Source organism: Acomys russatus, chromosome 5 (genome assembly GCF_903995435.1).
Source record: "Acomys russatus chromosome 5, mAcoRus1.1, whole genome shotgun sequence".
Taxonomy (NCBI): domain Eukaryota; kingdom Metazoa; phylum Chordata; class Mammalia; order Rodentia; family Muridae; genus Acomys; species Acomys russatus.
The window spans coordinates 43,368,102-43,490,898 of record NC_067141.1 but is presented as its reverse complement, the minus strand read 5'-3'; the positions used below and the strand labels follow the sequence as shown (position 1 = coordinate 43,490,898).

Genomic DNA, 122,797 nt, shown 5'->3' with positions numbered 1-122,797 from the left:
AGAGGGAAAGGTTAAAAAAAAAAAAAAGTAACTCACTGTACCCAATTTGCACAATGTTTGGTGATCAGTGCGTTAATTTGGAATATAAAAGAAAAATAAAGACCTTAGGCCCTGACAATTTTTTCCTGATGTCTCTCGCCCCACAAATAATTTTTATAAGATTGTTCTGTTCCATTTGGATTCTAAAGTGCTGTGATTAAATTGTTATATGTTAGGGTGTTTTTGTTTGTTTGTGTTTATTGTTTATTCTGAGTACAAGAAACTGACTGCCTCTCGCTGGTGGTAGTGGTTGTTCCTCCATCCTTTTCCTACACTCCTCCCCCACCCCCCATGCTTGAAGTCTGTATCTTTAAAAAAAACCAAAAAACAAAAAAACAACTTTCCTCTGGCAAGGTGGTACACAGCTATAATCCCAGCACTTGGGAGATGAAAACAGTAGGATGTAAAGCTCAAGGTTATCTTTGCCTAGGCTATATGAAACTTGGATCTCTAAAAACCCAAAGTTTTACAAAGCAAACTATGGTTGGTATTGTCCTTGTAAAGAAACAAAGAGAAAGTCTACAACATTGTAGAAAGCAAGCCGGACCTGTTTAAGACACAGTAAAACCAAACTAGCCTTACTGTCTGACAAGAAGCAGTGAAACAATGGGGTGTGTGACCATTCCTAGGCCAGGGGCTGGGGAGATGGCTCAGCAATGAAGAACAGATGTTTCTAGCACCCACAAGCACCTGTAACTCTAGCTCCATCCTCTTCTGACTCTGTGGGAACACACACACACACACACACACACACACACACACACACACACACCTTTAGCTTTTTTTTTTTTTTAATAATATGATACAGTTTTCCAGTGGTTTCAGATAACTGGCAAGTCTCATCAGAACCTTTAATCCTTCCCTTAGTAGCAGTGACTTCTGAGAACAAAGATGGAGGAGCACACTGAGAAATAGAAAATTTTTCCAAAGCTTTTCTTTTTCATCTTAAAACTTGATTTTTTTTTTTTTTTTTTTTTTGTAATTTGTCCAATATACTCGCATTTAGCGAGAAAAATCCAAGCTTGATCCTCAAATCTTGAAATGAAACTCATATTCCAGGGAGGTAACATCGAAGGGTCAGAGAGAGCCCCAATCTCAGATATGCAGCCCATTTTTCTGAATGCCTTTTACCGCAGATTCCTGCTGCCCGTCTTTAGATTTTCCCTAATTGCAGGAAAGACCAAGTGGCCTTCCTCAGGCAGTGGCAAGAGATAGCCCCTCTTCTTCACCTAGAGCTTATTTATGTAAACATCTCTGCTATCACAAAACCACCATACCTCAGAAGATGCCCTTTACTCGGGGAGGGGCCATTACTTCAAAGAATGATTGAATGCTTACTTATTTCTCGTAGTCCTCCCCTGAACGCCTAGTTGTGGCTTTTGGTTTTAAAAGAAATGTATTCCCTCCCTTCGGGGTGGCAGCAGGTTCTGAGCCTTTGAAGTCCTGAATAAAGTTGCTGTTCGGCATACCTAGATTTCCGTGGTTCTCTTCTTTTCATTTGTGTGTCCCTCAGACCCAACAAATATCTCTGTATGATTCTGTATTGGTCCTTCCTTCACTCTGTACTCATATGAAAGCTATGAATTATATACCTCATGGTTCTAAGTGTAAAACTGACCTCACCCAGTTATTACAGATCTACTAAGTATAGAATGCAAATATTTACATCTGGGATGTATTAGAAAACTGATCCAACTCAATTTTGTAAATAAGGGCTAAAATCCTAAGAGGTTAGACTTGAAATTCATGAGCCCTTACTAATGGTATATGAATAGTGTATAGTTAAATGTAAGAGGATTTTGTATAAAGACCAAAAGAGTTATATTTAGGGGCCTACAAATATGTAGTAATGAAATACATAGCAAATAGTTCAAATGCTCGACGATAGAAGATTGATCGAATTATGATGAGGAGCCAGGGGAGTGGCTCAGCAGGTAAAAATGCTAGTGATGCAAGCTTGAAGACCTGACAGAATAGGGGGAAAAATTCACAACACACCTGAAGGACTTTGCAGTGAGCCCTTGGTATCTGCAGGTTCCACACATGGTTGGCTGAATCCAAAATAAATAATATTATTTGGGGGAAAAAACCAGTACATCTGCAATAAGCTTGTACAGATTTACTTAATTTAAAACAGACTAGAATATAAAATAAAAAGCCTACGAATGATTATCTCTGCTTGATAGAATTAATGGAAATAATTGAGACTTATACATGTATGTTCCAAGAGCTGGGCTACTTTACACTACATGAATACCATGTGGGCATGGTATTCTGTCCGTAATTTCAGTTCTGCATGACGGAGACAGAAGATTCTTAAAGCAAGCTGGCTAACTAAACTATGCAAATTAGCAAGCTCTGGGTTTGAGTGAGAGACTCTTCCTCAAAGAATACAACAGAAGAACATTTAAAGAATATGCCCAATATCAACCAGGTACCTCCACATATACACTTAAACAAGCACACATGAACACATACACACACAGCACAGAACACATGTATGCCACGCATGTGAAAAGAAACATACATATGCATGCATACTGTAAGCCTTACTAAATACCCCAAACACTATAAAGTGAAAATCCTAATGTATATGTTGAGCCCTAGAAGGAACAGGGATGGATACTTTTGTGAAGAGAAGATGACTTTGGATTCTGGTCATGTCTTTATTCTGTGTTATTCTACTTACATTACTCTGATACTTTGTTTATGCATCCCACCAATTTTTATTTGAATTGTACCTTGTGATAACATTATACAAGGTTCATATAGTACTAAATATACTCTTATAACCTTGCTAGATATTTTTCCTAATATAGGAAGCGTCTTTCATCACCTTAGCAAGTTGACCCAGGTGTGGTGGTTTGCTCTTGTTCTTATCCCCACCCTCCAAAGAGGAAGGGCTGCAGGATTGTAAGTTCAAGCCCAGAATTCACTACATAGTAAGCTCCCTTTTACCTTGGGCTACACAGTGAGACTTGTCTAAGAATTAAATAAATAAATGTTGGCTTAAAATATTGCCCATTGACACGGTGCTTGCCTAACATGTGTGAGGCTAGGTTTACATTTTAGCATTGCCCCCCACACCTAAAAATAGATGCCCATTTTAAATACTTGATTGTGATATACAATATTTTCATGTGATTGTATTGTATGAGTCAAACCTCAGTGCTCTACACCATCACTGTTGTCTAAAGCCTAAGAACTTATTAGCAAAGAAACAGAACAACAAAATATCAGTAAACAAGGTACAATAGCAATTATCTGTTTCCTTTTACACAAGAAAAGGCAGCCGGAACAGTGACTGTCTTCATAGGCTTTACTAGACTTTGAGAAAAGGAAGAGAAATAAATACATTTTAGAAACACATGCATTAAATGTAGAGATGGTTGGTTTGAGTATGTTGGCTTATTTCCTCAAACACAAGACTTCACATACAAGGACTACTTATAAAATTACCTGAGAATGCTAATGCCATCTTTTGTTATCTTTAGATGACACATCTAGCACTTGTTAGAATAAACCAATTGTTAGAATAAAAATATGGTAGATGTGTTAGCATCTTTAAGCCGAGAGATGCCATTCAGATGATTCCTTATGCCTGTGAATGAGGGAGGCAGTATTATTTGCCAATCAGTATTAAAAAGAAAGATAGTAAAAGAAGACTAAGGGAAATACTATGAAACTGGCTTAACACATGCAAAGGGTATTGCACTGCAGTGCAAACAATCTCATAGAGCACAAACTGCCTTTAACCTGGAAAGGAAGGTAAATGCCACCAAGGGGAGAATAATAATGACTTTAAAAGACCAATGTACGCTGATGTTAGAATCCATGGAGATACTAGTAACGCCCATGGCTCTGTTGCTAAAAGCTGACTCTTTTCCTTGGCATCTGGTAGCTCTAAATCTTCACTTTCCTTTCTTTGTTCCTCTTTACTACAGAGGCCCAGAGGACCCCTGATGTAATCATTAGGAAAGAATAGGGAAAAATATCTAGAGAGAAAGCCAATCCAGGACCAGCACATGGAAACAGCTAGAGAGAACGCTTCCTTTCCTAATGCAGAGCAATAAATTCTCCCCATGTATGAAAAGTTCCAAGTTGTCATAGGACTTTTCTGAGTACTGTGCCTTTTAGACGGATGGCTAAATAATTTTTCAACACAACTGACAGATGAAAATCATAACTCCTAACTGAAATTGTAAAGATAAGTAGGAGTTTAATTTTACTGTAGAAGAGGTTCAGAATCTGTCTTAGTTACTTTTCTGCTGCTGTGATAAAACACCAGGACCAAAGGGAACTTAGGGAAGAGAGAATTTATTCTGGTTTATGGTTCCAGAAGGGTGAGAGTTCATGATGGAAGAAGGAGGGCGTGGTAACAAGGGGTGGGCACAGTGGCAGGAGCAGGGCCAGGGGCTGAGGGCTCACATCTCGAACTAGAAGAGGGAAGAAGAGAGGTGAATTAGAAGTGGCTTAAGACTTTTCCTCTTAAAGCCCACCCCCAAGGCTGCACCGCCTAAACCTCCCCAAGCACCACCACAAAGACCCAAGACTAAAGGGACATTTCTTATTCAAATCACTACAGTCTTTGGTATCTGGCTAAGAAATTCAGGAAGTACCATAATAAAAATGTACTTATTTCACAGGTTGGTTGTTTTTTTTTTTTTTTTTTTTTTTGAGACAGAGTTTCTCTGTGTAGCTTTGGCTGTCCTGGACTCACTTTGTAGACCAGGCTGGCCTCGAACTCATGGCCACCCACCTGCCTCTGCCTCTTGAGTGCTGGGATTAAAGGCGTGCATCACACTGCCTGGCCTTATTTCACAGTTTTATCCTACTTCTGCGTTTAAAACCACCTCTGAGACCCATCAACATTAATATTAAGCCAAAGTTACCTGTAAGAATGCTGAATTTTCCATGTGAAATGTTGAACTGTGCTCTTGCACTGTAACCTTTATAGAGATGTATAGTCTGAGATTTAGGAAGAATTGTCAGAAACTAACTCCCTACGTGAAGTCTTCTGATTGTAAGCGTTATACGTCTGATGGTCCCATTTTCCAAGTCATCAGGATGAGAGGATAAAGACAAAACAACACAACAGTGGAAACAGTCACAAAGATGACATATGAGGCTATAGGTAGAAAGCACTAAAAACCATCCCTGAGGTGACACGGTTACAAGCAATTTTGCTTAGTTATTCCCAAGTGTGTTCTTGAGTCTAAAGCATTGTGGTAGCTTCTCTGCTGGCTGTCCAGATGGTGAGAGAAACAGGTGGTCAGCATCTCTTGTGGACCTTACCTTCTTATGGAGAGATAGATTCGGTCAAGAAGCAGACAAGTTCATAAATTTTTAAAAAATGACACAAAGGCAAAAAGCAAGTTATATATGATGCTAGTGTGAGTAAGTGTGTAGCTTTAGGCAGTGTTGTCAGAAAAGTGTGCTTGGTGATAACTGAAACCTGAAGAGAGAGAGAGGACCTGGCCTGTGAGAAACAGGGGAAGGCCTTCAGGAGTGGTGTGAAGACTGTGTGAGGCAGGGGGATAATGGAAGATTACTGAACATGCCTCAAGAATTGAAAGAAGCCAAACTACATCCCTGCAATCTTAGAGAATCCATAAAGTGACTTCAGATTCAGGATGATTGACACCTATCACCAACAAGAGCGTACCGGCCTCGCTCCAACCCTCTCTTCCTTTCTGTGTCCTTTGTGTACTTTATTATGCTATGATGACAGCTCTCTACTTACAGCCTGCTACGTCATCATGTCATCTTTGACACTGCTTTCATTGTTTGCGGAATGCTTTTGCTGTTGCTAACAGGCCTAACTGTTTTACAAAGGAGATTTTTTTTTTTAAATGGCCAGTGGTGCTGATGATATGACAATGGTTCCAGGTTGGCAATAGAAATTCCAGAACAGATCATCTTTCTTACTTTGATGAGAAAAAAAAAGTGGATTATCGATTAGAAGTAGTGGATATGTCTTGGTCCTTAGATATCTGGAATCTGGTTATAGAAAAACAGTGCTGTGCATTGGATGGTACCTTGGATTATCTGTCTATCATGGAGCGTAGCACCAGAAGCCATGGTGTGCTGTCCCATCACATAGTCTTTGAGTCCACAGTAGGTTCACTGTTTCATTAAGCAAGTGACTTCAAATGACAGGGAGATATTGTCATCAGTGAACCCGACAGATGTGAAGCCTATTCTCTTGTGACTGTGGTTGTGAATGAGAGCTTTAATCAAAAATTATAGGTCATATTGTCTGTTGCTTTGTAACAAAATAACCTCAACTTTATGACTATTATTTCCCACAAGTCTTACTTGCCGAGACAAACTGGGGTGGGGAAGAGTTGAGGTTTTGCAATTGCGGGTAGGTCATGGTTGCCGTCAGCTGAAGGCTCAACTAGCCTGGCTGTCCAAGATTGATGCTTTCCTCTGTCCTGTGCCTTGGTATTCTCTGTGTGAGCCCAGCTTCTTAAACAGGGAGTCACAATTCCACATAGAGGCACAAAATTGAATGTAGGGACTGTGAAAATTTTGTTGACAATGGAAGGTTTCTGAACATACAACATGTAAAGATTAATTAAAAATTGAATGTGTCATGAAGCCAAGGTGCTTCTGGTGGGGCTTGCCCAGGCTGTACTGTGAGGCTTCACTCTAGCCTTGTTTCTGAACACACGTGTAACACGTATGCTCTACAGCACACCTGCCATCCCACCATGCAACAACAGTGTCTGAAATGCCTCAAGTCAGATTCCAGACTAGTGGATGTCATGAATTGTGATGTTTGTTCTTTACAAATAAACTTTCCTGCTCTTATGGAAGCGTAACAATTGCACTGAGGAACGCAAAGGCTTTTAGTGCTTTTTTCCCACCGTTATTCCTCAACACATATCAACTTAGTCTGTCTTTGCATTATATTACGCAAGAATCTTTGATTCTGAAAATCGATGTTGGAATTGCTGACTTGAGTTTCATTCACATAAATTGGCAAGTGAAAATTGGTTTGTGATTAGGTTAGACTTCTCAAAATTTTCTGAAATGTCTGTAAATGTACTCCTACTATTTTATTCTAGGAATTTCCACAAAGCCAGGTTCTCAGCATTGATGACCCTAAGATCAAAATACTGATCAATTCTGAAAAACTTTGAAGATGGTCTACTCTTTCCATGTCAATATTTAGCAAAGATTTAAAAAAAATTTATTTATTATTATTTGTAGGGCACGTGTGTTGGTTTAAATAGGAATGACCCCCCCCCCCATAGACTCATGTGCGTGAATGTTTGGCCCATAGGGAAGTGTAGTCTTGTTTAAATAGGTGTGGTCTTTTTAGAGTAGGTGTAGCTTTGTTGGAGGAAGTGTGTCACCACAGGGGTGGGCTTTGAAGTTTCATAGTGCTCAAGCTCTGCCCAGTGTGGAACAGTCTCCTCCTGGCTGCCTGCAAAAGATAGTCTCCTCACTGTATTTGGTTCGAGATGTAGAACTCTTGGCTCCTCCAGCACTATGTCTGCCTGCATGTTGCCATGCTTCCTCCCATGATGATAATGGACTAACCCTCTGAACCTGTAAACCAGCCCCAATGACATGTTTGCCTTTATAACAGTTGCCTTGGTCATGGTGTCTCTTCACAGCAATAAAACCCAAACTAAGACACCCAGTGAACCCTGGGATCACATCTTGGGCAAACTGAAGTCCAACAAGCCTCAATGATTTTTCCAGTCTTAGCTCTTCTTGAAGCTAGGATTTTAGGCATTTGTGAGAATATCTTAGTTTTTATATAAATGCTGGAATCTGGTCATTATTACAAAGTAAAGACTCTTACTTAAGCCATGGGCTACACCTCTGGTTGCAAATGTTTTATTTTCTATCTACTTTATAGTCACATAAAAATTTCTCAAACAAAAAAGGGTTATGAATAGAAAAAAAGTTGAAGAATTACTGCTTTAGGACTCTTCTGGAAGCAGAGTGGAAACATGGTGACCTCAGGAAACCATACATGGGAATTGGCTCCCAAGAGGAAGGAAATGGAATCTCAGGCCAGTTTTTAAAAAATGGCTTCAGTTTCACAATGTCAAAATAGTCGCCGCACAACACTTGTAGCAGTTGCCAAGATCTGAGGGAATGGAGAAAGTCCCACTGGAGGGTGTGAAGATCATACTGTAGAAATAAATGCTGGATGTAAGGTATAACTCTGCTGATCAGTAGATAAGAAGATCTCCTACAAACGCTAATAGCATGGCCCGAGAAGTAAGAAGTGAGAAGAAACTGGAGTGGGGAAAGACCCAGCTGCTGCCCCTATGTTAGAAGATGCACCATAGACAACCCATGTCTAGTAATATGCTGGCATCCTTAGCTGGCTGCTGCCAAAAGCTTGAGTAACTAACTAGAGCACCCTGGGGTGGGAAAAACCTGTTATTGAAGATAAATCTAATCTTTTTGTCCACTTTCTTCATGAGTCAATTGGATAATCATTGTCCATCCTGGATGTACCTAACCTGACTATTGACACTTTTTTCCTGTAGTGGATACCCTTTGGTGAGCATTCATAATAGACTAGCCACCAGGATCTGTATCTGTGCAAAGATATTTTCCATTACCTCTAGAATTAGCTACTTTACTAATGCAGTGATAAGACAGCATGACCCAGGCAACTTATAGAAGAAAAGAGTTTATCTGGGGATTACAGTCTCAGAGTATCCTGACAAGAAGCATGGCAGCAGGCAGGCAGTATATTGCTGGAGCAGTAACCGAAAGCTTATATTTTAATCCATGAAGTGGGACATCCAGCAGGCAGAAAGGATTCTGGAAAAGAGCCAGGTGTGGAATACTCATCTGGGAAGATGTGAGGAGGACAGAAGCATGGTACCTGAGCAGAGGTAGCCAACTACATGGCAGAAGGTATAAATGGGTTAAAGTTATGAGCTAGTCAGAGAAGAGCCTAGCTATATGGCAATGGATTTTGTAAATATATTTTGAGTCTCATGAGTTATTAGTCTGGGAGCTTGGGGCCAGGAGGAAAAACATGCAATCCTTAACAGATCCATAACCACAAGACAGAGAGGGAGAGAGGGAGGGAAAGGGAGAAGGAGAGAGCAGGGCATTGTGGCAAGCATTTTCTGAAAGTTCAAAGCCCACCTCAGTGAAAAACCACCTCCCACGAGGTCACATCTGCTAATCCTTCTCAAACAATTTTACCAACTGGGGGCCAAGTATTCAAAAGTACGAGCCTATGGGAACCCTTATCCTTCAAACCATGTCATCTTTATTTCCCATACATTATCAATTACTGACTTTTACCAATACCTTTATAATTTGTTCATACATGTACCAAAGCCCATTTCTAACCAAACTATTTGCTGCTATCTCCAGAGAAGTGTAGCTCACTCTTCTGGTCATGCTTTCTTCCAATATGAGTGGACATCTAGACACACAGTCTAATGTTCACCTGGAGAGTCTCTCCTTTTTACTGGGTTCTTTAAGGCCACAAGTAGGCTAAAACACTATAAAACACAGCACCAACAGAGTATGAAGAACTATTAGGGAACTAGACATGTTCAGTCACACATCTTGGGGAATTCTCCATAATTCTATAAAGAATACGACAGGGAAAGGCATGTCACCGCAGCAGAGGTAGGTGATATAGGTGTCCGAGTCACTTACTCATGCCCCTTTTCTCTTTAGAAATTGCTTGAACTGATATTTTATGTCCTGCTTACAACACAGTGGCCCTGTAAGCCAGGTAACACCTTAGATCACATGATCCCTTGGTGTCTCGGGTCTTCAATCCCAATGGCTCAGGAGCAAGGCCAGAACTCCCCTCTCTCCTCCCCCCCCCACCGCCCCCCCCGCAAATAACACTTATGAACAGAAGATTGGTTTCTTCAAACTTCTGAGGGTATTGCCATGACATTTTTATTTGCTACTGTGTGAGCATTCTGATCTGCTATTTCAAGTACCATTTGGCATGATGAGTCATGCGGTCCAGATCAGACTGCATGGAGGCTTATGTCTGCTTCAGCCTCCAACTGCTTGGGAAGCCATTCAGAACTATGCGTTACTCAATAAGTGACTCGAAAAACTCAATGAGCACATGTTACGCCCAGAATCCAAACAGGCTCACATGCCTCAGTGACAGAACTTATAAAACAAAGCCTCAGTAGAAATACTGAGGTGTGCCTTGGAACACCACTAAACTGGCAAGACCCTGAATGTTTCCTCTTCCATCCTCTGAGACTTATGTGGCAAGAGTACTTGTTACTTCCTGTACACAAAACCAAACCCCTTAAAGGAATGAAGGACCAAATGCCCTCATTGCACACACATAAGTATTTGTATATATAATAAGTAGAATTGTGCAGTTGTTTATACTGGACTATAAGTTTGCATTAGAGAATGCTAACATAAAAACCGAAACCCCATTAGACTGTGCAGTGCTACGTTCCCTATTCCTTGTCCTGCATGTAGTATACTTTTTCAATTAACACTTCAATGGAGGCCTGACTTGGTGGAATAAGTGATGAGGAAAAAACAGTATGCACAAGACAACGGATATGAACGGTAAGTATATAAGGAAACATCGAGGAAGTCTCCTAGGAACTTGGCCAGGAGCCTGGCTACAGGACCCCAAGGTCCACATTTTGTCAGTTAAATTTTTTTCTAAAAGGTTGTCAGTAGACATTGAACAGGTTTATATACTTTGTTGACATCTGCTCATTCTCCAGGGTTGTTTTCATCACTTTATGCTTTAAGTTGGCCATACATGCGTGCATGTATACACTCATAATGTATACGCATATGAATGTACACATTCATAATGTATATGCATATGAATGTACACATTCATAATGTATATGCATATGAATGTATACATCCATAATGTGCACAAAGATGCACATATACACCTATCTTCACACTCCCAAGCTTTATCAGACAGTGAGACGAGAGAACATTTGATCTGAGATTTTCTCTCCAGCATCTGGCGCAGAACTTGGATGTAGCAAACACTTCACTTTTTGTTAAATAAACAAATAAAGGCTCAATTAAAATGCCACCTTAAAAACTGCCACCTTTAGCTTGAAACCTTCTGGGATCACCCCAGTTGGAAATGTTCTCCTGAACTTTGAGCCTGGAACTTCACTGAACTCAGTAAGCTTTGGCACTTTTCACATGTCATATTTTACAGTTACTGATATATGCAAATCATCATTTTTATGAAGTTAGAAGGGGTTGTCAAATTCACTTTTGCATTACAGAAAGTAGTGCAGTTTCTTATATGAGAAGAATAGTAAGTGTATCATTATTGAAAAAACAAACATAATTATTCTTTTTATTGTTAGTGTTATAGATGGCAAAGATAATAAGAAGAGAACCATAATTATAAACATCTACCATTCATTTATTATAAATATGTAAGTTCATGGTAATTCATCATTTGTTGTTATTTTTACCAGTTTGAAGCCTGTATAAAGTCTAGGAACTATGCTGGAAAGAACTGTCAATAATCACATATCTTTAAAATAATCTTGAGATAATCACAACCAACATTTTTACCCCTTTAAAGTATATAACTTAGTGTTTTCTAGTGTATTTATGAGGCGGGATATATAATGATCACCACCTAATTCCAAAATAGTTTGACAACTTCCCCAACCACACCACATGTGGCTCTGGTGTTTGCCATGTTTTTTTTAGGTAGGTTTTGTTTGATTGTTTGTTTGTTTGTTTTTTGTATTTGGCATTTTGTCCTTTTACCATGCCTTATAATCTTTAAATTGAAAACTCAGTATGATATACGGTATAGCAACATACATTTATTTCTCACATTTCTAGAAGCTTTGAGTAAAGCCTGTTTTGCTTGCAGGCAGTGGCCTCCTTACTGTGCCCTCAGGTGAAGTTCTCTTTCTGTACGCATACGTCCTCAGTATCCACGTGTCCGGATTTTTTCTTCACATGAAAGTGTCAGCCAAGCTGGACTAGAGTTCATGCAGTACCATCATTTCAACTTACCGCCCTCTTTAAACGTCCTATCACCAAGGCAGCAAAATTCTGATTTACTGAGAGCTAGGGCTTTAACATAAGAAACGTGTGTGTGGATTGGATATAACACTGCATAGCAACTGTCCTCTTTTAAACCGTGCTGGTTACCACCCCAGAGTGTAAAGATAACCATCCTCAGCTAACCAAAGTTCACTCCCAATGGACACTCTACAGCTTCAGGGGTGGCCTGAGTATTTCAAGCCAATGGACAGTTAAAGGCTGCTCCTTCCAGAGTCTTGGAACATTGGTACCATTTGTTTCTCTTATCTATGAAAGTTAATTATCAAATACAATATTGGCATTACTGTTTTGAATAGACTTTTCTTTCAGATAAGTATAAGAAAATTATTCATTTAAAATTTGTGTTTTCTTTCTTTAAGATCCATCCTTCCTTTGCACAAACCCAAGCTCTTAGTCTGTGTAGCTTTAGTGCCCTCTGAAGAACTTTCAAAATGGCCAGTTTGCCCCAATTTTCACTTGTCTGAGGACGTCTCTATTTCTAAAGGATCATTTCATTAGTACTGAGTTCCAGGTCAGGAGTTTTTAATTGTATCAACATTAACTATCTTGACTGCTTGTAGCATAACTTCTGAAGAACAGTGTGACACACTTCTGCAGTGTTACACACTTTTTATGCCCCCACCTCTTACAAGGAAGGCACTCCACCCACTTTAAGATGCTATGTTTTTTATTTTCTATGGTTTGAATAGGAAATACTGTGTGTAAATGTTTAATTAATAAAAAGAGAAAATACTGTTTGTGCGCATGCATGTGTGTGTGTGTGTGTGTGTGTGTGTGTGTGTGTGTGTGTGCGCGCACGCGCATGTGGTTTTGTTATTTGGGGTTCGCTGAGCTTCTTGGCTCTATGGTCTTTTTCTGTCATCAATTTTGAGACAATCTTAGCCATTCTTTAAAAAAAAAAAAAGATTTATTTTTTTATTATGTATACAGTGCTTTGCCTGCATGTACCCTGCATGCCAGAAGAGGGCACCAGATCTCATTATAGATAGTTGCGAGCCACCATGTGGTTGCTGGGAATTGAACTCAGGACCTTTGGAAGAACAGCCAGTGCTCTTAACCGCTGAGCCATCTCTCCAGCCCTCTTAGGCATTCTTATATCAACCATTTTCTCTTCTTTCCTCTTGTCTTGTCTTGTCTTATCTTCTCTTCCCTTCCCCTCCCCTCCCTTCCCTTTCCCGCTTTTCCCTCCCCTCCCCTCTTCTCCTGTCTCTCTGTCTCTCTCTGTTCCATCTCCCTCTACTGCTCCCAGTTCCTCCACAAATCCCTTCCCATCTAAGAGATAAAAATAAGAAAAAAAATTAAACAAAACCAAACACATTGGAGTTGGACAAGACAAACATCAGAAGGAAAAAAGGCCAAAGGAAGGCACAAGACTCACTTATTTGCACATTCAGGAATCCTATAAAAACACTGAATTGGAAGCCATAAAATACACAGAGAACTGATGCAGGTCCTGTGCATGCTGCCTCAGTCTCTGTGAGTTCATATGAGCTTTGATTGTGTTGATTTAGACCCCTTGTTTTCTTGGTGTCCTCCATCTCCTTTGGCTCTTACACTCTTTCTGCTTCCTCTTTAATGGGATTTCCTGAACTCTGAGGGAAGGGATTTGAAAGAGACATCCCATTTAGGACTGAGTGTCCCAAGATCTCTCATTCTCTATATAATGTCTGGCTGTGGGTCTCTGTATTCGTTTCCATGTACTGCAGGAGGAAGCTTCTTTGATGATGGCTCAATTCACTGACCTATGAATACAGTGGAGTGTCATTCAGAGTCATTTTATTGATTTTTTTTTAAAGTATCATTTGGTTCTACCCTATGTCCCTGAGATATCTAGTATCTGATTCTTGGTCACCCAAGCAACACTGAGTATGGGTCTCATCTCCTAGAGAAGGCTTTAAATCAAATCATATACTGATTGGTTATACAATTTGGGCCACCATTTTCCTAGCATATTTGGCAGGCAGGACACCATTGTAGATAAAGGGTTGGTGGCTTGGTGTTTATGTTTCTCTCTTGGTAGCAAGCAGAGTACCTTCCTGTACCAAAGATGCTAGAATGTTGGGATGAGGGCTCTATGTAGGCACCAGCTCATTTCCTCCAAGTTCAATAAGTTGTTTAGGTGTTGACTTCAGTAATGGGACCTTGCCATCAGTTTGTGGAGACAAACCTATAATCTTAGTATCAGCCTTGGTTATTTGGGGGGAACCCCTTTGGCCAACCAACAACTCAGATATAACCCAATCTTGGTGCTAGAAGCTTCATTTGGTGACAAGAATTCTCCAGTTGGAACTCTGCCTCCCCTCCCCCTGCATTATTTGACAATTTCAGTTAGTTTGCCTTCATGCATATATTTTATGAAACTCTTACTGTATTAGGTTCCATACTGCCCCTCAAGTGGCCCTTAATTTTAGCTGCCTCTCCCTATATTCACTCCCTCATCCTTCTTGCCCCTTCCTTCCCTTCCTTGCTCCTCTCATACCAGTGTGCCTCCCCCCCATCCATCATCCATAACTATTCTAGTTCTCTTTCCTAGGGAGATCTATCTGTCCTCCCAGTCTCTTAGTCTATATCTAACCTCTGTGGTTAAATGGACTGTAGCTTGGGTATTACTAACTTAATGGCTAGTATCCATATATAAGCAAATACACACCATACTTGTCTTTTTGGGTCTGGGTTACCTTATTTATGATTTTTTTTTGTTCCATTTATTAACCTGAAATTTTTATTTTTTAATGACTGAAGAATATTCAGTTGTATAAATGTACCACACTTTCTTTATCCATTCTTCAGCTGAGGGACATCTAGGTTGTTTCCGAATTTCTGGCTACTATTTATTTATTTTTTTATTTTATGTGTACTGGTGCTTGCCTGCATGCATGCCTGTGTGAGGGTGTCAGATCCTTCCCACAGGAGCTGGAGCCACAGACAGTTGTCAGTGCCATGTGGGTGCTAGGAATCAAATCCAGCTCCTATGGAAGAGCAACCAGTGCTCTTAACCACCAGGGCATCTCTTTAGCGCCCTAATTTCTGGCTATTATGAATAGAGCAGCAATAAACATGGTTAAGCAAATGTCTCTGTGGTAGCATGAAGTGTCTTTTGGGTACGTGCCCAAGAGAGGTATGGCTAGATCATGGGGTACATTGATTTGCATCTTAGTGATAATACCACGTTGATTTCCATATAGGCTGTACAAGTTTGTAGTCTCCGGGTCTATGGATGCATGTTCATTCTCCTCGCTCCACATTCTGCCCAGCATGAGCTGTCACTTGTTTTATTGATCTTAGCCATTCTGACAGGCATGAGATGAAATCTCAAAGTAGTTTTCATTTACATTTCCCTAATGTCTTAGGATTGAACATTTAGGTTTTTCTTGACCACCTGAGTTTTCTCTTTTGAGAATTTTCTGTTTAGGTATGTACCCCCATTTTAAATTGAGTTATTTGGTTTCTTGATACCTAGGTGGGTTTTTTTTTTTTTTTTTTAGTTCTTTATATATTTTGGCTATCAGTCCTTTATTGGATATATAGTTGAAAAAAATCTTTTTCCATTCTGTAGGTTGCCAAAGTGAAAAGGAAACATATTTTCTCAAGAACAAGGAGAACTCAGGATGTATATTGAGAAAATTTAGTTCTACTTCATTGGTTAATCCAGTCATTCATTCACTTAATATGCAGTTAAAATTTTTGTGTGGGAGAATTTATGTATGTATACATGTTTATGTATGTTTATGTGCACACATGACTGAGCAGGTATGCATATGTGTGTGTGTGTGTGTGTTTGTGTGTGCACGAAAGGACATGTGTGTGCATATGGAAGTAAGAGGTTGATGTTAAGTGACTTCCTTGATTGTGTCCTGCCTGATTTTGAAATTTGTATTTGTTTTTATTTTGTGTACATGTATGCCTCCTTGTCCATATGTGCACTGTATATGTACAGGTGCCATCAGAGGCCAGAAGAGGGTATTAAATCCCCTGGATCTGCAGCTAAAGATGACTATGAGCCACCAAATGGATGCTAGGAACCAAACTTGGGTCCTCTGAAAGAGCAAGACACACTCTCAACCAGTGGGTCATCTCTCCAATCCCTTCACCTTACTTTCTGAGTGGGTCTCCCACTGAACTTACAGCTCAATAATTGGCTAGACCGACTGGCCAGCAAGCGCCAAGGATCCTCACATGTCCGCCTCTCCAGTACCAGGGTCAGAGACGCATGCTGCCACTTCTGCCTTTTCATGAGTATTGGAGGTCTGAAGTCAGAACTTCATGCTTGTACATTAAGCATTTTACTGGCTGAGCCATTTCCCCAGCTTTAAAAATGTGTAATCTGGGTGATTGTCTATTTTGCCTTAGTCCTCCAAATGTCAGTTTACATTTAAATTATGTCCTTTGAGTATTGCTCAGCAGTGACAATTTCACCACACTGGTAATGAACCAGGAATTAATAATTCAGCCTTTCATTGTTCATTTCCAGATCTTAACAGAAATCAATTGGAAGAAAAATCATGCTGAAGCCTACAAGGAGAGGCTCAGCTTTTCCATGAAAAGAAATAGATACAGACTTGTTCGCGTACTTTTAAAATCTATTTTTATTTTGGGTTCCTTATATCTCTTTCTCCCTTTTCCACCCCAATCCATTCCAACACCCCAACACCAGGTAGAAGAGAAAGAAAGTTAGTGGGAGAAGGGGCGTAGTTTTCCATAGCTACTTCCTGCTCTTTAGGGTCATCAGATCCATTTCAGGACGTCTCCAATTTCTTCTCGTCGAACTGCATCAACAGTGACCAGGAGCAGCAGGGGGGAAGCACCAGCAGCCTTCTTCTTTCTCAGAGCTCCCAGAGTCTCTTCAGGCCTGGCATTTAATGTCACTGACAAAGACCACGCCCCCTGCACAAGGTAGTCCTTAGCCGACAAAGATCACGTGCCCTCTCAGGAGGCAGTTATCAGCTGTGGACAAACAGGAGCAGGCCCCATATCCCACACCTGGGATTAATACAAAAACATGTTTACATATAAACTGAAACTTCCACAACACAGAACCGCTGAAATTATTATGTTCTATCACTTCATTTTGCTTTTGAAGAAGAATCAGCTGTGTGGTCATGAAAAATCCATCAAAAAGTTAAATAAGTACATAGAAAATGAACAACCTTTGTAGGTCACATATAATTAGTTCTAATGAAGATATGCAGGGAAGAGGAAATATGTTCAGATGTTTTAGTTCTTTACTATTAAAAGGACAAGCTTAGGACTGAAGCTATAACTCAGCGCTTTCCTGCAACACACAAGGCCTGGGGCTCAATCCTAAGAAGAAAAATGAAAAGGACAAAAGAAAGAGAAAAGAAAACATCAGTTTACAAGAAAGAAACAAAAAGGACCACAGATGGCTTCATTTTTACCCCTGAACACGGTGCCTTTTGCCATATGGAGTCACGCGGGAGCTCACTCTTCAGTCTGGACTGGTCCTTCAGAAAAGGAAGTCTTAACAGAAGCAGCATGTACTAGTAACAAATACAAACACAGAACAGCTAAATATTTTGACTTATAGTCTTGGCCTCAAATGGTGGAAATGGGAGAGCTTTTTGTATCTGTAAATATTCCTAACTAGTGAAGGGATGACTCTCTGTGGCCAGGAAAGTGGACTTAATTTTTAAATGTGTTGCAGTTTGCAAAGTAGCAGCCGTACTAATGTAAAGATATCTTGCTTTAGGTCACAGCCTTAGGTAAAGCCAGGTGGCATGTCACTCAGCCATCATACTGAACTGTGTGTCTCAGGAGAAAGCTGGGACAACTCTGTAATGAATTCTTTTGTAGTCTGGAATCTCTGTCTCTGTCTTTCTGTCTCTCTGTCTCTCTGCCTCCATCTCCCTCCCTCCTTCCTTGCTCCCCACTCCTACCCCGGTGTGTGTGTGTGTGTGTGTGTGTGTGTGTGTAGCAGACTTTTTTAAATGATTCACAATATGCAAAGATGAGGTGCTCTGCATTACTAAGCTACTGGTTGAGGTTTGAATCCTTAAGGTCTTATGGAGGCGGCTGTGTTTGCTGTCCTAAAGAGTGAAAGCTCTAGAAGCAGATGTCTTGGCTTTAAATCCAGTCTCCGCAACTCTGTAATCTCTTCTAAAAACTGCCTCAGTTTCTTTCTGTGCAAAACAAGTGCAATATTTCAAGAATTTATTCTTCTTATTAACTAAAATAATCCTAGAAATGCTTCCAACAATGCTTGGCTTAATACATGCTAATTATATGTCACATAATTTGAAGTAAAAAAAATTACAAAAAGCATATCCTTGGATACTTATTAATATTAATAAGACATTTTTCACTTTAACTTTTTTATATTTTGGGGGAGTACACTGAACTTTATTGATGACATTCAAGAGACTAGGGTTAACTAAGCCCCTCTCTTTCTTCTGGAAGTCTGAGATAGAAACTGTGAAAGGAGATGCTCAGTTTGGAGGGCAGAGTTGGGACTCCTTAACAGGTGAGGGGTGTCTCTCTCTTCTTCTCATGTTCTTTGTGGTGTGTGGGGTGCAGGAATTCTTACTCCTTGAAGGCCATGTAGGCCATGAACTCCACCACCCAGAGCCTACAGCTGTGGCTGTACTCATTGTCATACCAGGAAATGATATTTGCAAAGTTGTCATTGAGAGTATGGCCAGCTCCAGCATCAGAGCTGGAAGAATCACAGGAGACAGCCTGGCCTTATCATAGGCCAGAATGCCCTTGGTATGCCCCCAGATGCCTGCTTTATCACCTTTCTGGTGTCATCATACTTGCCAGCTTTCTCCAAACAGCATGTCAGATCCATGATGGACACATTGTGGGGTAGGAACATGGAAGACCATGTCGGTGAGCTTCTTGTTCAGCTCTGGGATGACCTTGCCCACAGCCTTGGCAGCATCAGGAGACACAGGAACGATGTTCTGTGCAGCCCCATGGCCATCATGCTACAGCTTTCCAGAGGGTCCATCCACAGTCTTCTGGGTGGCAGTGATGGCATGGACTGTGGTCATAAGCCCTTCCACGATGTCAAAATTGTCATGATTGACCTTGGCCAGGAGGGCTAAGTAGTTGGTGGTGCAGGAGCACTGCTGACAATCTTAAGTGAGCTCTCACACTTCTCATCTCATGATTCACACCGTCACAAACATGGGGCATCAACAGGAGGGGCAGAGATAGTGACCCTTTTGGCTCCACCCTTCGAGTGGGCCCCAGCCTGCTTCATGGTAGTGAAAACACCAGTAGACTCCACAGAATAACTGACACCAGCATCACCCCATTTGAGGTTGGTGAGATCTTTCTCCAATTGATGACAAATTTTCCTTTTCTGTCCTGATTGTGCCTTGGAACTTGCCATGGGTAGAGTCATACCGGAACATGTAGACCATGTAGTTAAGGTCAATGAATGGCTCATTCATGGCAACAATATCCATTTTGTCAGACATACAGGCAGCCCTGGTAACCAGGTCACCACTATGGCCAAATTCATTCACTCTGACCTTTGCCATCGTGTCTCAGGCATGAGGCTGGCACCACATGGGATGATGCAGCTGTTTCTGGAATGGGGAGGAGCAGACAGACTTTTTTAAAAAAAAATATCTATTTCAAAAGTAATAAATAACAATGTCACATACACATAATCAAGGACGTTGGCATAGAAAAATTTAAAGTAAAGCTATAGCATGGATGAGCTTTGAAAATATTTTAATAAATAAAAGGTTAGGAAGACTCACATATCATGATTCTTTCTATGTCAAGAGGCCAGAAAATATAAATACATTTAAACAAAGAGTTGATTAGACATTAGAGTTGGGGGGAATGAGGGAAGTTGGGGGGCAAAGGCTAAGGGAGAGTGGGTGGGACTTCTTTTTGAGATGAAGTAAACATTCTAAATTCACTGTGATAGACAACTGTGAGTAAGTGAGTCATTGAATGTTTATTTCCAAGAGTGTAAATGGTATGGTATGTGATATATAGCTCTGTCTATTTAAAAAAAAAAAAACTTGTTATTGTACAAGTGTGTGTGGGCACATGTAGGTGTGGCTCCTTCAGAGGCCACAAGAGGGTGCCAGGTCCCTAGGAACTGGGATTACTGGCAGCTGTGAATGCTGAGAACCAAACTCCAGTTCTCTCTAAGAGCAGCAAATGCTCTTAACCAACCAGTTTTCTCTTCAGCACCTCAAAGTGTGTCTTTAAGTGGAAACTCTGCCACTTCCATATTCTATTCCCAGCCACAGGCCCACTCCTCACCTGCCCTTCTGGTTCTTCTGAAGGGTTTGATTTTGGACTGTAGTTTTAAACCCCATGATGGTTAATACGCTGCGGGATCTTGGATTACCTGCCGACATGCTTCCGAGCACATCTGTGATGTATTACTTAAATTCTTTAGACTATTTCTTAGTGTGGCTGTGAAGGAGTTTCTGGATTAGATTATGTGAGATGGGAAGACTCAGCCCACAGGAGGGTGGCACCATTCTCTCTGGCCTTGGACTGTATGAAAGGGGGATGCTACTGAGTGTGAGCTTTCATTGCTTCTCGTTTCCTACCCCTGGAGGCAATAAAACCAGCTGTCTTGAGATCTTGCTACCAGGATTTCCCGACCATGGTGAAGTACATTCTTGAACTGTAAATCAAAATAAACTCTTTCCCCTTTAAGTTGCTCTTGTAAGGGCATTTTACCCCATTAACACAGGAAGTAACTGGTGCAAACCCCATGAAAGCTCTTTCTTACATAAACAGTTCTGACTTTCACCCCTCCTTCCCAATTCTTTTAAGTCTTTTATTTATTTTCACATCTTACTTTTCTTTCCTCCCATCCTCCTTTTTCCTTACATGTGTTTCCCTGTGTCTTTTCATTTTTCAATAATTGTATGTCAATTATATAATTGACCATACAGTTTAACCTTATTTAATGGACTATTTTATACTTGTCATCTTTAATAGGTACAGTTCTTATCTTATCTTTTCTTTTCTTGATAATGCTGATTATGTATATTGTACCTCCAGGCTTAGATTCCTTTTAATGTCTATAAATTTCTGAAGTGATTTTTCTAATATATATAAAAAATGACAGTGTCAACTGTACACTTAAAAACTTTCAGTTGCTATATATCACTGACTTTAAAAAAAAATCTGTTCTTGACAAAGGAGCTTTTCATAGAACAATCTGAGTTAGTTTTCAGAGTCACTCTTATTGCAGGTACCCGTGCAACACTGTGAAGAACGCAAGGGGGAATAGGTGTTATAACCTTAGAGATGTCACAGATTTCAGACAGATTTCCACAGCTCAGCAACTGAAATGTTCTAAGTAAACCCCTGTTCAGAGCAGGAGTCACCATGATTCAGAACCCTGGGTAATTAAGTACGATGAACAAAGGCTTAGATCCATTACCTGTCTCAGTCAAAATAACAGTAGGCTCTGTTGACAGGCCACACCTTTGTAAGTGGAATAAGTAATTACATCTTGATCCTGTGACGCTTTAAAGTCTGTAGAGGGTTTTGGGAGGAGGGGTTGTTTTTATTTTTTCATACAAAATGCTGTCTTGTACACACCTATCTTGTATAGCCCACAAAACAACCCTGAGATCTTACTGACAATGTTCAATTTGGAGATAAGGAATGAGTCAAAAGAGATTAAATTGCTGGTAGGAAACTATACAGTAAATTAAAGTCTGACTTCCTTTGTCTCTAAATTCTGTGATCATCAGAGATAAACATCAAGATGTACTCTCTGATTCAAAAAGCAAGGACATGCGAGGAAGAGACCCCTAGTTTCTGCAACTGAGGGGTACAGAGGTGCCTCTTGGTACTCGTCCGCCGTACTACTGCTCTTCACAGTGAGAGATTCCTCTGTTTAGTATGTGTCCATCACAGCACCGAGTGCTTCCCCCACCCCACCCCAGTTCATCCTTAGCAATGCTGAATGCTTATTCTCTAGAGGAGGGAATCAAGGCTTTGGAAGTAGCTTAGGCGCTCCTGCTACAATGGGTTGTCTGGGGTGGGACTTGAGTCTGTAAGAGAGCCTGCTGTCTTCCATTGGGCTCTGAAACCAGGGCGTGTCTTCCGGTACGGAAATGACTGGGCTCTGAAACCAGGGCGTGTCTTCCGGTACGGAAATGACGACTGGCTCTTCTTTTTGTTTACCACCCAGGAGAGATTTTTCTAGGTTCTGGGTGTCACGCATCAGTCATGTTTTGCAGCCTCTCTTCCCTTTTTTGTCTCAAAGCCTGATGAGAGGAGCGGATATGACCTGTGATTTTCCTCATCACAGTCTTATCTTCTGGGTGGTCTATAGTTATCAAACCATTTGCAGCCAGGTGGCTACTTATCCTCAGTATAAAAAATAAACAGAAGAAATATCAAATTTGGCGTCCGAAAGCTTTATTTCCAGCCCTAGTTCTGCCCTTTTCCAGCTGTGTGTCCTTGGTCAAGATGGTTTCATTTTTATATTCTGTTTTTTTTTTTAATTTAATTAAAAATTTTTTTTGATGTGAATTGGCATTTTGCCTACATGTACGTCTGTGTGAGGGTGTTGGATTACCTAGAACTGGAGTTACAGACAGTTGTGAGCTGTCAAGAAGGGCCTGGGACTTGAGCCTCCGTCCTCTGGGAGAGAGGCCAGTGCTTTTTGTTATTTTTTTTAAAGTTTGTTTATTTTAATTTAGTCACTTTACATCCTGATTGCAGCCCCCTCCCTCATCTCCTTTTAGTCCCACCACCCTCTCTCTTTCCCCCTCCTCCCCTTCCCCCTAGTCCTCAGAAAGGGGGGAGCCCTCCCTACCATCTGACCCCAACCTATCAAGCCCCATCAGAACTGCCTGCTTCCTCTTCCCCTGTGGGCTGCCCCACCAGGGAAAATAGATCAATAGGGGGGCAACAGGGTCCATGGAAGAGGCAGTCTCTACTCCCCATATTATTGGGCTCACATGGAGATTGCGCAACGTATCGACTACATCTGCAGAGGGGAAGAGGGTGTGTCTATGTCCTCTCCATGCATGGTCCTTGCTTGGTACATCCGACTCTGTAGGTCCCCCTGGACCCAGGTTTGCTGTGGACAGTGCTCTTAACCACTAAGCCATTTATCCCGCCCTTAGTTTCACTTTTCTAACGTGTCCATTTTTTTTCCCTTGCAGAACATCTGGAAAACCCTAAGCCAAACATTTTAGTGCATTGTTTGTTCAAAACAAAGCAAACCCAACACCTGCATCCTTAATTGTCTCACTGCTAAATCAGTTTCTTAAAAAAAAAAAAAAAAAAAAAAGTACTGTGTAATAATATTGAATTTGTTACCATTGATTCATTTTGAAAAACTGAGACCAACTGATTCTTTATTGTTAATATGTTTTATAGGTTTTCGATTTTTATTCAAAGATAGTTATTCTATGTATTGTGTTTCATTTGCTCTTCTACTGCTGTGACAGCACCATGTCCAAGGCAACATGTAAAAGAAAGCATTTACACTGGGGTTCACAGTTCCAGAAGGCAGTAGAGTTCATGGCTATTATGGTGGGGAGTACGGCAGCAGGCAGGCAGGCATGGAGCTGCAGTCGTAGCTGAGAGCTTACTTCTTGAGCCACAAGCTTGAGGCAGAGGCATTGGGAACAATTGTGAAAGAGACCTCACCGACAGAGCAAAGGACTGTAGTGCACCAAGTAAGTTTCTTTTTGGTATGTGAAGGTTTTCAGTACTTAAATGTTTAAGTATACACATACAGAAATCCTATGTTTACCTAACATTGGGCTTGGGATTCTTTGGGAAAGTTCGTGGATATTTATAACTGATCTCAGAGGATGACAGGATCTTTCAAAACGTGCCTCCCAAATCTAAAACATAAAAATATTGATAGAAGATCAAGGTCCAGGAAGCAAAGGTATATTTATCTACCATTCATGTTAATAAAGTCCAAAATACTAACAAATAAAATAATGGAAAGACTTGAGAATATATGACATATAATCAGAATTCTTACTATAGGAAGAGTCCATATATAAATGAAACAAATGGTAAACTTTCCAGTAAAAGTCTAATAAATAATATTATTTTAAGGAAGCTTTTTTTTTTTTTTTTTTTTTTTTTTTTTTGCTTTTCTGTTTTTGTTTTTCAAGACAGGGTATCTTTGTATCCCTGACTGTCCTGCAACTCACTATTTAGGTTGAACAGGCTGGCCCTGAACTCAGAGATCAGCCTGCCTCTGTCTCCCGACTGCTGGGACTAAAGGCGTGTGCCACTACAATGAAAATAATAACTGACAGCCAGAAAGAAAATGTTGTTGGAAAACAAATCAAGATAAGGAGAATTTGCAGAATATAGTCCAACTGGGCTGAAACATTGACACCACTGTTGGTGGTATTGATTGTAGCTCAAGTTAATGACGTCATTAAAACCCACAAATGAGCAAATCAAACATCAACAAGCTACAGCAACGCAGCATAACTTGTTTTCCTCAAAGAAAGATATAGCAGTGATTTGGCAAGTGGTCTGGTTTATAGACTTTGACACGATACCAGAAGAGAATGGTCTTGAGTTGTCAGAGAACTTAAGAAACTTCTCGTTGAACTTCAGTCTTCTTTATTCTATTGATAATAAAGGTTTGGCTCAGGCAAATAACTAGCATTCTGTGAATCTGTTAACTGGCCTGTTCTGGGTGTGGTCAGTGGTCTGGGAGGAAACTCATGGGCCTGGCAGCTGCTTTGTACCTTTTTTCAGGAAGATACTTTGTGTCATTACTGTGATGGGCGTTCTGGGGGGCGGCAGGATGCAGTGCGTCAGTGAAAAAGAGTAAGTCTTCAACTTGGTTTGTTTTTGTTTTTGTTTTTGATTTTTGATTTTTTCAAGACAGGGTTTCTCTGTGTAACCTTGGCTGTCCTGGACTAACTTTGTAGACCAGCCTGGCCTCGAACTAGCAGCGACCCGCCTGCCTCTGCCTCCCGAGTGCTGGGATTAAAGGCGTGCGCCACCACTAACTACCTGGCTAAAAAGTAAATACACATATACATATAAACTATGGAGTTTAGGAACTTTATTAGGTCCTGTTTTTGTTTTTGTTTTTTATTGTTGTTGCTATAACAAAATGCCAAAAACTGGCTACTTTATAAATAGATATTTATTTAGGTCACAATTCTGGAGGTTCAAGAACATGGTGCTTACATCCTTGCTCAGCTCTGGTGAAGATATGTCTTCAGGTTAAATTACAACATGGTAGATTCCTACTAAAAGGAGAGTCATCTGGTGAGATAGGAAGCCAGAATGATTTTGAGACCAGGCTTGTTCTATTACATAGCACATTTTTACAGGAAGTAATCACTCTATGAGATTGGCATTTGTGTTTCTTGGATTTGGTTCCATCTCTTAAAGATTCCAATACTTGTCAACATTACTACACCAGTGGCACATGGGCCTTTGGAGAACCTCTCAAGCCATGTTGTCAGTAGCAAGGAAAGGGTCTAGGTAGAATTGTGGTACCCCCAAAGGTATTGCAGAGCACTGGTTTGCTTCTCCCAGGGGGCATCTGTCACTATATACTGAGTTTTTCTCAATGGAACTTTTAAGAGATCATGTTTACTTTCTTCATTTTCACAAGAGTTTTTTTCTATGAGGCTTATTGTTCAAGCCCGCTGTGTTTCCTGAAGAGACTTGCATCAGACGTAGCCTTCCCATGACAGCGAGACTGTCACTACAGGTAGTATGCAGCTTCCTACAAGTCTGACTTATAACGGATTGCTTTTTCCAGGCTGGTAGATTCCTGAACAGTTACAGACTGTGGGCCAGAGTTCTACTGTTATACGTGGTCTGACCATTGCTCATTTGTCTACCCAGTGTCTCAATACAGCAACATGGTTGCAAGGGTACTGTAATCCCAGGCATGGGTAGTCCCACTTGTTGCTCATGATCTTCCAGATTGCTACATCCTAGTCCAAATGTATTCTTAAATTTAGCCCTGTAAAGGCAGAATAGTGTTACCTTAAAGCCTCTGAGATTCACATGACCAAAACCCTAGGTCTGATGTAAAGTTTTCTGCAATTGGAGAAAAAGAATGAGCAGAAACTCAAAGCAAAAAGTTGGCTACTGCTATTTCTCCCAAACCACCTTCATGATCCTCACATTTTATCTGAAAACCTTAATCTTTGAGACTGTTCTCACTGTGTTCAGGCTTAGGATTGAATCTTCCAAATAAAGCTATTAATGGTGTTTCAGTGATGAGGTGGGCAACTTGCTGAAGGGCTTGAGGAAATTTTCCTACAACCAGTTCACCCGGATGGGACACCATGTGCACAGCTCAGAGGTAATTCTAGGAATTGTGGAGGTGCGGTTACATTCTGGGCGTAGAAGTTTAGCTGAAGGGTGCTGAGTCCCTTGAAAGAAAAGGAACCAGTCATTCTCCTTTGGGGTTTGTTAGAAGAGGAAGAGAGAAGATTGTCAATACTGAACTGATTTTCACACACAGTTTGAAATCACCCTACTTCAATGGCTCTCAGCAACTTCCTCTTGAATAGTAAGTAAGTAAGGAAACTTTGGCAGTCCTGTCTTCCCATCAGGTGGAACACCTCTGTGTGCATTACTTGAAGCCATTTCTTTTCTCTCTGGGATGCTTGAAGTATTATATGAATTCCATGTCTCAAATGATTTCAGATGGGATTGAAGACAAACTAGTTTTAGCTCAGTCTAATCAGATAAGTGTCTATTGATGCTGTGCCTTCATCTTAGCCCTGTCATCTTCCATAATGTCAAGGATAACATTTCACTCTTGATCTAAATAAATAGGGAACTGCAGGCTAAAGATAATACTCGAAAACTTCACAAGAGCTACTAAGAAAACAAAGGTATGATATGTATTTTTATTGATTAAAAAGTATAGTGTGGGATGAGCATGCCCCGTAGACTAGGCTGAAATGAGAACACGGCAAGGAAATATTGTAAGAGGAGGAAAACGGTTTCATTATACAAAATATAAATAGCAATAATAAAAACAAACAGTATCATTTTCAAAAAAAGAAAAATTTCACTACATGGTTCTTGTGAATGAACCTCCTTCTAAATGAATAAAGAAGTCTAAGTCTAAAAAGGTAAGCCAAAAGCTTGGCATGGTGATGTGTACCTGGACTCTTAGCACTAGGGAGACTTAGGCAGGAGGATTGAGAACTAGAGACCAGCCTGGGCTACAGGGCATGCCCCTGTCTCAAAGAACCAACAAGCCAATGAACACCCAGCTCAAAAGATACTCCCCAAATCAGAGCAGATATCACACTATTAATGTAAAATGAGAAAATTCAGGGTCGAAAGAATTAAAATCGAGCAAAGGATAGAATTTAAAATCAAATTTTCTCCTGTCAAAGAGGATAAAAAGATTCTTTCACACAGTCAGGGATAGTATAACAGCTGGTTCTTCTAGCCCTCTTCTGCTTTGTCAGTCACAAGAAGCTTGTCTGATAACATGCTCCTCTATGTCCAGTGTGATTTCTGCCCACTAATTACGGCTTCTGCACAGGAAGATACAGTTCATTGCCTTCAGAGATTGCTTTTCTTAAAAGATACTTTCTAGAATTTCATTTCTTTTAATTTTCTTTTTGCTGCAAGACGTATTACCATAGATGCAATGAGCTTTACACAAACACATATTAACATAAAGTTTTGTAAGACAGAAGTCCTGCCAGCCGTGGTTGGGTTTTTCTGGTTCTTCTTATAAATCTCAAATCAAGGAGTCAGCTGAATCACCTTCTAATCTGGCTGCTGTGGGAAGGAATGGCATGTGGTGGTAGCAATCAGTTCTCTGCCATTGTAGGATGGACATCTTCATTCTCCCGCTGGGGGCCAGCTCTCCTCCATTCTTAGCCTTCTTGATCCTTCCTTCAAACTTTGCATAATACTTTCATCTTTAGTTCTGACACCTGCTCCTCAAACTCCTTCAACATTTTCTTCTGCCACAGCCAGGAAAACTGTCCTATGACAAGATCCGGGCTACTGTGTAATCACTTTTGGTCAACTCAAAGTCAAGTAGTCGGTGCTTTTAATCAGGAAAAAAAAACCTTCTTTTTTATGTGTGAGGTGAGCTAACCACAGGATCAACATCGCATCATCTTCATATTCCCTCGGGTAAATCTAGGAATGGCTCTGCCAATTTTTAGCATCCTCTCTGCTTCATCAATCAGAGGCTCAAGTACAGAATTGGCTCAAACACACCAGGCCTGGGATTCTCATGTGTTTAAAGCTGCGGTATTCCTGGAATTCTACATTGCATGCTGAACTGGAGAGTCCAGGAATACATACCTCTGTTTGACCTAAGGAGTTTGGTTGACTCAGCGCTATGTCCTTTGTTATCAAGAATGTACTTGCTCAGTCATTGCCCTCAGCGAAGCTTTACCTAGAGGTCATTGGTGTTTCTTGGAGAATTCCTAGACCTAACATTAAAGCAATTGCAGGGAGAATTTGATTTCTGTTGGGGCTTTTTTCTTTCTCAACCAGGGTCAGGAAGCTTTCCAGCTTTGCTTTTCAGGCTTCGTTTCCTGAGATCCGGCAGACTCTGACAGGGGAAGTAGAGCAGTGAACCAAGGGGAAGAGACAGGCTTCAGTGTGACAGCTCCTTTAATGGGGGAACAAAGGCTACTTAAACCTTTTTGGGGTGGGTAGGAGTTTTGTGGGTTGTGTACATCATTGGCTCCAGGCTAGGATGTTGGGGATGCCTCATTTGCACGAGGAAGAATTCCAAGTGCTGCTGGACATGACCTTATAAGGGGAGAAGGCATTTAACCTTGCTACCAGGCTATGTGACCTCCCTGGAGGGAAGTGCAAAGGTGGAGGCACAAGGCTACAGTGCACCAGGACATGCAGGTGACCTTGAGAGGTGGGGTGAGGGTGGGGGATGGTGGGGAGGGGGAGCCAAGTGATCCTACTCCTGTCAATATCAGGGTGAGATATTTCCAGGTTTGGACACGCTTCAACCCCATTCTTACTCTGGGCCAGCTCCAAGGTCCCCAGCTTCCTAGCCTCAACCCTAAGGGCAATAACAAGGCAGTCTCAGGCTCAAGTGCACACTTGTCTTACTAAACAGCTAGGAACCTCCTGGACTTATCTGATCCTCTGTCAGTCTCTTACCCATTGTTCCTCTGAGCATCTTTAGGTGGGCCTATTGGGAAAAGAAAACAATTCCACTTTCACCAGTAGCAAAAAGGCAGCCAATGTTTCCCCTCCTTTTGAGCGTCTTCTCCAATGAGTCCTCTGACCAGACTGAAGTGCACGAAGGACAACCAAGCCTCAGCAATGTTGACCTGAATTTCTTGGACCACTCTCTTCCTAAGAGCTGTTTAACATAGTTAAACTGTTTCATCCTTGCTACCAGCAAATGCAGAAGCTTCCAGAAATCAAAGCTGCACTGGGAGAAAAAAAAAAAAAGGAGAAATGAAAGGCTCCTTAGACCACTGGTGATGGCGGATATTTAGTCTTTAAATAATTAAGGTTACACCATTTGTAGGATATTAAGGAAGGCTCTAATCTACACTTACATTAGAGCACATCATTACTATTCTACCAAATTAAATTTTTATCATGATAGTTATGGACATTTCTGCCAAGGAATTTTACTTATTGGCTAGATTAGATATTAAAATAAGGGAAATGATAAATTATGGAGTACTTGATGTTGAATATTTAACAAATCAATCCCATGTTGCTAGTGGAAGTTTCTGAAAGAATGCCTGTTGCATTCTAACACTTAATCAATACTTAACGACACTTAACCACAATGGCCTGAGGGCAAGTAGATGCCTAAGTGGTTTACAGTCCGAATCGGAAGCACAGGAGAATCACACTCAAATTAAAATTGTTCTAAAACTGGCAGTTGAAGTTGAACTGTTGGTAGTTTTCTACAAGTTGGAGGGAAAGATGCCTTTTTCAGAGTCAGTTCCTTCCTGATTCATAAAATTTGGCTCTAGCTTATAGGACTTTGTTTATAGGTCCAGTTATCTTTATTTCACATTTTTATATAACTTTGGACCGTGCTGGTTCCTCCCTCCCATCTCCTCTTCCTCCTCCACCTCCTCCTCATGTTGAGAAATGATTCTGAGTCCCCAAATTGTACTATCTCTAACAGGAAGAAGAGGGGGGTGGGAAAAGCAGAGAGAGATAAAGAGAGAAATCAAAAGGAAAAAAATGAAGAGATGAAGAAAATAAGGAACAGGATATCGAAAAGCAAAAAACAAAAGGAGAAAAAGTCAAGAAAGGATGAGGGAGAGGGGGAAAAAGAGAGAGGTTTAAGAGACTGAAAGGATCAGAATGAATGAGAACATATTATTTTGATACAACAGGTGGGTTCCAACATTTTTAATATGTTTTATTAATTTATTCATATTACATCCCAATGGTTATCCCATCCCTTGTATCCTCCCATTCCTCCCTCCCTCCCATTTTCCCCTTACTCCCCTCCCCTATGACTGTGACTGAGGGGGACCTCCTCCCCCTGTATATGCTCATGGGGTATCAAGTCTCTTCTTGGTGGGCTCCAACATCTTTATGTCTGATAAAGCACCCACGTATGAGCATGTGGGTCATGGTGGGAGGCCCTAGTTTGTGGAGAACTGCTGCCGGATATTTGACCCTAATGTGAACCCAAGGATTATGAACTGTGTAAACCTGTGTGTTGTGTGGCGTGGTTCAGCCCTAGTACACACCTTTAATCCAAGCATCTTCTGTTTACTGTAAACAGGTGATTATGGGGTGGCTCAGCACTAGCACGTACTTTTAATCCAAGATATTTCTTTACACAAGATTTAATAACGTTAACCCTAGATCAAGGGGTGGAGCAAGAAGCCAGCTGACAGGGATTAAGTAGAAAGGAGAGACTTTGAGAGAAGGGTATTTGAGACCGTGTGGAGAAGAAAAAAGAGCTTTTTTGGCTTTTGGGTTTTTACTCCTGGGCTGTCAGGTGACCTAACAAACTTTTGGTCTTGAGCTTTTGGCTTTTGGAGTTTTAGTTTTGAGATTTTGTTTTTTGGCTTTTCCCTTCTGGGATGTGAGCTGAGTAGGAAGGTCAGCTGGGTGCTTTCTCTGCTTTTCTGAGCTAGCAGATTTTCACCCCAGCATCTGGCTTCTGAGTCTTCATTGGTAAAATCAAATGTTTGGGACTTTCTTTCTTTTAAAATAACAAAGAGCAATAGCCATGTAATCCTTGATTAATGCTTAGTTCTTCTATTTTAAGTATGATATAATTTAAGTATAGTTTTAAATCTATTTAAACTCAATTGACATAAGGATAATACAAATGAATTTTCAGCCATGCTAAATTTTTGTCTCTTAGCTTAATAGAAAGATATTTAGTAGGTGCTAGAGAGATGGCTCGGCAGTTAAGAGCATTGGCTGCTCTTCCAGAGGACTTGGGTTCAGTCCCCAGCATCCACATGGTAGCTCTCAACTGTCTATAACTCCTATTCCACGGGACACGGAATCCTCACATAGACACATGTGCAGGCAAAATACCAATGCACATGAAATAAAAATAAATCATTAAAAATGTAGGCACTTCTCAAAGAAAATAGAAAGAAAATACCTGGTAAAGAAAAGTAGTTTTAATGGTGTGGGAGTGCATGCTGCTGTTGATTGGGAAGGTCATAAATAGGGCTCTCCTGGGAACTGAGCACAAGCTCCTGGCTATTAGCTAGGATAGGAAAGGAGGGAGTGAGAGGTGGCCCCTTTTTCCAGGTATATCATTAACTGATGTGGAAAAAACAGTCTTAATTGTAGATGAAATCATTCCGTGTGTGTGTGTGTGTGCGCGCGTGTGCGCACGCACACGTGAACACACTGTCCTGGACTGTACAACACACAGAGGATAGACCTCATGCATGTATTCTTTCCTCTCTGGGATTACAGATGTGATGTGAGCAGCTTCCTCGCCTTTCTGTTGCTGTGACTTCCCTGTTATGGTGACTGTAACCTCGAGTGGTGAGAAGACATAAACTAAGATGCTTCGGTCAGGGTGTTTTCTCATAACATTAGAAAAGGAAACTAAGACATCTAATTGGTTTTTACTTGGTTAAAGTTTGCTGTCCTACTCAATTCTTCCTGGTAGACTTTTCAGAGGACTGATAAAACTAAGAAATTTAGGGCTGGAGTGTAGCTCAGTGGTAGAGTGCTTGACCCGGAGACATGGACAGAGAGCTGAAGAGGGACATGCAAACAGAAGGTGTTACTTCAAGCTGCATGCTTGGATTGGATAGAATTGAATGTGTGGCTGTCCTTAGCCCTTTTACAGATCATTTCTGTTTCCCCTTTGGGAAAGGCTGAAATAGCAGCAGTTGGCACTATGCTGGCACTTAGCTGATAAATGGAGACTATGCATTTGATTTCAGGTAGTGTGGATTGCCATGGCTGCCAGTAAAATAAGGATTGTAGTCTACCCAGTGCCCATACTATAATCAAAGGCCACAGAAAAGCACTTGGAAGATGTGTGTTATCGTTTGTGAAGAGATCCAGCACTCCTTGACATAAAGTATCAATACAATAATCTTTAAAAAGTGAATCTATTTGTAATGCAAATTATTTCTTTATATTTTCTTCAGTATGAATCTTTGTGTGATTTCTTTCTTTAAAAATTGACTCATTTTAATTTTTTTCCAGATTGTATATTTGAATCAGGAACCAAATAAGTTTTTCTACTCTAATTGGCTAACATGAACTTTAAGCCTTCTTTTAAGTAGTTATTAGTCAGAGCTCACTATGTATCTCAGGTTAGTCTCAAACTTAGTCTTCCCACCTTAGCCTCCTGAGTGCTAGGGATGACCTGTCCTGCCTCACCAGACAGTGATCATTCAGTACTCTCTGGGGCCTGTGGAAATCTGAATAAAGGGAAGTCAATGTCATATCCATTTGTGCATTTGACACTGGGGACACATGTACTGGCTACACACAACAAAATAATAAAAAGAATTCCCGTTGCCACAAACTGTCACATGTTGTAATGAAGAGTGAAGAGATCTTTTCTGGGAGTGGATTGCCCGATATTCTAGAGGTAGTTTGGCCTCCAGAATTGAAAGAGAACGCCCTGCTCTGCTCCACCCCTCCCCCACACTGTACAGTTCTTACCCTGGTCTGTCTGTCCGAGGGAGGAGGCCGTGCTTAGCAAGGTTGAGAGCAGCATTTGGGTCTGGAACGAAACTTTTGACTGCTCAGAACAGTTCAGCTCATTTGCTGAATGGCTCCACCATTTGATAGGCAATAAAATCATATAAAGAGGTCATATTCTAGGACTGGGGTTTTCTTTTGCTTTCTTTTAGTTAAACCTAACTGTGCGTGAATGTGTGGTAATAAAAGAAGATGGGCAGTTAAAACAACCTGCTACAGGTTCAGCTCCAATCTGGAGGCTTGGAGCTGTGCTTTTTCTCCTTAACTGACTCTGCACCACCTGCCAGTATTTTCCCCCTTGCCTAGGCTGGCTAGCCAGTGCAAGTAAAAATCCTAGCAAGCAGTCTTCCTTCAGAAGCCTCTGAGTCACTCTCACTGCATTATGGGAAATGTAGTTTAATCATTAATCAGACGGTAGGCAGTCAGGACAGTAAAGGGGGGAAACCCCGCCTTCCACTGACTCCGCGGCTCTCTGTTGATCCTTCCTAGGTTGCTTAGGAGACAAGAGACGCAGAATGTTGGCCGTTGTTACGCTGTGCCAGACTGGTGCTGAGGGAAGTCCAGTCTGGACTGTTCGCAGCTGAAGCCCAGGCATGGGGACCTTTAGTAGCACAGGTCAGGACTGTTTCGGCAGTAAAGAGAACTGGTATGAGATTGGACCCACGGATTTGCTGGAGCGCAAAGGCTCCCTAACTCTCCGCTCTCATCACAAGAAGTACTCGAAGCCAGTGTTGGTGTATTCCTGGTGAGCCAAACACTCACAAGTTCTTGGGTCCTAGGGAAGGGGACGCAGGAGGCAGAAAAGAGTAACAGAGTAAACAATAGTGGAAAGACAGCAAAGAGGAGGGGAAAAATAAAAGAAAAAGCAGAGTAAAGAGGTAAAAAGAACAAGAGAGAAATGGTACGGAAAAGGATTGGCGAGGGGTAAGGGGCAGGGGTGGGGGTGGGGGTGGGAGCCAGAGGTGGGGAGGAATGGGGGGTATCTTCCACAGAGCAGTGGCCTTATCAAAGTGAGCTAGAAGAACACACACCAAGACCTACCCCTCCAGTGCTTTGGCCATGGAAACTTAAGCTCATCCACACTGGAGAAAGGAGTGGGAATCACCTAAAAGACTTGAAAATCATCTCCTAAAGGCAATGCTTACTTGAAAGTACTTAGAAAGCCACGCCCACTGGCAAGAGGCAAAGGTCCTTGAAAGGGACCTGAGCTGCCAATGCTTTAGGGGCAGAGGGGTGCGGCACTTGAAAGCAGTCCCTCTGCATCCTGCAGGTCATCCTTCACAAAGACCCTTCCAGCCAGAGGTAGCAAAATTTAGCCTCTCTTTGGGTAAGGCCAGTGCATTTGTTTGACATGTACTATGCTTGTGTTTCTTCATTTTAATTACTTAATTGCAAAGTTCACACAAAAACCCAGGGCTGTCTGTTCTCTTGCAAAATTGAAAGGCCCGGAGTCCATCTTTTTCTGAAGATGGAGCTCTCAGGACACCAGGAAGCATTTGGCCAACTTTCGTGCTTTGGGAATTGGGCCTTGAATTCACTTCGAGCTCTCCCCCATCCCCTTAAGTGTTAAAGTCGCCAACAGCTGCAATATTAACGCTGGAGAAACGTGGACACTTTTAGGAGATGTGTGTGTTGGGGTGGGTGGGTGGGGGTCAAGTTTCTTACAATAATTACTTTCTAAATATTTGTAATATCGGGAGGAAGTGAGAAGACAGAAATGAAGTCACACATCTCAGCTCCTTTATGCTGCCGTTGCCTTTGAAGACAGATGAATGATTTTCACTTTGAGTCTGCTCGGACCTCACCATTCCTGAGCTGTTTGTGATGCCTGCCATTTCTGCTCTGCAGACTTTTAAATGCCTGTTCACTCGCTACATTTCCAAAGTCTACTCCTTCTGCCTTCGTTTCTCATCCCAAGGTGTATCCTCTGCCTACACTAAACTAGGTGTGAGAGATTACATTGACACCAAATCCAAAGCTACACAGGGCAACAGACTCCTTTTCAATGAAGTTTATTATGGAAACAGACTTCTTCACATTGATGATATACTTGCTGGGCAGGGGTGGAGCCCTAAGCACCCTGTTTTGGCTTCATACATGCAGGTCTTTCCGCGCCCTCCCCCATGGCCCTTAAGCAAAAGCACTTACTTCTTCTGCAGACCTGTTATGCTGTAAGGATTTGGGACATAATAGATATCACCTCTGTAAGTTATTAATGGGAAAGGGTTTTCAAAGAGACAGCACTTCTATTCTCTTCTGCATTACTGTTGCTTTGAAGTTAACTTGTAAGCAGTGTGGATATCAATAGCAGAGCAGACGTGTGAATGGTGTGGGGCCTGGCAAGAAAGAAGGGCAGTGGAGGGCTGTGAGTCACTTCAGCCATTCTTGAACATGTACAGGGCTTTCCCTCTGTTCACAAGGGAGAAGAAAAATTAAGTTCAACACAACAAGTATTTATATGCCATACGCTTTGCTACATATTAGGGATGGAGAAATTGGGGAAAAAAATCATTGAGATTTTGGTAAAGTACATTGTCCTAGTTAAAGTTTCTATTGTTGGATGAAAGTTGTGACCAAAGAAACTTGGGATGGAAAAGGTTTATTTGGATTATATTTCCACATTCAGCATCTCCATCATTTTGGGAAGACAGGACAGGATCTCAGAAAAGAAAAGGAGCCTGGATGCAGGAACTGATGCAGAAGCCATGGAGAGTGCTCTTACTGGATTGTTCCTCACAGCTTTCTCAGCCTGCTTTCCTGTAGAACCCACGGCCACCAGCCCAGGGATGACCCCAGCTCAGGGATGACCCCAGCCCAGGGATGACCCTAGCCACAATGGGCTGCGCCCTCCTGTATCAAACACTAAGAAAATGCCCTATCTGCTTCCGTACAGCCTGATCTTATGCAGCATTAGAGATACTTTTATAAGCCTTTTTGTTTCTCACTTAATCCAGCTACTACAAAAATAATTGAGACTCTATTATATTACTTTAACAAGCTTCACAGCACAAGAACTGGGCAGTTATTGCTCTATTCTTCACCCTCTAAGCTAATTTAGCTTTCTCCCAGCACATACCCCAGAGATGTACTTTGTAGTTTTCCCTGTTCCAGTTCCTCTCCTGACACGACCTAGAACTCTCCCATGGCCGAATCCCCTACTTCTTTCTCTAGCTCCTTCTCCCCTGGCTGGCAGGAAGTCCAGCCCTGTTCTCTCCCCTGCTCAGCCGTTGGCTGTAAGCTGCTTTATTGGCATATCGGGACAATTGAGGAGCAGAGTTTACACAACACTGAGACAGGAGATTTTCAAAACAAAGGCAGCAACCAGATATGAGGGGTACAGAAATCAGCATTTTAATTGCACGATAATATTATGCCTACAGTGGGGTAGGTAGGGGTGTGTGTGTTTTCTGAGTAGGGTTTTGAAGAAAGAATAGGAACTCTGAAGACAGGCAAATGAGAACAGGCTATTAACAACACAAGAATTAGAAAAAAGTTCACGTCAAATGGTAAATACACAGTTGGCTCTTCGTATGGATTTCTTGTGTAAAGTCACCTACTTGGTGATGACTACTTACAAACCAGAATCAGTTCTTGAGACATTTCCCCCAGCACATACAGATGTGCAGAGAAGAGGACAAAGGGTTCAATGTTTTTCTCCCCAATGTGCATGGTCTATCTAATAAGGCAAAACGCTGCCTTCTTTTTCTTCTTCCTCTCATAAATGTTATTTTTGTGGTCTGCTTCATGCTATATTTTCTCTTTTGCATTTCTGTGCTTTTTGTTACTGCTATTGTTCGCATGCCCACAGACACCATGAGGAAGTATTGCCTGATGTCTCTCAGCGTGAGAAGATTGTATAGATACATCTTATGAGGGAAACACGCATTAGACAGATTTTGTTGAGGTGTGAGGTCTAGTGTTGTCAGTGTCCAGTGTTGATGAAGTACCCACCTATATCAAATAAGATGTCTTTAGACAGGCGCTCATGTGGGCTGGGGGTGTAATGTGGTAGGGGACTGTTTGTCTGGTGAGTGGGAGGGCCTAGCTTCCATCCTTTATGGCGCGCACACACACACACACACACACACACACACACACACACACACACACACACACACACAAACCAAACAAACAGAAGCACATTGATTGATTCATGACAATGTGGCCAGGGGTCACAGGAACTTAAGCCTGTTTCCCCTGGGAGAGATTGCTTTGGTGTTCATGAGTGTCTGTGATACCTCTGCAGAACATGCACTAACGACAATCTGCTGTAAACATTTAGAAACAGTAGCATTGCTGGAAGCTGGCGACCCCTTTGCTGCCTTTTCACGAAATCAACCAGTCAATATCTATCCCAACAAGGCAACGTACAGTTGAATGTGTACACTTATGAGCAGTGTCAGCCAGCCCATGATTGTTAGCTTTTGATTGCCTTATTTTGTGACACAGTTGCACTTTTCTTAAGTTATATCTATTGGTGAGTTTTCAATCCAATTGGCAAATATCTAGGGTCCTATGCTTACTATGCTTACTATTTTGGTGACTGCTCCAACTGAGGATTTCTCTTGGGACCTTATATACTTGTATCTGGGACCTTATACGTTTGCAGGTACAAATGCAGTGTGCAGCTAGGAGAAATCCCAGTTTACTTTTCATTGTTGTTTTCCTCCTCTCTATCTGGCATGTAATAGAAGTCTGTTTGACCTCACTGCACATATTTGAAATAGAGATATGCGTGGTAGACAGGATAAAGGATGGAAGGTAAGGGGTATTGCTGGTGCATTAATCTCTGACATCGCCTAAGACTCATCTCTGCCTCAAAGCTAGAGTGGTAACGAAATAGAGCCTATCTCTCTTACCATGGCCTGCTCCTTTTGCACCAGAAATACTTTTTCTCAAAGTCATCTTTGTTCACTCCTTTCTGTAGCATTTATGGAACTATGAGATGTTTCAATTAGAAATCTTGAATAAGGTAAGAGAAAAATATCTCCTGGGATATCTTCCCACTCATTGGAATAATAAGGAACAGAACAAATTATACTTAATAAATTTTCTCATGTGAGAAGAATTTGTTCACTCATTGACTTCATTCATTCATTCATTCATTCATCATTCATTCATTCATTTTCATTTGTTCCTTGGCCAAACTGGCACCTGGTAAAAAATGATAATAAAAAAAAATCATCCAGATCTCCATGGAGACAGATCCTGCTCTGGTCTCCATGGCAATATCTAGTTTTAAGGACTCAGATTAATTTTTACAAATTTGTAGTTTTAATCTTTTTTCTTTCTCACCTAAGCCACAGACTAAAGACCTTGAGTGTTATACTTTCCCCATGCCACTCCCCTACCCCATAATAACCCAAAAAATAAAAGGGAAAAGAGAAGTTAAATGCAGTCACTGGGGGGCAGGGAACTTCATTTTTTTTTTTTTTAATTTTTACAAAAGCTAATTTGGGCATGGATAATAGCTAGAGGTAAAGGGGAAATTCTTATTTCTGTGAGACTCTGAGACATTTACCTTAGCAGGGAGGGCATGCACATTTAAGGCTCACCCCATTCCAAGGACTGGGCTATCTTTGTGTACTTGCATAGAAAACAGAGTGCCTAGATTAATTTGATGTGTCACTCTTTTTGTGTTTAATCAGTGATTTTTGTGGGTGATGACCCTCTAAGTATTTAGAATCTTCACATCACTGAGGGCCAAACTAGAGTTAGGTAAAGCTCTGCTGGCTGATAGTGTCCCCCTGCATCTCACACTAAGATAAAAAGCCCTTCTTAGCCCACACTAAGATAAAAAGCACTTCTTAGCCACGTGCTCCAGCTTGTATGTCGCAGAAGTTCACAAAGGCTTCCTCTTCCATCATGCCTTCAACTTTAACGTAGATGCAGAACCTCAAGAGAAAATTTCAATAAATATGTCCTGTTTATTATTTTAACATTGACTCTGAAGTAATACATTTTCATAAGAACCTGAGGTAAGATGTATAGCAGTATATCATGAATCCTTAACAGAACTAGAGCTGACTTTCATAGCTATCCCAGTTCAGCAGGATAAGATTGAAATGTTGGTCGCTTCCTGTGTGCATGAATCTGGAAGAACATAACACATCAGACTTCCACAATGATTAATCATTTAATCACAATTAGATCTAGGATCAGCTACAAAGAATGTTTTAGACTAAGCAAGTCTGTGATGGCTTTTCCAGAGAAGCTTAGCTAAGTGGGAGGACAGACCCTGACTCTGAGCCACACCATTCCATGGGCTGGGGTACTGGAGTGAGTGAAAAGCTGGCATCCTTTTATCTGTCTTTTGGTTGGTGACGTGTGACTAAGTGTCTCAGCTCTGGTGGCCGTGCCTTCTCCACCACACTGGACTGTATCGCTTCATGGTAGATGCTAAAATAAATGCTTCCTGCTTTAAGTTGCTTTTTTGTCAGGTCTTTGGTCACATAGAACAGTAAGTAATGCAATGGAGGAGAATTAACAAACAGGGGATGAACTTGTGCAAATCTCAGTTGCAATACATGACACGTCACCAGGGACTGGCGGATCCTAAGGGGATTTTGAGTTAAGGTCGGGACAGGCACTTAAACTGCAAGGAACTATTTTTATTTCTTACAAATGCTCAAAATATTTTTTGATGTTTTATTTTTTATGGCTTAATTTTTACACATATTTATATATATATATAATTATCTACATAAGCAAGAAGAACCATCAGGAATTATATAAATGTTACAATCATAGTGGTTTTGGCTGTTTGTATTTGGCAACCTTGAAGAAAACACTTTTCCTATCTTGGTGAGTCTAAATTTCTGAATGTAAATCAATATCTATCATATCTCATCTCTATCAACTTATAACATCTAGCTAGACCTAAAAACATCTTAACCCATAAACAACTAAGCTTAATTGTAAAACTAAACTATCTAGTCTTCAACTCCATCAGAGACTTGAGAAGGAATAAAATTAATTACCTGAGAAGACAGGAAGTGCAGGTTAGCAGCTTCCAAAGTGAATAGAACGACAGAGACCATTTGCTGCCTAAACAGACATCCATAACTCTCTATAACGTTGGAGCATCATCTTCAGCCTTCTGGCCCAATATATCTGACAGACATATTTGTGAGTCAGGAACTATTGAGGACTTGCTTACCCTGTCTCGGTAGAGTTTGGCTTAAGACTCTTCCTGTTATCCAAGCTTGCCCATATTTAGGCAGAATTCTGTCAGTGGCAGAAATGAGGATATTTTCTATGGTGGCTTGTTTGCCACATTTGAAGCCATCTCCATAAGGAGGTTCATTGATGCTCATCATCTTTTTTGAGGTAGGCTGGGTGTTGCCAGGAGTTAACCTGTCTTATTGTCAACGAATCTTTAAACTAATAAAAATATCTTTAAATGCCATATTCTGTAAGTCTCTGAGGTTTTTGAAGACCTTATCTATTTTACCTTATATATCCATAGAATATTATTTATCTCTTAAACCTATTTTCTTGTGATAGAAATAGACTAGTAATTAACATGGCCATGATTTGATCAACTAACAATGAACTTGTATAGCTTATTTATCCTACACATCCTGAACTAGCATTTTCAAGGTACTGAAGGTAAACCTTGTATCCTGCCTGAATTGTATGGGTACAATACTGCATATTAGAGTAGAAATAAATATAATGTGTGTGACAAATGTTCAAATTATACTGTCACACGTGCATTTATTAAAGTGTAAAGTAGACTGAGGACATGGAAATATATTTACTATCTAGCGGGAAGCAAAATCTAACATTTGCATACCGGTGGGTTTGGTGGCCCACGTCTGCAGTCCTAGCACCTGGCATTCTGAGGCAGGGAGATTGCTTTGAGTTCACAGTTTCTCTGGGCTACATATAGAGATGACTGTGTTTCAAAAAAAAAAAAAAAAAAAAAAAAAAAAACAGTAAAAATTTGCATACGATCCCTATGCATATAATAAAATTTATTTCCTACAACTGATCCTCATGACTTTTCAACTGTTGGCTACTTCAGACAAATCTCAAAGCTTATTTCTCCCTCTCTAACTTTAAATGGCTTGTTTTAGATTAAAACTGTCAACTTCAGAACAGAACCCACTCTTTCCAGTTTCCTTCCTCCACATTCTCCTTCCTCCAGTTCCTCTTGTATGTATCAACGGAGCAAGGCTGTGTGGCAGCCAGTAGTGGAGGTGGGTTGCCTTCCAGAAGCGTGGCAACTTCCTTGTCCCGACTCTCCTCATTCTCCTCCCACTCCTCTGCCTGCTGCTGGTGAATTTATCCTTTTTTGAAGACGTGGTATGTGTGCTTGCAGCTTTATTCTCAACTTGGCTCCAGTTGGTTCTACAGTAGCTACCTGAGCCAGGCTCATTCTTTCCAGCCCTAGATTAGACGTATCACTCCATAGCCACACGTGGGCTACGTCATTCCTCAGCATGGTGGTCTGCAGCTCACTGACAGCCCAGGTTCCACCTAAGTGGACTGCATATGCTCTGTTCTGTTAGTGTTTATCATCATGGTCACTAAATGTGTGACAGAAGTAAATTGAGGAAAGGAGAGTTTATATTGGTCCATGGTTCAGAGTGTACAGTTTGCCATGACGGGGATGGTGGCTACAGACTTGAGCTTGAGACACGGTTTGGGCACATTTGATGAAGCCTACCCCCACCACACATACAATGATCTACTTCCTCCACCTTTGCCTCACCTAAAGTTCCTACAACTTCTCCAGCAGCTAGGGACTACCTGGGCAAAAAAATACAAGACTGTGGGAGACTGTTCTTTTATAAGCTGTAACACCAGGATAGCTCCTTCCTCTTGGCCTACATATATCAAAGCCTCTCATTCAGTTTCTGCAGTGTTCCTGTTTGGAAGGTAAATTATAAGGTCACTCTATTTGGGAACTTCTAGTTTTTAAAAATTGGTTCTTATTTCTCAACAATGCTGGCTTTTAAGCATCTTACTCAGGACCAAAACATCTTCATTTATTTTCTCAGCAGTTAATCAGCAATGCTGGTTTGTCATATTTCACAACGCTAACCCATCCCAAGGCAGATGCGGAGGCCTCCTAACCCATCCAAGGCAGATGTGGAGGCCTCCTAACCCATCCAAGGCAGATGTGGAGGCCTCCTAACCCATCCAAGGCAGATGTGGAGGCCTCCGGTTTATTAGAGTAGAAGTTATTTTAAAGGGAACCCAGCAGTGTATGAGGACTAGTGCCTGGCGATACCAAGTCATTCTAAGAACGTTTTAAAATTTTAACATTGGGGTAGAACTGAAGATGTCATGATGTCATGTGAAATAAGCAAGACTCAAAAAACAAATTTTACATTTTTCTCAAATTTCTGGAATGGTCTTAATAATAATAATTAAAAAAAAAAAAAGAATTTGAAAGCAGAAAGGGGAGATAATTTGGAAACAGGAAGGAGGTCAGTGGGAAGGGAAGGAATGTCCAGAGAAAGATGGAGGTGCAATATGACCAAAGTATGTGACATCTGTGGATGGAAATGCCATGATAAAAATCTATTATTTTGTATAACACATGTATACTAATTAAACAAAACAAGTGTGCTTTAGAGCCTTGTTATTTAATGCCCTCCTTCATCAGGAGGACATTGGTACGTACAACAACAAAAATAGCATTTCAGACTAGCCTCCTCTCTTTTCCTTTGTTACATCTACATCTCCCATACAGGATATGGATTGATTTTATAGTGAGAATAGAGTCAAAGTCCTTTTAACAATCGACAGCATTCTCCAGAGCTTTTCCTGTGAAGCACTCATTCCCTAAGTGATTAGAATGTATTCATAATACTTTCCCTTTTTCAGAATCCGACTCACTCTAAATGGCTTATTACGAATCTTTAAAAATATCTTTTTAATTGCTGGTTTTTTGCTGGGTAGGAATCATGATGCACATTCATTTGGTTTAGCCACCCTTCCATTCGTGTCTGTGTGCTGTGACAGTAGCTCCTACGCCACAGTTATTTTAAATCTAGTCTATGTTTTCATTCCTCAATATACTCATGCTGCCTCCCATTGCTTTTTGAATGAAGTAGTTTTGGGGGGAATGAAGCACTTTCTTTTTTCTTTTTAAAATGAAATTCAAGAGGCGTTGCCTTCTTCACCCTGGGGCTCCTATTGCCCCTCACCAATGCTGTTCTCTTTGCTGGAACTCCAATCAAATGCTGTCTTGAAAAACCTAATGCTTATGGCGTTTTCATGGTACCACCTGCATGGAAGTCTTTTCTGTTTAGCTGGCATTTGTAAAGACAACAGTTTTGCAGGAAAGAGTGTTATGGTTTGAGTGTGAAATTGTCTGCACCAGCCTTCAGGATCTTGGCTTAAACACGTGATCCTTAGCACCCGGTGCTTCTGGGGGAAGTTTCTGGCATTCCAAGTGAGACTTACCTGGGGGAAGTAGGTCCCGATGGCTGGGCTTTGGGGGATATCTTGTCCCTGCCCCCTCCTGTTTCCTCCTTTGTTTCCTGTCTGCAATGAGGTGAAGAAGCCCCTTCACCCAGGGCCTTTTCCTGTCAGAGTGTCTTGCCTTAGCACTTGGGTCAAGCAACCACAGACTGGAGCCTCTGAAACTGTGAGCAGAACATGTGCTCCTTCCTACTTGAGTTGTTCTTGTCAAAGATTGTATTTTAAGGGGGTAAAAAATTTCAGGCCCTTGAGATGCAGAGTACAGGCATTTTGCCATTTGGAGACAAGCTTGAAATTAGAAAGATATTGTTATGTAGAGAGACCTCTGCCTCCAGACAACTCCTCATCCTTATGTTGTCCTAGTTGAGATGATGAGGGATCCACCAGGGGGATGTAATCTTTCAAAATCTTGAGTCTGATTTCATTAGACTTTGCTGCTTCTTACCCTGGTAAGCTCCTAGACCAGTGGTTCTCCATCTGTGGATCATGATCCCTTTGGGATCAAATGACTCTTTCACCGGGGTTGTATCTCAGATACTTACATTGCAATTCATAACAGTAGCAAAATCACAATTATGAAGTAGCAGTGGAATAATTTTATCCTTGGGGAGTCACCACAGCATGAGGGACCATATTAAAGGGTCACAGAATTAGGAAGGTTGAGAACCACTGTTCTAGATGAAGGTATTAGGGGAGAGGAAAAGGCGAGAAGAAAGTGGAGCTTAGTGATAGTTTGATACCGAGGTTTAGGCTGTGGACACACACACACACACACACACACAAGTCCAGGCTCAGACTTTTGAGACATATTCTCACTGTGGAGCTCTGGCTGTCCTAAAACTCACTCTGCAGACAAGGCTGGATTTGACCATAGGGATCTGCCTACCTCCATCTCCAAAGTGCCGAGACTAAAGGCATATACTATTACTGCAGGCCCAGATCTTCATTTGTTCTTTAAACAGCACTGGAGGTAGTTAAGCAAATATCTCTGCAAGCCTCCCATCCTTTACACCATTTCTCATGTTCATCAATTAGATCCCTTTTGGTTGTAAACGGCAGATAGCTTTTACTAGCTTAAGCAAGGCAAATGGAGTAACACATGGCATCCAGTAGGGTTGGCTACTGGATCGTAGGAACAATGAGGCAAGGCGCACTGGTTCCTCACTCATTCCTCTACTCTCGGCACCTGTTCTTCATCTTCTCATGGAAGAGTAGGGGAAACATGACTGTCGCTGTAGAAATGGATAAGTTACATATCTATCTCAAATAGAAAGTCTGGCTTTAAGGTATTTTCACCTCCAATTGTAAAGATCCCAAGTCAGTTGTATGCCCCCAGGCCAAATGTCTGTTTGGGGTCATCAAATTGAAACTTGGTACCTCTCCAGTTGCCACCGAGACATGTACATAGGAGAAAGAAGATGTGATGGACTTGAGATCCCAGAGACAGCTATTGTTCTGGAGAAAGATCCCATATTCCATGCATTCAGCTTTATACAAATGTTTAGAACAAAACACATTAATATTCTGAGATTCCCCCCCCCACATTTTTGAGTTTATTTTACTTTAAAATTCTCCTCTCCTGCTAAAACCTCCCAAGTATTGGTTAAAACAAAACAAAAAAATTAAGTTAGACGTAGTGAGCAGAAAAAGAAATCGTGTACATAGATTAGGTAGGAACATTTTTCTGATGCTTTGAAAAAAATTTATTGTTGTTTTTGATAGGCATTACTCTTCCTTTGCTCGGTTTCTTTCATTTCATTTTGAAATACAATTATGTTTTAATTGTTATTAGCCATGCTTTATATTTTCATTTATGGTTTAATAGTTTGTGCATTAACAAAGATGATTGATTGGCAAGATGCAATATGCTTCTTTGGTAAAATGTTAAACCTCTAACCAGATTGTTAAACCTTCAATAAAATGGAAGAATTAATATAACACTATTTACTGCTCTCTAAATTTTAGCACAAATAATTTAGTCTATTTACATAGAAGTTATTGGTAAGATTATTTTGAGATTAAAATGTAAGCGTGAATAACTTGTCACAATTTTCTCAGTGCAAACTAGACGTAGTGGTGCAAGCAGGGACCCTAGCACTCTGAATCAAGAGTCCTGAGAGGTCAGGGCCAGCCTGGGCTACACAGCAAGACCTTATCTGAAAGAAGATTGAAAAGAAGGAAGGGAGGGAGGGAGGGAGGGATACAATCCCCTACCCTAAAATATAACACTCTTTCACCTCCCCCAACAAAACAAAGCAGAAAGACCAACACCCAAAACAAGCAAATTAAAACAACTTTTAAACATTTAGGAAAACTTCAAATTGCCCACCCCAGAAGCCAGAAGTGTTATATGAACTTGAAAAATTCAAACTTTTCCTCAACTATGATCCCCTCACATGAAGGGCTTTTTGTGGGTGTTACTTTTTTTTTCAGTTTTATTTTATTTTTCTTGTTTTAATTAACTTTACATCCCAATTGTGGCCCCCTCCTTCCTCTTCTTCCACACCCACCCTTCCTCCTTATTCACCCTTTCCTTCCTCCCCTACCCCTCAGGAAAAGGGAGCAAACACACACACCTATCCCCCCCCCCCCCCCCCCCCCGCCCCGGGACATCAAATCACATCAGGACTGAGTGCATCCTCTTCCATGGTGGCCTGGCAAGGCAGGCCCACTAGGGGGAAGTGAGGCAGCAGTGGGGAGGTTCTGATTGCAGAACCGATGGCCTGTGCTACAGTTAAGACTAAAATAAGCAGGGCGTCCTGGTTATGAGGCATGGATCAAAGCCCAGACCCCACCCACTGAGATTCCTAGGTTCTGTGACTCAGAACAATGAATTGGAACAGAGACACACGGATAACAATAGAAATGGCTTATTGAGAAAGGGAAACAGTTCTCTTGAGGGTGGGAGCTGGGAAGACAGATACTCAAGGGCCCAGGGCTTCGTGAGGTTTGGTGCTTTATAAATCATTTTCATAGCGCCTGCCTTCTATTTGTGTATGAGGAGGGGGCTTCTCTACTCTGTACTGTGCAATTCTACAGCCCAGGAGGGAAGGCTTTGTATCTACGCCAGTTGACCTTTTTTCACATGTTAGTCTCACTACCTCTCTCTCCATATGCCTCCTCTCCTGACCCGTTGGGAGCACTGAGGAGAAGCATGTGTCTTAGGCCTGGTAGACGAAGTAAAGTTTCTCAGAGATCATCATCTTGGCCCTACCATCTGGAGAAGAGCTAACTTATGGAACAATAGCTCCCAAAGTAGGCCAGAATTACTTCTCCAATATTCGGAAATAGGTGTAAAATTTCTCATAGTGGAAACAGAAAGCATCTTGAGTTGTACCTGATTTTGTAAGACTTGGTACTCTTGGTCCTAGGGATGGCTATGGCATCTTAATGTTATCCATCTATGTGATGCCTCATGTGCCTGGACCTACAGCCCGATGGGTGGAAACAGGATTGCTAGTGCGTATCTATGTTTGTCACATTGAGTCTAACTAGGTTGCTTGTGGCCATTCGCAGAATGAGAAGAGAGAAGAATGGCGTTGTTAATCAATCCAGTAATTTATTCAGTCATGACCATGCGGTTCCCTTCTCCTTGTTGTAGACAAATCTTTTAGATCTCCATGGCCCCTGGTCTCCTTGTAGGGATGCATGTCATAAAACAGCCAATGGGCCATTGCAGAGTTTCTCCTAGCAGGTAAGATATCATGGCCTTTCAACAAGCTCTCAAGAAAGCTGTTAAGTGAATTAGTCTAAAATTTTGGGGACCTACTGGGTGGCTGAGAAAGTAGAGTGGTTTTTTTTGCCAAGCCTGATGACCTAAACTCAATCCCAGGAACCTATGTGCTGGAGTGTGACAACCGATTTCTCAAGGTTGTCCACGCACATATGTATGCATACAATAAGTAGAGTAAACAAAAGCATAATTAATTAGGAATTGAAGAGATGGCTCAGTGGTTATGAGTGCTTGCTGCATAATTGTGAGATGCAGAGTTTGGATCCCAGTACTCCTACAGAAAGCTGAGCGCCCTATGCAAGCCTGTGAACTCATCTTTGACTGGGATGGAGACTGGAGGATCTCTGGGGATTGCAGGTTTCCAGCTTAGCTGAGAAAGCAGTAGTATTGCCTTTAGGGAGAGGCTTCACCTCAAAGGAAAAGATGAAAGATAGTAAAAGAAGACAGCTGATGATCTTTTCTAGCCTCTGTGCACATGTGCACAACTGAATACTCAAGCATGGGTCACATATGAGTGTGCACACAGGCACACTCACACACTAAACATTAAAAAGAAAAAAAAGATAGTCTGGGGTGTAGCCTAGTTGATAGAATGCTTGCCTAGCATGCACAAAGCTCTGGATGTGATATTCAACACGGAATAAAATTTGGTGTAGTGTCACATGCCAGATCTTGGGAGGTAAGGGAAGGAGGGTCAAAAGTTCAAGGTTATTCTCTGCTACATAGCCAGGCTGGCCTGGCCTTACCAGCTGAATCCAAAAAAATATTAGTCTATATTGGTAACTCCACTCTTGAAATTGGCATTTTTCTTTGTATATTAAGCAATCCTTTAAGAAACAGAAGTGTTCTGGGAGCTACGTTTTGTTGAGATATACTAATGTCGAAGTCAAGGTGGTCAATTCAGGTTCATTTACTGGCCCATTGTGCTGGGTAGTTTTATGTCACCTAGACATCACTAGAGTTACCTGAAAGGAGGAAACCTCCATTGAGAAAATGCCTCCATAAGATCTGGCTATAGAGCATTTAATTAGTGATGGATGGGGGGGGCCCAACCCATTGTTGGTGTCGCCACATGTGACACATGTGAGGTGGTGGTTCTGTAAGAAAGCAGGATGCGGGCTGGAGAGATGGCTCAGAGGTTAAGAGCACTGGCTGCTCTTCCAGAGGTCCTGAGTTCAAGTCCCAGCAACCAAATGGTGGTTCATAGTCATCTATGAGATCTGGTGCCCTCTTCTGGTGTGTAGGCAGACATGCAGGCAGAACACTGTATAAATAATATATACAAACATCTTAAAATACAAACTTTCCTCCCCATATGTTTGACTATGGTTTCATTGGTGCAATAGAAACTCTACTGAAGACACCCACCCTCACTGCTTCTGCACTTGCCAGTGCTGTTCCACAAATAGACTGGACACAGCATGTCAAATGTCCTGTCGTGTGTCAGGCACAGATTTGAAGTGTCTTCCCCCTATAAAACCATCTGGGACTGATAATGTTCTGAAGGATAAGGATTTGCTACTTGAAAACTTTCTCTGTTTCGGCCTTAGTAATCATCTATTGTGGCTTTTTGTTTCCACTAGGAGAAATTTTGATAATTTTTTTTCTTTGCAAGTTCTGTATGGCACCTAGTTTTAAATGTATATGCACAGAATTTTGGAAATGTAGGGTTTAAGATTTCTATTTCTATGTACACATACACACACATACATGCATGCATGCATACATACATTTCACACACATATACATACATACATTTACATACATATGGACTGGCCTTAAACTCCTTGCATAGCTGAGGATGATCTTGCACACCTGATCCTCTTGCCTCCATCTCCTAAGCGCTGGGACTATAGGCATACATTCCACACACAGTTTTATGCAGTGTGTGTGGACTGAACTCAAAGCCTTGTGCATATCAGGCAAACAAGCACTTTACCATCTGCGCTGTATCCCATCTCCTGAAATGATATATTGTTATAAGTCCCATTTTACACAGATTAATCCTTTAGAACACAAAACTCATTGAGTTTACTGTATTCACAGTTGCATGTCTGCCACTACGACCAATTTCTTGTCTCTGATAGGAGTGTACTCTGATCCTTTTGGAGCCATACACCACAATAAACTCTCCTATCTGTAAGTTGTCTTGGTCATGGGGCTTAACTGCAGCAAGAGAAAAATAACATACTCTCGCCCATTTAACCTCTTCGCCCCTCGGACTTTCCTTCCAAACATGCTGCAGCCCTCACACCCAAGCCCCAGCAAGCACTAAGCTATTTTCTGTCTTTATACAGTTGCCTTTCACTTCATAGAAAGGGAGCTGCAGAACTAATACATGTAACAAAACTGGATTTTTGTGACTTAGTATACTGTTTCCAAGGCTTGTTTCTTTTTGCTGTTTGATACTATTCTATAGTATAGATACTGTATAAATCCAAATTCCCTACTTTTCCTTGACTCAACAAATAGTGACTTTTGTGTTTTACTTAGTAATTTATTTCTTTTTTCTTTTTTCCTATTTTTAATGTATTTATTTATTATAATTTATTCATATTGCATTTCAATTGTTATCCCATCCTCACTCCTCTTCCGCCTTATTTCCCTCCCCTAGTCAGGCTGGGGAGGGGAGCAGGTGGGGGTGGAAAGGGGATGGAGGGGTGGAGAGGGGGGTGTGCAGGGAGGCTTCTCCCCCACCATCTGATCACAGTCTATTAGGTCTCAACAGGGTAGTCTGCATCGCCTTCCTCTGTGTGCCTGCAAGACCACCCTGCCAAGGGCAGTGATCAAATAGCAGGCACCAGAGTTCATGTCAGAGGCAGTCCTCCCTCTCCCTCCTCCCCACACACATGGAGCTTCAGCTACATCTGAACAGTAGGTCTAGGTACTCTGCCTGCATTGTCCTTGGTTGGTGCATCAGTTTGTGCAGGCCCCCTGGGTCCAGATCTGCTAGCCTTGGTGGTGTCCCTGTGGAGCTTCTGACCCCTCCTGGCCCTTCCATCCCCCCACTCTTCCATACAACTCTCAGCGCTTGGCTCAGGGTCTGGCTGCAAGTCCCCTATCTGCCCCGAAGTCCTCTGAGAAACTAATTTACTTCTTGGTTCTGTTGTTATTTGATGTTTTATTTTAAAAATTCCCCCTTCATAGTTAGTGGTGCTAGTACTTACCTATGTAAAGCTTTGACATTTTCTCTGGGTAAATTCGTGTGAGTGGCTTTTGTTGTTTTGTTTGTTTAATAAGGTCTCATGCAAGCTGAAGCTGTCCTTGAACTCACTATGTAGACAAAGTTGACCTGGAGTTTCTGACCCTCCTGTCAAGTGCTTGAATTACGGGTACTTAGCAAAGAGTGGTGTTTTTACCGTCCGCATTTCCACGGACTTTGGCAATTTAAGCTTGTAATGATCTTTGACTCAAATTGTTTGATAAATTGCTTATCTCCAGATCCTTTGAGCTATTAATTCTAGTTTCACCACTTGTTGTTCGGTGGCTAGAAAACATAACATAGTTTCAAATACGGCTTCTTCTTTGTTAGGAAATGTGCTTGAATTGAAGCTCGTTAGGGAGGTCATCAGAGAGTGCTTTCAGTTTCTGCCCATGTGCGGTGCAAGCTTACACTTGACCAAGGAAGGGACCCGCACTCTAATCATAGGCTACACTCTCCAATGCAATCCGTTACGCACTAGTTTCTCTCCTGCTTCTAGCTCTGGAGGGCGGTTGGTTCTAAACCCAGAGAAGACTTCAACTATTGTGGTATGTCATTTCTCTTTCCCCTCTCTGTGTTAGGCAGCCTGGTGACTTTCTAAATTCAACTCATTCTTTTTTGAAAATGGCAGAAATGGTTGACTGTAGTTTATAAACCACCTACCTTTCTGCTCCCCTTTCTAGCCTCATGGGCACATGGTCTGACTTTCTTCTTCTTGTGACTAACAAATAACTTGAACATCCTAGTTTCTCATCTTGTGCGGCTTATGTCAGTGCTTTCTGCTTTAGATTTTTGTGACACTGCTTCTCCCCATTTCTGCTTCAGATTCCTATAAGTCTGAACAAATATGTGGTAACAAACACCTCCCCCACCACAGTGGCTTATAAACATTTATTTCCTGATGTCATAATAGCCTTTGTGTTTGCTGGGAGGGGCGGTGAACCACTGCTCCCTCTGAGGCCAGTTCCTTACTGGGTTTAAATTATCTCCTCCAAAATGCATGTTGAAATTTAAGTGCTACTGAGATACAAACTGAAAGTGGGTCATTCAAGGCCCCTGCTTGAATGGATTGATGCTATTATCTTGACAGTGGCTCCGTTTTAAGGCAGGCATCCCCCTCTCCTTTTCAGCCTCCCTCCACCACGTGATGCCATCCTCATGTTGTGCCATAACAAGAAATCCTCCACTTTCAGCTTAGCCCTCCAACCATGTAATTCCTGCTTATAGTTATTGGCCAGATCTGGTCTGGTGCAGGGGCTTGGGCATCATTTTAGTTAATTTCTTTTCATTATATATGCAGATTACGCATAATAATGGGTTTTATTATGGCATTTCCATAGATGCATGCCACGTATTTCTACCCTATCTTCCCTCACCACGCTATCCTATCCCACCCTCACTCCTATTGATTCTCTTCCTCTCCCCACCTAGTCCCTCTTCTACTTCCATGTCTTTATTGCTTATTTTGCTGACCCAGTGAGTTTTATTAGCGTTGCCTACAGGGTCCTGGTTGAAAGATTATTTACAGTAGCACTAAGTGCCCATTGGTGCTCAGGGAGGGGTGGGGCCTCTTGGGCACCCCTCTCCCCGGCCCTGCTCCATTACCATGATCTTAGGTATAGGTCCTGGGAGTGGGGAGTTCAAGGCCCTTTTTCCTCTGCCATGAAGGATGTTGACAGGTCCCTCTTACACAGGTCTTATTCCTGTATCACAGCTGTTGTGGCCTCAAGAGGGCAACAGTGGTGCTACAACCCAAAGACAAGGTCCTGCTCACTACACTCCTTCCTTTGGCTCTTACATCTTTTCCACCCCACCTTCGTGATACGATCTGAGCCTTGGAGTGGGTGGCATAGCAATCCCTTCCATGGTCGTGCATTCAGCGGTCTCTGAGTTTCATGCTCTAACCAGTTAAATGTCTCTGCAGTCCCCACCAAAGGCCCTGGGATTCTGATCTTCTGTAGTCCCAGGAATGAAAGAGAAATTGTACTAGTGAGCACAGTGTATGTCACATGTAGAAGACTGTTTTGTAAGTGTCCCATAAGCAGACTCTGGGATAGGCTTGTATCCGTTAACACTGACGTGTGTAAGATGCTGGACCTGTCACCCATGCTGAAGAGTAGTGTTGGAAAACACTGAGGGCAGGGTTGACGCTATTCTGAGCTTCCCACAGGCTTTCGTTTAAAAATTGACCTGGATGTTCAGCTCTTGAGAATTAGTAGTATGTAAGACAAAATTTAAGTGTCTTCTACCTGGCATTTTTCAATGTTCACATCACAAGAGTCTGCGGGCACAACCATAGGAAGTGTGGTCTGGTCCAGTCGGTATTCTGCAGCTTCCCACCTGTTAGTCCCCTCATCATCACCGAGACCTTGTCTAGGTCAGGGTTACTATCACTATGATGAAACACTATGACAAAAAACCAAGAGGGTTCTGGAGGAAAGGGTTTGTTTGGCTTATACTTCCACATTGTTATCCATTATTGAAGGAAGTCAAGACAGGAACTCAAACAGGGCAGGAACTTGGAGGCAGGAGCTGATGCAGAAGCCACAGCGGATGTTGCCTGCCTTCTTGCTCTCTATAGCTCGCATGGCCTGCTCTCTAATAGCGAACCCAGAACCACCAGCTCAGGGATGGCCCCACCCACATTTGGATTCCCCCAACCCCTATCAATCACCCCAGGCTTGCCTATAGCCTGATATTATGCAGATAGTTTCTCAGTTAAGGTTCCCTCCTCTCAGATGACTATGGCTTATGTCAAATTGACATAAAGCTAGACTGTACAGACCGCTTTCCACAGCATCTCCTCTGCCCGTCTCCCACTCATTTTCACTCGACCTGGTTCCTTTTCAGTAGCTCATATACTTGGTATAATCTGGGCCTTATAGTTCTGGTTCTGCCAAGATTTTAGCTTCGCTTTTAACTACCTCTCCTTTTTTTCTGCTTTTGAATGATTTCTCATACAGAAATGGAAAATAGGCATTCTACAGCTATATTTATAATGCAACATTTAACTCTAGATCTAGTTACAAAGAAAAATCCCATTTGTTTTTGTTTTAAGTTTCTAATGTGTCAGAGAATCTAGCTGACTCTCCCCAGTAGTTTTTGTTTGTTTGTTTTGTTTTTAAGTCTTAGGTAGCAGAGGATTAGAAATAAGATGAAATGAATTGCTCTGAAACCAAATAACCTTGTATTATCTATTCAATGTGTATGGTACCAAGGATCACAAGAATACACATGAAAATAACATTAGGCTCTCTTAATATGGCCATCTGATATTTTCTAGAATGATAGCAAGGGTAGAGAGAGAGAGGAAGCAGATGCTGCTTGCACCTTTGCACATGAAGGGCAGCTTACTTCCATGCCAGCCAATACTCTCCAGAGCAGTGGTTCTCAACCTTCCTAACACTGCGACCCTTTGATACAGTTCCTCGTGCTGTGGTGACCCCCCAACCATAAAATTATTTCTGTTGCTATCTCATAGCTGTAATTTTGCTACTGTTAGGAGTTGTAATGTAAATATCTGATATGTAGTCCCTGTGAAAGGCATGGTCAGCCTCTAAAGGGCTTGTGACCCACAGCTTAAGAACTGCTGCTCTGTTGAAATTATTTTTATAAAACAGTGTTTGTTTCTCTTAGCTTATTCCTTAACCCGGCCAACACACAAATAACTGAGACTCTTTAATATTTGTTTAAAAATAAGCTTCACAACACAATCTTGAGCAGTTTCTGCCTATTCTTAATTCTCTGTGTTGTTTTGTCTCGCTCCCAGCAAACGTCGCAGTGATACTGGCACTTTGTGGCTCTATGGGCTCCCCCTCCTCCCTCCTGATCTTCCTTGGACTTCCCTCCACTCCCAGGCTGAGTCTCCTGCTTCCTCTTCTGTCTGGCAGGAAGTCCAGCCCTATTCTCTACCCTGCTCCTTGATTGGCTGTAAACTACTTTATTGACATATCCGGGGGACAATTGGGGAGCAGAGTTTATCAAAAAATCAGAATTTAAACTATATAATAACCTTATGCCTACATTGCTCTAGGTTTTCTTGTTTTTGCACTATAGTAAACTTTAGTGACTATATCATTCATGTTTGAAGACTTTTCTCTTTGTCTTGAGCCCCCTTTTCCACCACCCAGAATACCAATTTTTTTTTTTTTCTTAAGTCATGGTCTCTCACTATGTAGCCATAGCCGGCCTTGAATTCATGACCCTTCTGTTTCTGCCTTTCACATGTTGAGATTATAGGCCTGAACTACCATACCAGGCCCAAGAGCGTCTTTGGCCAACTAATGCAAGTTAGTTTTTGGAGGTGAAGGTCACAGAAACTCTGAGAATTATACTAGAATATGGAGCTAATTGAGGTCCAGGCGCTTTTGTTTGTTTGAGCAAGATGGTTGTCATTACTTTCATTGGCCATCATATCAGGAAAAGTGTCCCAGGTGGTGTAATCAGTTGTACTGTCACCGTCCTGATATGTGTTTCTTCAGCTATCTGTAAGTTATATGTCTGGCAGTCAATCACACTGACATTTCCTTAACTGTTTATGCCTCCAGCTGCCGTATTCATTTCCCCCCACCCCTACCCCCTGCTCCTCACAATATTCTCTATGGGATTTCTTGTTTTGGAAGACTTTTCTATGTAGAAAATTTATTATAGAGATAATTCTTTATTTGCATGCCACTCAATGTATGTTGAATGAAGAAAATATGGCATATCCATCTTCATCAGGTAATTTTCTCTAGAGCACAGTTTGGCCTGCAAATTTTGGGATCATGGTGCAGATGTTCAAATCATGCACAACATAGGATACACTGTTAAAGTCCCTGTTCACTATTCTAAAGTGACAGAATTCCTCCCGAGAACATAACATTTCCTTTACAACGTCACAAATATATCTAAATGTCTTTGTTGGTTTAATGTATAAACCACTAAATAACACTAGCGTGGTGTGTTAATCTTTTCGCCTATGAAACTTTCAAAAAGACTGTCAAATCTCTCTTTGCAGTCCTTGCTTCTATTGGGTTTAAGTTTCTAATGTGTCAGGGAATCTAGCTGACTCTCCAGGGTAACTCTCTGTGAGGCTGCTGAGGATTGTGAAACGTAACAGAAATGTTATCTCTCTTCTTATTTGCACCACATTTACACCAGAAAATACAATAGCTGACAGCATAGCTGCAAACTACATTAATAATTCTAAAGCTTAAAGTTAATGTATTCTGCCATCTGGAGTCTTAACTAAACACTTTTAACGTCTTTGAAATCTGCAAAGAAAATGTGTCTCTTGTCAAGTAACCAGAAGCTGGAACTCAGCTCAGGTTTTCATTGTTCCCGTGTCAGGTACGTCTCACATTCAAAGCCTTTTGCAATCCATGTGATGCATATGTGCAGAGAGAGTGTTCCCATTTAGCCGGTAGATTTACAGTTTCTCCAGGGACCAGCTGGTGTTGCAGAGAGCTAGCTTGCCTCTCTGCATGATCACGCTTTCCTGACTGGTGCTTTTGAAGACCAAGCCAGGATACTCTTTTATCTTTATGGACACGTTTGAAAGCCTTTGCTTTCAGCATTTATATTAGGGTGACAGAAACAAAATGTAGAAAGATCGAACCTGCCCATCAATCACGAAAGATCTAATCATTTACAACGTGCCAGACTATGTGAGTCACCAGATCACTGAGATGAATCAAAAATAATCTCCGTGTCTAAGAAGCCACCCGTCTCAGGAGAGCTAGACGCTTAATGGATTGTTATCGAACAGTGTGAAGTGTGGCACAGTGAGAAAACACAACAACAACAAAAAAGTGTGTTTGCAAACTTCCCCCTCCATCCCCACTCCTTATAGACAAGAGACCACAGAAACTCTAGAGTGTACCCTGACTGTGAGAACCCTACTCCCCAAATCCACCTGTCTTCCACTAGTGGCGATCAGGGTTCTTCTGTAGTCGGGCAGCTTGAAGGGGGAGCTATGGCTTCCTGCCTCACCTGAAGCCTTACAACTCCTGTGGAATATGATGCAGGTTTGTAGAAGAGGGGCTTACAGATCTACAGGGTGTAGAATCATATACCAATCATGAAGGAGTATTCATGCTCCCACAGAGCCCCAGGCCACAACTCAGCCAAATCCTTTCGATGAGTGAACTGCAACTGAGTCAGGCTCAAGATGCAGGAGGATGATGGAGGGATGGAGGGGTCAGGTGATGTCAGTGATTGGAGGCTCTGCTCCAATTAGATGAGTCTTCAGGGCATCATCCAGTGTGGGACCTACTTGTGCTGGTCTTTGCCCTGAGCCCGCTATTGCTGACAAAGGGTCGGAATTCAAGGCTGCTTTTATATAGCTTGCAATTTGGAATCTGCCCCATCAGCCCCTTTTTCCATTCCTAATTCTATTTATAGTGTGAAAATAGAAACTTGCAGCAAAATTGGCGTAAGAATCAAGTTGCCCTTACTATAACTCTACAACCAGGCAGAATCTCAGTCTAGGAAACACAGTTTTTGGTTAACCCTAGCACACACACACACACACACACACACACACACACACACACACACACACACACACCTTGCTCCTGTGGGCAGGAAAGAGTTGAGAAAACAGAAACGTTAAAAAGCCATTTCAAAGGCTTCTTTAGAGCATTAAGATTGAGGACGTTTGGGACTTCATACTGACTCAGCATAGCATTTGGCACAGTGATTTCTTTCTGGTTTCATCTGGTCTGCTGGAGTGTTGTGTAGAAAGCTAGTCTAAACCAGTTGCTTCCTCTAAACTCTGATGGATGTCATACGGCTTGTCATACTGCTTGCCACGTGGCTTCTCTCATAAAATAGGAGAGCCAAAAATGCCTCATCTACTGATGGCTCAGATAGGATATGCTTTAAAAATTAATTAAAATTAATTTGTATGTGTCTTCCATGTGTGTGTGCCATGGCTTGTATGGAAATGAGGAGACAATTTGAGTCAGTTCTCACCCTTCACCATGTGGGATTTAGGGATTGAACTCTGATCGTCAGGTTCGGCAGCAGGCGCCTTTCCAGCCCTCAGATAGGATTTCTGTCGTAGCCAGGGTGACTATTGCTATGGTGAAACACCATAATCAAAGAAACTTGGGTAGGAAAAGGTTTATTCATCTTATACTTCCACGGCACTGTTCATCATTGAAAGGGGTCAAGACAGAACTCAAATAGGGCAGGAACCTGGAGGCAGGAGCTGATGCAGAAGCAGTGGAGGATGCCGCTTACTGGCTTGCTCCCCATGGCTTGCTCAGCCTGCTTTCTTATGGAACTCAGGACTAGTATCCTAGGGGTGGCACCACCTACGATGGGCTGGGTCCTCCCCCATCAATCACCAATTAAGAAAATGCCCTATAAGCTCAAGGGAAGCCCACCCAATATTATGGAGGCATTTTCTCAGTTGGGGGTCTCCTCCTCTCAAATGACTTCATCAAGCTGACATAAAATTATCCTTTACAACTTTTTATAAAGAAATTGTCATAGAGTATATAGTGAGGTTTCCATGTTTATGTTTTTATGGGATTTCTCTGTGTATGAATGTGTGTCTCTGTAACTATGTGTGTTTCTCGGGCTTTTTCTTTGTCTCTCTTCTGCTTGTTTTATCCTATTATAGTTTGTTGCTTTATCTTATTTTATTATTGTTTTTAGAGAGAGCAGAGAGAGGAGAGGGGAGGGAGGGAAGGAAGGAAGGAGAGGAGAGGAGCGGAGAGGAGAGGTAGAGGGGGCAGAGAAAAGAGAGAGAGGAAAGGTGTGGATTTGTATGTGGGGGGAGTATTTGGGAGGGGTTTTAGGAGGAAAAACAGTAATCAGAATATATTGTATAAAAATCTATTTTAAATAAAAGAAAAATAGTAAAAATAGCCATATTTTGCTTGGTAGAACAAGGTCTTCTGAAGAAAAAAGTCCATTCTTTTTTTTTTTAAATCTCTTATATGTTGCATTCTAACTAAATATGCAGTCTCCCCTCCCTCCCAGTCTTTCTCCCCGCTACCCAACTTCCCTGCCTTAGTAAAGAGCAGGCCTATCTTAGTTTGGGTTCTGTGGCTGTGAAGAGACACCATAATCAAGGCAAATCTTTTTGTTTTTTTTTTTTTTTTTTTTTTTGTAAATTAATTGTTACTCATATGGGAAATATGTTTCTTTTTAAAAATTTTTGTTAATTTATTCAGATTATAACTCAATTGTTATCCCATCACTTGTATCCTCCCATTCCTCCCTCCCTCCTACTTTCACCCTATTCCCCTCTCCTGGGTCTATGACCAAGGGGGCTCTCCTCCCCGACCTTATGGTCATAGGCTATCATGTCTCATCTTGGTAGCCTGCTTATTCTTTCTTCAGGCCCCAGGGGAGTCTACTCAAACAATTGCGCTAACCAAGGACAATATAAGTAGTAAATATTGAACCCCTATTCTGATCTAGCCAATGGACAGGACATTCTCCACAGTTATGTGGAGAGCAGGGACTAACTCTGACATGAACTTGGTGCCCCATATTTGACGACCTCCTCAAGGCAACTCTTATAAAGGAAACTGTGTCATTGGAGCTTGCTTACAGTTTCAGAGGTTTAGTCCCTTGCCATCATGGTGGAAGCATAGCAGTGTGCCGGCAGACATGGCACAGGAGAAGGAGCTTAGAGTTCTACATCTTGATCCAAAGACAGCGGAAGGAAACTATGTGCCACACTAGATGTACCTTGAGCATAAGAGACTTCAAATCTCACCCCCACAGTGACACACTTTCTCCAACAAGGCTATGCCATCTCCAATGAGACAATACCGCCTAATAGTGCCACTCCCTGTGGGCCAAGCATTCAAACACATGAGTCTATGGGGCCATACCTACTCAAACCACCACAGGGCCTTCCAGGGACATCAACCAAATTTACAATAACAAGCTACAATAAGACCAGGAACATATTCTCAAATCAAGGCTGGACAAGGCAATTCAGTAGGAGAAAAAGGGTCCTCAAAGGCCAACAAAAGAGTCAGAGATAGCCCCTGACCCACTGTTAGGGATCCCCCAAACCCACCAAGCTATACAACCTTAACATATATGCAGAGGACCTAGGTCAGACTCTCACAGGCTTCCTGATCTCTATGAGCTCACCTGAGTCCTGGTCAGTTGATTCTGTGGGCAATGTTCTTGTGGTGTCCTTGACCCCTCTGGTTCCTCCAGTCCTCCACCCTCTCCATCTTCCTCAGCAGGACTCCCTGAGCTCAGTCTAATATTTGGCTGTGGGACTCTGCCTCCATCAGTGGTTGGATGAAATCTCTCTGGTCTCTTTGAATGATGATTATATCAGCTCTGGTCCTAGCACAACATGCAAGCATGATATACTGTAGACTGGAAGGCTTTATGGATGGGTTGGTATCTCAGTCCCTCTACTTGAGGCCTTGCCTGGTGATAGAAGATGGATGTTTCAGGCTCTGTTTCCCCCATAAGTAGGAGTCGTTGCTAGTGTCACTGTTGTAAATTCTGTGGGGTTTCCATTACACTAGATTTTTACCCTGTTCCCCAAATGCCCCCCAATTCCAGTCATCTTTCCCAGTACCCAATACTACCTGTCTCCAGTCCACCTGCAAAATCTAATCTATTTCCTCTTCACAGGAAGATCCTTGCATCCCATTTAAGCCATTCTTGGCCTCTCTGGGTCTGTAGATTGTAGCATGGTTATTCTTTTAAATTAAATTTCACTGTACATGATGCTGAGTTTCATAGGGACATGTTCATGCAAACATATAATACTTTTAAAGCAGGTTCTCTACAATTCCCCTGTATCTTCCTCTCTGTCAACCATCCTCTTTGTCCCTCTAGGCAATTTTGCTTCTACTTTAATGTTGTGTGTGTGTGTGTGTGTGTGTGTGTGTGTGTGTGTGTGTGTGTGTGATTTTATCTATGTAGAATCTAGGAATAAAAAGTGAGAGAAAACATATATTTGTCTATCTAAAGTTGGCTTAGTTTGTTTAATATGATTATCTCCAGTTGTCATCTTTCTGCAAACTCCATTCCCTATGGCTAATGTCCATTCCTCTGTTGTGGACATCTGAGCTGGTTCCATGACTTAGTTTTTATTGTGAAAAGTGGCACAGTGAACACTGTTATTTAGATCTTTGTGCTCTTTGCATATGCTAGATAACATTACTCCTATGTTAGATGTATAGATGCTAAAGACATTCTCCTACCCTGTAGGGGGTATTACTCACTTAGTAAACTATTTCCAATTGACAAATAAAAATAGGAGCTCATGAAATTAAAAGACTTTTGTCTTATTTCCTGAGTGACTGGAGTCTTATTGATAAATCCTTTGCCTACCCTGTCCCATGAAGGGTTTCTTCTAACAGTTTCAGAGGTCTATGTATTATATTGAGTTTTTTTTTTTAAATCTATTTGTAATTGATTTTTTTGTGCAGGGTGAGAGATAGGGATCAAATTACCTTTTCATAGCAGATACCAAGTTTCCAAACATTATTTATTGAAAATACTGTCTTTTTCCCCCTAATATGTATTTTTGCCATTGTTGTCAAAAATCGAGTGCTTGGAGCTGTAGTTTACATTTGTGTCCTTTGCTGAGAATTACTTTGGCTTCCCAGAGTCTTTGGTGTTTACTATGACTTTTAATGATATATGTTGCATTATATTTAGGATTCTAAAATTGTTCAATGTTTAAAACTTTCTCTGTTGCTTTTCTATTCTGAGTGTTTTTATATTTTTATATAAAATCTTTGTATCAACCTAGTGAGCTAAAGCCACAAAAATTCTTATTTCTTAAATTTGAGCTTAAAAACAACATGTCCAAGACTTTTTAAAAGCTGCTGGTTTTAGAACCAGGACGTCTTTCAATTTGGGGGCACTGTCCATTATTTCAAGACCCCCACCCAGAAAAATCACAGAAAAACAACAACAATAAAACCAGACTAACTAAATTATATCATTTGAAAAGCTTCATCACAGCAGTGGAGACACTATGAGGAGAAAATATAAACCAACTATTCATCTGGCAGAAGGTCCATGTCCAAAATATGCAAGGAACTAAAAACTTCAATCACAAAAAAAAAAAAAAAAGGCAACTTAAATATCAACGGACCTGGACAGACATTTCTCAGCCATACAGATGGCCAACAGATAAATGAGTGCTCAGCATCATGGATGAATCCATAATGGGAGGCTGAGGAAACTGGGGATCCTTCTGCAGATGAAGTGACAGCAAAGAGGAATCCTGGTTGTCACAATACCACAAAAGTCCTCTCATAGCTGGAAGAAAGTGGCCAAGTTAAGGTTTTCCCTCCTAATTACTCAGTTAATGTCTGTCTGTGCAGAGGCTGGGAGTAGCTTTCTTTTGCCTGTTGCAAATGTAGCCCAATAAAATTGTCTCAGTCGGCTTTCCGTTGCTCAGAAAAAACGCTTGGTGGCTGGGTGTATTTGTTATTTTCTTTGTTGCTGTGACCAGAGACCTGACAAGGGGGCGGGGGGGGGGGGGGAAGGAACAAAGGAAGGAAGGAAGGAAGGAAGGAAGGAAGGAAGGGTGTATTATGGCCCACAGTTCAAGGACACTCTGTGTATTATACTTGAGGGGGCACAGAGGTAGGAACCTGAGCTGACTGGTCATAAGATAGCCTCAGCTAGGAAGCAGAGTGCAGACAGGAAACAGCCTAGATGTCAAAAACAAACCTCAAGGCCAACCTGCAGTGGCTCGCTTCCACCAGCAAGGACCCACTTCCTAAAATCTTCTATAACTTTCCAAACTGCTAGGGACCAAAAACATGAGCCTGTGGGGGAAGTTTCACATTCAGACCACAATTCTGGGTAATTTATAAAAGAAAGCTCATGGCACTTAAGTTTGGAAGTTCAAGGCCCGGTGATTGTACCCACCAAGCACACTAGGTCAGGCTGGAGGAGCAGAAGATGCCAGACAGGGCAAAGGGTAGTTTCACCTAGCAGTCTGCTCTCTAGGTAACTTACCCAGTCTCTCAAGGTGGGGAATTCACCCAGTATTACCAAGTGAAGCCAGTAAGGGAAAGCTCCAGTGTCTCTTAATGATATAATTAACTCTTTCTAGCCTTGTTCCCCAGAACTGCCACAGAGGAAATAAAATGTATACCTGAATTTCAGAGGGGGCACATCCTGTTCAAACTCACCAAGCTGGACCTTACAAATTGTAGCTAAATAAACAGATAGTTAAGTGAATTTTTGAGTATCCCACGCACAGCTCCTGCTTTGCATCCCTTTGAGTCCCTTTTGTAGGATGCTTGGTCTCAGCTGCCTTTATTTAACCTAAAAAAATAAAAGCTATAGGAAAATTTACTTCTGTTGCCAACCACAGCACGTCTTTGTCATTTCTTGTCTCTTTCTCTTCTCCCCTCCTTCAGTGAGGGCACAACCTGCTCAAACTCAGGCCTCAACAATTAATAAATCATGAAACTGAGAAGCTTCTGGAAGGCAAAGGTCACTGCTAACAGAACAACGCAACAGCCTACAGATTGGGAAAAGATCTTCACCAACCCTACATCTGACAAAGAGCTAATATCCAAAATATATAAAGGACTCAAGAAATTAAACTTCAATAAACCAAATAATCCAATTTAAAAATGGGGTACAGAGATAAACAGAATTCATAACAACGGAATATCGAATGGCTGAAAAACACATAAAGAAATGCTCAATGTCCTTAGTCATTAGGGAAATGCAAATCAAAATGACAATGAGATTTCATCTTACACCTATCAGAATGGCTAAGATAAAAGCTCCAGTGACAGCTCATGCTGGCAAGGATATGGAGAAAGAGGAACACTCTTCCATTGCTGGTGGAAGTGCAGACTTATATCAATCTGGTGCTTTCTCAGAAAATTGGGAATAGTGCTACCTCAGGACTCAGCTATAGCACTCCTGGGCATATACCCAAAAGATGCTCCATCATACAACAAGGAAATTTGCTCAACTATGTTCATAGCAGCTTTATTTGTAATAGCCAGAATCTGGAAACAACCTAGATGTTCCTCAACCGAAGAATGGATAAAGAAACTGAGGTACATTTACACAATGGAATGCTATTCAGCTGTTAAAAACAAGAAAATCTTAAAATTTGCAAGCAAATGGATAGAACTAGAAATGATCATCCTGAGTGAGGTAACTCAGACCTAGAAAGACACGTATGTTATATACTCACTTATAAATGGATATTAGCCCAAAATAGATGTCCTCTGAAAGACTCCACCTAGTGGGGAATTGGGACAGATGCTGGGACTCAAAGCTGGACTCTGGGGGGAGCATTGAGAGTTGTAGGCAAGACTTCAGGGCAGATGGAAGATCCATGAGGGAACAGGAACTCCACTGGGAGACCACCAAGGCCTGCAGACCTTGACCAAGGGGTTCCTGCACAAACTGATGCACCAACCAAGGACAATGCATTCAGAAAACCAATACCCCCTGTTCAGATGCAGCAGATGGACAGCTGATTTTCCACATGGGGATGTGGGGGAGGGTGGGTGGAGGGGACTTCTGTTGAACCTCTGACATGCACTCTGGTGCCCACAATTTGGTCATTGCCCCTTGGCAAGACAGCGTTGCAGGCACACAGAGGAAGGGGATGCAGGATATCATGATGAGACCTAACAGGCCAGATAGTGGGGTAGGAGAGCACCCCCTATCAGAGGTCTAGGGGAGGGGAATAGAGCAGGAGAGGGACGGAGGGTGGGAATGGGAAGATAGAAGCAAGGAGATAACAATCAGGATGCTATGTGAATAACTTTTAATAAAATATACATTAAAACATAAAATTAGCTCCAACTGCTTTTTAGCCAAGATGACTGGAATGTTTTGTTTTGTTTTTGTTTTTGTTTTTCCCTCTCCCACTTTAAGAAGTAGAGTTTTGTTGGTTTTTAGCTTGTGGCTATCAGCTTCCTTAGGTGCTCTTTGGATACAAGGCTACCAATCAATGCATCCTCCCTCATTTGAAAAACAATGTAATTAAAATTCACAGTAGAGGGAATTTCTAAAGTGACAAGTTGCATTTTAAAGCTATTCCCATATCTTATTTTAGAATTTATTGTCAGTAATTAATCTACATTATTAAATAAGATTCAGTTCACTGGAGCTACTGGATAATTACTGTTTTAGTTAAGTAGTGCTTTTGTGACAGTATTAGTTTTATTGAATGTGCCAGGTTGTTTTTAAGCAGTAATTTCAGCAGTCCTTGAAGAGAGGTGAGAAATACATCATTCATCATGAGTTGTACAAATTTATGATTAAAATAATAGCATGAAATATAGTAAACTTACAGCTCTAAATGCAAGACGTGATCAATAAGCGTTATTCCTAAGGGACTTTAATTTTTTTCCCCCTGAAGGCATTATGACAGAGAAGCATTCCCAAAAGATTATGATATAGAGGGTCCCGAGACAGTGAAAAAACTATGTAATTCAACATATTGGCGACTTGGAACTGACTGTCCTGTAAGTAGTTGCTGTTTATTTCTTTTTCTGAAATCTCCATCATACTGAACCAGTAAAAAGTAAGGTGAGGAGTATTCTTTCCAATGGTGTTAGTCATTTGTGAGATTAATTATGTAACTGAGTTGCAATACACTTAGCAAACCTGTACAATGAACCTATTTTTTAAGGTCATTGGGTGAGTTAGACACAACAAAGTGCTTAGCTTGCTGCCTATCTGTATTAGTTAGCTTTTTGATGCTATAACAAAAATATCTGACACATGCTACGGATGAAGTAAGGATATTTATTTTTGACTCACAGTTCTGGAGGTTGAAGTGCAAAACATGGTCACCTCCCTGGTCTGATAAAGGTGGCATGTCATTGGAGGAATGCATGTCAGGCTGAGTAGCCACATTTTGAGGCAAAACAAAACTGGGCCCCCCAATTCCTTTTGAGAGTATAGCCTCAAGGACCTAAGGCTCCCTCTGAAAGAGAGTCTCTTACGTCTTAAAGATCCATGGTGCCTCCCAGTTCTGCCTTGCAAGGACTGTGATGCTGTGATGCAGCAGTAGCATCTTGCTGGATGAACCTCTCTATCTTCCAGAACAACCCTGTGAACCAGGCGTTTAGCTCCATTTTATAGAGGCAGGAAGAGAGACTTCTGAGAGTGGGAAAATAAAGTTTGAACCCAGGCCTCTGATTTTTTTTTTTTTTTTTCCTTTTTTAAAAATGCTTTTCTCAAGGTACAAGAAGTTAAACCTATTAATATGGTCACAACATTTTTTGGATCCAATCACAGAAAGAATATGGATTTGTTTAAATAGTTCCTGTTTGAATCACGCTGAGTGGATTAATGCTTGTCCACTTGAGTGCCCAGTCAACAGAAGACAGGAAGGAGCCCAATGGTCTAAAAACTCCTCCCTGTTGTGCTGAACAATAGCAGCAGCTTTGGGGTTACATAAAAGTGCATTTTAGGGGCTGGAAGAGATGATTCAATCATTGAGAGCACTTGCTGCAAACACATGAGGACCAGAGGTATGAGCTCAGTACCCCACAACAAGTAGGGCATCTGTCGCTCACACATAACCCTGGGAAATACAAAAACAGGAAGATCAGCCTTGTCAGAAGAAAACAAAGGAACTCCAGAGCCAGGAAGAGACCCAACCCCAAGAAGAATAGGGGGAGAATAATAGAGAGTGACACATGTCTTCTTCTGGCCTCTGTGTTGCCACTGAGATCTAAGGCATGAGCACTGTAGCTTCTCTGATAGAGAAATCTATGCTTTTTTTTTAAAACAAAGCTACAAAGTTGTTGAGGAAGCTGTTATTATTCTCATTCTAAACCTACTCTTATCAATCTTAACATCACTCACTCAATGTCCCCAGTGTCCAGGGAGAGGTAGACACCAGTTCAGGGCTTCCTGGCTTAATTAATTAATTAATTAATTAATTAATTAATTAATTAATTAATCAATCCCCTTTTCCGTTTTCCCCAAAGTTTTTACAGAAGCCTAAAGTCTGGAACAACTCTGTAAATGTTTATTTGTTTGTGTGTTTATTTATTTAGTTAGTGTTTCATGTAGACCAGGCTGGCCTCAAGCTTACTACCTAGCTGAGAATAAACTTGAACTTCTAATCCTTCTTCCCCCACCTCCCAAGTGTTGCCACTACAGCCAGCTGTGAACACTCCTGATAGTCATCAGGAATCACATAACCTGAGGAGCTAGTCTGCCTAGGCAGGGCCACCTGAGACCTCCAAACCAGAGAGAGATGGTCCTGGCTTGTTATGGTTTTTGGAAAGTGCTGTCCAAAGAGAGAGGATTTGTGTACACGAGGATTGCTTGTTCCCTTTTCCCTAGTTGAGAGGGATTTCATGGAAACTATTCCGAGAGACACGTGTCCTGACATTTCAAAGATGTAGAGCCCTGGTATGTGACTCTAGCTTGAGGATGTTAATGTTAGGCCCTGTGCCTGGTGTGGCAGAACAGAGGACAAAGGGAGGAAGCTGCCCTTAGAATGTCCAAGTATCTCTGAATGTGCTCACTGAGATGAGTCATGAGGTAAAATCTGCTGGAGTCCTCTGAGAAAGTCTGTAGAACTGGGGCAGAGAGTCATCAGTGCAGCACAAAAGATCTACTAAATACCAAAAGCCCAGAAGAAGGATTGCTGTTACTGTGTATATGGGGGGGATCTTTCTAATAGACCACACTGCTTCCAAAGTCCAGTCAGAGACATGGCAATGGCAGGAAGAATTCATCTGCTGTTGCCACACTGAGAAGGAACAGAAAGAGAGACATCCTAAACCCTCAACAGGGTACCAATGAGAACTTCAGGATTAAATAGAAGAATAAAAGGGAGGAGCCAAGAAATAAACACAGTCATCTTGGTTAAACCGCGGTCTTCTTTATCATGATCTCAGGCCTGGTTCTATGAGGTCCTACTGGCACAGGGGAAATCATTATTGCATGAGTGGTGGCAGTTCATGTTCAGTTATAATATGATAGTTTCTACCTGGAGTTAGGGACCAGCCTGGCTAGTCACAGTATGTAGACATCAAGGCTACTACTGCAGGGATTTGAGATAAACTGGAAAGGACTCAGATCATAAGCTGGGATAGTAAAATATAATCAGTCAAGACAATGACTGAGTTGTCCCTTCAGAAAAATAAATGATGAACCAGCTTGCCTTAAGCTTGAAAACCATCTATAGTAAAGACAAAGTAGGTTCATTTATGTTTATGATTAAACCTCTGTTTCCCAGGGATTGGGCTATACCTCATTTGTAACCTTAAGTACAAATTGTTCTGTACTGCCTGTCCCAGGAAGCATCAACTATGTCTTTGTTTCCAAAAGTTTTTATGAGCATCTTGTAATTTTACCTTTGTTCAAAAGGTTATTATGATCAACTGTTGTTATGACTACCTTGTTATAACCACCTTGTTATGACTACCTTGTTTTGATTACCTTGTTATGACCACCTGTTGCTATGACTACCTTGTTATGTTCTCTTTCTGTAACTCTGCCTATTTGCATGCCCAACCCCCCAATTTGGAAACTCCCTACTCCTGAGCTATCTTTATCTACCCTTTATCTTCCCCACATCAAATGCCGATTCCTTGAACCTTGCCTTAGGCAGCAGTGTACAGAAATAAAAGAGCTTGCTTCAAGTAATTGCTTGCTTTAATTAATTTGGCCATTGGTGACTTGGGTCAGTAGTCTTTCTCCTCATATCTTTGGAGTTAACGTTAAAAAAATATTTGAAGTAAAACACATGCTAGAAGGAGCTCTTCTACCTTGTTTTAACCTGGGGCAGGGCTGGGGGTGGGGGTGGGGGATCAGATAGGGAGTGGAGGGGTGAAGCTCTGCCTGTCTCCAGTGTACTGCAATGCTCAGAAAAAAGAATGCTAGAAAGCAATCTCAAAAATGTCCTAGGAGAGGAGTTGATTTCAACTGTTAGCCAAACCCATGCTCTCTGGCTCATGTCAAGGGAGTAAGGGCCACTTAATATTATCACATCTTTCCAGCCAGGCGGTCTTGGCACATGCCTTTAATCCCAGCACTTGGGAGGCAGAGGCAGGCAGATCTCTGTGAGTTTGAGGCCAGCCTGGTCTACAAAGTGAGTCTAGGACAGCTAAGGCTACACAGAGAAACCTTGTTGTGAAAAACCAATATATATATATCACATCTTTCGACCTATCTCCCCCCCTCAGCCAGAACTGGCAGGCAAAACATGAGAAGAGAAGGGAGGCAGCAAAGGGAAGCAGCAGCAGAGTCCAAAGCTCCATCCTTGCAGTTGCAGGCTCCCAGGCCTGCAGCCTTGAGCCGAGAAAGGGGGCACTTAGTATAATAGAAGTGCTAATCTCGCTGGACTGGGGACTTTCATAAATGGAATTATATAATTCTGGAGACATGAAGAGGCCAGAAAATCTATAAAACTGGGTTAATCCTTCTATCTAGCTAAAGATGAGAATACACTGAGTATGGGGGACAGACGTGGGCAGCCTGGCTACAATAGTTTTGTGATTTCCCCTATCAATGTGATGATACTTCAGTTCAGTATGAAAAGTGCCTGGCTTTACCTTCTTCATGACTCAGACAGGTACCAACTGTGACCTGTATTGTACAGAGAAGGAAACTGAGATCCTATGAAAGCGCTTGTTCAAGGTCAAATACCTAGGTCAAATATTCAAGTTGGCACCAAAGTCTAATGTTTTAAATACTCTTCCATCTGCCACTTGGATTTGCCACACAGCTTCACAATGAGTCTGATAGCTTTTTGATCCCCATACAACTGCATCCTGACTTGCTTGAAATAATATATTTGTGTATATATATATATATATATATATATTATAAATAATGTATATAATATGTTATATATCACTGTATATGTTGGGTAGCTTCATCTTTTGTCCCCTTCCCTTGACTTATGTGTACAAACATGCTGGCTAGCTCTTTGCCATCTGTTTCCCGTCCAGAATGCTTTCTTAGCATTTTCCTTTTTTGAAAGATTGCTGCTGAGTGGCCACCTCTTATGTCCAATAATATTTCTGTTTAGCTGGTTAAAAGTATGTATGCTTTAATTCCCTGGCTGCAGGGATTACCGTGAGCATCACTTATTTGTAACAGCATATCCTCTGTCTATATTTCAGCTAAGGCTCTAAAGGGCTAAGAACAAAATAAAAGTTTCACAAGCTGAAGTGAACCATGAACTTTGTGCAAGGTTCTCATAGCAGATGGTACCATTAGGCCCCATTCACATGAATGGTATAGGAAGCTTGGGATCTAAGATGCTCAAAGAGGAGGTTGAGGGTTTGGGTAAGGCTGTGCTCTAAGTTGCATCTGGAAAGCTCCTTGGACAATAGAGAATTACGGACACAAGGCTCTGGCGATCTACTGGAAGAAGCAGAACAGAAGGAAGGAGCTGGCTGCATGTCTGTCTAGGGTGGCACAAGGACATCCTTGGGCCAAAAAGTGGCTCTTGTGAACCAAGTGTGTGCCATGGGGAAGAGAAAAGTGACATGTGGTCATTTCAGAGCCTGTCCTCACGTAGACTGAGGAGAGGACCGCCTGGATTTCGAAGAGTTGAAGCAGGCTGTTATTTCATTTACACTTTTTTTTCCTTCGGAATTTCACACAAGAGTACCGTATTGGCATAATTTCCACCCTCTTGACAACTCCTCCTGTTTCCTCCCCACTTCAAATTCATGACCTTTGGAACAGTAATTTAAAACCCAGCCAGAGTCATGAGAACTACCTTTTATTCTTCCGGAGAGGAGCTCAAAGCTACCAGAGCATTTCAAGAAGGTCATCTTTGAATATTCATAAATATATGTCAGGAATGGGTGGTAAAACATAGACATCCCCAGAGGAAGCAAGAAACGGACTGCATCCTGCCCTTCTTGAATCTCTCCTGCCCCACAACCTGAGATCCTTCCATCAGCAACCTCTCATTCCGACCCAGATAAGAGGAATCTGCAGAGCAGGGACCAATTCCAAGAGTGCAGGAAGACAGCTGCAGCCCCTGCTCCCACTGAAGTAGATCAGGCCAAAGCAAGCCCCAGGCAAAGATTCTTTGACTTTAAACAAGGTGTGACCTTTGTATAGCAACTGAGCATCTTACCTGTCCAGCTTGGTTCTTCTTGGGAAAGAAATAGCCAGAGAAAACATACTACAAGGGTAACCAGAAGAGTCCTGGGGCTGGTTTTGTGTTTCACCAAGCCCAAGAAAGGACCACTTTTCAAGAAGTAGTTTGTGCCTCCTCTTGAAGTAAAAATCTTGTTTGTAGAATTGAGTAAAGTTGAAGGAGAGAGTTTGGGGCGGGAGGGTGGACAGAGTAAGTAAGTAGTGCAAAGTGCCAGTTAGGTGGGGGTGAGTGCTGGTGTTCTGTTGCACAGCACCAGGGCTGCGGTTCATAACAGTGGAGTTTTAAATTAGATGAAAGAGAAGGCTTTGTGTGTGTTTACTTTAAAGATATGATAAATATTTGAAGTAACGAATATAACAATTAATCGGGTGTGGTCATTGTACAATTCAACACATTGGAACATCACAGGCTATAAATTCATATAATTTGTATTTATCTGATAAAAATAGAAAAGACTTTTAAAAGGACAGTTTATATGCTGAAATGTAAACTGTGTTGGTGGAAAACATGGCATTAAATTTAATGACCCTAATGGGGTAATGAGAGGAAATAATTATATCACCCCAGAAGTTTGAGTACAATGCACTCCATCAATTTAGATAGCTGTCTTTGACTAAGTAGATGGGAATGTGATGGCGCAATCTTAAAGATGCCTCTTGTGTTTCTGCCTAAAGAACTGAAGGAAACCCAAAAACCAGGGTCCTACAGATAAAATCACTTGAAGTGCCTTTGTCAAAGGGGGGCGCTTTGGGGGCAGTGGGATGCTGGGCCAGGGCCTCCTCTTGTTTTTCCCCTCTGCATCCTCCTAATGGCAGCCTCTTGTCCATCCTGCCCTGGAACTCCTCTGGACCATATTTTCTAGCATCAGCGAGACTGCATCTGTCTTCTCTCTTTCAAGGATTCTATTTACATTTTGGCCCATCGAGTGTTTCTTGCCCGATTTCTGCTGCATCTGTGGCTTTATTTCTTCTACCAAATATTGTCTCTGCAATTTCTAAGGACTTGGGACAGGAAGGAAAGCAGGACACGCACCATTTAGATCACACGGCTTTCCTTTGCTGCTCTATATCTGCATCAGTCACCGTGCCTTAGTTTAGCATTGGCACAAACTAGTTTTCCCCCCATGAATATCAGTTTGTTTAGGCAGGTATACATTTGATTAATGAAACTTAAATGGCATGGTCATGGATAAGCACACATGGTGGGACATTCACACTTTTTTGTTTTTTTGTTTTGCCTCCACCATCTGTTTACACGGCTTTGTCATTGTTTCTTTATGCTTGGATAAAGTCATGAATTTGAGAGGTGGGAGTGACATGGAACGATATAGTACTCATATATGGAATTCTTGAAACTTTAAATTAAAAATAAAATCAGAGTCTCAGTAGGATGTCCTCACATCTATAGGAGACGGGGAAATAGAAGGATCCAGAGGATCTTAGGAACCTACAAGAAAAACATCATAACGGGTGGATCAGGGCACAGGTATGCTCAAACTATTGCACTAACCAAGGACAATACAAGTAGTAAACATCGGACCCCTACTCTGATCTAGCCAATGGACAGGACATTCTCCACAGTTGTGTGGAGAGCAGGGACTGACGCTGACATGAACTCTGGTGCCCCATATTTGACTACCTCCCCTTGGTGGGGATCCCAGGTGGCACTCAAAGAAAGAATAGGCAGACTACCAAGATGAGCCTTGATAGCCTGTGACCATAAAGTGGGGGAGGAGGTCCCCCTCAGTCATGGACCTAAGGGAGGGGAATAGGGCGGGGGTGGGAGGGAGGGAGGAACAGGAGGATACAAGTGATGGGATAACAATTGAGTTGTAATCTGAATAAATTAATTTTAAAAAGACCATACAACTATATTAGAAAGAAAGAAAGAAAGAAAGAAAGAAAGAAAGAAAGAAAAAAGGCAGGAGGGAGGGAGGAACAGGAGGATACAAGTGATGAGATAACAATTTAGATGTAATCTGAATAAATTAATTTAAAAAATTAGACTTCCTTCAGTTAAAAAAAAAATCAATTTTTTTTTTTTGCTCCACTTTCAACTTACTTCCTTTCATTGAGTCAGTGTCTACCCAAAGTAGGTCTTTATTTAAATATTTTGTTTAAAATTAGCTTATAAAGCAACAGCTGGGGTGATGGCTCAGCAGTTGCAAGCACTTCCTGGACACAGGTTCAGTTCCCAGTGCCCACATGGTGGCTCACAGCTGCTGGTAACTGCAGTTGCAGGGGATCCATTGCCCTCCTCTGACCTCCACGGGGAACCAGGCTTTCACATGTTACACAGACATGCGTGGAGGCAAAGCACTTAAACACCTAAGACAAAACGTAACAGGTTTATGTGTGACATTTTCGCACATGCTTCGTTTTGGTTGACTCTATCGCTGCCCCACCACACCTCCCTTCTCCATGTCCTTTCTCCACTGTTCCCTTTTGTCTCACTGTTTCCCCTTTTCACTCAGTTTTATTGTCTGCCCTAGACCTTTCCTTAAAGCATCTTTTTTCTTTATCATTTTACAGGCTTCTTTCTAGTTTCCTGGCCTTTACGTACCTACTCCCGCCTAGATATAAATATTTAACAGCTGCAGGCTAGGATCTACAGAGGAGAGAGCATGTGGTAGTTGTCTTTCTGAGCCTCGGTTACATTGCTGCCTACAGTGTCTTTCCGTTTCATCCACTTTCTTGCTAGTTTCACTTTTTTCTTTATGGCTGAATAAAATTCCACTGTACATATGTAAGATAATCTTGTACAGGTACCATCAAGTGTATGGTCAGTTTTAAATCATAAAAAAGCCTATCGGTTGTGTTCCAATAATTAGAATATCACATCAAAATGGTGAATTTCACTTAAGGCCTAGGATTATCTCTTCTATCAAAATATACAGCTCACTTTTGGGTCTAGAAAAGACTGCAGAGGGGATGGGAAGGTGACTAATTTTCTATTTTCCTAACTGATTCACTTTCCCCACTTCAGACAACATAACAACAATAAGAGATACTTTTGTGATTATTTGTCTACTATTAACTAAATAACCAAAACTATTTTGTGACAGGAAATTGTTCCATGTCAGAAAGATCAGAGAAGAAAAAAAGATCTCCTAGAATTTATTTCTTTTAGTCTTTTAAGGGCTTGCATGAACAGGTAGTGGGGAAAATGAAATATTTTTCTGATTGTATTCTGTGAGTCCCATTTGTTCAAAACAATGGTGATTTTACTCGTGGGGACCTTTCAGGGGTTTATTAGGTTCTGAGTTAATCTGGATGTGGAAGCAGAGGGTCCCCAAGGAGAGCACAATTGTTGAGAAACAAGAAAGGCCTTTCCAGAGCCGGGCGAGGTGGCGCACGCCTTTAATCCCAGCACGCAGGAGCCAGAGGCAGGTGGATCGCTGTGAGTTCGAGGCCAGCCTGGTCTACAAAGTGAGTCCAGGATGGCCAAGATAACACAAAGAAACCCCGTCTTGAAAAACCAAAAACACAAAACAAAACAAAACAACAACAAAGAATGGCCTTTCCGGAGATCATTTTTTATTTATACAGGTGGCTTGGGTTGTATTTTTCATTTTTAACTGATTTTAATTAAAAATATTTCTAATATATTTTGACCATAGTTCCCCTCCCCATCCATTGTTATGCGCATACGTTCTCTCTCCTCTCTCAAAAACAAACAAGTCAACAACAACAACAACAACAACAACAAAAAACCCACAAGAAGCAAAAATGAAAATAACAAGAAAAAACAAATTTGAAGCAAATAAGCCCCACAAAACAGAAAAACTGAAATCAACGCAAACAGGTAAAAGACCAGTAAGACAAAAGAATTCCAGAACACAGAAAAATGAAGAAGTTCACAAAAATACCATTGTGTTTATATTGCTTTGGCCCACTTCTCATGGGGCTGAGACCTGCTCTGAAGTGTGGTCAATATACCTAGTGAAACTCTATTGGAGAAAGCTGCCCTTTGCCAGCAGGTATCTGTTACAGTTCCTTGGTTAGGAGTGGGACTCTGTCCACTTCTCCCTCCGCGTGCTGTCTGGCTTGAGCCTGTTGAGGTGTTGGGTATGCTGCCACAGTCTCTGTGAGTTCAGTCCTTTTGTGTCTGGAGACAGTTTGCTTGGACTAGTCCGTGACCTCTGGCTCTCACAGTCTTCCTGCCTCCTCTTCCTCGTGGATCCCTGTTGTTCCATAGCCAGAGCCTTTGCTGCTTCTCCTTGGGGCTTCCAGGCATGGAAGCTTACAGATGCTGGACCGGAAGGAATGAAGGTTAGCAGGGCAGGTGGCTTAGCAGGCTCTTGGTCCAGCGGCGACAGGTGAGTGCTGGGGTGCAGGGAAGCCTTCTCCGATACAATTAGCGCTTCCGGTGATAAAGCTTTGCTTTATAGGGCGGGGAGGGGCGGGGGAGTAGGGCTAAATAAACCTTGCAGAAGTGGGTAGGGGTTTTCAGGTGTGTGTGTGTGTGTGTGTGTGTGTGTGTGTGTGTGTGTGTGTGTGTGTGTGTGAGATTGTGTATCGTTGGCTGGGGCTGAGAATTGCCGGGAATGCTTCATTTGAACGGAGAGGAATTCCAGGTGCTAGCTCAGAGGTGTCCTTATGAGGAACCCTGAAACCTGGCCACCAGGCTATGTGACTACATGACACCTCTAGGGTGGGAGAGGTGGGGTGGCAAGACTACTGTGTCAGGTGTTAAAACATACAGACCCAAACCAGGGAGAGAGTGGTCCTTACTCCTGCTGGTTTCAAGATGAGACTTTTGGAGTTTGAACATGTCTCAATCTCACTTTCTCTGGGCCAGTTCCCCTGGATACACAGTGCACATGCTCCACTGACCCCTGAGCCTCGAAGAGAGGGATTTGTTGAGGAAATTCTATTTATGACTGAGTGACCCAAAGTCTCTCACTATCTGCACGTTGTCCAGTTGTGGGTCTCCGTGTTAATTCTAATTTACTGCAAAAAGCTCCTTGGATGTGGATTGAACAAGGCATTGATCTATAGGCATGGCAGTATATCATTAGGGGTCATTTTATTACTGTTTCTTTTGCAAAATAATAATGGTAGATTTTCCTTTCGGCCCATGACCTATCTAATCTCAGGCTCTTGGTCCCCTCAGCATTATGGGTTTCATATCATGGAGTGGGCCTTAAATCCAATGAAAAGTGGTTGGTTAGTACCATAACATTTGTGCCCCTTACTTCACCAGCATTTCTTGCAGGTAAGTCAGTTGTAGGTCTTAGAGTTTGTACCTGGGATGATTGCCCCGGCCCGCCGGGTCTTCAAACAGAACCTGGGTGGGGGTGCTGGAGTGAGCAAAGGAAGGCAGGAGACATGAAAAAATGAGGGCAAGTCTGGATTCTGATCAAGCCCCGTTTGTTGAAAATTTTCACAGGGTGTTTTATAGAAAATCTCAGAGGGGCAAGGACAGGGCTGCTATGGAAACCTAATGGCAGCTATTCTGCTCTCTAGCCAGGTAGTAAAAACTTCAAGATAAGAAAGTAAGCAAAGGTGATAAGGCAAGCGGGTTCCTAGGACCTAATGGGGATGTTCTGCTACATATCTCAGTAGTAAAAGCTTCAAGGATAGGGAGGTTAGTTCTGAGGAATGCAGCTGCAGAGATAAGGTAAACATGCAGCTTCCTGGGACAGGACCCAGGGGGTGTGGCCTCGGGCTGACCCTCCGCTTGCTACATGCCAAGAGGAGGTGTAGAAAATGGAGCCTACAGGCAAGGTGGAATTGCCTATGTTTCAAGCCAAGAGCCACTAAGGGTGGCTCCCCACAGTTGATGGTCACCTTTTCCTCCATTTCCTCCTCTCCCATCCCCCTCCCTACTTAATCCTGCTTTTCTAGTGTCACCTTTCCCGCTCTGTTGCATTATAGTCTAGTTCTCCTTCATTGGTACATCCTATGTTCCCTTCCTCGGTACCTGATCTCTGTGGTCATTGGGATTGTAGCACACATCCTGAAAGCCAACAAATTAATATTCAATAATTGTCTTTTGGGATCTGCGTCACCTCATTCAAGGTGATTGTTTTTAGCTTCATCCATTTGCCTGCAAATTTAATAAATTAATTTTTCTTAATAGCTGAATAATATTCCATTTGCATCACGTACCACATTTTCATGATCTATTCATCAGTTGATGGGTGTGTAGGCTGTTTCCAGTTTCTGGCTAGTATGTATGTATGTGGGGAATTTTGGAGAAAGTTCCTTGAGCGATGGACAAGAAAGCATATTGTTTAGTGTTTGGTTGGAATGTTCTGTATATATCTGTTAGGTCCATTTGATTTAAGACATAATTTAACTCTAGCATTTCTCTGTTTAGTTTTTGTCTGGATTGTCTACTGGTGGGAGTGGAGTCACCCACAGTCACTATGTGAGGACCAATATGTGATTTTAGCTGCAGAAATGTTTCTTTTCTGAACTTGGCTGTCTTTATGTTGTAAACATAAATGTTTGAATTTGTAATATTCTTTAAAATGAGTATGTAGTGTCCTTCCTTATCTTGTCTGATTAGTTTTGATTTGAAGTTTATTTTACTAGATATAAAATGGTGACACCTACTTTCTTCATGGGTTCCTTTGCTTGGAATACCTTTTTCCATTCTTTTACTTTAAGACGTTGCATATCCTTAATGGTGAAGTGTCTTTCTTTGATTAACAAAAAGATGGATCCTGTTTTCCAATACAATCTGTTAGTACATTTTTTTTAAATTGGGAAAAGTGAGACCATTAATATTGAGTTATCAATGAGCCGTAGTTATTGATTCCTATTTTCTTGTTATGAGGCAGGTTTCTCCCCTTTTTTGACGTATTGTTCTGGCATTATGTATTCCTTGTGTTCTCTTGGGTGCAATTAACCTCTTCAGACTAAAGTTTTCCTTCTAGTGCCTTCTGTAGAGATGGATTTGTAGCTAGGTCCTGCTTTAATTTGCTTTTTATTGTTGAATGTTTTTCTTTCTTCGCCTATTTGTGATTGATGGTTTTGATGGATACCACAGTCTGAACTGGCATCTGCAGTCTCTCAAGTTTTTTGAGCATCTGTCCAGGCCCTTCTGGTGTTCTTTTTTTCAGTGAAAAGTCAGGCGTTATTCTAATGTGCCTGCCTTTAGATGTAACTTGGTCTTTTTCTCTTTGACAATGTCCTGTCTATGGTTTGAACACTTGGTGTTCTGGTTATTACGCATTATAGTGAATATTTTTATGGTCCTGCCTACATGGTCTTCACCCAGCTTCTTGTATCTTAATAGACACTTCTTTCTTTAGATTGGAGAAATTTTTTTTCTATGACTTTTCCAAACTATCTTCTGTGCCTTTGACCTGTGTTTTTCTCATTCTTTCACCCCTACTATTTGTAGTTTTGGTGTTTTTCTAGCGTGGTAGTTTGAATAGGTAATGGCCCTCATAGACTCATGTGTATGAATGCTTGGCACATAGGGAGTGGCACTATTAGGTGATGTGACCTTGTTGGAGTAGGTGTGGCCTTGTTGGAGGAAGCCTGTCACTGAGGAGGCAGGCTTTGAGGCCTCATATGTGCTCAAGCTCCAGCCAGTGTCCTCCTGCTATGTGCTGATCGTAATGTAGAACTCTTAGCTCCTCCAGCACACTGCCCTCTTTCCTGCATTGATAATGGGCTAAGTCTTTGAAACTGTAAACCGGTGACTGGATTTTTTTATTTTTTTATTTTAGATTTAACATTTTCTTTGACTCAGATATCTATTTCTTCTACCTTGTCTCCAGAACTTGAAATTCTCTCAATGTGCTGATGAGGCTTATCTCTGGGGCTCTTGTTTGATATCCTAAGTTTTTCATTTCCATCCTTATTTCATTTTGGGTTTTCTTTAGTGATTCTATCTGTTTTATTAAATGTATTTTCATGTCTTGAGATGTCTTCATTCAACAGTTTGTATTTTCATTATCTTTCAATAAGGCATTTATTAATATTTTCTTTAAAGTCTTTGAATATATTTGTAATTGGTATTTCAAAGTACTTGTCTTGTGCTTCAGCTAAATTGCTTTTCTCTTGGCCTGCTGCAATAGGATTGCTGTCTTCTTGAAGAGGCATACTGTCTTGGTTGTTCATATTTGTACTTTTGTCTTGGGATTTAAGTGTCTGGAGTTATGATGTTTGGGCTCTTTCTTTGTTTCTTTCCTTTTCTTCTTCTTTTTTTATTTAAGTGATTTTTTTTTCAGATTATATCTCAGTTGTTATCCTCACTTGTATCTTCCCGTTCCCCCCTCCATCCCTCTTTCACCCTATTTCCCTCCCCTATGTCTGTAACAGAAGGGGACCTCCTCCCCTACCATATGATCACAGCCTATCATGTTGTTTCTTTCCTTTTCTTTGTTTCTTTTTTTTTTTTTTTTTTTTTTTTGTTTTGTTTTGTTTTGTTTTGTTTTTTGAGACAGGGTTTCTCTTTGTTGCGTTGGCTGTCCTGGACTCACTTTGTAGACCACAGGGTGGAGGAATCATGTGAAAAGAGAGTGACGGTAGTGATCACATCTAAAGGGTAAACTGTAAGTGTCAAGGCCTTGAGAATACTGCCTAGGGGACATAGTGTTCCCTATAGGTTAGGGTTTCAGCCATACATGTCAAAAGACTACAGAACAGAAAGTTCCAGAAGCAGCCTGTGGTATCAGAGGAAAAACTTGACTTAGGAAGTATTTGTACTTCTTTTAGAGGAATATGCTTTCCTAGGCCCTATAGGAACCAAGACGAATTGCCAGTGTAAGAACTTCTGAAATGAACCTAGCCTTGGGATGTTGTAAGCCACACTGAGCAGGATGCTGGTGTCTCTCAGATATGCAATGTATGAGGAAGTTATAAGGGGCCTTCCCATTCCATCCTGTTACATAGACTTTGTACTTACTGGGTTTTCTTAAACGGAACACACATTGGGGAGTTTATTCTGAAAATTTAGAAATTGGGATCATAAAAAAAAAATCTTGACTTTGAAGAAAATAAGAAATATTAATGATATACTGAAATGATCTTTCTGTAAAAAATTTTTTTAAAATAGTATCACTGGACTCAAGTTAGACTTTATTATGCAAATCAAAAGGAAACTTTAGTGAGTATCCTGTGAGTTTGTGCTATGTTAATTTAGCTGTCTCATGTATGAAATTGCCAATCTTCAGCACATATATATTATATATATATATATCACAATCTCACAATGTATGTATATATGTCCTCAAAAAACTTTTGAACATATGGAAGTGCTTTTATGAATTATGCTAATGATAGTTTCTAAAGGGATTTCACACCAAGATGGTGTAGGATTACATTTGGATACGAGCACCTAAGCCCAGAGATCAACAGAGGCTGTTCACAGAAGGTTTTATTTCTTCGGTAAAAAGTCTGGGAGAGAGTAAACTAGAACTAGTATGGAATTTTCACGTATGGTCACAAGAGACCTATTCTTGTAGCTTTCTGCTCTGCCGTACCTCGAGAAAGATCCAGAATGGCTGCTGGATACCAGTCACAATGGTCCCTCTCTGTCATAGGAACAGGAATATATAAGACAGTTTCAGGAAGCTGTATCATTGACTTTCACTAGTGCTCCATAGTGCAGTGTATACCTTGTCTAAGCATGAAGGGAGGTTGTAGAATATAGTCCATAACTCCGTGAGTCCAGCTGAAAGGTGAGATTCTGTTAATGAAGAAAAGAAGAAGAGAATAGAAAGAAGAAGAAGGAGGAGGAGGAGGAGGAAGAAGAAGAAGAAGAGGAAGAAGAAGAAGAAGAAGAAGAAGAAGAAGAAGAAGAAGAAGAAGAAGAGAAGAAGAAAACCTAACATCAGTGGATAACATTTGTCTCTCTTTACTTCTTTGTCTACCACTTACTATAGTCTAACTCTTACATGGACCTTTAAAACTCCCCATATCTGGAAACACCTTTGCTTCATATAGCCTTCAGAGGGCTGGGAAGTTAATTTTAAAAATCTTATACCTTCAAACAAAATGATGGCTAAGATCCAGAAGGCCCAATCTAGGTTTTCTTGCTCCTAATTTGTAAGTAGGAAAATCTAAGAAGAAAACTAACTCAGCTGAAGGCATATGGAGCAGAGCTGAGAAAGTAATCTGGGAAGGCCCTGTGATTCAGAAGGTTGTGGTCTTCTGAGATCAGTGGTCATAGAGGTCATGGAGCAGGAAGGCCATGGCCTAGATCAAGGAACCATGCCCAGAGTCATGGGTTAGAAACGCCTTGACTAGCTATAGCAGAGCCTGTGCTATCCAAACTGTACAGAAACATTTGACTTTAGCTATGATAATCCTGCAGTGGAAGAGTTCAGGTTTCTAAAATCTCTCTCTCTCTCTCTCTCTCTCTCTCTCTCTCTCTCTCTCTCTCTCTCTCTTTCTCTCTCTCTCTCTCTCTCTCTCTCTCTCTCTCTCTCTCTCTCTCTCACACACACACACACACACACACACAATATTATGTATTTCACTGGCTGTCTTGGGAATTCTAGTCTTCTGGACTAGGAAAATAATACATTTTCTTAGTGATAAATTCTGCTTCTCTGTTCTGGGCCTCTAGAGTCCTGATCATCTACAACTCTATGGTAAAAATACTGAATCTTTAACTCACCACAGTCTCCTGCTCTTAGAAAGAACAACTTCCATTCCTAAGGTCTCCTAAAGGCTACCCATAATGCTTCTGCACATGGTCTAAGAATGTGTTATAATTTTCAGATGGCCCCTCATAGTAATAATTGCTTGATAATCCCCAAATTTAACACTGATGATAGCAACAGTGATGTTTGAAGACTTTGAAAACCTTTTGGGTTTTCTTAGGGAAGTTAAAAAAAAATCAATTCCGAAATTGTTTTTAAAAAAGGAACTAGGAGGCGTCAGTACCTTGTTGAATAAATACCTCCCATTTTTTCAACAACACACAGGGATTGTTATTTTTGGATATCTATGATGAAATAGCATGACTTAAATGTCACCTGGAGTCAGTGATTAGAATCAGAATATGCCTTAGTAAGAAAATATTTTAGTGGCTGACCTTGTTGGTGATTAATTAATTTTTCTTATATGTGGCTTCTATTTCTCCAGGTGTGGATATCAGAAACACATGAACAGATGTCCCAGGTGTTTTTAAACAAAGACTTCGTGGAAAAGAAGAAAAAGGCCTTGGTCAATGAGAAAACAACATGTCCTGGGATTTTGGAAAGGTGTTTATTGTCTCTTCTTTTACTTGTAGGCCTCACAACAACCCAGGGAGGGTTTTATATTCACAGGAAAAGATGCAAGTAGTCCCAGCCATGTGTCGAGCCCGAGTCATTAATGTCCCTTTCTGATTATTCTCTGCCTCACATGCAAGAGGATTCTTCACCCTTAATCAGTCACCAATCAAGGTTTAATTTACTCAGTGTTCAACTAAAGCTTGCATTTTATTTAGATAGCTTTCTGGCTCAGGGCTCTTACTATCTGGGTTTAAACCTCGCTTCTACAACTTTCTTGTGAAAGTTACTTGGTGTCTATGATTCTGCTTGCATGCAAAATGAGAATTATTTAGAAGAAATAAAGTGCAAATGTGCCTAGAAATGCTGCTGGATGGTTGGAATTAGGAGAGCTGTCACCAACCGGGGTTAGTTAGCTGCTCTTGCCATTGTGAGTATTTTAAGTCTGTTTCACAGGGCACTGGAGATATTTGTGTGTGTGTGTACTTCTCTAGAGAGAGAAGAGAGTTCTTGAGGGTTTGCTTTGTAACTATTGGAAAATGTGGCCCAAATAATGGCAAAATATATTAAAATCACAGTGGTTTATCTTAGTTTTCAAAGTATATAAACATTGCAAATTTTAAAATTTTTTCCCTAAAAGTCATCATCCCTAATGTAGTTCTCAATGACTTGGAAATGTGAAATGTGGCGGGCTGATATATTTCTGTCTTGCTTTACAGGGACCCTGAATTACCTCCTACAGGCTTTCGGGATGTTAATGTGGAATCCTCACCAAATCAGAGAAAGCCGTGAGTTGTCCCTAAATTGCTGCTGACTGTCCAGAATGTTGTTTCCACAACTTTGTTTCCTGGAGAAAGGAATGGTCCAAGGTCAACAAAATGCCCTTTATGTGATGTCTTACACTTCCCTTTAACAACAGACTTTTGTCCATAAAGAGGCACTAGCATCAAGTAGCAATAATGACAATAACAATAGTAATGACTACAACAGTGCTTCTTTGTGGATTCTCCTCCTCTCTAACATTTATTTGAATCTTAAAATGATGGACGTGATGGTATTGCCAGCACTTTTGACACTGAGGAGACGGTGTTATGGGTTCCAGGCCAGCTTGGGTTATATAGTGGGAACTTTCTCCAAAACAGGCAAAACAAATATGCACTGAAAAAAAAATCAATACTTTGTGAAGCAGATGAAATCATCTGGGGCATGAGCAGATAATCCTGGTCACCTGTGCACACACTTCTATCTGAGGTTTAAAAAAAAAAATGTGTTGCTGTTGTGGCTCTCACACTGTGAGCACGTATCCTTTTCGCGGATCACTAAGTGCTGTGCTTTGCTAAATTCCGTGCCTTTTGTCAGTCCCATTAAATATCATGCCTAAATGTAGAGCTGGAGCAATGCCTTGTGCAGGGGCGCCCCGGGGTGCCTTTTGGAGTTAAGGAAATCCAAGCATTAAGGAAGCTTCATTCAGGCAAGAGTTATAGAGTAGTGGTGGTTAAAGTCGATGGTCTGGAGCCACAAATATATTCTAAATAAGGTGTCTCTAAGCAGAGACACACAATAAGGTTGTGTGATGACCAAGTGGGAACAGAGGCTTAGAGGTGAGATACATTCACACCTATAATCCTAGCAGTTGTGAGGCAGAGGCAGGAGGACTGCATGTTTGAGGCCATATGGGCTGCACAGTAAGACTCTGTCTCTAACCAAAACAAAATAACAACAAACCAAAACCAAAACATAGGCTTGCAGGAACCTAACATCTCCTTTGCTCTCTTGATGGTTCAGTATTTGCCAATTCAGTTTTTGTGACCTTGCCCTAGAATATGGCAGTGAACAAAGAGAATCCACTGTAGAGCAACACGTGGATGTCTTTACCTATGTGGGTAAAGGGAGTTGTCATTGCATAACAATTCTTACCCACTCATCTTCCTTAAGAAGACACAGCATCCCATTCCTAATGTATAAATACACAGAAATAAATTCATTAGCATCATGAGAAGTCTATGTTTGTGTATTACGGGACTCACAGTGCTGATGCTGGCCTTATAACCACTCTGTTGGATGTACCTGCAAATTCTTTATTTGAGGGTTGCTTGTCTATACCCTCTGATTTTCTTGACTTTGTTGTTGTTGTTGTTGTTTCTCTGTGTAGCCTTGGCTGTCCTGTACTCACTTTTATAGACCAGGCTGGCCTTGAACTCACAGAGATCTACCTGCCTCTGACTCCTGGAGTGCTAGGATTAAGGCATATGCCATTGTGCCCGGCTTTTTCTTGGTGTTCTCTCTCTCTCTCTCTCTCTCTCTCTCTCTCTCTCTCTCTCTCTCTCTCTCTCTCTCTCTCTCGATCCTTTTGTTATCTGAGTTCATACCCACAAGAATTTCTCTTCTGTATCTGGAATATTAATATTTTTCTTTATTTTCTTTCCAGTATGCATAGCCTGTTTTCTCTAAGTTCCCCCCCCCCCCCTTGTGAGTTGTCTATCTATCCCAGACAGTTTTCATGGCTGGCAATCAGTCTTTGCTTATTTATGATCTTGAAGCTTTCTAACTTGATGCTTCATCAGTGGCATCTATGCAGGTGATCCTTCCAAAGCAGCATCACCAGGCAGGTTCCAAATGGAGGCTCCCAGTCTTTCAGCTAGTGGGTGACAGACCGTTGGCCTTGAAGGCAAGGGTGATCTTGTTGGGATGCCAGTACTAAATCTACACTGTAGAGTCACTGGATGGATTGTGTTGTTGACCAAGGACTTTCTCCTTTACCCTTTCCTGTGTATGACTCCTGCTCAGGAAGGGTGGGGCTAGGAGGGAGGGAGGGGTTGGAGCAAATATTTCCTCCCAACTCCTTTTCCTGATTTAGGATTAACCAACTATCCCTCTTCTCTTGAGCTCCCAAAGGTTGTTTCTTCTGTCTCTTCTGCTGTGTTCTTTTGGGCTCTAACTTCTAAAGGAGTCTAAAAATAAAGTTTTTAAAGTATATTTAAAAATTTTGAGGTTATAACTACAATATTTCCCACTTCTCTTTTCTCCCTCCAAATTGTCCCAAACTGTCCTCCTGGATTTCTTTCAAATTCATGACCTCTTTTTCTCTCTCTCTTTTTTTTTTTATTAATTGCTATTACATAGGTGTGTGTGTGTGTGTGTGTGTATATACATATATTCCTAAATGAATAAATACAATCTGAAGTTTTGGTGTCTTTGAAGAAGCATGACAACGTACATGTTCAGGTTTAATTCTAAAGCCATGCAGTCTCTCCTGATAGATCATCTTCTCCTGACAACCTTACAATGTCACCTCCATTCCCACAACCTGCGTTGGTCCCTCCTTGTGCATGCCCAGAGCACTGTGAACCTCTTGTCTAAGCATTGGTCATCTTTTTATATAATCTAGATTCCTGTCTTTCTTGCTAAGTTCTGTTCTCCAAAGGGCGAGGCTGCCATGGCTCTGTCCCCTGTGAGTTCTGGGCTGTGGAGAGCCTGATTGGCTGTAGCTGTAGCTCAATTTCATCTTCAACACGTTACTTATTTCTATGGTTGCACAGAAAATTATAAGGGAAGAGGGATGCCAAATTCGTATTTGGTTTAGGGATTCAGGGCCTGTAGATTCAAATATTTTCAAATCTATTTTAGTAAATGCTTTAGAAGACATCCTTCCAGAAACCAACACTAGCTTGAATTGCAAGAATTACTTGTTTGTGTAATTTGATTTGTGAGTATGAGCAAGGAAATAAATATGTGAGCAACTTAAAGCCTCTTGAACTAATTTCATATGTAATTCTTCCTTTCAGCAAATGTATATTAGCTACAGGATGCCACATACAGTAGAATTCTGTGGTGATTTGAAATCTACCCTCTTGAATATTAAAAATTCTTTTGCTATTTGCTAGCGGTACAGCTGTGGAAGTTAAATGTCAAGTTTAAAAGGCAATGAATAAGAATGAGTTTGCTCAATGGACCAAAATAAGGTACCTCAGCTTATAAAAGAAAAGCTGTATTCATAATGTAAATTTAAACTTCATGTTATCTCTTAAGGAACAAAATTAGAATGTGGGTAAAGCCTTACTAGTTAGGATGCATTGTTACCTTAATTTCTAGACAATGCCATTTATATTATAATGGTGTTGGTCTGTCTGCTTCATTTCCTCATGACTCAAACCACGGCTGCTACACCACTTTGCACAAATATGAAGAAAACACTATTCATAAATTGGTGGCAGATACCTCAGTGAAATGCTGGCTATCAGAACAACCATAGGATTTCATACCACTACTTTAACACTGCTGAGACATAAGCAATGTCCTGTTCACAGGCTATGGGCTGAGGAAAAAGGAAAGAATTGTCAAAGAGAAATGTGATGGCTAGTCTTGATTTGCCAAGTTGATGGCATCTGTAATCAACTAAAACAAACTGTTGGCCACTCCTGTGAGAGTGTTTCTTGATTAGATTATTTGAAGCAGGAGTCACATCCTAAAATGTGAGAAGCACCTGCTAGAGGCTGCCCTTCACTGATGTGAGAACCAATTTCTTTGGGGTTCCAATACAGACCAAACCCCAGCATCTCTCTAGGAATTCTTCAGCTCTATTTCAGGACTGCTAGGAAAGACATCCAGCCTCATATGCTGAGCAACTACCTGATGTTCCCCTCTCCAGTGTGAGACAGCCGTTGTTGAACTACTCCGATCCCATCCTATAGGACAATCCAATAGCTCCCCCTTTAGTAACAAAGCTCCCCCTGAGTAACAAAATAAGTCATTAGATGGAGACTAAAATTGACATCAAAGACATAAGCTTGAAATGACATTCGTAGACTTGGTGGCTGAGTTATTTAGTGTTTCCACTCTTGTGAGAGAGTTCTTTCTTACCAGTAGGTTTCTCAAGGCATTGAGCATGGTCAAGGTCTTGACCATGGCTGCTGATAGGAGGGTTGAAAGCCAAGGATGCTCAAATATCTTTTGGATGCCAACTGTGCATTTTTGCTTTTGGTCTTTGAATTACAGTCTTGAATATACGTTAATTTTACTCCACGATTGCAGTCAGGGTGGCTGCACAGTTCCTTAAAACACATAGGGGAAAGAATGGGAACATATATCTACTGAATATGCTCCAAGCCTCTAAAATAAGTTTAGCTTAATTTGGAAGTAATGTTTGTGAGATGTGGGAAACTTGCTTGTAAGTGAGTCCTTGACTGTTTATCTACTACAAACTCATTTTATCAAAAGTCTTAGTTATAAGAAGATATGCACGCGCGCGCGCACGCGCACACACACACACACACACACACACACACACACACACACACACACACACACACACACACCTACACCTATGTACCTATGTATGGTCATGTGATAAGAGTCCATAGGAGAAGTCAGCACTGCCTACTGTCTGCCTGCCTGCCTGCCTTCCTTCTTCCTTCCTTTTTCTTTTCCTTTTTGGGTAGAGGAAATTCAACTGTGGCACAAGGTGTTTGTGGAATGAGAAGTATGCCCACAGAGGCTGGCATTATTTGAGAGGAGTACGCTACTGAGCACCCATTGCTGAGTGGGGAAATACCTAAGGAAGACTTTGCACAAGGTCAGCTCTGAGTCCTTCATCTTGTCATTGTTATCAAATCTCACTGCCTCCTGTGGGAGTGACTGGTGCATATTTATTGAAATTTTGTAATAGGTGTCTTGTTTCCAGAATACAGATGAAAAAAAAAATTAACAGTGCATTAGTCACTGGGTTGCTTTTGACACTAAATGACTTCTCAGAAAGAGTACAGTGTGGGAAAATAGGGAACCTACTAGGTGACCTTGCTCTAGGTTAATAATCCTCTCTTGCTTCCATCTGGAACATGAAAGGTTTGAACCAAATGAGCTGTAAAAACCCTTTTTACTATGCTAATTTGATGGCTGAAAGGGGAAAGGTATCTAAATAGGCAAATTAAATGAGACCAAAGGGTAGTTGAGGCAGCTAAGTGTCCACTGTTGGCAGAAGCTCCTCTCCACGTGAGTGAAGTGGTGTCTTCACAGCAGTGGGAGCAAGCTGGGCCACCACAGTTGCTAGGCTTGCAGTTCGTTCCTCTCACAGGGCAGCCGGCATCTCTAAAACCTGCTGCACTCTTTGTAGGAAAAAGGGACTGCACATAAATCATGAGAGTGTTTTTGCTCTCTTTGTCTTTTCCCTTCTGAAAGTATGAAGCAAAGCATTTATTTTCTTTTCTACTTACTGTGTGATGGCTAGTCTCTTGGTGAAATACCATCTAGTTGCTGAGCATATTTCAAGAAGGAAAACACTGGGGAAAAATGTCTCTGTGAGGATGTGGAGTAGATAATAATAAAGAAGCTGTGACAAGGGGTGTGGGGTTGGCGGAAAGACCACAGAATGGAAGGCAAACAGATCTGAACTTGGTTCTTCTCTCTCTCTCTCTCTCTCTCTCTCTCTCTCTCTCTCTCTCTCTCTCTCTCTCTCTCTCTCTCTCTCCAGGGTTTCTCTGCATAGCCTTGACTGTCCTGGACTCACTTTGTAGACCAGGCTGTCCTCGAACTCACATTAGTCCACCTGCCTCTGCCTCCCGAGTGCTGGGATTAAAGGTGCGCGCCACCAAGTCTTATCTCTACCTCCTATAGAACCGTTTGTTTGTCTAGGCTTGCTCTGTTGGGCAGCCTTTACCTCCGTCCATTGTAACCCAGCTAGGCCATGCAATGGCCAGGTTGATTCTGTTCCTATTATCATCCCACAGACTCAGGTGTTGGTCACATGATCCAGACTGAGACATTTGGGGAACATGCTATAATAATAAATAGAGTTTTGGGGCAATGTCTCTTCCTGCCCCAGTTTCAAGTTCAGAGGACATCTTGCTCATGGGAGAACAGCTATCAGAAAGTCAAGTTAAGTAGATCTAGAAAGCAAGAGATCTGAAGACATCCTTTTGTATATGTGAGTATTTCCTTTTATTATTCAAGTTTGAGTTGGGCTCCAATAGCTTGTATGCAAGTAAAACTAATGAAAGCAAATTGCTAATTATGAATCAACGCTATTCCAATGGCTTTATATATCTTAATCCATTTCTCTTAAGAGTTCTTTAAATTGATTCATTTGCATTCTGTAGAGTAAAATATATGCACAGAGACTAAAGTAATATTTTAGTGTTACTTACTACTCTCACAGGTAGTACATAATAACAAGTCAGGACTTGAGATGAGACATTTAGATGTTGGTGAGATGACCCAGCAAATAAAGGCACTTGCCACCAAATCTAATGACCCCAGGACACACATAATGGAAAAAGAGAACTGATTCCCAGATGCTGTCCTTGGATGTCCACAAATAACCACCACATGTGAGCACACCCACAAAATAATGTAATAAAATGTTATTAACACCAAAACTTGCGATCTGAGATGTTTGTTATTCAGAAGAATGGTAGAATGACTAGAATTTTGATATGAATTTTAGTTCTCTGTACATCATTTTTTTTTTTTGTAAACATGGGGATAGAGTGCAAGTTCAGAATCCCAAGTTCTGAGATCAAGGAACTCAGGTGTCTGAGGGTGGGAGGCCATGACTTCCCAGCACAAGGAGAAGAGATATGGTCCTGCTTTTTATTCTGTTGGGACTGTCCACGCACTGGAGGGTGTGCTCTCACATGGGTGGTAGGGTAGAAGCTGGGGGAACATCCTTACTATGTCTAATTGTGTCTCTTTCATAGACATCCCATAGGCATACACAGAAATAATGTTTGACTAACTATGTATCTATTGGCTCAGTCAAATTAATAGAAAATTAACCACTGTGAGTACCAAGCTCCTAAAGTTCAAATAAATCACTTCATTTTCAATCAAGTGGGCCTATTGGTTACTCAGCCATGCGTAGACTCTGGCTTGACACTTTCCCCTCTGAGGCAGGGATCATGTGATCATGCTTCTGGCCCCAGAGTGGGATGTTTGGAGGGCTGAGAGCCTTTCTAGTTGGCTATACTGGCTGGAATGGCTTCAGAGCCAACTAAGTACTATTTCTCCTCACACGACTCCTGCATGTAGTGTATCACTGCTTGGCTGATGTATACTGCTCCCAGATCAGTGCGATGCCTTTCCCTACAGCGATATTTGGGATAATGGTACAAGTCCCAATTTGATATGAAATTTGGGTTGTGTGCCTTAGCAACGGTTGCTTTAGCACCTGGTAATAACTTGTTCCATTTGCTATCATTGCATTGCAATTCAAATAATCTGATAACAAAATTTATGTCAAAGCGTGTGATGCAGTGTCTCTTGGATCTCGAGGTTTGATGTAACAGCTGACTAATGGCTGATTCACACTGCCCTTTGTTCCATATTTATTTTCCACACCTGAGTCCATTACAGTAGCCTCTCTAGGTCCATCCACAAAGTTGGGCTTCTTGGGTTTTTAGACATGCTCAAAGAGGTAATCAAGATGCTAGAGTTAGGCATCCTTGATTACCTATTGTGGGTACCAGCCTTTCAGGTGGCTGCCATAGTTCTCTTCTCTGTGCCCGTGTCAGAAAGAGCTGGCAGTCATTCCCCCCCCCCCCCCCCCCCCCCCGCTGCTGGGCTGGCTTTGTGATGGCTGTGACAGTGTGCTGCAGAAGTGAGATTCCAAACTTCCCAGTACAGACCTTAAGAACACTGACGATCTCTACTCTCTGATTCCTGGATACACTGTGAAGCTTAAAATGCATAAGGCAGTCGCGCGGAGGTGAGACAATGCACTGTGTTGACATCTCCAGCCGAGTTCTTACATAATAAGAAGAAGCACCCAAGTGGAAGTGAGCCATCTTGGATAGCATAGTGGTCTGACATCAGGAAGAACAGAAAACCCCACTGAGCCCAATCACCCTGATCAGAGAAAATGATCAGATAATAAAGTGGCTATTTTATGCTACTTCCTTCAAATCTAAGAACCATGTTTATGTGGTTATTTCTCCTAATATTAGACCTATAGGTATAGTTTTATCATTGCAAAATAGAGATGCTGGCAGGTCAAATGTTGGGAACTCAAAAACAAATTAATAAACGCTTTGATTGCTTGAGTGGGGAATGAGTTTTAATAGCCATTTTTCTAAAGAAAACATAGAGATGGGCAGTAGGTATATGAAAAAAAAAAAAGGGGGCTCAACCTGACAAATCAGGAAAACAAAACTCAAATTCAGGGGCCTGAGGATTCAGACAGTAAAGTGCTTACACAAGTCCCTAGATGTGGTGGTTTGAATAAGCGTTGCTCTCATACTTGGCCAAAGGGAGTGGCACTATTAGGAATTGTCTTGTTGGAGGAGGTGTGGCCTTGTTAGAGTAGGTGTGTCACTGTGTGGAGGGCTTAGAGGTCTCCTATGCTCAGCCTCCACCCAGTATGGAACACAGTCTCCTTCTGGCTGCCTGTGGATCAAGATGTAGAACTCTCAGTTCCTTCTCCGGCACCCTGTCTGCCTGCGTGCCGCCATGCTTCCTGCCATGATGACAATGGATTAAACCTCTGAAACTGTAAGCCAGCCCCAGTGAAATGTTTTCCTTGATTAGAGTTGTCTTGGTCATGGTGTATTTTTATAGCAACTAAAACCAAACTAAAACGCTGGGCTTCATCTCTAGCACACATGTGGAAAGCTGGGTATGGTGCCGTGTGCTCATAATCTCAGTGCTGAGGAGGCAGAGACAGAAGGACCCTGAAGCTCATTGGTCAGTGACAGGATTCGTAGAACTCACTGGTCATTGCAGGAGGACATTTGGAGCTCATTGTTCAGTGACAGGAGGATCCACGGAGGACTGTCATGAGAGAATCCCTGGAGGTCATTGGTCAGTGAAAGGAGGACCTCTGCAAGTCATTTACTAGCTAGCTAGCCTAATGGGTGAGGCCCTGTCTCAAACAAGGTGGCTAGCTTCTGAGGAGCAAAGCCTGTGGTTGACTTCTGGCTTCCATATGCACATGCACACGCAAGCATATATACACACGTCATTCCTCTTACTTAGATATTATCAAAGAGACAAAAATGCCAAGTTTGACTATGCATAAGGAGAAACTGGAGCTTTTTATATTGCTGAGCATGTAGAGTCCAAAGGCTATTATGAAAAATAGTGTGGAAATAACTCAGAATTTTAAAAATAGAACTGTGCTATGGTGTAGTGTCCTCATTTTTGTGTGTGTATGTATATCTATATCTATATATGTATATATATATGTATATATATATATATATCCCCATAGGAGATGAACTGATATCTCACAGAAAGATTTATACACTGGATTTTATTGCAGCATAAACTACAATAAGCAAGGATAGAGAATCAAACTAGGAATGCTTTGATGGAAGACTTCATGGTATATGTATACAGTGGAGTATTATTTAGCCTTAAACATGGAAGTCTTATTTTGAAAACTATAGGTGAAATCAGAGAGCATCATGTCAAGTGAACTATACACACAAAAATGTACTGCACTATCTAATTTACAAGGGAGATGTACAAGTTCAAATTTCTAGAATCAGATCATAGAGCGGTAGTTACCAAGGACTAGAAGGTAGAGTACGTGGAGCAATGTTGATCAAAGGGCACACAATTCCCATCTTGAAGGATGACTACATTTTAGAGATCTATTGTGCAGTTAGGTGTTGTATTGACACTTTAGGATTACACATTTGAATTTTGCTAAGAGAGTGCATCATGATTGAATCAAGCCACAAAATAAAAGGCAACAGCCGGGAGATAGTTCTGTGAGTTTGGCTGTATTAATAAATTCACTGACCACACACCAAAACCATGAGCACTCTGTATTACAACAGCAACCACAACAAAGCCCAAGATGAGTGGTGAGGTCATGAGGAAGTTCACAAGCATCTGCCACTTTCTTATGTCCCAGGCTGGAGTTTCCGGTAGAGGTGACCTTGAGCTGCCAGATCAATGAGGCAAAAAGACACCCAGGGAGAGTAGGGCTTAAGCTAGGATGAGACTGCGGTCATAACATTAGAAGTTATGCAGTTGTCATTTAGACAATCACTTCAAGTCTTCAGTTGGTCTCGGTGGGTAGTACATCTTTGAGGTAGAGATACTGTTTAAGAAAATAAGAACCTTCTAGAATTACAGAAACTTTTGCTGCTGTCTATATTTGGGCCTGTGCTTTCATTTACATAAAGTAATATGTAAACACGGATACTTTATTTTTTCAAATGGCTTCTGAAAATTCTTCCAACATACCCATTTGATGACTGCCTACTTTGCACCAGCCAAGAAATTCGACATTAGTAGTATAGATGGAGAAGACAGGCTCATTTGCATGGAAAGTCATCAGTGCTGGTGAATTAGCAAGAAAGGCTCAGCTAAAAGAAACATAAAACTTAGCTAGGAGTTGAGTCATGGATCCATTTGGCCACTTGGCATGAACTTTAAGGGCAAGGAGTCCATGGCTGGTCTGATGCTAACCAATATCTTAAGGAACCTAAGTTAGCTACTTTTCATCTTTACAGTCTTAGGTTGGTTCCTACGCTGCAAACATAAAGCTGTTCTAGAAGGGACACAGTGAAGAGCAGAAAGGAAGCCCTGTCTAGGATCTTTATCCTACACCTCGTGAGCAGACTCTAGCAGGGTCACCTTGACTACAGTATTGTCTTCAGCTTCTAGGTGGAAAAAAATGAGAGAAGGGAGAAGGCTGGATTAGTAAACGCAGCAACCAGAAAACTGCTGCACACTTGGGGCGAACACAAGATACAGGGCAGCGAGGTGACTCAGACTGGGAAGACTTCCAGGAAGAAGTGACACCTGAGCTGCTAGATCAATGGGAGAAAAGGACACTCTTCATCAGGGGACATGGGACACTCTGAGGCAGGACAACTGGGGCCTATCACCTGTCTGAGGTCATGACAGCTGAGCGAACAGGCCCTGAAAACCGTGGGAGGAATCAGGGTTTCATCGTGCCAGCGATGTGAAACGTTTTCAAATACAGGAAAGAAGAAATCAGATACATGTGTTTAAGAAAGCAGATAATGGAGGCCGCCATCAGGAGACTCTGGAATGTACCAAGACAAGAACCCGCTTTCCAGCAGTGGTGGCGTGGCAGGAGAGAAGGGTGCAGCTTCTTGATGCATTGAGAACTGACATTTGCTGGATTCCTGGTTAATTATGGGGGTGAGATGACCTCAGGTTGGTTCCTTGTCCTCCAGCTTAGGTATCCAGAGGAGGATGAGGCCATTTGCTGAGGCTGCATTAGAGGTCAGGTGTCTGAGACTGGAGAACAGATGGGTTCATCCTCGGTAGCTGATATCAGTATGCGAGCTGGTTTTTCTTTCTCCGGTTTTGTCCCTTTCATCTATTCTCCATCTTACAACTGAACACTCTTCTTGTTTTTTGTTTTTTGGTTTTTGGTTTGTTTTTTTGGTTTTTAGTTTGTTTTTTTGGTTTTTCGAGACAGGGTTTCTCTGTGTAGCCTTGACTGTCCTGGACTCACTTTGTAGACCAGGCTGGCCTCGAACTCACAGCGATCCACCTGCCTCTGCCTCCCAAGTGCTGGGATTAAAGGCATGCACCACCACTGCCCGGCTAACACTCTTCTTCTAAGAGTATAAAGAATATACTTTATATGCTGTAACACTTCTCATCAAATAGGGTTCAGTGGGATATTGTGACTTTCCGCAAATCAGGAAGGGACCTAGAAATCAGGAAGGGACAGAGTGTTTCATCAATCAATACCCTGTGTTTCACACTTAAATCTAAGTAACACATGCAGTCCTTCAGAACTTCTATGTTTCCTCTGTATCCTGTCCTTCCCAAGAGCCATCCAAGGTCATTTGGGTGGGGTTGCCCTTATCGGTGTAGGGGAAGAAATTAAGGCAGAGAAACAAGGAATCTGATTCCCTGTTAATTAATCCGCTTATCTATTTCATAAATATTTATGGAATAAATATGCATGGGAGGTGTTAAGATGCAGAGTGTTTGAGTGACTTTCCGAATGCTCCAGAATGACTCAAGGGCAAAGCAGAAACAAGAACATTTGGGTTACATCTTAGTGTTCCCGAGAGGGAGGGAGAACACTTACAAAGCTGCTAGGGATTTTCAGCAAGGACTGACCTTGGGTCAGGGTTACCGGTAGATCCATATTGTCCTGCAACTCATCTTTGTTCTCCATCACATTCTCATTGGCTTCTTAGGAGATAGTTTCTTAAAAGCCGCCTGTAATTGAATGCTGCTGAACAGCAACTGAATTCCATCTGACTTAATCAGGAGGGAGATGCCGGAAGAAATGACAGGCGCATTCTAGTCAGCTCAGTGTAAGATTGGCAGGGGAAGATAGTGTCTCACGTTAACTCAGGCCAGTCTCCAACCTGCCATGCTGTCAAGGATGGCCCTCGGCCTCCTGATCCTCCTGCCTCTACCTCCCAAATGCTGGATTACAGACTTGGACCATTGTATCCAGATCAGCATGCAGTTTACAATAAAATTATGCATCACAATGGAATGTAATTTCCCAGAGTACGTAAACTTTCTCCTGTCGCCCGTAATATGGACACCCCTTGGCTGTCAGTGACTAGAGTTGTCTTAATAATAAGTACTTCTATTGTTGCCAGGGAAGAGATTAATTTGAAATTAACTATTTCTCTTTGAGTCACTCGTATTTAGATGGCACCATAAGATGTGATACGTGTGCTGTGTCCTTGTTCCTAGGACATGTGGTAAGAAAATAGCCCCCTGTGCCTCCGACAAAATAGGAAATAAGCCATTAAGCTTTAAGGTTTTTGGAAGTTAGGGGGAACTCCGTGTGTTGGGGTGCATCATCCTGTCACCCGTCTACATTTTTGCCTTGTGTTAGTGCACGTGTAGATACTTTAACTAATGCCACGGCCCTGATGATAAATATTAGACTTGCTCTTCTCACAAAACACCTTTAGTTGTTCTTTGCACCTGTTAGAGGTCAATGAGGGTATGTGTGGCAAATTATGGGTGGTGCTAGATGAAAGCCAGCTGTCCGACTTCCAGACACCCTGACAGCATAGCATTGTCCTCATGAATCTACTAGCATCTGGTCTTATTTCCAGAAAGGCCGTTTTTATCTGTGCTTCAGCATTTATCTGACTCATGTAGACTGACTTGTACCCGATAAATTCTCTCTCTCTCTCTCTCTCTCTCTCTCTCTCTCTCTCTCTCTCTCTCTCGCTCTCTCTCACACACACACACACACACACGTGCATACACACACACTTCTAATTAGTTAATTTATAATGAGAACAATTTCAAGCACACCAGACAGTTGTGTCAGCTTAATGAAGCATTCTCCCTCTGCAGAAACCATATGGGAAGCCAGCTTATGATCAGATTGTCTGGCCTCTGAGCAAGGGGAATTGGTCATATGATTACAATGATTAATGGCCACACACTCTGGAATGGGACTCTTGTAGTTGTAGGTGACAGAGATACAAGGTCATCTTAGGCAAAGAGTGAGTGTGTTAAAAGACCCGATGGCACAATTGGAAAGTCTGTGCGGGAGCCTACTGTTAGGTCTCCAGTCCCGCAGCATTTTCTCTCTGTAGCTTCTTCCGTGAAGTAGAGACTTTACAGTCTGTGGCTCCTGGCACAGAAGTGTGACTGGCTCTTTTCTATCAGTTTCTACTAAAGGAAATCCCCAAAGAGATCCCTGATAATGAGGGCCTGGGTCTGACATTGGGCCAAGCAGCTCCAGGTAGGGAAGGGAGAGGTAGGGCACAAAGGCCCTCCCAGTGGTTCCCAATGATGACGTCAACTCACTGTAGGCTGCCGTTGAGTCTGATTAGTGTGCTGACCCTGAGGTCTTCTGGCTCTACTCTAGACTTGGCAGATCTACCTATAACCCCAGGAGCACAGGATTCCTGGACGCTAATAAGTACCAGGAGCATATGAATACTCATTCTTTCATAGTGTAAATAATGTAAATAAATTTCATAATGTAAATAAAATGGTACTGCATTGTTTTTTTACTTTATATTTCACTAATTACTGGATTTATGATTGAATTTATTGCCCAACAGCAATGACCCTTCACGATTTCCTGTTGATTTTCCTATTGGCGTGTGTGTGTGTGTGTGTGTGTGTGTGTGTGTGTGTATGTGTGTGTGTGTGTATGTGTGTAAATTAAAAAAAATTCTGGGTACTAATTCTGTTTTGGTAAAATGTGTGCACATATCTTCTTTAACTTTTCTTGTAACTATGTAAGGTACTGTTTTGTCCAGTAGAAGAAAAGATATACAAAATGCCAAACTGTTCTGTTTCATCCTCTTAGAAACTACATATCTCATATGTAATGTCCATGCGTTACTTGTAACATGAGACTAGCTGGTTCTTGCAGCATCATTTTGTTAAATGTTTTGTCATTAAGCCCTTTCCATCATAGCTGCATAGCCCCATGTAAGCAGCTTGATTTCTGAGCTCTGTAGCCTATCATGCCGGTCTGTTTGTATAGTCCTACGGTACCGTCTTAATTACTGTGACTTTAGACTACTTCTTTGTACCTTGGGGAGTGAGTTTAACCACTTCTTTTCCAAATTGTCATCATTCCATGTGACATTCTATGGAATTTTATGTCTATTATGATTTTTTTGTCAAGGTCCATGAAGTGCCTTAGTTTTGGGAATACCATAGTACTTTGATTTGTGACATTTAATCAGCTAGATGGAAAAATTATCATTATCAATGAATAATCTCACTCATAAGTAGAGAATTATTCTATAACCATCAAAATTTTTATAAGTTCTGTTAGAAGGACCCTGCTGTTTGAGGTTGTGGTCCTCCCAGTCCAGATGCCCATTCTGAGCTCAGCATTAGGTGCAGAACCCCTCCCCAGCAGGGCCTCCTACTCTCTGCCTGACTCCATCTGGAGAGTGTCTGTAGACATAGATGCTCCTAACCACATTTGATTTACAACCCCTGACACGGCTCCCTGCCAGCTCTCCCTCCCTGTGTATATAGGATAATTAGGTACTGTGTTCCTGCAGTGTTATCAAATGTAGATCAAGCACCATTAAAGCACCCAGTTTCAACCAATTATGTACACCTATCCTGGAAGCCCTCTCACTTACTCCTCAAGGACTATATAGCCTTTGTACTCCCTGAGTAAGGTTGAACTAGCTCCCTGAAGTGGTACCCGGAGTGTTTGATCTCCATTGTGCTCATGGTCTTCCGAGCTCTGCATCTCTCCTGTTCCTTTTGCCTTGGTGGGCTGGCAAGCCCCACAGGGAAGAGGAGAATCACAATTTCTCCTTTTCAGATGTATTATAAAGCATTGATTATATGGATTCTTCTAGAAAACTTAGAGAATGTGGTACAATTGTGAGAGCTTTCCACTTACCTGTTGCCATTCTTTGCTTGTTAATAGGTGGGTTAACTACTTTGTATAATAACCTTGTATCTGACAACCTTGCTGGGATTTGCTTGGTATAATTTGTGGATTCTCCTGGATTTAAAAAAATTTTTTTTTTCAACTTTGGAAAGTAAGATTTTACATTCCTATTCTAATTATTGTAGCACACTCATTTTTGTTGCATTTTGTAGGCTCTGCAGTAGCTCTTTCAATAAAAATGCTAATGGAGGGCTCACTCAGTGATTGGGAGTGTTTCTGGAGGAAAGGATATTCATGAGCTCAATTTTTATTCTAATTTTTCTCATAGTAATGTTACTTATCTCTGCTTACTTTAATTATGTTGGGTTTTCCATGTTGAGTTTCCCTGGACTAGTGGCAATCACAGGTAATCCCATCCAGGTAATCCTAAAGAGGGAAATGAGGAGTATGGGAAGTTTGCTCATTATCTTAGTTCAAGAGTGCCATCTTCTGTTAGACCATTGAAGCAATGTTTAATTGACACCAGAGGTGGGATAAGAAGTGGAGGCCTGCTGATGCTGTGATGCTGTGTTACAGCTCCGGGATTCTTCTTTTCTGGTATCTTAGTTGCCTCTTCTGGTCCTTCCTGCTTGAAAACTGTGGTTCAGATCCTCCTATCTCCCCACATCAGGGTGGGATGTTACCTTCTCTCCCCCTGTAATCCCTGACAGATCATGGCTTTGATTTAGCTCTACTGACAGGGTTTTGAAAACCTATCCACATACAAACCGAAGCTTAAAGAGTCAAAGTCAAAATTGTAACAGATGCAAAGGTCTGGCTTTTATTTACAATTCTAGAATCAGAAAATACTAAAATGATTTCTATAACTAGTGGTTTAAAAATTTTTATCTTTAACAAATGCTACTGCCAGAAGAATATATCTCTTGACTAGTACTTGTATGTGTGTTTGCATAATTTTGCTTTCAAGCTTTCTTTTAAAACAATTTTGTTAAGTATTAAAGCATATAGATTAGTCTATAAGAAATAGTGTGATATGCAATTTAAGGCCAAACAATATGAAATACTTTACTTTTCCTACTTTAATCCTTTTTTCTTCCTTTATTTTCTTTCTTCCTTCCCTCCTTCCCTCTCTCCTTCCTTCCTTCCTTTTTTTAAGTGGTCTTTCTCTTGGATTTCATTTACTGACTTGAGAGTTTAAAAGTTGGGCATCTGATCTATGTTATAATTTGTATTTATCCTTTGACAATTTCATGCATGTGAACAATTTACCTTAAGCACATCCAACCTCCTCACTACCCCTGGATCCCATGCATATGTCTACCTTCCACCTTCTTTTTTCCCCCTGCTTCTACTCCTCCTTCCTCCCCCTTTTTCTATTTTTCTATCAACCCATTGGTCACTGGGTCCAGTTATTGCTGCCTGCATTCTCATTAGTATAGGGTCATCCACCAAAGCATGGTCAAAGCCCTGAGGAAGAAAACTTACCTCCTTCCTCCAGCAGCCATCACTTGCCTTTAGCTCTTTCATGCTGGGCCATTGGTTGACTTAGTCTTGTATGTGTCGTGTCTTATGCTAATGACCACAGCTGCTGTGAGATCATGAGTGCAGTGAAGATGTTGTGTCTAGAAGACATCGTTACACAGAACTCTTCCCCATCTTCAAGATCTTAAATTCTTTCTGCCCCTTGCTTCCAGTATATTTCCTGAGCCTTGAGGTATATGGATGGATGCTGATAGGTAACCAATTTAGACCTGAGTTCAGTCACTTATTCTCAGTACTTTTGAACTGTTATGAGACTCTGCAATGATTGCTTATTACTCACTGCAAAAAAGAAGCTTCTCTGACCAAGGTTGAGAGCTGTGCAAATTTATTGGTATACACATAAATATTTACAAGGTAGTTTAATAACATGCCCAATTATCAAGACAGTAGTAAGTTACTCCCTAGGGCCATTGACCTCCCCAACTATGGGGTTTTATCAGGTTTACAGTACCAGGCATGAATTTCCTTCTGTGGGGCCATCCTCAAATCCAACTGGAAAGCTATTGACTATAACAGTCCTGCCACTATTGCTATGGTATAAGGAGGCTGATATTACAACATGCAGAGTCCACTATTGGTAAGTCTATTGATGGCTTTTTTTCTCCCAGCGACTTACCATATATAGCATCTTCTAGTACTATGAAAACTATCTAGCAGGGAGAGATTCCAAGTTAGTTATTTCATTTCCTCTGTGTCCTTCAACAAACGGCTTTGACAAGATGATCTTACCATCTAGCTATAGTGGACAACCAAAAGCAGTGACGATAGTTTGAAGTTTTTTTTTCAGGGGACCTTTGGGACCTCCCTGACACCAATAACTTCAGTAAGAGATTTCCCACACGCTGAGATTTTTATTTAATATCCCATGTCTTCTGGTAGAAGCATTGTTCCTCCTTGCAGGCTACCTATGTTTGAACTTTTTAACTATATTTTTAATTAGTTTACAAGGCAGTGGGTTTTCATAAAATGTCTTCATACAGTCTTAGTTTTAGTTAACCCTCTCCTAATCCCTCCTCATCACTTTATCCCTCTCTTTGCTTAAATCTTAAACATTAACATGGCCCCTTGACTGTTATATCACGTATGTTCTATTCTATTATATTGTATTATATTATATGTTATATATTATATTATATGTTCTATTATTCCTTTAAGGCTTTTCTCCCCTCATATGAATTTCTATATTTGTTCTTTTAATCATCAGTACTCAAATGCAAGTGTGTATCAGAAGTATCTAGAGAGATTGTTAAACTCCAGAATGCTGAGCCTTGCCCATAGAAATTCTCATTCAGTAGACTTGGGGGTAGGACCTAACTACAATCATATCCATAGGTTTCACATCAGCAGATTCAACCAATCATGGACTGAAAGTAATTGGAAGTAAAACAACTTTCTGCTGAACATGTACAGGTTTTTAAAAATCATTATTCCTGCCACCACGTAGTGTCTGAACTACTGAGTTAACATTTACATTATGTTTAGTAGTATAAGCAATCTAGAGAAGGCATACAATGTGTAGGTGGGTGTACATGTGCTATACATAAATACAAAGTCCCAGAAGGGTCTTGAGCATCCATAGAGTTTGGTATCCACTGGGGTCTTCCTCCAAACCCAGGGAAGGCTGAACTCACATAAGTCTCAGTCCCCCAGGTGCTGCCACTGCTCAAGACGCAACATAGAGAGCTGGCAAGAATCGGTGGTTACCATTAGACTAAGTCTGCCACCTGTATCCATGAGCATGCCTGAGCTGGATTTTGTTGTTTTGAGATTCTTGTTGAATGCTCTTACTTTGAAAAACAAAACAAAAACCTAGACATTTTCTTTGACCATCCATTCCTATAATATTGCTGGGAACACAACTATGGCTTCATTCCTATAGAAAATCACGTCTTCCTTACCCAGAGCTCTAAAACACAGAAACTCTTGCAAGTTTCTCTGGCCTTGTAACTGGGGTTCCCCAGTCTTCCTAATGTGCATATACAGTGAACCTAGGATCACTTCTCTTGCTCTTTATCTATACTTAAAATTCTCCCCTGTAGGCTTAGTATGCCAGCTTTTGTGGTTCCCATAGCATGCACCTTCATCTCCAGAACTCTAGGAACTTCTGTTTGAACTGGGCTACAGTGGCTTATATACTTGGTGGAGGTTGGGGGCACTCTGTGATCTTAGCCACCTGGGTATCGACCACAATCTCTTTACCTAACAGAGTGTGGGACACGAGGTCAAAGGCTTTTTCAGGCAGCAAGCAGGCGATGGAGAGAATCTGGAGACATCAGAGCACCTGGAGATGCAGACATGGGTCTTGGTGGCGATTTGTGAAGAATTAGAAGTAATGAAGGGCTGTTGCTGGTGATAGGTCACACTGAGAAGAGGTCCTGAGATGACTGGACTTAAAGATTTTATCAGTGCCAATCTCCCCTGAAATGTGTTTGTTTCGTGTCAGTATCTTCCTTTGGTAGGCATCTTTCTGACATCTTGGCTTCTCCTTCCTAGGTGTGTTTTGACAACGTACTCTGAAGATTATGCTCCGCAGTATGATTATCCACCACCTGTAAGTACGAAGACTCATAGTCTAATCCTACCTGTGTACACACCTCGTCATATCTGGTGCATTAGTCAGTCTTGGAGAGAAGGGACTGCTGAGACTTATGATGTCTTATATTTATTAAGAGATACTTGCTGCTTGCGAGAATCAATTGGATGTTTAATAGCTACGGTTTATTTTGGAAATTAATGGACTTCTTAGTGGAGAAAATATTATACTATTGAAGACATATTAATCACTTTCTCCCTTGCTTGTTTATTGCCTCCACCTTGAATGAAACTTACACAAAATGAAAACCACCTTTCTATTTACTTTTATCTGATGAGCACACACAAGTATGGGATTTAATTTAGCTCTGGAAATTGAGCATTGATTTTTTTTTTTGAAGTCCAGTTTATAGCTTTAAATATATTTATATTTTAACAATTAGACAACAGGACTGAAGGGTACATCTCCGCTTTAAGGCACTTGAGTAGTCTGAAAAGTGTTGGGTTCACCTCAAGAACAAAGAGTTGAAGGGAGAAAGGAGAGGGGGGAGGAGGGAGGGAGGGGAGGGGAAGGGAAATGTATACAACAGAACCTAAATAAAAGTGGCTTCCTACTGGTTTTACCTTATGCATCTTGACCAGAAAAATAGCTATGAAATAATATTTAACAATTGAAAAAGAAGAGAAAATGCTATTATTCTCTCAAATAGTATGATTACCTACTTAGAAGAACCAAGATATTAAACTGAGAAGTACCCAAGATGAGGAAAAGCTTTCCTTCATCCAACACTAACTAGTCAGTAAATTGTAAAGGAGAAAACCACACAATTATAATAAGTCAACATGAAAAAACTCTTTTGAAGAGAAATTTTCCAAGGTCAATGCAAGAAAACAGACTTTCTAACTTGCAGCTGCTCTTCCCTCACCAAGAGGTGACTATTTCCCTGTCTCTAGAGTCGGGACTGGCAGGTGACTAATTTGGTCAGCAGAGCCTGAAAGAAAAGGCCTTGTGCTAGCTACTTCATCCTTTGCAGTCCTGAGTAACCAGGCTACTGTTAAAGGGAGGGGCAGGGGGAGGAACACTGAAGGGCATGGCTCAAGATAGAGGAAACCATCTTGGGTACCCATCTTGCTTAAGGCTGGAGTCTAACTGCAGCTTCCAGTTGCTCCAGCTTCTGAGACACTCTGGAGGAGGATGGAGCTGTTGGGTTCTTTCCTTTGCTTGCTAAAAACAAAAGCAAAAGGTTCCAAGAGCCGAATAAAAGAGACAAGAATGGGAAACAAATTATTTTACAAATGTACAAGTTTATTGTAACTAGGACCTCAATGGATTTTTGCCTTCTATCAGAATTTAAGATTATAGGTATTATTTGAAAGAACAAATAGAATAAGTAAATATAACGATGTTTTGAAAAAATTGTAAAACCAATTTAACTTTTACCAGTTTAGAGAAGAAAATGATTTATGATATCACCTTTATTGTAGCATTCTTACTATCTTTTTTCTTATTGAAAATAACTCAGTACATAAAAACAGAAACTATGATAGCTTATGGGTAGATGAATTTAACACATATTGAAACAATTATTGCAAGAGAAATGTTAGAGACCCTACAGAAATGAGCAAAGAACATATACAAGTGGTTTGTATTGTAGGACATCCAATTAATCAAATAAATATAGGGAAAAGATACAATTTAAAAGTAAAAAATATGAGCTAATTTAAGTTTTTAAAATAAAATTAGCAATATTTTTTTTCAAATAATGAGGGCGAGGCTAAGCTGGGATGAAGTGGTGAGTTTGATTTATGTAGGAGATTATACACTACTTTCACCCTGCCTGGGAAGAAATTTGTCAGCTTATTTTAGATTACCATTTAACCCAATAAGTCTCCTTGAAGGCAATTTCTTTGAAGAAATATAATTCGAAATAAAGTATTAGCAAAAATGCTAGTCAGTGTGTTATTTATAATAGCAAAAGTTGGAGAATGCATAACTAATAGTATTAGAGATAATATTGATACTTTATAACCACAGGTGGTGATGTGAAGCCTTAACATTGTTCATGGATAGTTCTTAATAAATTTTCACTGAAGGTTAAAATATTAACATAAACACCCATATTTCATGAAAGATATTTGAAAATCTAGAGGAAACTTAAAAACATGGAGAAGTTCTCAATATTGTTGGCAAAATCGGCCACTGAATGAGAAATTACCTTTATATTTTTTAGAATTTTCCACTGAAACAGGACCTATAATTTATAATTAAAAATTATAGTCCATCCTGTTTTTAATTGAATCTTTGGGTTTGGTGGTGTTTAATTTCTTGAGGTCTTTATATTTTTTTGGATCTTAGCCCTCTGTCAGATGTAGGGTTGGTGTAGATCTTTCCCCAGTCTGTAGGATGTAGTTTTGTTCTGTTGACTGTTTCCTTTGTCTTACAGAAGCTTTTCAGTTTCACGAGGATCCATTTATTAATTGTTGATCTTAGAACCTGAGCTGTTGGGTGTTATGTTCAGGAAGTTGTCTCCTGTGCCAATGAGTTTAAGGCTCGTCCCCACTTTTTCTTCTAATGAATTTAGTGTATCTGGTTTTATGTTGATGTCTTTAATCCACTTGGACTTTAGTTTTGTGCAGAGTGATAAGTAAGGGTCTATTTGCATTTTTCTACATGTAGACATCCAGTTAGACCAGCACCATTTGTTGAAGATGCTATCTCTTTTCAATTGTATGGTTTTGGCTTCTTTGTCAAATGAAGGTGTGTGGGCTTATTTCTGGGTTTTTGATTCGATTCCATTGAGCCACCAGTTTGTTTCTATGCCAGAACCATGGCGTTTTCATTACTGTTGCTCTATAGTACAGATTGAGATCAGGCACGGAGATACCTCCAGAAGATCTTTTATTGTACAGGATTGTCTTGGAGATTCAGGGTTTTTTGTTTTGTTTTGTTTTTATCCCTAGAATCCACCTGGTGGATAGAGAGCCCATACACACAAAAGTTGTCCTCTGACCTCCATATATGTTATGACACATGATTCCGCCTCCCATGATGAATAAATACAAGAAATTGTTTTAAAGCATAAGGAAATGAACACATTATTTCAAAATGAATTTCCAACCTGTTCCCTTATTTTCAAAAGATCTGTCTCTGTCTTTAAACAAAATGAAGTTGTGAGTTCTAATCTCATGTATGCTGCTGTGACAAATTCCTAAGTACAAGCACAGGTTGCAGCCCATCCCTTAGGGGAAGGTACAACAGCGGGAGCTTGAAAGAACTGGCCATATCACATTGTCTTAGTTTTCTGTTGCTCTGAGAAGATGCCAGGCAAAGACAGAGTTGATTTGGTGCTTAGTTTCAGGGGGTTAGAGTGTGGGCATCATGGCAGGAGCATGGTAGCTGAGAGCTTACATCATTCTGATTTGTGTGTGTGTGTGTGTGTGTGTGTGTGTGTGTGTGTGTGTGTGTGTGTGTGTTGAGAGAGAGAGAGAGAGAGAAGAGAAGAGAAGAGAAGAGAAGAGAGGAGAAGAAGTGGAGAGGAGAGGTGAGGAGAGGAGAAGAGAGAGGAGAGAGAGAAATATGCATATAAATAAAACACAAGATTAAAAAGCCCAGACATGACATTTTAAGACAAGGAAGCTACAAAGAGTGGTCAATGTGTGAGAGTTAATATGTGATTTAAGCTGTAATAGTGTTTCTTTTATGAACTTGGGTGCCTTTGTGTTTGGGACATAGATGTTAATAATTGCGAGGTCCTCTTGGAGAAGTTTTTCTTTGATGAGTATGTAGTGTCCTTCCTTATCTCTTTGGTTTATTTTTGTTTGAAGTCTACTTTGACAGATATTACAATGGCTATACCAGCTTGCTTCTTAGATCCACTTACTTGGAATTTCTTCTTTGATTTTACCCTGAGATGATGTCTATCCTTGATACCGAGGTGTACTTTTTTAAATGCAGAGACAGATGGAGCTTGTTTTTGCATCAACACTGCTAGTCTCTTTTTATTGGGAAATTGAGACAAATGATGTTGCGATATATCAGTGGACGTGATTGTTGATTCCTGTTGTTGTTGTTACTGGTGTGTGTGTGTGTGTGTGTGTGTGTGTGTGTGTGTGTGTGCACTCACATGTGCTTACTCTTTTTTGATTGCTGGTCTGAGATTAATTATTCCCTGTGTTTTCCTATGGGTAGTTAACCTCTGAAGGTGGAGTTTTCCTTCTAGCACTTTCTATAGTACTGGGGATGTTTAAAGATACAGCTTAAATTTAGTTTTATCATGAAATATCTTCTTTTCTCTATATATTGTGTTGTGACTGAAAGTTTTGCTGTGTATAGTAGTCTGGGTTGGCGTCTGTGGTTCCTTAGAGTCTGCCATATATCTGTTCAGGCCCTTCTGGCTTTTAGAGTCTCCAATGAGAATTCAGGTATTATTCTAATAGGCCTGCCATTGTATACTATTTAGTCTTTTTCCCCTTGTAGCATTTAATATTCTTTCTTTGGTCTTTATGTGTAGTGTTTTGATTATTAAGTGTTGTGGAGAATTTCTTTTGTGGTCAAGTTTGGTGTGTTCTGTGTGTCTCTTGTACCTTCATAGGCATTACCTTCTATAGTTAGGGAAATTTTCTTCTATAATTTCATTGAAAAAATTTTTTGTGCCAGAGTATTTTTAAATTTTACATTTTCTTGGATCAAAGTGTCCATTTCTTTTGTCATGTCTTTAATGCCTGAGATTCTCTCTTCTATCTCTTGTATTCTGTTGGTGAGAGTTGCCTCTAAAGTTCCTGTTCTATTCATTTCCTTTCACCATTTGTTCAGTCATTTCATCTTTAAAGACCACAAGCATATTTGTAAAGGCTATTTTAAGTTTTGTTTTGTGCTTCAGCCATGTTGCACTTCTCAAATCCTACTGTATTAAGATTGCTGGGACCTAGTGGAGACGTATTATCTTGCTATTATGATTTTGCTTTTATTATAGAGTCTTGGCATCTGGGTTTGTGACAGTGGTAATTCTAGGTACTGATAACTGGTCTTGGTCTTTGTTGGGTGGGTGTTTTGTTCCTTGTTTTCTGTTGCCCTCTCCTGTTCTTAGGAGAATGTGGTAGCTGTGTGTTGCCTGGTAAGGAATTCTTCCTCCGGAATCCTACCAGGTTTTGGCCACTAGGGGTTCTGGGTAAAATCTGTTTCTAGGTATTGGGCATTGACACTTAGAAACAGAGATGAGAAGAGGGTTGCAGACAGGAGAGGATGATGGAGTGGAGGAGGGAAGAAATCAGTTCTGCAAGTATTTGCTTAGTTCCCTGAGAATTGGGCCAGAGAGGAAGAAGAGGCCACAACAGGTAGTTGGCTACAAAGCTAAGGATGAGACTGGGGCATGGATATGGAGGACAGGAGGGAGAGTGAATATCTGAAGCTTGCCTACTTGCTTATCTGGCCTACTTGCTTCTTTGACAGACTTGGCTGATGGGTTCACAGGGAATGCCTGCTAGGCTTGGGGCTTGGGATAACTGGAGGAGAGGGAGGCTGAAGGAGAAGTTCTAATGATCTGCTAGAGATGGGGTCAGATTGCAAGTGGGCTGCTACGGAATTGGGGGTAGGACTTGGCAGTTGGATTTGGAGAGCAGATGGAGAGGTGAAGATCTGTAGTTAGCCTGCTGCTTCCCTCCAAGTTCCCAACTCTTAGTTCAACTGTTTGATATGACTTGACCCTGTCTCATTGACTCTGTTCCATTAGAAAAGTATTTATTTTATTACCAAGTAATTTTTTAAAGACCTTGGCAGACATTTCATTCTGTCAATTTGAAAACTGGATAATAAATATTATAATTTTCTGTTCATTTGGTGAGTCACTGATAGTCTACGGTTGTATTTCAGGAAAGTCAGATTCTAAAGTAAGTTTGTGTCATATCTTTTCCCTAGAAAGATTGTTTGTCCTGATTGTCATGTTCCTCCTAACAGTAGTTAGCTGCCATGTATCTTTGCCTCTAGGCCAGGTCAGAGAATTTGGGACTATGAGAGATTTTACTTTCTTTTCAAATGATTCATTTCTACAGGAACACATGTGCCTTCTATAAAGTGGGAATATTTTAAAATTTGAGAGCCCTAGGCTTTGGATTTACATGCAACATGTTGTATCATATGGTTATAAATACAAATCGTTGTCAGAGAAAAATGTCCTCATATAATATGGACTGAAGAATAAAAAATGATATGTATGTTTCAGATGATTGAAATGGTAGGACTAGTTAAAACATGTATCTTAGACAAAAATAGGTGTCAGTAGCTTGTGTTCCATAGGCTGCTGTGAGTGTTACCTCCTGGAACTCAAATGCCGTGATGTTTCTTTAAAAAGTCAGTTTATCTTTTGAAATGATTGTCCACACAAATCTCTCTACTTTTTCTCATACCGAAACCTTATTATATTTGCTATATTTCAAAACTGTGTAGCAATTTATATTTGTGCTCACAGCCTTAGCATCTTTATTTATACCTTCTGTAACAATTTCCTTGTGATTGAATATCTGGACTTACACAAATTCTTTTTCCTTTAGAAAATTATTAAGTAAAGAGAAATAGTAAGTACTTTTTAAATATATAGCAAAGCATGTCCTACTAGTTACATATTTATTCTTGCTGCATTGGCTGAATACTATTATGTTTGTAACATAACCATTGAGCAGAAAGAATATTCAGTAGGAGCCAATTCAGGTGATGTCTGGTGAAGAAATGAGTAAGCAGGTAAAGCAGATTCTTGCTCATTTCCTCCCATGCTGCTCTGTATATGTGCTTAGAAGATGTCACTAGGAAGAGGTGGGGGGGGGGGTCTTCATTTAGGTGCATTGGAGCCACAGAGTTTTTATCCATGATGTATACAAAAAATAAGAAAATAAAGTCTCATAGGTGGTCTATAAAATACATATACATTGGTTTCGTCCATTTGACAAATCACATCACTCACATCAGATGCTTGCTGCTTCAAATACCCTTTAAGAGTAAATGAGGTCCCCAAAATGAATGTACTTATGGGCATCCTAGGGAAGAGTGGCCTTTGCTGTACTAATGCCAGGTGGATAATGGCTGTCTTCACAGTCCACACAAGGTTAGTTCACAGTGACTGATTTGGCCAGGAAACAACCCATTATGCATGTTTATGGATGAGCTGGATGGAGGGGCTGAGACTGCTTTCAAATTATGATACAAAATTAGGCAGTTAACAATGTTCCAGAAGGCTGGTCGCCAACTAAGAATGACCTTGGGGAAAGGGAGGGGGGGGGGACTATCAAATTAGAAAGGAGCCAAGGAACCAGAATGAAACCAGTAAGAGTATAACCACAGAATGGCCTATTGGATGGTTTGGAAAACTTGGCTGAGGATTAGGTATGCAAGTTGATTAAGGAACAGCAGTGTCATTCTATCAGGGAAAATTGTGCTTTGTGTGTAGTACAAAGCACTCTAACCTCTGGTAGAGTCAGCGTGGTTTATTCATAGAATACTGGTGACTGAACTATGCTCCTTCATCCTAAAGAATGAGATTGTAGCACCCAGGAAGCGCAGGGTGTGCGGTGGTACGGTCTCGGGCAAGGCTGTTATGTGAGATGCTATGGATGGTGTATCAGTCTGTATGGTAAAAGCATGCCCTTTGTCTTCCAAGTCAGTGACGGTCAGTTGGGAAACCTGCTCACTGAGAAGCCTGCTGTAGCATCCTATCCTGCCTTGCTATGGTCCATAGAAGAGAAAGAAGAAAGCAGAACAAAAGGATGGGAAAAAGAAACCTCCTCAGCCAGTTTTCCCCAGGCTAGCCTTTCATAGGATCTTGCTGCAGCTTCAGTAGGTTCCAGTGTCTACAGGGCTCGTTAGCCCCCTGCATTCCTTTCTTCTCTACCTTTTATCAGCATGTTTTATTGAACTTTCTTAACCCTTTTCTGAGCAGGATATGCTAAGGTTCCTAGAAATTTACTCATCCCACTGTGTTTTGTTAGGTCTTGCTCTGTCACTTCTTTCAAAGTTAGTGTTATTGACTCGCACTGAATTCTTCAACTTCCCTGGTCCTCCTAGATCTACAATAGTCTCCTTACCACTTCTGCTTTTTAGGCCCAGCCATGGGTGCCCTTAACATTTGGGTCCCAGAACACTGCTCCTCCAATTTTACCCAACCTTAGAGAAGTCATCTGCCCTGTTAGCTCTGTACCCATCATTCTGGGGGTACAGTTTTTGGTTATTATATTAATTTAAATATTATAACAACATTTCGAGAAATACACAGGGATATGCATGCACATAAGCTCTGTTAGAGTCAGTTGTTTATCCTCTGGAAACATGCACCTGAACCATGTTTCTTTATCGTAAATAAATTGACATGTAAGCCAGAGCAAGGGCGCGTAGCTATGGTACAGTTTCCAACCTCGGGGGAAATGCATGGGGTACAATTATGTAACCCACAATTTGCAACAGATAGCATCCATGGGTCCTGTAATGTTCCTTACAGCTATTTTTCCCCTGCCGATGATCACTGCTGCGTGTAGGGCACTGACTTCTCTCCAGGCCATCTGTCCCACTGCACCGTCTTCCAAATAAACATTTTGTACTGATGCAATCTCAAATTAGAAATGTCTAAAGTGTGACTCATAATTTCCCCCATAAAACACATCCTCCCCCACCCCTGTGTCTTATTCTTTTTAGTGGTGTTACAACTCTCCCCACCATGCAGACTTGATGCTATGAATCATCTTTGATTCTTTGTGCCCAGTTAGCCATGAAAGTGCTCTAAGCGCCTTCTGTGAAATGCCCTTTCCCTGGATTCTGTGAGAATGTCAGTACTATAATACTTACTACTACACACAAAGCACATGCTTCCCAGTCCTTATCCACCTGCACAGCTCAGAAAGATCCATCAAACCCTAGTTCTGCCTCGGAGAAACAGGCAGAAACCATGGTCTTTATAGCCGTGAATACTGTGCTTGCCAGCAATGTATAGTAATTCAAATGTCTGTTTCTACATATAATTCTATTTTTTAAAATTGATGTTTTGTGTGTTTGTCTACATGAGGATGTTGGATCCTAGAGTTACAGACAGTTGTGAGCTGTCATGTAGGTTCTTGCAATTGAACTTGGGCCCTCTGGAAGAGCAGTCAGTGCTCTAACAACTGAGCCATCTCGTACACACACACACACACACACACACACACACACACACACACACACACACATATTCACCTACATACAATTCTAAACTCTTCCTATAACCACTAAGGAAACAATAGACAAGGATTTTTAGCTCTTCTGTTAGAGTGTTGAGTGCATGATAACTGTCTTCAGCTTGTGTCCGAGGAGGAAGTGATAGCCAGCCTTCTTCCCAACTCTATCACTGTGGACAACACCTCTCCCCACATAAAACCTTTTTTTTAGTGCCACAACTTTGTTCCCATACAAAGTGCTCTAAGTCTCTTCCTCTCCCCATCTATCCATCTCTCTCTCTCTCTCTCTCTCTCTCTCTCTCTGCCTTCTTGTCCTTCTCTATCTACTGAAATTGTTTGTAAAGACAGGATCTCACACTGTAGCTCAGGCTAAACTCAAGTCAGACAGTCCTTGAGCCTTAGCCTCCTAAGTGGGGCCACTATAGGACTGGTCCACTGTATGCAGCTCTGTCTCTCTAGAAAATATTTTCACTTTCTCAAACATCATCATCTGTGCCCTGTCTGCCAAGAACTCATGAATCAGAGCCGAGACTATCTTTTCAAGGCCCTTGTTGTGAGCTTGGCCTGGCTTGTGTCAGGAAACCTGGCTTTCAGAACCACAATCCCCTTATCAGAATGGTTCCCTGTGCCAAAGCGAATCATGCAACCCACGTGGTTTATGCCAAACACCTGTTTTTTTTCTTCTGGATGTATGAAATTTTGGTATGTGCTGACTGAGGTTGGATGTGCCCAGTGCCCAATAAGAACCCTGGGCATGTGTTTCTAGTGAGCTTGCCCTGGGCAGAAGCTTTGCCTTTGTCAGCTCATTGGGGTAGCAGTCCAGAGGTCTGCACCTGCTTTCCTCTGGGCTTCAGCCCATGCACCTGTTCTCTGTCATTATTTTGCTTTCTGTCCTTTTGAGATAGATAGTCACAGTGCTCTGCAGAGCTCTGGCTACCCAGCTACAAGTCTTCCTAGAAAATCATCAGACTCAAGGTGGATTTGAGGTTCCTGACCCAACTTACGCTTCTCTTCCAAAAGAGAAGAGAAAGAATTGTGATAAAAATGCCTATACTCCGTGTCCCCCGCCCCCACACATGGATAGATGCCCTTTGCTAGAAGCACGGTATGTTTCCTGCCCTGGGAGCTGGGTGAGCTGTGCCTCTGCTGGAAATGGTGCTGTGTGGCTCTGATTTACACCAATGTCCATTCCTCCTGATTTACTTTGTGTCACACTCATTCTCAGAACTTGGCCACCACCGAGGAAGCAGAAGCAAACACACAGGAAGGGCCTGTGCAGTCATTCTAGCCAGTAGCCCAGGGCAGATCCCAGTGGAAACCTACCATCAACTACCAGCTACAGTAGTAAGGTGATGTTCCCAGGCCCTGGTCCTCCAGGAATCCTCAGTTTCAGGTTATCCCAGCTGATGCCCTACACATTGTGTTATATCTTTGCTGTACTTTGTCTGAACTCCTGGCCCAAAGAAAGCAATTTACATGTGGTGTTCTCTATCTGTTTCTATCTCTGGCAAGGCACTTTGGTCCACCTAGTGCTCTTTCCTTGTTGTCACCAATGTCTAACAAAGACCACTGCTGTAATTCACAGCCCTTTTCCTTCCTGAGTATAGTTGGAGATGGCTTGGCCCCTTTCCATTCTTATTAGTACTATAGATGCCACAGAAGCCTCTTTGACTCACGTTTTTGTCTCTACTCTATTGTGCACCTCTGCGATCTTTCTTACTACCCTCCTTTCAGAACTGCAGCTACTTCCCATATTTTGGCCACACCATGATACCGAAAGTGGCTCAGGATCATGACTTATTTATTTGTTTGTTTGTTTGTTGGTTGGTTTTTCAAGATAGGGTTTCTCTGTGTAGCCTTGACTATCCTGCACTTGCTTTGTAGACCAGGCTAGCCTCGAACTCACAGTGATCCACCTGCCTCTGCCTCCCAAGTGCTGGGATTAAAGACATGCACAGCCTCATATTTGACCAAGTCCCCTGAATGGGGAGACCTGGTGGCACTCACAGGAAGGATAGCAGGATAGCAGGCTACCAAGAAGAGACTTGATACCCTATGAGCATATACAGGGGGAGGAAGTCCCTCTCAGTCACAGTTATAGGGGAGGGGAGTGAGGGGAAGATGGGAGGGAGGGAGGAATGGGAGGATACAAGGGAGGGGATAACCATTGAGATGTAATATGAATAAATTAATAAAAATTAAAAAAAAAAAAGATGTGCACCGCCACCACCCTGCAGGATTGATGACTCTTAGAGGTCCCTTCTGCTTAACCACCCAAAGCAAGTAAAAGGCAGTGTGACAGGTCACCGGTGATAAGAATTCTCAACTGGATTGGGGCCAGGAGAACTCTAGATTTTTCTTTTCTTCTCTACTATACTTCTTTCTGTTCAGAAGAAAGGGACCCTCCATAGTTACAGAACAGGGATGGGGAAACACTGGTCTTTTCTGCTGCCATGATTTTCTCTCTCTGCTTCTCTTCCTAAGGATTCTCAGATACTGTTTTCTTCTTTCCCCAAGTCATCTGTAAGCCATTGGAGTAAAAGGTATTTTCTGTATACATTTAAGGGAACCCCATGGCCCAGGGGTTGATCACTGGAGTGTTCTAACTCCTCCAGCCTGTGCATTTACAACGAGGCTAATATCTTGCTGAAAAAAAGAATTTTGTTTTCCATGCAGCAAGCCAACATTGCTTTGGTCTTTGACTGGTATTGTTCTGAAACACATTTTAAACTCCCTTTGAGCAAATGAGTGGGAACATACACTGAGGTAAAAACACACTAATTTTTATATTATCCCTTCGTGTTTATTGACTTGCATGGCACTCCTAATGGCTTGCTTGTTTGGAACTCCCATTACCCCGGCTTTGCCCTCATCTCTGAGCTGCAGTCATTGTGGGGTCCCTGCTTTTTTCTCATGTTCCATCTCAGGATTTTTGTTTTCTTTAAAAAAACAAAACAAAACAAAACAAAACAAAACAAAACCCTGCTTTGCTTCCTACTAGAAATTTAAGCTTTCCAGTTCCAATAATTTTTATTTGTTTCTGAATGCCTATTTTGCTCACCTGCTCTGTATGTGGACCTTTCTGATTCCTAGTCATCTACCTTGTGACAAACCATTTGCCTTCACTCTCACTTTCTAGTGTATAGTTTTGACTGCTGCCATAGTTTTGACTCATTTCCTTGTTCCAAGGGCCTCAGGATTCTCATGTCACATGAGAAATTATGTCAAGATGCTTTTAGCAAGATGCACAAAATCCAAGGAGTAAAAGCAGTCGATTGAGATCACATTTTTGAAACATTAGACTTTGGGAAAGGGTCAATACAATAATGTATCCTGTTTCTTACTGACTCTTCAACCCACCTTTTACAAGTGTTGGCTTTAGGGGTTGGAGAGACCTTGGGTTTAATACCACACTGAAAATAAACAAAAAGAAAAGGATAAACTCGATTTCATGATATATTGGCTGTGGGGGGTTGGGGGGTGGGGGTGCTTCCAGTAGCGATCTGGCCTATACACTTTCTAGTTTAGGTTGGCAAGGTTCCTAATGGCCTACTCTAATCTTTGAAGACCTGCTGACTTGAGAATGGGGCGAAAAGACACCAATTTTCTTAGGCCACTTAGAGTCGATTTCTACTTCTGGGCTGAGGCCACCCTACTTCACACTGGCAGCTACACATTGGGAAAGGGGACTCGGGGCAACATAGAAGAGTGTTAAACACTTCTGTGTCGAAAATTAAGCTCAGGTCCTCATTAGCTCTCTGACCACTCTGGTCTCTTGAAACCGACAACAGCAGGGCTATTTATGCCGCGGAAGCTGGCTGCTGTTACCCACTGTCTCCTTTGTTGAACTGGCAGGCGTGCTGGCTTGCGAGTTAACAGGCAGCAGTCTTTTATCTAGTTTCTCCAACTTCAGAATCACTCTCATTAACGCACAGGTTGATTTTAAACCCTTTTACTGAGATATAATCCACGTACCACATAATCCATCCCTTTTAAGTACTTGGCTTGTTTCAGTTTGAGCGATGTTTTCACTCATGTCATGGCATTCATCAGTATTTTATTTCTCTTGGTTCTGAGTAATAGCTGTTTATCCATGCATCAGAAAATGCCCTCTGAGTTACTGAGACCCAGTTTTAACCAGTTGTCGAATCCAGTATTCTCTATAGCTAGTCCTTTAATATTTATGCTGCCAGACTCATTCTTCTTATAACTCTTTGATGTGTCATTTACCTCAAAAAAAAAAAAAATTGTCCTCTCAGCCTATGAGATGCTAAAGGAACACACTGATCTTGCGTTTGAAACTCTCTTCAGGTTGACTCCAGGAAGAAAAGGAATGAGAAGATTCTGATTCTTCTGAATGGATAGTTTTGTTAAGTAATACAAAATCTCATTTAAAATACTTGTATTTGATTGACGGACCATCAATCCATAAATTCCTCTCCATCTAGCTCTCCTTCCTTCCTTCCAACCAACCAACCAACCAACCAACCAACCAAGCCACAGAAAAGTCCCTCCATCCTGAAAGTACCACACAATGACAAGAGCCAAATCCCAAACCATGTTCAAACAGCATCACAGATATTGTATGGCTTTGTGATGTCATAGTTTATACCCTTCTCATCTCCTAAAAGCTTCTGGAGCAACATTGGTCTTAAGTCAGATGTGGTTTGTAACCAGCCTCAGCCAGTTAGCACTGGCTTCCTTTACCCACTCTCCTGGAGTTTTAGGAACGCCTTTATCTATGTGCAAAATGGGAGTAAGATTCAAACCCAGTATCCCATTATGGACCAGAAGATATCAACTCTAAAATATTGTGCTCAGCCCATAGTAGGCACACCACAGGTAAGTGGACACTATGGTTGAACATATGGTTAAAATGTCAATTTAAAAAACTAAGATGAAGGTGTGTCTTTGGTATTCTTTAATGGTTTTATAGCTTTGGAAGTTTCATTCCAATCTTGCTCTGGTGCTTTAAAATTAGAACTGACTTAAAGCAGGAGGCGGGAGATGAGTTTTTATCAGGCCTTATATGATGGGTCTTCCATCACTCCTGGAGTAGCCAGAAAGAACCAGTGTTTCCTTGGGAAATGATCAATAATAGCATCATATTTATCCTTATGAAGCTTAAAGTGGCCTAAAGATAAGCATCTTAATTATATTGGGTTGTTTTGAGTCCGATTTTTAATAGGAATGAGCCTTGGAGCTTGACATCTACCACTGTGGGAAGCATGATTTCATAATTATTAAAGATTTAACACAAGATACTGTTCTTCATAATAATCCTAACTCATCAATAAAAGGTGTTTTAAAAACATAGTTAACTCTGATTAGGTTAGTTTTATTTAGATTACCATAGTGTTTAAATTGGCCTCCATACTTGTATTAAGTTTAGAAACTTTTTACATGCACATTTTTTAAAGTCTTATAAATCATACTATTTGTGAGCTAGATTCTTCTTTCCAGATTGGAAGTATTTATAAATTCATAGCAAGTATTTGGTTGTGCTTCATTAAACAGTTTTTGAAAATTCACCTTTAGTTATAAGAACCAACTTTGGGTGCATGTTCCTTTGAGTATATACGTCAGTCACTGAATATTATTTTTTCTCATTGTAGGCTTGTCCACGTCAAGATGAGTGCTCCACAGTCTACAGGAAGTGCCGTTCTCAGTTCACAGACCTAAACGGCACCAAAAGATTTGGCATCAACACATGGCATGATGAGAGTGGGATTTATGCTAACTCAGAGGCAAAACAAAAACTCTACGCATTGGCTGAAAATCCTATTGTCCCTCGTTAGCAGCTATATATGCAATCAGACCCTCAAACTAATGAAAATTAATAAATGTAGCGGATAAGTTTCCTTAATAAAGACAAGGTTTTCCAATCTAAGGAAATGTTTATATCCATATTCTCATGAGCTACCCTACTAGCTCCCTGAATTTAGCATATGCACCACTAAGATGAGCCACAGAATTCTAGGATGCAATTTTGGCTGCTTACTTTGCTGTATAGAATATGCATTCTTTTATCATTACAAAAATGAGTAAAGATGGCACTATCCAACTTGTGCTTGTCTATCATGTAGCTACATTTTTTTGAGTGAGCAAATTTCATTTCATTTTTGATGATGCTGGGGATGGCAAGTAGGGCCTTGCACATGCTAGACAAACATTCTACTACTGAACTTCATTCCCCATTGACTTCTTCTCACTTAAACAAATTAGTGAAAACATAGTAGATGTTTTTATTTACGTCATATGATATGTTTCAATACAGGTATACTGTGTATAGCCAGGTGAGGCAATGCATGACTTGATCCTAACAGAAGGATGAAATGTTGAAGGCCAGACTAGGCTACATAGCAAGTATCAAAAAGCCAAAAAGCGAAAAAAAAAAAAAAAAAAGGCAACAAAACCAAAAATGAAATACATAATGCATAATGTTCAAGTTGGGTAATTAGCTTTTCAAAGATTTATCATTTTTGTGCGGGTGTTAGGAACATTCCGAGTTCTGTATACTAGCTATGTTAAAATATACAGTTATTGTAACTAAAATTATCCCATTATAGAACACTAGAACTTCCTCCTCCCTTCTAGATGGCCCTGTTTTCTGTCCTCTATCTATTCCACCTCTTAGCACCCTCCTAGCCTGGTGACCACTATTCTTCTCTACACTTTAAAGACAAGTTTTAAGTGAATAAAAATATAGGTTATACTTAGATTTTCGATAAGACTGAGAATTAAAGTTTGGGCAGCATTGGTCCTACAGTGATAGTGAATGTGTGTGTGTATATGTGTGTATGTGTGTGTGTGTGTGTGTGTGTGTGTGTGTGTGTGTATGTGTGTGTGTATGTGTGTATGTGTATGTGTGTGTATGTGTGTGTGTATGTGTGTGTATGTGTGTGTATGTGTATGTGTGTATGTGTATGTGTATGTGTGTATGTGTGTGTATGTGTGTGTATGTGTGTATGTGTATGTGTGTATGTGTGTGTATATGTGTGTGTATGTGTGTATGTGTATGTGTGTGTATGTGTGTTGTGTTGTGTGTGTGTTGTGTGTGTGTGTTGTGTGTATGTGTGTGTTGTGTGTGTGGTGTGTATGTGTGTGTTTGTGTGTGTGTGTCTGTGTATGTGTGTGTATGTGTGTGTGTGTGTGTGTGTATGTGTGTGTGTGTGTGTGTGTGTGTGTGTGTGTATGTGTGTGTGTGTGGTGTACATGCACCCACAGGCTTTAATTGTTCCATGGTAGCTAGTTGTACTCCATTTATTCAAGGTAAAATCTTTTGAGTCTGTAAGATCGGAGGGATCAGACTGTGAGACCTTAGGAGGTTTTGAGGGATCATCTAGGATTAGACAGAAAGAAAATTTAGGACTGTCTTGACTTACCCTCCCATAAATTAGGTCCTTGATGGTATCAGACACCTGGGACTGAAGAACAAAGTGGCTTTCAAAATAGAAGTCTATTTTTTTTTTCAGTTTTAGAGATTGAAAAAGTCTAAACTCCAGTTTCTGGCAGACTTTGTTTTAGTGCAGGGGCTCTTCCTGGTGTTTTGCTGTGTCCTCTGACATAGGAGAGTGGAGTTACACTTCTCTCATAAGACCACAGTATAGTTGGGATAGATCCCACCCTTATGACCTCAATTAACTCAAATTACCTCCTAAACACCATGTCTCCCCAATAGCCATGCTTGGGGCTTAGGGTTCTGCATATGAATTTGTGTAGGATACAGAGGAGCACACAACAGTAGACCAGGGGTCTATTTATAGCATATTCTGGATTCTGGCTGATTTTTGAGGAGAATTTGAACTTTGATTTCTTTTGAGGATGGCTATTTATTAACTGTGTGTGTGTGTGTGTGTGTGTGTGTGTGTGTGTGTGTGTGTGTGTGTAGGTTCTTGTAGAGGCAGTTCTGAGGCACCTGATGTGGGAATTGAACTTGCATCCTCTGCAAGAACAGAATGTGCTCTTAAATTCTGAGGCATATTTCCAGTCCTATAATATCATTTTTATTTAAAAAATAAATTCATGGGCTGGAAAGATGGCTCTATAGTTATGAGAACTGGCTGCTCTTCCAGAAGACCTGGGTTCAATTTCTAGCACCCACATGGCAGCTCACAACTGTCTTGACTCTGATTCTAGGAGATCCAGTACCTTCTTCTGGCCTCTGAAATAGTATGCGATGCTAAATGAACACCGTACATAATTCTTTATTGACAAATTGTGAGATATTAAATTATAGGAAGGAAAGGTGATAAGAAGAAATGTGATAAGCCAAATAATCATTTCTTGCCACTTTATTGCATGTGTCTATATAGTATACAAACATATGCTCAGACATTCATAAATGTGTATATTATTCACTAATAAAAATTGAGGAAAGAATTAAGCTTCCTTTACACAGTCCCAGTGGGGCTCATGTTGAGCATGAGCTAGTTACATGTGACCATTCCCCTGTTGGGTCATCTCTCTGTTAGGACAGTTGCAGAGGGAGGTGAAAGATATGGAGGTCCTTTACTGGCCCAACCTGTGATGCACTCACAAAGGGCCAATCCTAATAATGATGCCTCAGCCTTCATCCGATTATTGCCATAAGTTCCATCAAAACTCTGCCTCTCAGGAGTTCATTCCCACTTGCCATGACTTTTCTTTTGCTGTGATAAAACACATGACCAAGGCAACTTACAAAAGAAAGTATTTAAACCTTCCCAAACAGTTCCATCAGCTGAGAACCAAGCATTCATATATGTAATCCTATGGAGGCCATTCTTACTCTAATCACCACTCCTTAGTGCATCTTTGTTCCCTATTCTAGCTGCTTGCCAATGATTCCTTAATATTTTTGAGAAATAAACTGAACTTAGGGATTACTGTGGGGGTAGGTTTGGTGAACATTGGCCTTCTGGCATCCTAACTTTCCAAGTAAAACTTATCAAAATCCAAGAACTCTGTTGAACTCAAAGAACACATAACAGTGGTGCCTGTACTGTGTTAACTCTTTTATCTGTTGGTTACTCTAGCTGACACCTTCCTAGGATGACTTTCCTTCTACTGATTACAAAGTCAAGTTTAATTATTACTAATTTTCAATAGTATGCTCAACCTGAAATAAAGACGACCTTAGCCTTCATCCAATGTCTAGCATAAATACTATAAAAGCTCTGGTGTAAATATGTGAACACCATACTGTGCCACCATTTGATAGACAATTCCTTTTCATAGGCAGAAAGTTTTAATGTTCACATCCTTATCTTAGAACTCTACCTGTTACCTGTGCATACCATTGCGCTGGCAAACATCACACCCTGAGTAAAAGACCTAGGTCGGCTAAGCTATAAAGGATAAGTTTAATAATCAGTTTTGCTGTGAACTAGCAGAAGGATGAAATGAGAGAGGCTTCATTTAAAATAGTTGAGGAAATCAGTATATTCAAACAATGGCTACTTCTTCAATAGTTGATTCAGCTGCTCAGTGGATGAATGGACCTAATGAGCTCCAAACACTAGTCTGAAGCCCAGTTCTGTAGGACAAAATGCTTGTACTGATGTGGATTTCTTTAGATAATTGATTTAATGGGCTCATCACATCAGGATTGAACATGATTTATTTCAAGGGCTGATCAGTACTGAGGAATGTCCCTTTAGGAAGGGACTGCACTGCCTCCTGATTGGACCATTTCAGGCCTAGGTAGAATTCTGTCTTCCTTACATTTGTTGTTTTTTATGAATAAGGCTGCTATAAACATGGTAGAGCATATGTCCCTGTTGTGTGCTGGAGCTTCTTCTGGGTATATTCCAAGGAGTGGAATAGCTGGGTCTTGAGGAAGCCCTATTCCCATTTTTCTGAGATAGCACCAGATAGATTTCCAATGTGGTTGTACTAGTTTGCATTCCCACCAGCAATGAAGGAGTGTTCCTCTCTCCCCACATCCTCATCAACATGTGGTGTCGCTTGAGTTTTTGATCTTAGCCATTCTGATGGGTGTAAGATGGAATCTCAGAGTTTTTTTGATTTGCATTTCCCTGATGACTAAGGAGGTTGAGCATTTCTTTAATGTTTCTCGGCCATTTGATATTCCTCTGTTGAGAATTCTCTGTTAAGTTCTGAGCCTCATTTCTCAATTGGATTATTTGGTTTGGTGGTGTTTAATTTCTTGAGTTCTTTATATAGTTTGGAATATTAGACCTTTGTCAGATGTAGGGTTGGTGAAGATCTTTTCCCAGTCTGGAGGCTGTCGCGTTGTTCTGCTGACAGTGTCTCCTGCCTTACAGAAGCTTCTCAGACTCATGAGGTCCCATTTATTAATTGTTGACATTAAGGCCTAGGCCGTTGGTGTTCTGTTCAGGAAGTTGTTTCCTGTGCCAATATGTTCCAGGCTCTTCCTCCACTTTTTCTTCTAACCGATTTAGTGTCTCTGGTTTTATGTTGAGGAATTTATTCCACTTGGACGTGAGTTTTGTGCATGATGACAAATATGGGTCTAATTGCATTTGTCTACATGTAGAAATCCAGTTAGACCAGCACCATTTGTTGAAGATACTATCCTTTTTCCATTGAATAGATTTGGCTTCTTTGTCAAAAATCAGGTAACTGTTTTTTTAACTGTCTTGATTATAGCATCCTAATGGCTATGATTTGGTTTTTGTCTGTGTTTCCTTAATAACTGATGATAATGGACATCTTTCACAGTGTCCTTTGTTTTTAAAAAGTGTTTCCTTCAGAAACTTGGGTTATGGTTTCTATTGGTGCAGTGAAAACACCGTGTCTAAAACAAAGTTGTGGAGAAAAGGGTTTATTTGGCTTATATCTCCATATCACTTGCTCAACCTAACTTGTTTAGCCTGCTTTCTTATAGAACCACTAGCCCAGGGGTGGCTCCACCCACAATCACTGATTAAGAAAATGCCCTATAGGCATGTCTATATCCTAATCTTATATAGAAAATTTCTCAATTGAGGGTATCACCTCTCTGATGACTCTACCCTGTGTCAAGTTGACGTAAAACTAGCTAGCACAAAATTCTTTAGATCCCTCACCCATACTTTAGTTGGGTTGTTTGTATTTTTTTTTTTTAAGTTTCATTTTATATTATGTATATGCATGGGAGTTTTTGTACATAAATGAAGTTGCTCATGTAGGACAGAAGAGGAAATCATATTCCTTGGAACTGGACTTATGTGTGGGAAAGATTAAGCTTTGTCACAGGTGGAAGCAGTCTTGGAGGGCTTTTACCCTTGGGGCACCCCATGATACCTTGTGACAGACTGAGTGGAGCCATCCTGGGCCTGGAATTCAGGAAGCAGACCTGGGAACCCCAACTGGGCTATTGTTTTTCTAATTGACACTCAACGGGAGAAGGAGACCGCCCTTCCCATGTGACTCAGGCAGGTGGAGAGGAGAGAACAACAGGTTCAGCCCGGGCT

At 41.2% G+C, this 122,797-nt stretch overlaps 1 protein-coding gene and 1 pseudogene across 1 annotated transcript; one reads left to right on the top strand and one right to left on the bottom strand.

The window, feature by feature from the left end:
* Positions 1-18,630: 18,630 nt before the first annotated feature.
* LOC127190066 (glyceraldehyde-3-phosphate dehydrogenase-like) lies at positions 18,631-19,598 on the bottom strand (annotated as a pseudogene).
* Positions 19,599-33,741: 14,143 nt separating this feature from the next.
* On the top strand, positions 33,742-117,250 carry Cfap95 (cilia and flagella associated protein 95). Its single transcript, XM_051147113.1, has 6 exons — positions 33,742-33,943; positions 64,915-65,020; positions 81,699-81,817; positions 82,546-82,614; positions 102,150-102,207; positions 116,993-117,250. The coding sequence occupies exons 1-6, from the start codon at positions 33,792-33,794 to the stop codon at positions 117,173-117,175; spliced, it is 687 nt and encodes a 228-aa protein (XP_051003070.1). The 5' UTR covers positions 33,742-33,791; the 3' UTR covers positions 117,176-117,250.
* Positions 117,251-122,797: the final 5,547 nt, after the last annotated feature.

Bases quoted from the DNA above. Each gene is read 5' to 3' on its own strand.
- Cfap95 (XM_051147113.1), top strand. From the start codon at position 33,792: ATGGGGACCTTTAGTAGCACAGGTCAGGACTGTTTCGGCAGTAAAGAG. The intron at 81,818-82,545 runs GTGTTTATTGTC...CTTGCTTTACAG, and splicing joins TGTCCTGGGATTTTGGAAAG to GGACCCTGAATTACCTCCTA. The intron at 82,615-102,149 runs GTGAGTTGTCCC...TCTCCTTCCTAG, and splicing joins TCACCAAATCAGAGAAAGCC to GTGTGTTTTGACAACGTACT.